This window comes from Panicum hallii, chromosome 5, assembly GCF_002211085.1.
Source record: "Panicum hallii strain FIL2 chromosome 5, PHallii_v3.1, whole genome shotgun sequence".
Taxonomy (NCBI): domain Eukaryota; kingdom Viridiplantae; phylum Streptophyta; class Magnoliopsida; order Poales; family Poaceae; genus Panicum; species Panicum hallii.
The window spans coordinates 49,893,692-50,034,373 of NC_038046.1; the positions used below are offsets into that span (position 1 = coordinate 49,893,692).

Genomic DNA, 140,682 nt, shown 5'->3' on the forward strand with positions numbered 1-140,682 from the left:
TTCATGATTGTCTTCAGACGTTAAGAGCATCTAATACTAAATAAATCCGAGATAAATCATATAGCATGAAAAGTAAAGATGAAAATCTTAAAATATTTTTTCTAGCACATGATATCATGTCATTTGCCATCTAACAATATTTGAACTTAAACACTAGTTGTGCATGGCCTCAAACTATGAGAATCCTAACGTTTTGATTTCATATTCTATATAGATGTCGTATCGGCGTTGGATGTATGGTCCACGCCTTTGCAAGGACTTTATGGATGGTGTTGAAGCCTTCATTAAGAACGCGAAGAAAGATATGGTGGACAATGGTATACAGTATCTCTATTGCCCATGCAAAAATTGCAAAAATGAGAAGCGATATCTTCAAGAGCACGTGTTGAAATCACACTTGATCAAACGTGGATTCATGGAGGATTATCGATGTTGGAATAAACACGGTGAAGAAGGACTTAATGAAGCAGAGAGTAGGGATTCCTATGTGGAGAGGGAGGTCCATAGTGTTGTCGAAGAAGAGGACGACGATGTGGATGAGGCGGATATACTAGGGTTGAGCAATGCCGACATCATGGAACAGGTAGTACTCAAACCCGGCCCCATAATAAAGCTTACAATTAGAATAATAAGGTCGTGCTAATATGACTTTTCATGTCTGGCTTGACAGGTTGATAACATAGAGGAGATGGTTTGCAATGCTGACAGACACGGCGACAATGAGTTCAAAGGAGGCGAATTCGGAAAGTACAAGAGGATGATCGAAGACTCTAAGAAACCTTTCTATCCTGGTTGTGGATTGAAATACTCAAGGAGTTGTTAGCACTCCTTAAGGGCATGCTTCCACAAGGCAACACCGTCCCTGAGACCGTTTATGAGGCCAAACAGATTATCTGCCCGTTGGGATTGGAGATGGAAAAGATCCATGCGTGCAAGAATGATTGCATTCTCTATCGTGGCTCGAATTATCAGGACCTTGAGAAGTGCCCTGTTTGTGGACTCGATCGATTCAACCGTAGAAAAGATGGTGGTGATGATGAGGACCGCAACAGAACAAAGGGCGGACCTAAAAAGGTGTTTTGGTACTTTCCAATTGTTCCACGATTGGTGCGCTGGTTTGCAAACAAAAAGGAGTCAGAATTGTTGCGATGGCACAAGGAGAAGCATAAGGTGGACGGGTTGATAAGACATCCTGCTGATGCCACACAATGGCGGAACATAGATTTGCGATATCCTAAATTTGCGGAAGATCCGAGGAATATTAGGATTGCAATGAGCACAGATGGCATGAACCCATTCATGAACAATAGCACACATAGCACCTGGCTAATTGTTCTGACGATATACAACCTTCCGCCTTGGTTGTGTAACAAACGGAAGTACATTATGCTGTCGGGCTTGATACCGGGGCCACATCAACCTGGGAATGACATTGACACTTATTTCAGTCCTTTGGTTGACGATCTGAAGTTGCTGTGGTGTGAAGGAGTGGAGGTCTGGGATGAGTACAAGCGTGAGTACTTTCAGCTTCGAGCCATTTTGTTCGCGACTATCAGTGACTCTCCAGCGGCACGGAACTTGTCCGGACAGAGCAAGAAAGTAGGTTGCGGGTGCCCACATTGTTTGAGAGAGACAGACTCTGAGTACTTGAGTGAGTCAAAAAAAATAGTGTACATGGGACATAGACACTACCTTGGAATGAAACACCCGTTCCGGAACATGTGTGATCACTTCAACGGTAAGGCCGAGAAGAGGCGTCCTCCTCCGCATTTCTCAGGTCATGATGTCTATGAAATGGTTAAGAATGTCCATGTTGTCCTCGGAAGCGGAAAGGAGAGAAGAAAGGCAAGAGGGGCAAGAAGGTCGTTGTTGAAGAAGATGACATGTGGAAGAAGTAGTCGATTTTCTGGGAGCTACCGTATTGGAAGGACTTAGACATCCGTCACTCTATTGATGTGATGCACGTGGAGAAGAATGTCTGTGAGAGCCTTCTCGGCACATTGCTTAACATGGACGGAAAACGAAAGATCACGCACATGCACGAGCTGATCTGAAGAAAATGAAAATTAGAGAAGAGTTGTGGCTCAATGATGACTCCGTTAAAGGAATGGAGCTGCCCACATCATGCATCACCCTGTCAAAGAATGAGAAGAAGGAGTTTTGCGAGTTCTTGAAAAGTGTGAAAGTTCCAACTGGCTACTCAACCAACGTCTCGAAGCTTGTATCAATGCCTGATCTAAAGCTATCTCCCGGCATAAAGTCTCATGATTACCATGTATTGCTGACGCAGATGATTGCCGTAGGAATTCGGAATATCCTACCGGTCAATGTTCGGGAGGCTATTATGAACCTTTGCTTTTTCTTTAATGCAATTGGTCAAAAGGTTCTAAGTGAAGAAGATCTTGAGTCATTGGAAAAGAAGCACTATGAAACTTTGTGCGTTCTTGAGATGTATTTTCCACCTGCCTTTTTCGATATCAGCCTTCATTTCACGGGCCATCTTATCAAGGAGATAAAGCTACTTGGTCCTGTGTTCCTTCACCAGATGTATGCGTACGAGAGATTCAACGGCATCTTGAAGTCACTAGTAAGAAATCGAGCTTTCCCCGAGGGCAGCATGGTACAAGGATATTGTACAGAGGAAGCCATTGAGTGGGCTCTAAACTACGCTGACCCGAGTAACCCGGTTGGTGTTCCCAAGTCTCGTCATGAGGGGAGGCTCACAGGCACGGGGATGATCGGGAAGAAGGCTATAATTCCAGATCGAGATTTATTTCATAGGGCTCATTTCCACGTGTTGCAACAAATGGACATTGTGTCTGAGTACTTCGATGAGCACAAGGAGCTGTTGCTTAGAGAGAATCCTCTACACAGTGAATCATGGTTAGCAAAGGAACACATGAACAAATTCTGTGGTTGGCTCCAGAATCGAATTTCACGATCAGATACTCCTGTAAGTGAACAACTCAAAATTTTGGCTCTTGGTCCTATATTCACCGTTATGACATACTAAGGGTATGACATAAATGGATACACGTTCTACACCGAACGACAAGATAAGAAAAGCATGTATCAGAATAGTGGTGTACGTGTTGATGCTTACGATGTTAACGGAGAGGACAAAACTGCATACTATGGTCAAATACAAGAGATATGGGAGCTTGACTTTCACGGTTTTAAAATTGCTCTTTTCCGTTGCAATTGGGTTGATGCAAATAGAGGTGTACAAAAAGACAAGTACGGGTTCGTTAGTGTCGATCTTAGCCGTCACGGATATAAGACGGACCCTTTCGTCCTCGCACAACATGTGGCTCAAGTGTTCTATGTTTCTGACACCACAAACAAAAGACTCAAGGTGGTTATACATGGAAAACGGCGAATCGTCGGTGTTGAGAATGCGGTCGACGAGGAAGAGTTTGATCAGTTTGATGAGATACCTCCTTTCGCCACCTCAATGATCAAGCCAAGAATACCATCGGCCAACGAAACTCCCTACTTGCGCAACGACCATAAAGAAAAAGTCAAGAATTTCAAAAAACCAAGGGAACAACTGAAAGTAGCAAAATGATTGGGCACACAATGTATATTAATAGTTCCTTTGTCAAGTATGGGAATTGTGTGACTATAATTGTTCCTTTGTGAAATATGGTAAAAGTGTGACTTTAATTGTGCCTTTGTGAGATATGATAATGTGTGAATATTTGTGAAGTACGAATTCATATTTGTGAGAGATGAATATGTGTGAATTTTCAGTTCCAGAACTGAATGGTTGTCACTTTAATTGTTCTGGACATTCAGTTCTGGACTGAACAAGAAAGGCGAGACGCGCGTTAACTACGGCGCGTCGCTCATATAACAATGCGCGACGAGCCGTAGGTAACGCGCGTTGTGCATTCTCTATGCAAAACCTAGAGGCTCCGGGAGGAACCCAGGGACCCTGGGGCACTTGTGCCTAAGGAGAGAGAACAAATAAAATTAACCCCGGTTGGGGGTCCGGGGCCACCGGGCTCAACCCGAAGGGTACCACGAACAGATTGAACGGGTTCGACCGGCAAGGGAGCCCTCGGGCCCCAGACCCACACCCCAGCATGGGCAAAGAGAGGAAACTGCGGCTCAAAGGTACATGTATTGTAAATTCGAAACGTCAAAGACCGCCCAAGCTTATAAGCTGGACGCACTCGCCCTGCGTTGGCGAGGTGGGACAAAATCCCCTCCCAACGCGCGCCTGATCAGGCAACCATCTCGGGGGCATCAAAGGCGAGACGCGCGTTACCTCCGGCGCGTCGCGCATTCATAATGCGCGACGCGCCGGAGGTAACGCGGGTCGCGCATAAGACCACGAACAGATTGAACGGGTTTGACCCGCATGGAGCCCTCGGGGCCCAGTCCCACACCAATGCGCGACGGGCCGTGGGTACCGCGCGTCGCGCATTCCCCGGTATCTGCAATTATTTTTCCGGTTCTAAGGGGGTCCGGGCAGAACCTAGAGGGTCCGGGCGGAAAACACTTGTGCCTAAAGAGAGAAAAACAAAAAAAAAGTTACCCCGGTTGGGGGTCCGGGGCCACCGGGCTCAACCCGCAGGGTACCACGAACAGATTGAACGGGTTCGACCGGCAAGGGAGCCCTCGGGCCCCAGACCCACAACGCCAGCATGGGCAAATAGAGTTTACTGCGGCTCAAAGGTACATGTATTGTAAATTCGAAACGGCGAAGACCGCCCAAGCTTATAAGCTGGACGCACTCGCCCTGCGTTGGCGAGGTGGGACAAAATCCCCTCCCACCGCGCGCCTGATCAGGCAACCATCTCGCGGGCGTCAAAGGCGAGACGCGCGTTATCTATTGCGCGTCGCGCATGGAGATGCGCGACGCGCCTTAGGCACGGGAGCACGTCGCGCATTTAGAACGCGCCTCTCGGCCTTCTTGGGACTTAGGTCAAATTTTGAAATCGTTCACACCCGTTCTCTGCTCCCCGCCGCCGCGCCGTCCTCTCGCGCCGCCCGTCGTCGTTGAGCCAGACCGTCACTCCCTCGCGGCCGTCGTCCCCGGCCCCGCAGCGCCGCTCGGCGCTATCGGCGCCCCCCGGGCCCGAGCTCCCGTCCCCGCGAGTGCCGCCGCCGTCGAGCCTTCCCCGAGCCGTCGCGCCGTCGTCCCCGGCCCCGCGGCGCCGCCCCAAGCCACCGTAGCGTCGTCCACTGCCGCCGTAGGTGAGCTTTCCCCCTTTCTAATTAGTCAGTGTTCATACCCTACATATGGATGTATGAGGCAAGAAACATCTTCCATGGACACACATAGTATGTTTTGGTACACAGAATTGAAAACAAATCAGATTATCAAGAGCAAAAAGAGACCAACCTAGCCAAATAAAAAAAAGAGCGGTTAATGACCAAAGATTAAGTCATATATTTCAAAGAATGGAGATTACTTTGCGAGAATATGTATCACTAAAGCATTAAGCATGTCTAGACCTAGATATGGGATTCATGCGGTTACTCTATGGTTCTATCTGATTTGGAGCGTTTACTCTATGGTTGTATCTGTTTTTTTTCCTTTCTCGTGTAGCACGATGTCCAGTGGTCCGGACAGTGTGCAGCAAGCTGCAGGCGGTGAGGACAGTGTGCAGCAACCTACAGATGACAGAGCATCATCAGGACGGCCGGCACGGTCACAGTCAGGAGCTAGCACGTCTGGTGCTGGCAGAAAGAAAAGGTCCCAGACAAGGTGGCCATCAGATGTGAAAAGTTGTGGCCTGCTCAATTCTGAGGCAGCACCCGAAGACCCGTCAATCTTGGTGAGATTAGCACGGGTTTGTGGCCTTACTGCCCGGCAAAGGGTGCCACTCACCTTGGAACATTTCGATGACTTGTCTTGGGACGACAAAAGGAGAATCTTCGAAAACAATATTCAACCCTATGTTGAATATCCGATAGAGTTGCACGATAAGGCTACGAAGCATGCTATGAAGATCATCTCTAAAGCCTGGAGGAGCTACAAGAACAAGTAAAGTGTTGTCACTTACTATTGTCATTTACTAACATTTTTTCATTATCTACTGTCACTTATGCAGATTTATTGTTTTGTCGTGCAGGCTTTTAAAGTGTTGGAAGAAGAAAGAGAACCCTTTTGACAAGTATGCGGACTTGACCAAAGAAGCCTGGGACGAGCTTGTTCATAAGTGGAATACTCCCAAGTTCCAACAGTCAAGTGAGTATTTTCGGGGTCTCCGAGCGCGGAACGAGCTTGACCACCACCTTGGCTCCGCGGGATATGCTGGAAAGCAACGCAAGTGGGAGCAGGAGGATGAGATGCTGGCAGAGAGGGGCATTAAGAATCCCTATGAATCGTTTGAGGGACGGCTGGCACCATTTATGCGTGCTAGGTCAAAGCTCACGGAGGATGGCAATATCAATTTCTACAGCACGAGCGCTGAGGAAGTTGCTCAAAGGGCTTTGATAGAGAGCAGCCAAGGTTCAAATGAAGGAGTGAGGGAGTTTGATGCGCTCACCAGGGCTTTGGGAACCCGTGAGCAACGGGGTCGTGTCCGTGGTGTTTCCAGTCAGTTGACCTGGAAGGAGGGGTTCCCTGAACACAAAGGCAGATACCGGAAGCGGACTCGAGACTCCTCATCAAAGGTTGACATAGATGAGATCAAAAAGCAGGTGAAGATGGAGATGTATGGAGAGCTAAAGAGTGATATCGAGTCTCAGGTGACGGTGAAGATGTTTGGAAAGCTAAAGACCATCTTCGAGTCTCAGGGATTGTCATTCCCTGATTTGCTGGGGAGTATGATGAGTGAAGAGAGAAGGGACAGCTTCGCTTGTACTGCAGCGGGTGCTTCTCAGAGTAGAGGGACAGAGAGGGCAATTGTGCCTACATCAGTGGAGCCGGATACGATAGATGGCTTGGCTCGTCCGACCCGATGCAGTCTTCTCGTGCAGCTGGTCGGAGATTCATCTTTCATGGAGGTCGGGAACGGGCTTGTGTATCCCGGTATGTCCCAGCTTGAAGGTGTCCAGGTCAGTGCATTGGTCTTTGCCTCTCTTTTCTTTTCTCCTATTTCTTTTTGTTTTTTTTCTTTTGGTATGTACAACTTGCTTGAGATTTAAAGGCTTTGTTGTTGTTGTTGTTGTTGCAGGTCAGGGCTGATTGTGCTGTGGTCAAGATTGACTACGTGCATGAGTTTGCTAAGAATATCAAGCTGGAGGTGCCACCAGATGACATGACCACCACTTTGCGGGATGCAGTTGCGAGAAGGGTTCAGTGGCGGAGAGCTGGTATTCATATTGATCCAGCAGATGCAGATTCAGTACCGACCAGTCAACCTCAGCCACAGAGTGCTGCAGTGCCACCGACGTTTTCTGAGCCATGCCCACAGCTGCCGGATACACGGGAAGCGTTACCGGATCCGCATCCTCCTGTCCCTACTCAGCCTCAGGTTACCCCCCCTCCACCTGTTCCGACAGAGCCAGCTACCGCTCCCAAGAAGCCAAGCAAGGCTAATCCTGTGAGGAAGAAGCAGAGTAGGCCGATGGCGATGAAGCGGAAGATCTCAGAGGGTAAGAAAAAGGTGGAGCGGATAAAACAACCGGTCACAAGGGCTTACACTTCTGAAAATCCAAAGTACAGGGTTGGAAAGGCCTTGCTTAGTGTCTCTGAGCTTCGGGCAACAGGTCCATATTGTGTGGACCTGCACAACTACTACATGCAAAATGTCAATCAAGCCGAGGAAATCATGGTGTCATTCGAAGAGCGGCACTTTCTGCAGCTTGAGGGCAAAGGCAACATCTTTATTGTTGCCTGGAGCGATTTGTTCGACCTTTTCAACCTCGACGCTTTGGATCTTTCTCTCATTCGGTGCTTTGCATTGTAAGTCGATTGAGACTTGTTTCCATTTCAATGCATTTGATATACGTTCAACAATTGAAGTCGTTTCTATTTCAATTCATATGGATCGTGTAGGCACATGCAACAAGAGACAAGGCGTCGAACCGGAAAGAAATGTGGGTACATTGACCCACAGCTGATGACGGTGACATTTATGAATTCAGATAGAGATAGCTTGGTCAGGTGCGCACATGCAACAATTAAACTTGTTTTCATTTCAACTTGTAGCCACATGTAGTCACTTGTTTCCATTTAACACATGAAACCGCTTGTTTCCATTTCAACTTGGTTAGGTACATGGTGAAGTGCATGCGAGTACATGCTGACAAGGAGCACATTGTGGTGCCGTACAACCCAGGCAACCATTGGGTTACACTCATCATCAATGTCAGGAGCAAGCAAGTCTTCTACCTTGACTCGAGCATTCCATCAGATGAGTCGGGCGCGCCTCAGATACGTGATTATTCTCTAGTCATCTCAATCCTTGACGAGTAAGTTTGTTGTTTGCTTTAGTTTTTTATCATTTGCCCATTTCAGAAGCATTTGTAATATAACATCCGGATGTCTGTGTTTAGGTCTCTTGACAGGCATCTTAGGGCCAAAGAAGGATACAAAGAGCAACGTCAAGCTGCGTTTACACATCACACCGCGTGGACGGTAACTACTGTCAGACCCGGGGCCACGGGGCTGTGTACATTAAGGAGTCCGTATTGGACTAGGGGATAGGACATGTCCTGTACCTCATTTATGTTGTATTCTACTCGCATGCGGAGTAGAACTAGTCGATACAGAAGGAAACTACTCGAGTTGTACTTGAATATGATTCCTAAGCTAGTATCAGGCTAGGATTCATGTAACCCTGTCCCCTCGGATATATAAGGGCGGGCAGGGACCCCCTCAAAACATAAGATCACCAGATCAACACCAAGGCAATACAAACCATCATACAGGACGTAGGGCATTACGCATATTGCGGCCTGAACCTGTCTAAATCTTGTGTTGTCTGCACCTTCGAGTTCCTGATCTCGGCGCATCCCAACCTAAAACCTACCACCTCGGGTATACCCCTTGGTGGGCAGCCGGATAAAACCCGACAGCTGGCGCGCCAGGTAGGGGGGCGCATCAGAGATCCGCTGGAGAACTCGATGGCGATTTTTAAGTTCCCCAGTCTCGTGCTCCCTGAGGGCACAACCTTCATTTTTGGCTCGTGGGTCTGCGTCGCTAACGGCGCAGGCGGTTTCCGTCGGCACACCGTCGACGACACCTTCAAGCTAAAAACACTTGCCGCAAGGCTCGACGACTTTGTCGATAATCTCGACGAGTTGCCGTTTTCTGACTCTGCCAGGGAAACCGAGGCAGCGTCTGTCTCTACTGTTCCTTTTTCCACGTTGGAAAAGGACTTGGACTCTTTGCTCCAGGCTGGAGGCTCCGAGGCCACCGCAAGTCGGGAGGCTGAGGATCACCTGGCCGCTTGCGGGCTGATGATCACCACTACCTCCGAAGGACGAATTGTTCATTGGAGGGGGATGAACTTGTCCGACCCACTCGGACATGAAGACCGATTGGTAGCCCATCTGGAGCCTTTGCCTTTTCAGGAGGGCAGGGCGTTGGCTGCCATATCCGAGGGCTCGACTGAGCTAGTCGAAGCCCCTTCCGAAGAACTCGCAACTCGCCAAGTCCTGATGGCGGAAGAAAGGGACGACGACGCCCTCATCCCCATTGGCGCACTTGACGGCATATCGGAAGATGAAGACACCGTAGAAGCCGAGAACGAGAACGACGCCAAGCGCGACGCGCGACGTGCAAGGAACAGAGCTCGTGCGGTTCACAGAAGGCGCGCCAACAAGCGCATACGTGCTGCACAGCGCGAACTCGACGCCGAATTCGCCGCGGCAGATGAACGTGGTTTCAGGACTCCTGTGGCCAACATTGCTCGGGTAACAGCACTACTCGAGCGAAGCAACGACCCCAACGTCCGACAAGCACTCATCTACGCCCAACGGGCGTGGGTCCAGTTGGACCAGCAGGCTCCGGCATCGCTCGTCAGGGATGAACACGTCGGAGACAGCCGAAACCAGGCCCCAAGTCGAACAACGGGTCATCGCCCGCGACCCCAACGCACCAACAACAATGATGGCGTGGGTGGAAGCCAGATCACCGGTGGGAGGCGACAGCCACCTCCGGCAAACAACCCGAGGCAGCCTAATCCTCTGCGTCACCAACCTGATCTTCGTCAGAAGATCAATGAGGGGCGCGATGCCCGGTCAGTCCTCGACTCGAGGCGACGGGAGCGCGAGGTAGTCGAGCGAGACGATGCTGACTGCAGCGATCGTTTCCCCGCGTTCACTGCGAGATTCAACAACTACAAGTACCCGGAGGGTTTCAAGCCAATTGGCATTACCAAGTATGACGGCAAGCAGGCCCCCCAGCAATGGCTCCGCTGTTATTCTACTGCCATTGAGGTGGCTGGCGGCTCCAACACTACCAAGGTCGTCTACTTTCCGATGGCTTTGGAACCTGCACCGTTGACTTGGCTGGAAAGTCTCCCCAGCGATTCCATCGACTCCTGGGAAGGCCTCAAGAAGGTCTTCATCGATAACTTCCAGGGGGCCATATCTTGAGCAGGAACCCGGCACGACCTCGCCCAGTGCAAGCAAGAGCGCAATGAACTCCTCCGATCCTACACCCGCCGTTTCTTCGATGTCCGGGCCACCATCGCCAACATCTCAGAAGAGGACATTATCGACTGCTTCTACAACGGCCTCACTGACCCAGGTATATATCGTGATTTTGGGCGTAACAGGCCAAAGACAGTTGCAGGACTACACGACATGATGCACGACTGGTCCGAACAAGAAGAAAAGATGCGCGAGAGGTTCCCAAGACGCACCGACCTCAACCAGAAGCGCAACAACGACAACCGGGCTGACAAAGGCCGGCAGGACTTTTCGGGTTCGTCCCGCAAACGCAAGCCAGACGATCTCGTCGCGGCTGTGGAACGCCCTTCGCGTGGCAAGAAGTCGACCACACAGGAGCAGTTTGAAAAGCTTCTGCAGAAGAAGTGCCCGTGGTGTGTCAACTCTAAACACGCAGCGATCGACTGCTTTCAGCTCAAGCGTACTTTCGGCTCTCCTGGAAACGGCAAGAAAAACAAGTCGATGGGCAAAGAGCCCGAAGACGAGGAACAGGAGGATAAATCAGAGACACCCAAGTTCCAGGATGCCTCCAAAACCGTCAATGTCATCTTTGGCGGTGACGAAGATTTTTGCTCCAGGCGGGAACAAAAGTTGCTGCTACGAGAAATTCTATCGGTTGAACCGGCGGTGCCACGACCGCTCCGATGGTCGGAGGTCCCCATATCTTTTTCCCGTGATGACCAATGGACCAGCTTTTCCGAGCCTGGGAAGTTCCCACTGGTGCTGGATCCCGTAGTCGCAGAAGTCAAGCTTACTCGGGTTCTTATCGATGGTGGGAGTGGACTCAATCTTATCTTCGCTAGCACGCTGAAGAAGATGGGTCTGGACCTTACCAACAAGCTCACTCCGAGCAAAGCTCCTTTTTACGGTATTGTCCCTGGCAATGCCGCGCACCCACTTGGAACAGTCGTTCTCCCAGTCACTTTTGGGACGAGGGAGAACTATCGTACCGAGTTCATCAAGTTCGAGGTGGCCAGCTTTGAATCTTCTTACCATGCTATACTGGGAAGGCCGGCGCTCGCCAAATTCATGGCGGTGCCACATTATGTCTACTTACTTCTCAAGATGCCAGGACGCAGCGGCGTGCTCACGCTCCGAGGCGACTTGAAGAAGTCTTATGATTGCAACCAAGAAGCCATCCAGTTTGCATCGACTTCCCGCGTGCCAGATGCTTCCGAAGAAGTACTCGCGGCCGCACAGCAACTTTCTCAAGCCGAGCTGGACATTCCGACAAAGAAGGCGAGCCAATCGGGCGTCAAGTCGACAGGCGATGTGGCTCTCAAGACGATCCAGCTCCAAGAAGGGGACTCATCCAAGACAGCCATTATTGGCGCAGGCTTGGATGACAAATAGGAACTCGCGCTCATCAGTTTCCTGCGGGCCAACCGAGACATATTCGCATGGAAACCATCGGATATGCCAGGGGTGCCCAAGGAGCTGATCGAGCATAGCCTTAACGTCTACCCACAAGCTGCACCAAAGAAGCAACGACTTCGTCGTTTTGCCCCCGATAAACGGGAGGCTATCAAACGGGAAATAGCTAAACTCCTCGCGGCTGGATTCATTAAAGAAGTAATCCACCCAGAGTGGGTGGCTAACCCCGTCCTTGTATTAAAAAAGAACAAAGAATGGAGAATGTGTGTCGACTATACCGATCTCAACAAGCATTGCCCAAAGGATCACTTTGGGCTCCCTCGCATCGATCAGGTAGTCGACTCAACCGCAGGTTGCGTATTGTTATGTTTCCTTGATTGTTACTCAGGTTACCACCAGATCGCTCTCAAGGAAGAAGACCAGATCAAGACCGCGTTCATCACCCCGTTTGGGACTTATGCCTACAAGACGATGTCTTTCGGGTTGAAGAACGCTGGCGCCACCTATCAGCGGGCAATTCAGATGTGCTTTGCTGATCAGCTACACCGGAACGTGGAGGCCTACGTGGACGACGTAGTTGTGAAAACTCGAAGTCCCGAGGGCCTCATCGCGGATTTGGAGGAAACTTTCGCCAGTCTAAGGAAGTACCGATGGAAGCTTAATCCGACTAAGTGCGTTTTTGGTGTTCCGTCAGGAAAACTGCTCGGGTTCATAGTCAGTAACCGGGGCATTGAGGCCAACCCTGAAAAGATTACCGCCATCACTGATATGGAGGCACCTGCCACAATCAAAGATGTACAGAAACTTACAGGGTGCATGGCAGCTCTCAACAGATTCATCTCCCGGCTCGGGGAGAGAGGATTACCTTTTTTCAAACTCTTAAAGCGCCAGGACAAGTTTCACTGGACAGAGGAAGCTGAGCGAGCTCTGCAGGATCTCAAGCAACACCTACAGTCGCCCCCAATCCTCACGGCTCCATTACCGGGTGAGACCCTTTTACTTTACATGGCGGCAACTACCCACGTTATAAGTAGTGCCATTGTTGTCGAACGCTCCGAGGAAGGCCATGCCTTTGGCGTGCAAAGGCCTGTGTACTTTGTCAGTGAAGTACTCTCGGAGTCTAAGGCGCGGTACCCGGCGGTCCAGAAACTTCTCTATGGCATATTGATCACCTCAAGGAAATTACGTCACTACTTTGACGAGTACCAGATCACCGTTATCACAGACTACCCGCTGGCGGATATCCTACATAACCAGGACGCCACAGGGCGTATTTCAAAGTGGGCAGTAGAGCTAGGGGCTTTGTCGATCGACTTCAAGCCACGCACTGCAATCAAGTCCCAAGCTCTAGTCGACTTCATGGCAGAGTGGAGGGAGAATCAAGTTCCAAGTCCAGTTGACAAGCCAGAGCATTGGACCATGTATTTTGATGGTTCTCTCAAGCTCGATGGCGGCGGCGCTGGAGTTTTATTCATCTCTCCATGGGGCGAACAACTCAAGTACGTCCTTCAAATCCTCTGGGAGGTATCCAACAATGAAGCCGAGTATGAAGCCTTGCTTCACGGGCTTCGTTTGGCGATATCACTGGGGATCAAGCGGCTACTTGTGTATGGCGATTCACTTTTGGTCGTTCAGCAAGTCAACAAGAAGTGGGACTGCAACAAGGAGACCATGGAAGCCTATGTACAAGAGGTCCGCAAGCTAGAAAACAAATTTTCTGGTATAGAAGTTCATCATGTGCTGCGAGAGCACAATGTCGCTGCCGACACCCTATCTAAACTGGGATCAACACGAGCACAAGTCCCAGCAGGGGTATTCGTTCAAGAGTTAAAACACCCGTCCATCAATCCTTCACCGCGGGTCTCCACCGTTACTGGCCCGGTACAGCCAGAACGGGAGATTATGCTGGTTGGCGAAGACTGGAGAAGACCTTTTATCGATTTCATCCGAGATCTTATACTTCCGGCAGGGATAAACCCTAAAAGCGCCGCTGCCGCCCGCGTCATGCGACGGAGCAAAGGGTTTGTCCTAGTCGAAGACAAACTTTATCGACGCGGCGCACGATCTGGAGTACTCATGAAGTGCGTCACAACAGAAGAAGGCCTGGACATTTTGCGAGAGATACACGAGGGCGTGTGCGGTAATCATGCAGCATCACGCACATTAGTTGGCAAAGCGTTTCGCGCCGGCTTCTGGTGGCCCACCGCCGTATCTGATGCCGAGGACCTGGTACGTAGATGTCAGAACTGTCAGTTCTTTGGCAAGCAAACTCATGTCCCGGCCCACACCCTCATCACTATACCGCCTTCCTGGCCGTTCGCTTGCTGGAGCCTCGACATGATTGGGCCCTTCACAACGGCGCCAGGAGGTTTTACTCATGTTTTGGTGGCTGTCGACAAGTTCACCAAATGGATCGAGTTCAAACCAATCGCCAAGCTCACTCCTGACAGGGTGGTTGACTTCATCTCCGACATCTTGCATCGGTTCGGCTTCCCCAACACTATCATCACCGATTTGGGTTCAAATTTCATGGCCAACCAGTTTTGGGAATTCTGTGAGAACTCGTCCATCGAGGTCAAGTACGTTTCGGTGGCACACCCAAGGGCAAACGGGCAAGTCGAGCGGGCAAATGGCTTGATCATTGACGGCCTCAAGAAGAGACTCTACGATGCCAACAGCAAGAAGGGCGGGAAGTGGATTCACGAGTTGCCACATGTCATCTGGGGGCTTCGGACTCAACCTTCAAAAGCCACAGGGCATACCCCGTTTTTTCTGGTCTACGGCTCTGAGGCGATTCTCCCAGCAGACATCATGTGGAAATCCCCAAGGGTCGAGATGTACAAAGAAGGCGAGGCAGACGAAGCACGACAGCTAGAGCTGGACTCTGTCGAAGAGGCTCGCTGTTCTGCCCTCGTTCAGTCAGCTCGTTACCTACAAGGAATATGGCGTTACCATGATCGCAACATTAAGGACCGGTCGTTCAGCACAGGCGACCTTGTCCTTCGTCGCGTTCAGGATGAGTCGGGTTTACACAAGCTTAACTCAAGATGGAAGGGGCCGTTCATCGTCAGGAGGGTCACAAGACCAGGATCTTATCGACTACAGCACCCCGACGGCCAGGACGTACCCAATTCATGGAATATCCAGCACCTGCGACGGTTCTACCCCTGAGCATACTCATTTTTAAATTCCTCTATGCGTTAAGGGGCAAGTTCTTCCTTTTCTGGGTCCATATGGCGGCTTCGTGCCACATGACTCGAAATGTATATTCTCGACTACACAGCGGGGGCTTTGGCCACGCTCAAGTTTTATACAAATCGACTACTTGCTACAGGCATACAGGTCGTCGCGATGATAATCGCATTTTTGTCAAACTGGTTAGAGCCGTCCGGCTCGGGTTCCATCTAACTCGTTCGACATGTCCACATGATGGGCTATATCGACTACTCCTAAAGTCGTTGCACTCAGGGTAGTCTTCGACTATTTGCCATGGGCATCCTAGTCGTCGCGCCACAGACGGCGCAATCCGGGCTTGAGTGGATCCCTTTGGCGGGATCCTACCTAACTCACCCGATGAGCTTGTGTGAAGAGCCAAATCGACCACTCTCTAAGTCGTTGCACTTAGAAGTAATATGTTCCCACTACGGAGCAGACGGAGCTCCTAAACTTCATACAAAAGGCTACAAGAGAACAGAGGTAGTTTCTTATATTACAAAATTATGTTGACTAACGGTTCAATCCTGGACCATGTCTCCCACAATCTTTTCAGCCACCGGCCGAACCTCTAGCAAATACTCGCGGAAGTTTTCGTCAGTGCAATCAGCAGCTGCACCCTCCGCGAGTACTTCTAGCCGAGCCTTTGGCCAGAAGGACTTCACAAGGCCCAGAGCATGACCCACGTATGTTGTGGCCGCCTCGGTGACAAAGGTGAGGATCTTTTGCGGTGCCCCGCGAAGTCGATCCAGTAGTGGTGGCCCGTCTTCAGTGCCGTCTTCCCGAGGGTCCACCATCTCTACAAGTTCCTGGGCCGCCATCTTCAAATCATCGAGTTCTTTCTGGCGCTGCTCTCTTTCTTCGCCCAAAGTCTTGACCTGCTGGAGACAGTCGACGAACTGCTTCTCCGTGTCAGCCATCAGTTTCCGCAGATTTTCGACTTCATCTGCGCGGCGATACAGCATGTTCTTCAAATCAGTAAGCAATTCCTCTTTATAATTTATGAGTTTTTTAAGTTCTGCGATGATAAACAGGTTTCAGACAATGGAGTTATCGACTGCGGGTACAATTTCGAGAACCGAATTCCACGTACCTTGATGGGCTTTCCGCTGTTCCTTGAGTCGGCCTTGGAGCTCGGTGATGGTTTGCTCGAAGCCGACTCGCTCCTGCATTAGCTCGTCGATGCGCCTGGTGGACTCCTCCAGCTGCACTGCCCGCTCATCAGCTTTTTGGCTCATATCCTGCACGATTCCGGATGTCAGGAACAGACAACTTGAGCATACAGTTACCAGTGGTATAGACAAGACTTACCAGGGCAAACTTATCGATCGCAATGTTGATCATTTGACGCATGCGGCTCAGGTCGTCCCTTGGGAGGTTCTCCCCTCCAGGAGTTGGCAGCACAGTTGCTGCGTTCAAAGCACCCGCACCCTCCAAGACTGACGGTGGTGCGATTTCTGCAAAGGACAAGTGTTTAACAAAGCGCCGATTACGGCAGAAAGCAGCTGGATCCTTTACCTGCAACGTCAGCGGGGCTGGTAACGGCGGTTTCGACTTGCTCATCGCCAGCGGTTTCGGGTTCCGCGTGCTGGAGATTGGGCAGCGGTGGGCCTGGCAGGACTACATCTGCCCTCTCAGCTGGCTCTGGCGCGTCGACTTGCTCGGGCGAAGGCTCGGGGGCTGGCGGAGCCAACTCGAGTTCTGGGGTAACTGCTGCTGTTGATCTGTTCACGACAGTAGCACAACATCTTTACCGTGATTTCCAAATATGGCCAAGGGCCGAGTCGAGAGCGTCACTTACACTCGGGATCGGATCATGGTTGGGCTTTTCAACATCAGCTTCAAGGGCTTCTTCGCCATTGTGCTCGTGGCTGGAGGTGCAGGCGTGCCAGTCGATGAGGCTGGCAGCGCCAGCGCGGCAACGGCTGCGGCCTCTACTGGTGGTGTCAGGGCCGCCTCAGTCGAGGGCACGAGTTCTCTTGAGGCAGGGCCCGACACGGCAATCGTTACCTCATCGGCATGAGACGGTGCTGGGTCTACTATATCGGCTTCTGTAGGTCTGGCATCTGGAGCCTCACTTCCGGTGGTGGGCGTTTCAGCTACCCTTTGACGCTGGGGGCTGGGCAATGAAGACGAGGGGCTGCAAGACAGGGTTGTCATCAGTGTTCAGCAAAACAACTCGACAATTTTTATAGTTCGACAAACACTTACCCGGCAAGGTCAGTGGCGCTAGCTTTGCGTTTCCTCATATCCCGACGTCGCCGGGGAACGAGAGGTGCGTCGTCCGACCAGTCCACGGATGATCCGGAGGAGTCGTCGGCTTGCACCCTCTCCCCAGCCGCCCGGCTGCCCGTAGCTGATTCGCTGCCAACAATTTGTTCTTTCTGTGCTTTGGCGGCACTGGGCAGCGTATGGTAAGGCCGGGGCAGATCGGGGTGTGGCGGGTAACTCCGATACAATGCTGATGAATCCTGTATTAAGACAAATCGACAATCAGTTAGTATCAACTCTTCAGCTCAAGGGAAGAAGTCGAGAAGTCGAACACTTACTGCTGGTGGTCGATTCTGGGCCGTAAACCCTGCTGGAATATACGGGACAGCATCCACATCCAGTAGAATTCGCTTAACGCGAACAAGCGCAGCATCATCTCCAAGCTCCTCTGCGCACATACGGGATGGGTCTTCAGTACCCATGTACTCGAATCCTAGGGTATGGCGCTGTTGGATGGGTTGAATTCGACGTTTGAAGAATGATAACATCACAGACGCCCCGGTTACCCCCATCTCTTTGTGTGCGGCAATCAACTCAAGCAGCTCTTTTACTTGGTCCATCTCGGCTTCACTGGGCTCCAATGTCCACTCGCTGCGTTGTACAGGAGGCCTGCCGGACCGCACAGGGAGTTGGGGGGCATGGTTCGTAATGTAGAACCATTGGTGTTTCCACCCAGGGACATTGGAAGGAAATTTGTACGAAATGTATTTGTCACTAGCGTGTTGCCTAAGCTGGATCCCAGCACCCCCAATTGTAGAAGGATTTTTTGAGGTGGGTTGGGGCTTCATGCGGAAAAGATAGCGGAAAAGCGCCCAATGGGGCTCAATTCCGAGGAAGGCTTCACAAAAGTGGATGAAGATGGAGATATGGCAGATCGAGTTGGGGTTGAGGTGTTGCAGCTCGATCCCGTAGAAGTAGAGAAGACCGCGGAAGAATGAGCAAGTGGGGAGGGCGAATCCCCGTTCAGAAAAAGAGCAGAAAGAAACAATCTCATCGACGCTTTCCATGGGGAAGGGATCACGAAAAGGAAGGCGCCAATTAATGAGATCCCTTTCTTGAAGCAGACCTCCCAGTACTAAACTTGCAAGATTTTGGCGAGAGCACTTACTAATTGACCATTCGCTGGTCGCCGCCTGCGCTTCCTTCAAGTCTTTTTGGTTGATCTTCTTCGGCGCCATTTCCACCCCTTTTCCGCCACGAGTTGTTCGCACAATGCTCGGGGGCTACGGTGGTGGGCTCGAAGTTTTTCGACTACGCAGGGCGGCGAGAGGGCGACGGTAGGACAAGTCAGCCTCTAATTGGGATTTTGTTTTTCTGGTGGCGGCGTCAGATCTGAAGGCACAGGAAAAACCCTAACTGACTGCGGGGTTAAATAACCAGCGTTCAGGCAGTGGTTTACTGTGTGAAAGATGAAGCGTCACGCAATGGGATTAGTTGGATACAGGCAGTTTTTTTTTAGCAGATTTTTTGGGCCGTTACCTGATTCACCATTTTTTCTGGGTTAGTTTTCCCGAAAAAAGAGGTTTTTCGGGTTTCGAGTCTAATTTTTGCTAAATTGCCTCTTCTTCGACTTTATTTTTCAAAAGGAACTCTTTTTTGCCACGACCTTTGGGATCCTTTTTTCCAAAAGATTTGGACTCAAGGCTCGGGGGCTGCGAGACACGTGGCATCGACTACTTATTTTTCGAAAGTACTCGAAGGATAAGAGAGAACTATTCAAGGCTAGTTTGACCCTCAGCTTGATTCTTTGATCTAACCTAAGGCTCGGGGGCTACTCCATATGGAGTGCGATTATTCATCGCACCCCATATAAAAGAAAGAATTCGGGGCATGAGCACCTCATAGCTTCGATGCAGTCAGAAGAGTACTCGAAGAGAAATTTCAAGACGGAGCTTCGAAAGAAGTCGAAAACAGCTTCAGAAGTACTCGAAGAGTCTGCAGTACTCAGCTACGAAGAGCTCGGGGGCTTGTCAGACCCGGGGCCACGGGGCTGTGTACATTAAGGAGTCCGTATTGGACTAGGGGATAGGACATGTCCTGTACCTCATTTATGTTGTATTCTACTCGCATGCGGAGTAGAACTAGTCGATACAGAAGGAAACTACTCGAGTTGTACTTGAATACGATTCCTAAGCTAGTATCAGGCTAGGATTCATATAACCCTGTCCCCCCGGATATATAAGGGCGGGCAGGGACCCCCTCAAAACATAAGATCACCAGATCAACACCAAGGCAATACAAACCATCATACAGGACGTAGGGCATTACGCATATTGCGGCCTGAACCTGTCTAAATCTTGTGTTGTCTGCACCTTCGAGTTCCCGATCTCGGCGCATCCCAACCTAAAACCTACCACCTCGGGTATACCCCTTGGTGGGCAGCCGGATAAAACCCGACAACTACTATAACTAAATCGCTTTACTATTACGATGTTTTCTTGGTTCTAAGTGTCGAAAAATGCTAATTTCTATCTATCTTTGACATGTAGTGCACACGGCAACCCTCGGGTAACTCATGTGGGTTCTATGTTTGCCACAACATGCTTCTAGTTGCAGAGAAACCGGATTTCACGGTAAGAATTATCACGTGTTCTAATTAAAAAATATCTGTCTTCATCTTGTATTCTAACTGCTTGTAATTATATTTCGAAGGACGAAGATGATTATTTCAATCAAACGACGATTGGTAACGTGAAGGATATCCGAGAGAGGCTAGCGGGGTTCCTCATGATGGAGGTGATCAACACAAAGGGGGAGTTCCATTCACGATAGCACGGCAGGCGACATTGAGCTAGATTGAGAGACTTGCTTTGCATGTACTCTATTGTTCTTATCGATTATTGTTGCTAATTGATTGTACATGTGTTATATAATACTATCTTTCCTTGTATGTATCGCACTGTGTGAATTGTATGGATGCGTGCGATGATTGCGGTGAATTCTGTGAATTGAAATCTTTTGCAGGTATTTGATTGCAGCTGCCAAATCCTGGCTAGTTCCAGGATGCAGCTGGGGAAAAAAAAGATCCCTGTTGGAGGTAGACTAATGCAAGACGCGCCTCGCTTAGGCCGCGACTCTCAATAGGCTCCCAGGGGCGCTTGTGTCAAGCCAAGGCGAGACGTGCCGTAAGTGAGGCGCATCTCGCATCTGTGACTAATGCGAGACCCGCCTAACCTAGAGCGCGTCTCGCATTTGGCTCCCAGGGGCGCCTGTGTAAAGCCAAGGCGAGACGCGCCGTAAGTGAGGCGCGTCTCCCATCTTTGACTAATGCGAGACGCGCCTAAACAAGAGCGCGTCTCGCATTTGGCTCCCAGGGAAGCCTGTGTGAAGCCAAGGAGAGACGCGCCATAATTGAGGCGCGTCTTGCATTCTGGTAATCTGAGACGCGTGTGAGGCTCGTCTCAGATTACTTTTTAATCTGCGACGCGGTAATGCGGGACGCGACCACTGCGCGTCTAGCATTTTGCCTAGGGCGCGTCTCAGATTAGGGCTTCTGGCGTAGTGGCCTGAGCTCTCCCAAAGGTTGTGCGTGTCGCCTGAGCCGCTTCCACTGGGCTGCTCCAGGGTCGACTGATTCCTTGGTTCTTTAAGACTTAAGAGTTAGGGCTTTGGCCCTTTTCTCTCTTATCTGCGCAAAGAAAATGCTGTCAAAGACCCCTTCTGCAGTATTGACCATGCTAAATCTGAAAGTTATGGAAATAAACCACATACATGTTCGTATGTTCCAAGGTTTCCACAGTCAATATCGCTGCAGGGTGCAGCGTCCGTTCAAATATTATCTGTTTGACTTAACCTTTACAGTGTTTACAACTGGGTTGCAGTGAAAGCATGTGGGCTTCTATCATACTAGAACATATGGTGCCCTTCGGGCGCCCGGCGACGGCGGAGAGCAGGAGAGCACCGGCGGCGGGGAGGTAGAGACCAGAGAGGGAGAGAGAAGGCGGCATTGGGGAGCAGGAGTGGGTGAGAGACGGGGAGAGAGAGCGGCCGTGTGCCCAGCCCAGCCCGCGCCTGCGCGGGCGGCAGCGGCGGAGAGCAGGAGGAGCGATGGTGGGGAAGGGCGATGGAGGCAGGCGGAGAGGGAGAGAACAGACAAGGAGAGAGAGGGCGGCGGCGGGGAGCACGAGAGGGAGAGAGATGGGGGGGCGCAGAGCTTGACGGTGGTGCGCATGGCCTCCCGCAGCACGTCAAGGAGCTCGACCGTCACGCTCTCCCGGGTCGCGCCATGGCCGGCCGGCCCGCGCCCCCTCCCTCCGAGTCACGTCCTGTGTTGGATCTGGGTCCTGTGGGAGCACGCGGCGGCGGTGGAGAGCAAGAGGAGCGGCGGCAGGGAGGGGCAACGGAGGTAGGCGGAGAGGGAGCCAGGAAGGAGAGGGAAGCGGCGGCGGGGAGGCAGAGAGCAGAGAGGGAGAGAGAGGCATCGGCAGGGAGCAGGAGAGGGACGGCGGGGAGGAGGGAGAGGGGTTAGGGTTTGGGGGTGAATGAAAAACTGCCTAGCGGGATTTTTTTTACAAACACAACATTATTATCAAATTTTCCCTTTGTCGTGTCGAAATAAATATTAGTATGAGGGTCTACGTAAAAAATACACAAGTGTGGGTGCTATGGTCTGGGCGAGCTGGGTTTAGTTGTGATTATTAGAAATTTGGAGGGTTTTTTTTTGCAAAATGGCCAAAGCGCGGCTGTATGACATGTGCCTACCTTTTCTCCGTGGGATGCGGCGTGGAGGGCAAAGGGGAGGGGCTTTTAATCAATCGGATGGGTGTGGACTTCATATCTGATTGTTCAGAAATATTATATGAATAAAGAGTGACTTTGCAGAGCACATTCGTGAGTAACAACACATCAGCTTTGACTTATAAATTCTTAACGGTGATTGTTGCAACCTTCATAGTAGATGTGTTTTACATGGAACACTTGCATTTTTTTTTTGTTTGCTAGACATTATGAAAAAGATGCTACTTCAATTATAACAACTGGCAAAAAAAATTATTGCCCTCCGGAGTTTCCGCAAACGAGATCGTGGTTCTTGAAGGCAGAGTTCAAGTTTCAGTATCCGCCTCTTCAGCTCCTGGACTATCCTTCTATGCTTGTCCAACTATTTTTTTTTATGCAACAGGAGGGGTGCGGGTCCAACTATTTGTGACCAGCAGGTTCTAGGTGTTAAAAGGACATCTAAGACCAAGCAAGACATTCTGAAGAACCATTCATGATTCAAGGTAACATCTACCTGTGATTCTAATTTTTTGATTTTGTTTTCCCAGTGAATAGATAGCAGCCTTATACCTTCTCTCAGATTGGCAATACCATGATCCTCACAAAACAAATCCTCCTTAATGTTCTCGCTGTTCTTTGGTGAAACATCAGACATGATCTTCATAAGCTCGTTATCGTTATCAAACCCAGGTTTGGCAAATGCATCCATGATTTCAGACTCGGTTGTCAAAGAGTAATATTTGACATGTCTTCATGAGAGATCCCTGCTATTGAGGCACTCGTGAAAAATGAGAGCTGTTCTGCTACATTTCGGGGTCGATGCCTCATCCCACGACCTGGGAACGCCGTCCCGATTCGAGGGTCGGGGTCAAACGGGGTCAGTGTCCTGTTCTAGGTTGGGTCGTGTCCCGGCTTGAGAGGGTTCGTAGCCCTATAGTTAGAGGATTTAATTGGGATAAGAAGGTTAAGGACAGGGGATTGGTGTGACTTTTGTTAGATAATGGGCTGAGTACGTGTGGCATGGTCTAAATGTACTCTTTTATACTTTTCTTATATGCTTGTGCATATTAGTTTTTTCTTTAGTAGCACACATATATAGTTTTTGCCTTTATAAAGATGCATGGACCCGAAGATATCGATCCAGATGAATCAGGATCGCGTTCAACATAATAATTTATCATTCCAAAGAGGTATACCCCTTCGTACCACAATTTTATGAAGTGTCGCCCCTCACCCCTCGACCCTCAACCCCGTTGTAACACCCTAAATTTCCAAACTAGAGGTTTAAATTAAACTTGGTTAGTTGATATTTAGATTTCACAATATTTAATTTAAAACCTTTTAATTTAGAATGGTTATAGTGAATCAAAAGTATTTTTCTTTATCTATAAAAGAAAATATAAGGGACATATATGATATGTGCATTTCATGCTCTTTGCATTGTTTCATTGGTTGTGGTTCATTTGGATTTAAATTTGAATTCAAAATTCAAAAGCAATTGAATTTGCAATTTTACCTTTCTTTCTTTCTCTCTCTTTCTCTCTCGGGCCGGCCCATCTCCCTTTTCTCTCCCTTCTTCTTCTTTTCCTTCCCCGCACGGCCCGGCCCATGGCCTCTCTTTCTCTTTCCCTCCTCTCCCCTTCTCTTTTTCTCTTTTCCCCCTTTGCAGCCCGGCCCAGCCAGCAGCCTTTTTCCCGCCCTCCATCACGCGGCCCGCTTACCTTCTCCCCCTCTCTTCTTTCCCCCGCGCACGGCCCACACACCCCGGCCCAGTCCGCCCGCGCCTCCCTCTCCCTTTCCCTTTTCTCTCGCTGGCGGGTGGCCCCTACCCGTCGGGGTCGTCCCCAACCTCGAGCCAGGCTCGGGCTCGAGGCCGGATCGGACGCAGCGCCACCGGCCGCCCTCCGCCTCGGGCCCGCATGCCCAGGCGCCTCCGCGGCCCCCTATAAGAGCCGCCCAAACCTTAGGGGTTTTCCCCCAAGCTGCTGCCGCCTCGCACCCCTAAACCCTAGCATCCACACCCGCCGCCGCCGCCATTGTCGCCCGCGCCTCGGGCCGCCGCCGCGCCGTCGTTCCGCCGCTCCCCGCCGTCGAACAAACCCTCCCGGAGCACCGCGTGGTGGTGAGGACGCTCGGCCGCCCTCCTTTTCCCTCTCCCCCGCTTCTCCCGTGGCCGCTCGGCGCGCACCAAAGATCCCCGTTGCCTCTCGCCGCCGGCCACTGCCTACGGCCGCCGCCTCTCCCTCTCAACCCCCTAATTGGGTTCCCCTCGTCGCGCTCCACCTCTCCGTCCAAACCGCGCTCGAAACCGAGGCCGGGAACGCGATTTCGCGGTTTCCCCGGCGAGCCACCGCCGCACGCCGTCGCCCCCGCCTCACCGCCGGCGCCCCGCCGCCGTTCCCGCACCGACCCGGGCCACCAGCCCATCCCCACCGTCGGATCCTGATCCAACGGCCTAGATCCGATCTAACCCCGAGTCAATAGATTAGGATACCGGTCAACCATAGCCTTTTTGCCCTTAAGTTTTCCGGAAATCAACCCGCAGTCCTTTCCAATTCAAAAGTAATCGCGGATAGGTCCTTTTCTTTCCGTTTAGGCCCCTGTAGTTTCCCAAAATAGAACCCGCCGTCGAATATCCCTCTGTTTTACGTTCTAACTCCTCTGTCTAGGGTTTAATTACAATCTAGCCCTCGGTTTCTTCTGACAAAGCCCTTTTAGATTCAAAGCTATCACAAATAGGCCCCTAGAACCATGTTTAGGCCCTAATTTCTTCGTTTTAACTCCGATTTCACCGATTCTTGCGCTCATGCGATCCTTGCAGCATAAGCAGTAACTTTTCAAGGTTATTTTGTTCTGTTTTTATTGATTGGTGTACTGTTCTTATTTTATTTTATTTGTTTGGTTGTATGTGCTTGCGTGTCGCGATAGACGGTACGCAGTTCGAGGATCCGCAGGGCCAAGACTTTGAAGACGTTCCCGACCAGCAGCAGTTCTTTGAAGAAGGCAAGTGGTCCTTGATCATGTTTTCAGCCCCATTAATATCACAATTTCACCTTTACTTTATATGCATGCATGTGTCTAAAATACGATGGATCCCAAGATAAGGACATGCCTAGTTTCAGTTGAACTTCCTTGATTAAACCTGGGTATTTATATTTATATTGTAGTTACGCTAATTGCTTCTATATAGATTTTGGTTGGATAACCTGGATATTATGATAATGTTTAATTATGTTCTGAAATGTTGATTGGTGATAATAAGATTATTGAATCAATTGGAACATGGAGAACCACCCAGGAAAACAGTACAACCACAATACTATATGGCTCTAGTCTTGGCTAATTAATTAGAAACCCTAGTTTATGACGGTCTTACCGAAAGGGCAAGAAGGGTTGCATCGTCGGGGTATAGCTTGGTCCTCTTGAGGGTGTGATATGGTTCTGGGTAAGGCGTCCACCTCATTAGGGGGAGTTATGACTGCTTTGACTTGAAACCTTAGCGGATTGTTATGAGTTAGGGAATCTTTGTAAAGGCCTCGTAGTGAATCCCTGCCACTCACCTTGGAAGTGTTTAAGGGCTTTGCAAACCCGGGCATCAAGGGAAACACGAGTTGTGGGTAAAGTGTGTAACCTCTGCAGAGTGAAAACTGATATATCAGCCGTGCTCACGGTTAAGAGCGGATTAGACTCTCACATGATAATTGAACTTAAAGATGATCTAAATCGCTGGTTCTGTTTATTTATCTCTGTGTTGTGGATTGATTCACCTCATATAGTTTAATTAAGGGCTGGTATAAACTTACATTTAGCTAATGCTTGCCTAATTAAAACTTGACCAACTAAAAATGCTTATCGCAGTCAAACCATGTCAGCTTTTCCGTGATTATAGCCTTGCATGTCATATAATTTACTCCACTTGCTGAGTATCAACTATAAGTGTACTCATGCTTACTTTATTAAAACCAATGCTGCTCAGAATAAGATAATTGTCCGAAGTTTCCTGAAGATATTGGAGATTTCTAGGCGTGTGTCTCCCAGTCAACTGCCTGTAAAGACGAAGTCCGCTGCTAGAATAAACGTTTATTCATTCGTTTAAGATTAAGACTGTCGGTCATGTAATAAAGTACTATTATACTCTATTTCGTTATGATATTAATGCTGTAATCACTTGTGACGTCTATCATATGTGTGGAACTTGATCCTGACGCACATATGAGATGCATTCGGTTGTCCTTCTTAAACCGGATGTGACACCCGTTCCTCGACCCACAAACTTTGTGATTATGCACCGGAGTTGCGACCTCATTTAGCGAATTGTCATTATCATTCAGCTTTTCCCACAAAGATGAGCAGTGCAGAAGCGCTGACTTGGCTGACACAGCAGTGGATTCTGCAGTAGCTTGGGTAATTGAAAGTTGTGATCTGCGACCATCCAACTTGTTGCGACAATGTACAAGAGTAGAATTTTTCATTATGGGGAGGTATCAGCTGATCTGAATTGCAACTCAAGAAATGAGTAGGATCCCAAATAGACTAAAATAGGACACTAGATACAAAGAGATCATTGGGCTACATCACCATTATTAGGTCATGAAAATGTGACAGTTCTGGTGGATAAGCAAATGCAGCAAGGAGCTACATGTGCATAATGATAAAGATGCGTAGAAGCATAACACAGTGGAAAAATGTTAATACCAGACAGTAATTTTAGTACCATTTCATTGTAAACAAAATGAAAAGGAAAAATAAAGTTCATCACGAACAGTAAGAAAAGAGAAGATCAAGACAGCTTGAGAGCCAGAAAACTTTCTTAAAGAGAAAAACAGAACACTACTTCCAATCGCAAATAAGTAAGGCCTAGTTTGGAAGTTGCAGTTTCTTAAAACCATAGTATCGGAAAACCACAGTTCAAAAAACCAGATCCATGTAATACAATAGTATTTGAAAACTGCAGTATTTCTCAGTTTTGGAAAAACCATGGATGTGTTTGCCTGTTTGGGTATTGACGACAATACTGCACATTTAAAATCTAACCACGTGGATCCGTGTACAGTGTCAGCTACCTGTTATTTAAATTAGTAAAGGCAGTGCTTGATCCTCCTTGTTGATCGGATCATACCTGTTTGTGTACTGGTCATACTAATCCTTCCTTTTTGATCGGATCTTAAAACAATATCTATTAGCTCCCTCTATTGGCAACAGAATATCTTCGTATTTATGTGCAGAAGGTAATCCACCACTCCACTGAGCACGAGTATAGGTTCACACTACCAAATCCCATCATCAATCAGCACCATGTGGGGAAATTTCTTCAAGCGAAAGCAAAAGGAGGATGACGAATTTGCTATCATCACTGGCTATAATCTTGGTAGTGCTCCTTCGTCAGTTTGTACACCGATCCATGATTCTATCCTTACAGGAGAGCAATATGTATCAGAAGTTTTGAAGGGTCACGAATTAATCTGCAAGAGAGAATTTCGGATGGAGAAAGCAATATTTCATAAATTGGTGGATTGGCTTCGTGAGTGGAATCTTCTACAGGATACAAGAGGAGTTGCTGTTGAAGAACAAGTAGCTATATTCATCTATCATGTCTCAAAGAATGCAAGCAATCGAGATCTGCAATGGCGCTTCCAACGTAGTGGTGAGACAATAAGTAGACACTTTGGGACAGTACTAAGAGCAATGGTCAGGTTAACTGGAAGGTTGATACAACTGCCGACGGTGAATATTCTGCTCAAAATTTCAAATAACTCGAAGTTTATGCCATACTTTAAGGTACGAACGATATCATCCATATACTATCATACATCCATTTATGTTTGTTGTACCTTAAAATTTTAACTAGAGTAATATTCTGCAGGACAGCATTGGGGCAATAGATGGAACAAATGTTCCAATTTTCATAGCTCCACGTCTACAGGATCCATATCGTAACAGAAAAGGGACATTGTCACTAAATGTCATGGTTGCATGTAATTTTGATAATCACTTTGTACATGTTAGTGCAGGGTGGGAAGGCTCAGCTTCAGATGCGAGAGTGTTGCAAGATGCACTGCAGAATAATTTTTACGTGCCTGAAGGAAAGTTTTATTTAGTCGATGCAAGATATGCCAATATACCAAATTTCATTGCATCATATCGCAATGTAAGATATCATCTACAGGAGCAAGGCAGAAGAAACCAAAGCCCACAAACTCCGCAAGAGTTATTCAATCTAAGGCATGCACAACTCCATAATCATGTTGAACGTATTATCGGCATTCTGAAAATGCGTTTTCAAATACTTAAATGTGCTTCGCTTGTGTTACCCTGTTGTGCACTTCATAATTTTATACGTAGCTATGAGGGAAGTGAGCAATGGATTGAACAATCAGGTCTGTGTATTAAGGAGAAGGAAATAGTTGATGTTCCTAGTGGAGATACACAGTATAGAAATGATGTGCAATCTCTAAACCAACGAAGAGCTTTGGGCAGTGCAAAAAGGGATAAAATAGCTGATGACATGTGGAGAGACTACAATGCTTACCCGCAGCGCAATAGAAGAAATGATGCATGAATTGTACTTTATTTTCAATTTTTATATAAATAATATAGTTTCCATTGTTTAATGTAATGTGTCCTCATTTGCACCATTTGAGACATAAATGATATAAGAGGAAGCATAAATAAATATTAACGTGATGGTACTTTCTAATTGAACCAAACTGAAAAATAAAAGATCCAGCAACAAGATGTGAATAAACACCTAAGATGTAAATGGATTTCTAATATAGCAGTCAGACTACTATTTGGGTAAAGCATATTGTACTAAAATTCAATATAGAAAATAGCTTCTTTAAGGAACTCCACAATGTTATAGTTACCCTTCAGTGTCATGAATATCTCCCTATTCAGCTTGTTCTTCATGAGATAGTTGATCGTCTTCAACAGTTCAGGTGCGGGCAGAATATCAAGCTCTTGTAACTTTGCAACTGTAACGCCCGCATTTTTATCTTATTTAAATTGCATTACCAATCACTCGCTTAAAAATCTTTTAAACCTTTTCTGCCGCTCGAGCTCCCGAAGCCCACCTCCCGATTTTCCGACGTCCCGACATCGCGCAGTCTCTTCCTCTTTTTCCGCGGAGCCACCCATCCCTTTTTCTTTTCCACCGGCTCCGCTGTCCTATCGCGTCACCATCGTGTCGCGGTCGGCCGCCTGCGCCTGCCCGGCCACGATCATCGGTGCCGCGCGCGTGTCCCCTCTTTTCTTTTCTCATATTTTGTTCAAATTCATTTTATTTCTCTCTTCTAATTCTCCTGCTTGCTTATTTAAATTGTTGAGCTACTATGCAAAAATAAAAATAAAAATATTTTTTTCTTTTTTCTTATTTAAATGAGCACATGCGTGCTGCCTGCTCGAGCTGTAGCCCGCTCCCTACGCGGGCGCTCACATCGCGCCGCCCGCGTCACGCCACGGCCGCTGCTGCTCGCTATGCCACTGCGTGCTTGCTGCCCGTGCACGCCAAACCGGTGCGCGACCTGCTGCTGCGCCAGCCCGTCTCCGTCCCGTCCCCTCGCCCTCGCAGCTTGCACCTTGTCGCTGAGCATCCCGGCCACCATTAGTGGCAAGGTCTCTGCCCGTGACCCTCCCATGCCGGCCATCTCCCCTCTCCCTCTCGGCCTATAAATCAGCCCCCGAGCCGCCTCTCACTCCGCCCACGCCATCCCAGCACCTCCCCTCCTCTACCTCGCGCTGCAGCTCGCCGTCGCCGCCCACCATTGCCAGCCACCACCCATCTCCGTAGATAGCCCTCCGTAGACCGTCTCCGCACGAAGTGAGGGCTGGAATGGGACCCCCTCGGCCTCCTCTCCGTTTTCCCCTCCTCCCGTGCGTCGCCATGCACCAGGGGGGCGGCGCCCATGGCCTGGCCACCCCCCCCCATCCTACCGTTTCCCTCCCCCTCCTGTTCTATCTCGAGGAAGAAGAAAGACAAACTTGTGCATAACCCCCTCCACTTTTCCTTCTTATGCAGTCTGTAGCCCTCCACCTCCCTCTCTCAAATATTTAATCAGAGCTCCTTCTATCTCTTTATTTCATTACCAATAGGTCCTCGTCCTTTTAAACTGCTCCCTAAATGACCTTTAACTCATCAGTTCATGCGACATTTTGTTCCGAATTGATTCCAAACTCCACCACGCATCATCTCCAAATATTTTCTCCAAGTCTCAGGATCCACATCCGACAAATATAATAGTCTTCTCTATTTTTTTTAATCGAAGCTCCCTATTTCCCTCTCTTTTTTTAAGCTCGTCGGCGTACTTTGTTTTTATTATGTGATTGTTTGTGTGTCATAGCCGACGGTGTGACCGAGGAGGAGCAGTACCGCGAGCTGGAGCCCGAAGACCCGTACCTCGAGGAGGAGCTTTCGGAAGGCTTTGAGGATGGCAAGTCCAATCCCATCCTTTGATGCATATTTATTCCAGTTTTATAAACACAACCTATTGGCCTGTTTTATAAAATGCATTATTTTATTGCAAGACATGGTTGGATAGCCACCCCTTGATTCCTATAACTATTCCTTGATGACCTGAGTTAATGTCTATATAGGATTTGCTCTATTGGACATTAACTACTACTAGAGATGCTTAGGCCCTTTTATTCCCTTTATTATATTTTAATCATGACCACAACACGCTTTATCAAAAATAAAGGTGTGAGTGTTTTAAAGGATAAAATAGAATTTTGGAAAAATAAAAGAAAGATATAACCTGATGAGATGGACGGTGTTTCCTGTGTGAAATGCCACTGGTGAGCTACTGTGGATATGGAGTCCGTTAGTATTAAAACTTGGATCCTTTGTGTAGGATCAACCCCACTTGTTATTCGATTAGCACAGAAATGGTTTGAGAAAACTCTTTTACTAAATGAACCCTTGCATGTATAAAACCTTGCTTTATCGCAAATGAACCCTAGCCTTATCCTTGATATATCCCGTGCATGATCTTTATTATCCCCCTCCGGGGGTGTGGTTGGACTTGTTGAATATGTATGTACTCACTCTTGCCTAGTTTTTACAGAGGAGGATCCGAACTTCATTCCTGAAGACGTCGAGTAGGTCGCCGTCCTGCACCCAACCTTGCTTGTGGTTCAGCGTCTCCACAGGAAGCTTACCATGGCGTAAGACTCTGATGTCATCTTAGATCTCGTTGGCACTTTAGTTTGGCTTTTAGTCCTTATGATTGTCCCTCTTGATAGTGGCGCTTCAGTGCCCGCTACCTCAACGGTTTGTACGGTAATGAACCATCTGATGTAATAAATGTGTTATCATCCTACTGGGACTGATATTTATATCAGATTTGGTCACCTCTGATGAGGGGACGCTTCAGGTGGTATCAGAGCCGTAGGTTGGCCGTAGAACATGACCCTTAGGACCGAGGATATTTTCTAAACTGTTTCCCACTAAATCTTTCCCCACTTAACTCACCTTTCCACACGGCACTTACCTTTGGCCCTTGTCTGGTTCCAGATGGCTGACAATGGATGGAGTGACAGAATCTGCCCCGCAGAGCCTGGCCTCCCTAAGTTATTGCTACTCAGCCTGGAACGCGTCGGAGTTGTGGACCCACCAGAGTACACCTACCGGGAGTACAACTTCAGAGGCACCCTTCGGTGTGACCTCATGATCTTCGTGGGAAAAAGCACACTCTACCCCGATGTGGATCCCTGGTTCATCTCCACCACCAGCTTTGGATTCCCAGACACCTACCGAAAGGCTGCCCAAAAAGCCCTGCAACGCCTACGTGTGATCTATAAGCATCATTTTCAGCGAACTCCTATGGGATTTTTCCCACCTGCTGGAGGAAGAGGACGCTCATGGATTATCCGGATGAGAGGATTGGGAAGGGAAGAAGAACTAGAAGATACGGTTTCCCACCTATCCATTTACCTCACCGGCCTAGACCAACTTTACCGCGAACAGGCAAAACAACTGAAGCACCAAATCTGCAGGGCAGAAAAGGTAGAACAAGAGTTAAAAATACAATGGAGGAGAACAATAGAAGCTGAGGCACAAGCTGAGAGTTCCCTAGCCTCTCTCCAAGACATATGGTGAAGCAACGCTCGAGAAAGGAATGTATCGAGGCACGTAGAAGAGAAGCTGGATTACTGGAAGGAGAACCCGAAGAAACCCATTGGGGTAAGGGCACTCAGACTGAAGATGAGATATTGGAGCAATGTCTTCCACCAAAGAAGTGCCCTAACCGGATTGAGGAAGAATCCCCTTGGGAAGAGTAGAGTACCTAAGCTAGAGCTATCATCCTAGTAATAATGTATCCTTGGGAGATGTACCCGATCCTATTGAAAAATAAAGACCGTCTATCCTTTTTGTACCCTACCATGTGTGCAAGGCTTGTTCACTCTACCTTTGTTTTCAGATGGCTGAGAATGGTTGGATCCAATGCGTTTGCCAAGGAGGGCCTGGTTTCCCCCACCTTTTGATCAACTCCCTGGAGCACCTCGGTGTTACTGAGCGCCCAAGGTACTACAGCAGAGAGTACGAACACCTCGGCACTCTTCGCTGTAGGGTGGTTCTTTCCATCGCCAGAAGCACCCGCTACCCCGACATCGAGCCGTGGCGAGTGACTGCCACAAGATTTCAACATCGGGATGCCAATCCCTTGGCCATCAGAAAGGCTCTCAGCTACCTATGCTGGATTTTTTAGGAACACCTCATTCCCACACCGATGAAGGCTTTTTCCCCCGGCCATCAGGACGCAAGTCTGGCAGGCCCGCATGAGGAACTTGGAACGGCGCCACCATCAAGAAGACCTTTTGTACCATGTGGTCGCCTACCTCGTCTCCTTGGACAAGCTCTTCGACGAGCAAGCCTGATTCCTAAGGGAGCAAACCCACCGGGCCGAGCCAAGCAGAGCTTGCAGTGAGGATGCACCAAATCCGGGTGGCTCAAGCCGAAGCAAGAACCGCAGCCGCTCTAAGTAGTGAAGCCGTCGCTCATGAGAACCTCAGGCAGATCCAGGATCGGCGTATGCAAGAATGGACCAGCAATGGAACGCCCGTCCCGGCAATTGGGGAGACCCAAGTCCTAATTGGAACACCCATCATAGGATGGGGAGGACTTTTTGGGACCCCGCAAGCTCCACCCGAAGGTGCCGAAAGGTCAGCTGCAGCCGCAGAAGAAGGAGCTGTCGAACAGCCCCAAAAAAATAGGATCCTCGAGGACGACGAGGAAGAGCTACTCATCCCACTGGAAGTGCACTCCGCCCTGGAAGACGGCTCGCCCTGCGAGTAGCATGCCTCAGAGATGCCCCCAGGAAAGAAGCCGTCCCGGCCCCAAGCTTAGAGTTGTGCCCCTCCCAGCTGTTGTGCCCTTTGTACCCAACCGTGTAGTGCGTGATTTGGCTGCAACCTTTACCCATCCCGGTTTGGAAATGGGATGAGGTAGGAATGGATTTTGTAGTGGGTTTACCCAAGACACCGAAAGGACATTATCGGAGGAATTCTCCAGCCGGGTGGCGGAAAGCACCCGCCTAATCCTAGTTAAGGATAGGTTTGGAGGAGACTTAGGAGCGCTCGATCGGTGGACAGATGAACGCAGGAAGGACACGAAGGTTTAGAGTGGTTCGGGCCGCCGGAGCGTAACACCCTACGTCCACTTGGGAGTTGTATTGATCGTGTAAGCCTGGGTGGAACTTGGCCCCAGCTTGTGTGTCCAAGAACTCTTTTTCTAACGAGTACACTCTCCCTTTTATAGTGCAAGGGGAGCGCTTACACTGTGCGGGGCCCCGACAGGTGAGCCCGGCCAACAGGAGCCTGCTCTATGAGAGGTGTGGAGATCTTTATCTCCAGCTCCTCTCCATAGTCTTCTCTATCGGGAAGTTGATGTGCATATCTGCAACCTGGATACGGTCATGTGCAGCCTTGCAAGCACAGTGACCGGTGTCAGTGTTGCCCAACAGCGAAGCCGTGCTGTCACTGTTGGGATGTAACCTCCTGTCAGGCGGTGAAACAGCGCTGACCCACTGCCTGCGCACTGTTGCAGCGCACTCCTTGGCTCGCCTATTACAGGCCATCATCACGCACGCAGTGCCGCGACGGGACTGTACACAGTCCGCGCACTGTGCATGGTGATACGACGCGCCGCCTTGGAAACAGGCGGTCTTATACCGTGGTGTCAGCCTACCTGCCCCGTGTGTCAGTGGCAGGCCGCTCTTTTTGACTTGGGCCCGCCCGGCCCAACTACCGCATTAAACGCTGGTAGGTGGGCTGGAGACCCGCGAAGGGCCTCTAGCCGCAGGCACGCGGCAGGGCCAGCCTCGCTCCCTTCGCAGGACGGCACGTGGCGGCACCTGACCCCTTCCCGGGGGAGGGGGGTCCGGGCCCCCGAGGCCGGTCGGAGCGGGCTAACCTGTGATGAACCGGTCATTACACATGGTGGCCCCGGACCTCCCTGGGGAGACCGGGTCCGCGGGGGTTCCCCGAGAGCTCCTCAGCCTTCCTGGGGACGTGAAGGCCCTGGTCCTGGAATAGCACGGGGAGGGTCCGGAGACCATGGTCCCAGCTGTCAGACCCGGGCCGTACGGCACGTCCCCCAGAAGGCAAAAGGGGAGATTACGAATTGCGAGACGCCAAGGGCCTGGACACCCTAGCAGGAGGTACCCCTGTCTATATGTACTGACAGACATGACTCCATATGGGTGATAGTGGACCGGCTCACAAAAGTCGCACACTTCCTACCCGTACGGACCAATTATGGTGGAGAAAAGCTAGCCCGGCTCTATGTGGATAACATATTGAAGCTGCATGGTGTGCCTAGCAGAATTGTTTCGGTAGAGGAACCCAATTCACCTCTAGGTTTTGGAAAAGTTTGCATAAGGCCATGGGCACCAAGTTGGATTTCAGTTCGGCTTATCACCCGCAAACCGATGGTCAAACAGAAAGGATGAACCAGATTGTAGAAGATATGCTAAGAGTATGTGTCCTTACTTATGGCAAGGATTGAGAACAAAGTTTACCCTATGCTGAGTTTTCGTACAACAACGGTTATCAAGCAAGCTTGGGCATGTCACCATTTGAAGCTCTCTATGGGAGAAAGTGCAGAACCCCCCTGATGTGGTCAGAAGTTGGAGAGCGTGCCCTAGTTGGACCCGCACTCCAAAATTAGAGAAAAACTGAAGGCCACCCAATCTCGACAGAAGAGTTACTCAGACAAGAAGAGATGAGAAATAAGCTTCAATCCAGGAGACTTCGCCTATCTCAAGGTTTCACCTATTCGAGGGACTCGAAGATTTCAGGTACATAGAAAACTAGCCCCTCGGTACATTGGACCGTACCGAGTACAGAAGAAAATTGGAGCCGTAGCATACCGTCTGGAGCTACCAGAAGGAATGGTTGACATACACCTAGTATTCCATGTATCCCAACTGAGAAGATGTCTGAGGGTACCCGAGAAAGAGCGTGTGCTGGAAGAAGAAATAGATTTACAAATAGATTTTCGGTACCAGGAAGTACCTGTCAAGATTTTGGACACTGTCATGAAAAGGGCAAGCAACTTCGAAGTATGGATTTGCAGAGTTCAGTGGAGCAGACACGGAGTGGAAGAAGCTACATGGGAACCTGAAGATGCCCTGAAGAAAGAGTTTCCCCATTTATTTAGGAGCCAGCCGAATCTCGAGGACGAGATTCATTTTAAGTGGGGTAGGTTTGTAACGCCCGCGTTTTCATTTTATTTAAATTGCATTACCAATCACTCACTTAAAAATCTTTTAAACCTTTTCCGCCGCTCAAGCTCTCGAAGCCCACCTCCCGATTTTCTGACGTCCTGACATCGCGCAGCCTCTTCCACTTTTTCCGTGGAGCCGCCCATCCCTTTTCCTTTTCCACCGGCCCCACCATCCCGTCGCATCACCATCGTGTTGCGGTCAGCCGCGTGCGCCTACCCGGCCGCGATCGTCGGTGCCGCGCGGTGTCCCCTCTTTTCTTTACACATATTTTGTTCAAATCCATTTTATTTCTCTCTTCTAATTCTCCCGCTTGCTTATTTAAATTGTTGAGCTACTATGCGAAAATAAAAATAAGTTTTTTTCTTAGTTAAATGAGCACATGCGTGCTGCCTGCTCGAGCTGTAGCCCGCTCCCTGCACGCACACATGGGCCAGCGCGCGACTCCCCGCTGCCCCCGTTGCTGGCTGTGCACGCGCGCTCGCATCGCGCCGCACGCGTCACGCCACGGCTGCCACGGCCACTGCTGCTCGCTATGCCGCTGCGTGCTTGCTGCCAGTGCACGCCAAACCGGCGTGCGACCCGCTGTTGCATCGGCTCGTCTCCATCCCATACCCTCGCCCTCGCAGCTTGCGTCTTGTGCCCGAGCATCCCGGCCGCCATTAATGGTGAGGTCCCTATACTACCCGTGACCCTCCCATGCCGCCCCAGCACCTCCCCTCCTCTACCTCGCACTGCAGCTCGCCGCCGCCGCCCACCATTGCCGGCCACCACCCATCTCCATAGACAGCCCTCCATAGACCGTCTCCGCACGAGGTGAGGACCGGAATCGGACCCCCTCGGCCTCCTCTCCGTTTTCCCCTCCTCCCCATGCGTCGCCATGATTAACTCATCAGTTCATGCGACATTTTGTTCCGAATTGATTCCAAACTCCACCACGCATCATCTCCAAATATTTTCTCCAAGTCTCAGGATCCACATCCGACAAATATAATAGTCTTCTCTATTTTTTTAATCGAAGCTCCCTATTTCCCTCTCTTTTTTAAGCTCATCGGTGTACTTTGTTTTTATTGTGTGATTGTTTGTGTGTCGTAGCCGACGGTGTGACCGAGGAGGAGCAGTACCGTGAGCCGGAGCCCGAAGACCCGTACCTCGAGGAGGAGCTTCCGGAAGGCTTTGAGGACGGCAAGTCCAATCCCATCCTTTGATGCATATTTATTCCAGTTTTATAAACACAACCTGTTGGCATGTTTTATAAAATGCATTGTTTTATTGCAAGAAATGGTTGGATAGCCACCCCTTGATTGCTATGACTATTCCTTGATGACCTAGGTTAATGTCTATATAGGATTTGCTCTGTTGGACATTAACTACTGCTAGAGATGCTTAGGCCCTTTTATTCCCTTTATTATATTTTAATCATGACCACAACGCGCTTTATCAAAAATAAAGGTGTGAGTGTTTTAAAAGATAAAATAGGATTTCGGGAAAATAAAAGAAAGATATAACCTGATGAGATGGACAGTGTTTCCTGTGCGAAATGCCACTGGTGAGCTTGTACCTTTCTGGTTGAGCATGGTTGGGAGATGTCCGTCTTCTCAATGTAAGGATGAACTGAGGTGTCATCTTGCCTAACCCACTTATCGTACAACCACTCGACCGTTGTATTTGCAACGGCTTAGCATAAACCCCACTAGTTGTTCTGCTAGCCAAAAGCAGAGCTGGTGAGCAACGGGAGATCATGGAGAAGGAATACGATCTATGTGAGTTATGTCCCGGTTATGACTTTATTGATAGGTCATTAACCCCATGGTTGCTTCCGTGTTGGCTAGTTAGATTCAGCTAAGGTGGGTAACGGCTTTGTTAGGATCCGCAGCGACACTAAGGTGTTCGTAGTGCGGTACCCTACTTGTGGGTAAAGTGTACAACCTCTGCAGAGTATAAAATCTATTAGAATAGCCGTGTCCACGTATTGGACGTGTTACGGCATGGTCACTTCAATAGATATTTTGGGATAGTTGGTTTTGTGGCGTGAGTTGTTTTGAAAGTGTCCGGCAGTTGTGCTGTGAGCTACTGTGGATATGGAGTCCGTTAGCATTAAAACTTGGGTCCTTTGTGTAGGATCAACCCCACTTGTTATTCGATTACTACAGAAATATTTTGAGAAAACTCTTTTCCTTGCATGTGTAAAACCTTACTTTATCGCAAATGAACCCTAGCCTTATCCTTGATATATCTTGTGCATGATCTTTATTATCCCCCTCCGTGGGTGTGGTTGGACTTGTTGAGTACGTATGTACTCACTCTTGCCTAGTTTTTACAGAGGAGGATCCGAACTTCGTTCCTGAAGACGTCGAGTAGGTCGCCGTCCTGCACCCAACCTTACCTGTGGTTCAGGGTCTCCACAGGAAGCTTACCATGGCGCAAGACTCTCATATCATCTTAGATCTCGTTGCTACTTTAGTTTGGCTTTTAGTCCTTATGATTGTCCCTCTTGATAGTGGCGCTTCAGTGCTCGCTACCTCGACGGTTTGTACGGTAATGAACCATCTGATGTAATAAATGTGTTATCAGCCTTCTGGGACCGATATTTGTATCACATTTGGTCACCTCTGATGAGGGGACGCTTCAGCAACGCACTTGGCCATGCAGTAAGGATCGTTGTTGGGATCATTTCTTTCCATCTGTGCCAATTTAACTTGTTTGTAGTTTTCAATTTTCTTTGACTTAAGGTCCTTGTAGCTCTCAAACTCCTCTTCCCTCAAGGCAACAAGACTTTCAAGCACAACATCCTTGTTTTTCCTTGGTCTATTTTTGTCAGGATCTTTCTCAGCTGATTTAGCACGCTGACTCATACCACTTGGTGCAGAGTTCTCAAGTTTGTCTTCCTCTTGGTTTGTACTGGGATTTTGGCTATTTTTTGGAACACCAGCAGGATCACCATATGTTGAATTGGTAGTATTGGTGTTCATCCCATCCTCATCTGCAAATTAAAGTCAAATTTTGTAGCTTTTCTGCTTGCATCAGGTGATCCCATACCAAAATCTGTACCACCTTCAGGGATACTATCTTCCTATGAGGATGAGTTTATGTTGCCCTTATCTGACTGTCCATATGTTGTCCTTCTGCAGCGCTTTCCTTCTGCAACCTCGCCTGACAATATGCAAGGTAATAAAAAATTACAAAACTAGCACCAAAAATGTAATTAACTTAGTGGCTCTCAGGGTTTTTAAACATACCATCATAAATATCATATAGATCATCATAGTATGGAAACATTCTATTTCTCCACTTCGGTTGTTCTCCAGACAACTCGTTCCATTTCTCATCAATGGTTGTCACCATTTTTATTTCAGGGTTCCAACCAAATCCACTCTTGGAAACAATTGATTTCACAATATTGTGATCTTTCTTGAGTCTTTGCTCCCTGTCCTTGATCTGTGCCACACTAAACTTAGATACAGGGTATTTGTTGTTCAAGCATGTGGCCATGCAATTCCAACCTTCTTTAGTCTATCCATTCTGACCATGCTATCTTGCTGAGAGATGATACTTCTTCATCATAGAAACAAGAAATTTGGTTTGTGCATCACTCTAATGTGCTCTTAGCTTTCCTTTTTCCCCTGCAATCCGTGTGTCAGTTATAAATGATCACTACCTTCAAATGTTTAAGAATGAAAAAAATCTCTTTGTAAGTTTATATAATCTATATCTAAAAGGCCAAAATAATTATGCCCGTAACATAACAAATGCTCATTCTTTATCTCAAGTATACTAAAATTAAGGGAATACCTTATCTAGCCTTTACATGTCTCTCTGATTTTATCTGGCCTTTACTATTGTTCATAATTGATGAATAGACCCAGATTCATGTGTGCTTGTATATGGACCTAATAGACACACTAAATTGATTTGAAAGATAAAATACAGATCGATAATGCACATAAAGACATGGCTAGATGCTACAGGAAAGACATAGTTAGATGCTACAGAAATTGAATCGACGTCCTGCTTCCCGGCTCCATGATCAGAGGGACAAGGTCCAAGCAAACCGCTGCTGCCGGCGATGCTTACTCCGGCCGCAGCTTACGACAAAGCCAAAATTAGAGGGGCAATAAACAATCAAGTCAAAGCAATCATACCTTTGCCCTTCCTCTCATCCGTTCCATCATTGCTCGTCATGAAAGCACAGTTGGACGCAGAGAAGATGGCAAAATAGATGGGAAACTGGAGGTGGGAAGTAAGTAGCACCCGTAAAACAAAAAAGCGCGCCAACGAAAAGGTCTACACGCCCCCCGCGCGCCAAGAGATGTCTGTGCCACGCGCGAGCTCTATCTCGAAAAAAAGAGGGTGAGGGTGGAGTTTCCAAAATGCTAAAAAAAACCATGGTTTTATCGAGACCGCAGTTTCCTAAACTCCAAATCGTTTGCATCCAAACAGCTCCATGCTTTCCAATACCTAGATATTTTAGAAAACCACAATATTTTTCTAAAACTCCAAAAATACTGTGCATCCAAACAGGGTCTAACTGTTTGGTGATCGAAACTGTCTCTAAGACATACCTTTGGCCATTAATTTCTGTTTTAATATATTTAAAAGGTATAAATAAATTATAATATGTTAATTTGAGGGAAGTTTTTCTGGCGTGTTGCTCTACAGAGCACCCACACTCTCCTCGTTATATTTCTCCAATATGCAAGAAAGCCTTTTACAATTGTCCTATTTACACCAACACTCCCCCTCAAAATGGGCTAAATATATTCAACATACCCATCTTGTTACATGCCAACTCATTATCATTAGGACCTAGACCTTTTGTGAGACTATCAGCTAGTTGATCATGAGACTTGACAGACTCTAGCTTCAAAACCCCACTATTAATCTTCCTCTTGATAAAGAACATGTCGATCTCCACATGCTTCATGCGATCAAACTGAACCGGATTATTTGCTATATTAATCGCTGCTAAATTATCACAATGAAGCAATAGTCTCATTCTTCAACACCCGAAGCTCCTCCAAAAGATCCTCTAGCCACATCATCTCACACAGAGCCAATGCCATTGCTCTATATTCGGCTTCTGCAGTAGATCGAGACACCACAGCTTGCTTCTTGCTCTACCACGAAACAAGATTTCCACCCACAAACATACAATATCCAAATGTGGATCTCCTATCATCCCTGCTGCTTGCCCAATTAGCATCACAATAACCTTCCAGATTCAGATGTTGGTTTGCCCTAAACCACAACCCCTTGCCAGGGGTTCCCTTCAGATATCTCAGGATTTGATAAACCGCCTCCATATGCCCAGTTCTAGGATCATGCATATACCAGCTCACCACACTCACTGCATAAGAAATGTCAGGTCTTGCATGGCAAAGGTATATCAAATGACTAACCAACCTCTGATATCTTTCCCGATCCACAGGATCACCCGACTCAGCACACATTTGGTGATTCTTATCAATGGGTGAGCCACATGGACGACACCCAAGCATTACCGTCTCCACCAATAGATCAAGGGCATACTTCCTTTGGGAGAGACTAATCCCTTTTGATGACCTGGCAATCTCAATCCCAAGAAAGTATCGAAGTGGTCCAAGATCCTTTACCTCAAAGGCCTTACCTAACCTCCCCTTCAGGCTCTTGATCTCCTCCTCATCATCTCTAGTGATCACTATGTCATCAACATAGACAGCCAAAATAATAATGCAAGAGGGTGTTTATAGAAGACTGTATGATCTCCATTACACTAATAATATCCCATATCACACACCGCTCGTCTGAATCTACCAAACCATGCACGTGGTGACTACTTTAGGCCATACAATGATTTCTTCAGTTTGCACACCTTACCCAAAGTCTGTTCATTCCCAAATCCAGGTGAAATTTCCATATAAACTTCTTCTTGTAGATCACCATGAAGAAATGCATTTTTCACATCTAACTGATGGAGTGGCCCACCGAAGTTGGCTGCACATGAAATGAAAGTCTTCACTATGCCCATTTTTGTCATAGGTGCAAAGGTTTCATCATAGTCGATTCCATATATCTGGCTATATCCCTTCGCAACCAATCTTGCTTTATACATGTCCATCTTTCCTTCAAGGGTCTGTTTCACTATGAAGACCGCCTTCTTTCCTTCTGGAAGATGAACAAGTTCCCATGTCTTGTTCTTTTGAAGGGCAAGTAGCTCTTCTTTCATTGCATCTTTCCACTTTGTATCCTGCTTAGCACACCTCCAATCTCTCTGAATAGGCACAGCTTGGAAAGATGCAATAAATATTCTATATGCTAGTGAGACACTAGAATATGAGACACACTTAGCAATGTCATGTTCAAAGCCATAACGAGGATGAGGCTTTCCAGCATTAACTCTAGGATCTCTATGTTGTGCAAGAGGCAGCTCTACATGTTCAAGGATGGGAGGAGCATTACCATTGATGGCAGGTGAGCTTGATGAAGAGGAGTCCGGGGAGCAGTTCAGGACTGGAGCTTCAACTTGTTCAGGTTGTGGTTCCTCCCCCTGCTTCTTAGTCCAGGTTGTGTTTCCCTTTGCTCATCATTCTTCTTGTCTCCAGTGGGACACGGGATTGTTCCAACAACCACAACTTCTTCATCCCTAATAACCACAATTTCTTCACCCTCCACCTCCTCATGACCATCATTGCTTGGATCATCATTCCCACAACTTATCTCATCATTAGGCACTTCCTCCGGAGTCATCACCTCCGCCATATCTTGTGGGACTACACCACCGACAATCACCTCTCCTATGGTTCCACTGGCCACATCACCACTAAGCTGGCCACCATCATCCTCCCCCTCTCTACAATCACTTCCATTGACTGGAGATAATTCCTCTAGAAATTGATCAAGGTCATCCTTCTTTGTGTAGTATGGTTTTGCTTCACGAAATGTCACATCCATACTCACAAACAGTCTCCTCCCAATAGGATCCCAACACTTGTACACCTTCTGGGTGGAGGCATAACCAACAAATATACACTTAACTGCTTGAGGATTCAATTTGCCCACCGTAGGTTGATGATCCTTTACAAACCAAACACAACCAAAGACCTTGGGTGGAACTTTAAAGTCCTGCTGACCTAACAAGAGCTCTTCATACCAAGTATTCTGGATGGCATTCGGTTGATGAGGTACGTGGATGTCCTTATTGCCTCACTCCACAAATACTTAGGTACATTCATATGAAACATGGCAGACCTTGCTACCTCCAACAAATGTCGATTTTTTCTCTCAGCTACACCATTCTGAGGTGAGTCCCATGACAAGTGGTCTGATGAATAATTCCCTGGTCTGGAGTATATGACCTGAATTCTTTGTTCACATACTCTGTTCCATTATCAGTACGCATGATGCGGACCTTTGCATTAAACTAATTAGCAACCAACTTGTGAAAGTTCTGAAAGCACTGAAGCACCTCATTCTTATGCTTAAGCATGTAGATCCAAGAAATAAAGGTAACAAACCACTTGACACCACTCACAGAGGTGACCGAACAAGGACCCAAACATCTGAATGTATTAGAATAAATGGTTCACAACTACGAGGACCAATACTAGGATAGGTGGATCTAGTGTGCTTGCCAAGTTCACATGTATCATATACATGTTTCCTTTTGTCCACTCCCTTAAACATAGCTGGATATTGCTGACTTAAGCTTTCAAAAAATACATGCCCCAACCGACAGTGGAGTAGAAAAATTACGGTCACATCTCCTTTTGCAGTTGTTGCCAATGCTAACTCCTCATGATTGATGCGCCACAATCCATTATGCCTGACTCCGGTTCCAATCCTTCTCGCAGTCCCCCTCTCTTGAAAAGTACAAGATGTTTCATCAAATGTTATTGCGCACTTGAATTGATCAATGATTGAACTAAGAGAGAGAAGATTGATAGGAAAAGATGAGACATGCAGGACTGACAATAGGCTAAGAGAAGGTGTGCACTCTACAGACCCTACACCATGGATAAGTTGGGATGTGCCATCAACAATTTGAACGGACTCAAAATGAGTACATGGACTATATGTTTTGGAAGAATTAGACATGCCCCTAACATGCTTGGATGCTCCTGAATCTATGACCCAATCTATGTGATGCCTACATGAAGATGCAAGTGCCTGTGCCTGAGTACCTTCACCCATGTGGGCGTAGTTGGCAAAGTTACTGAAGTTGTTGGAGGTCGAAATCATAGGATCAAGTGAGATATTGGTGGAACTCTCAAGAGCTTTGCCTTTCTGCCATTGCTCCCATTATTTAACTTGGTCTCCCGTCAGAGTGACAGATTGAGTCTCCTCAGTGGCCGCCACATTGGCCCTAGGGCCACCACAGCCTCTACCTCGACCTCCATCACGGCTACCATGGCCTCCTCCATAGCTCCCACGAGTACTTTCACGACCTCCACGGGTTCCACCTCGACCACCACTACCATTTGATGCCTTCATTGCAGCCTCTTCTTCCTTCCTTTTCGCTTCCATCTCTACTAAACTCATTTCCACCACCACCTGTTGCACAGACACACACAAACCAGGCTTCCTTCCCCCTTTCTCTTTTTCTTTCTTTCTTCTTCAAGCAACAAGCATCTCACCCTGGTTCCTGACCATAGCTCTCTTCACAACAACTCAAGCAGCAGCAGCTTCTTTTAGTCCTTTCACCTGCGCTCGAGAAGCAACCAGCGGAAGCATCAGCTTCCTAGCCACGCGCACGCCTACGCAGAGCCACCCACGCTGCTGCCGCAGGGCCTGCAGCTCGCACGTGCCCGCGTCGCACCCGCACGAGCGCTCGCCCGCGCCATCGCATGCGGGCCTGTAGCGCAGCTTGCACGCGCACGCACCACCGGCCGGGCCCGCAGTTGCCACGCGCGCGCTCCCGGGCCGCAGCCGCCTGCGCACGCACGCCCGCGAGCCCCGGCGTCCGCGCCAGCCGCCTCACATCTCGCGGAAACGACGACGCCAGTGAATCCTAACCCTAGCTTTGTGTACCATCTTGATTTGGGGAAGTTTCTCCACCCACGCTCTCCTCATTATATTTCTCCAATATGCAAGAAAGCTCTTTACATTTGTTCTATTTACACCAACATAATATTATGCACCTACTGTGTGAGACACGCCATTTTTCATTTTTCGATCTCAATATGCAAAATGGTGTTGATGGTCAAAGTTTAGATAATAAATCATGCAACCAAAAACATCATTGTACTATGACTGGAGGGAATAATTGGCTAATTGCGCAAGCAAGTGGAGAGAGCATAGGGGGAGGACACCTGTTCAGTGATACATAGGGATACACGCAGCTGTTTCATCTTTGTCCTATAAGCATTTCTGCAGTTTGCTCACCTCATCCTCCAAGTTTCGTGCCTTTAGGTCAGCAACGTTTCAATATTTTCCAGTGTTTCACAAAGAGCACTAAAACTTCCCAATTATACAGAATAAAACCTACCTTTCTGGCTTCTAATTCCCGAGCAAACAAGCGTTCCTGTGAAGCAAGCTTGTTCCTGGCATCCTTAAGTTCGGCAGCCATTAAAGTCGCATTCCTCTTAAGACTTAGCTTCTTCTCAACAAGATCCCTCAACAGTGGATCCAACTCACGTGAAGAGGATGACGATGATGGAAGCCCTCTCTGAAACAGGCATAACTAAGAAACAAAAGAAATGGTTGAACTTTGCAAACCCAACAGAAAATAAAAGCAAACATAAAGAGACTGCTGTTTAAAGTAACAAGTATATTATGTTGCAGAGCAAACACGAGACATCACAACATCATGGTAGCAAGACTAAAACAAGAGAATTGAGATCTCCTGTGAACAAATAGATGTATCCTAAAAGGAACCCTAAAGAAGCAACCATAATCTCCTCTTCCACTGGCCAATGTGATCCAGTTCCTTAGTTTTTTTTAAGAAATTGCTGCAAGAGTATTAATCTTGTTTGATATGATGCTATGGAAAGAAAACAGTTCCTTGTGCTTGCTATATGCAACTTGCTAGAGTAAGCTTCTGAAACAAGACCTTTCGCTTTCTTTGGATCAAGGCCACAAACTTGTGTGGAGCCGGATAACTGCAAGAAAATGACAAACATGTTACTTTCATTAGCCATTCCAGATAATCTTGTGGTGATGAAGAGGGAGCAAAAACATACTAGTATACTGATCATATGATCCATTAACATATAAATTGTCAGATATAAAGACCAAGCCCATACAAATGATTCTTAGTAAATCTTAGAGGCCCATTAATGTTGGAAGGGGTACTGCTAAGGCAGAACAATTTTGATGAGGTCAACCATGTAAGCAAGACTCACTCCTTTAGGCTTAGTCAATATTGAGGCATAATGACTGCGTGAGCTCTTAATGAACTTGCCTTTTGTAGAAAAAATGGTGTCCTCTATCCTTATGATATGTGATAACAAAACTATGATTATCAAGAGTGCTTACAATAACGCCAAGTCACCAAGACATGTCAAAAGATGATTGAAGTTTGTTAAGAAATTGAGAAAGTCCAGAGTACCTGACACATGGGGCCAACATGTCATTTCTCTCCCTCCCTCTCCTCCTCTCTCTCCTGCGCCATAGGCGCCTAGACCCAGGTCCCCTATCAGTTGCTGCTACCACTACCCGTATCGCCACCCTCTACCTCCACCACTCCTGCCTCATCGACTCCCTCCACCTTTGCTCCTCTTCCACTTCCTCCCATCCACGCCCACTCAACTCCTTCCCGCTCCCTACGTTGCTGCTCGTACACCTCCATTTCCTTGCTACCGCAGGGGACCACGCCGCCACACTCCATGAGCATGCTGGCATAGAGCCATAGAGGTGCATGGTCTTGAGCCAGGTGCATGGAAGAGGTTCTCCAGGATGGTGCCGTTGAGGCGGTTCATGGCGAAATCAATGCCCTAAGGCCCGGGAGGGAGATGACCATGATGGCGTTGTTGTCATAGATGGAACAGCTTAACGGATTGATTCGCTTCAGCACCTCCTCTGAAAGAAGAACACATCCCAGACCCTCTTGGTCACGGTGTCCGGCGGACGGTCAAAGTGGCTCACCACTGAGGCACAGAAGTCAAACGCTTCCTGCACTGTTGCGCAGTTGTTCCTCAGCTTGTGCACCATGCCCACGCTTCTCAAGCATGCGCGGGGCTCTAGGACCACCTCACTCAGTGGCACGCACTTCCACGACTGCGGCTCTGGCTGCTACTTCAGTGCGCTCTACGACCAAGACTTGGTCTCCAACGACCGTGTGTTGACATGGCCATTTTGCTCCAGCTGCGCTGCATGCGCCAGCTTTCATGTTGTCGTGCTACCCCAACCGTCCGCCGCGGGACCTCCATGCCGGCCCACCGCGCTCCCTCGAGCTACGCCGCGGCCTTGGCAACAAGGGGAGGCGGATCTCGCGGTGGTGCTTAGCATGGGAGGTGGCGATGCCGGATGAGAGTGTGGTGGAGGTTAAGTCGGAGTGGAAGAAGGATGAGGAGTGAAAGGCAGTGAGGAGATCCTGGATGTCGGTGAGAGGAGGAAGCGAGGAGTCATGGGGAGTTGCGTGTCCATGGTGCCGACGGTGTGGGTGATAGAGAGGGGAGAGAAGTGAGGAAGAAAGAGAATGCAGAGAGAAGAGAGGCGGAGAAGACATGTGGGACCCACGTGTTAGGTCCACGTATAGGCACAATCAGCAGCCACTCAGGTGGTTTAACGCAAGTAACGGTGAGTTACACCTCACGTGAAATGATTAACACATTTAGAGAGATGTTATACGATTTGGAAGTTTGGGGGGCTGATTGACACCATAGGACAAGTTTAGAGACCAGTGTGCATTTTACTCATTTCAAAATGTGCATTTGAGATCTGATGCTAAATTGCAAGATATATAGACCAAGCCCATATAAACAATTTTTAATAAATCTCAAAAGCCCATTTGAATTGGAGAGGGTTACACCATCTATAATCATGTATTGCTAATAGATGAGGGTGTGAAGGGTTTTCCTCCCTATGAATATGAGTCACCCCTTATGGAATACCTGCACTATAGACTTCTCCATTCCATTGTGTCAGAGTACATCAATGAGCGAGAGAACATGTCTCCAAAACCACCTGTCCATGTGATCCTACATTAGGAGAGGGCAAATAAGGTATTTGTGCACTCCGCATGACTGCTCAAATTCGTCACCATGGCTTGTCTTCCCTTTATGTCAAACATCTCGAGATACCGTCGTCTTCACCAACGGTGGCTCCTGCTACCTTTAGTCAATGCCTTTGCACTAGCCACAACTTTCACTTCTGTAAAGACTCATTATGTGTGCCATGTTCTGATTCATTCTTTAATCATATTTTCTGAGTTCATGATTATGATTTTTATAATGACTAGTATCCTAGAGACTTGCATGCTAGTATTTTTGTTTATCATGTTTTTATTATATTCAAAATTTAATCATGTAGTTGCTAATTATTCCAACATAAATGATTGAGGTGTTCCCATGTGATCATTTAGCATGCTTTGGTGTAAGAAACGGCCTTTTCTATTGCAGTGTGAAAAAAATTGATAACTTTTATCGACATAAGATAAATTTGATGAAATGTAGTTGGTGAGGAAATAAATCACCTGCACTAAGTTTCTACAAAAGTTCGAAGACTTCAAGCATAATAATATTCTATTTCACATTTTCATTCTCAACATTCAAGTCCTGGTTGGAGGAATTAATCATAGTAAAATAAAAAAAAATATTTTTGTAATTTGCTTGATACTACTAGCTACTCAACTAACTATTCCCCAACTTATAGTGCGACAAATTTCCCATGCAAGAGAACAAACGATGCATCATCTACTTGCCCAAAGGTGCTTAGCGATTCCACCATCGGTCCCCACCCTTTTTGTTATTCATCTATTTCATCCCTAAATGATCTTGTCGAACCTATTTACATGTACGAATTGAGCATAGCTCAGTTGGTAAGATTCCTTTTGGTGAAATCTATCCACCTAGGTTCAAGTTCTCGACTCAGCACGATTGTTCATAGGGATAGGCTTGCAGGCGTGTATCAACCCAACCAAGTCAATTGCATCATCTACCTCTCACTCCTAACATATGGCATCAGTGAAGTGCAAAATGGTTCACACAGTTGGCTTCAAGCCAGATAATAGCATTCCCTCAAACACCCCAGCTTCTACGTGCACCCCTCCCATGAACACAACACCTGGTTGGTATGATAATGTCATAGTCGGTGGTGCTCTCACTGAATCCCTTGTCAAGAATTCCATTGCACACCTTGCGTGCACTCAGCAAAATCACCAAATTTGTAGTAGCAATACACTGAGGGAGTAATAGGCATAATCCTGCCATCTCATCCCACATCTGATTTGCATCGCATATCCGGTGCATTTTGCATGAACCGTCGACCATCGTGGTTTAGGTGGCTTTGTCTCCATGTTGTAGTCTTGCGCGGCTTGATCTGGATGGAAACATATGCAAAGGGTGATGGCGTAGATTATGACCTAACGATCACCCCCTCCTCCTCCTGCTACCTAGCGGCCGGTGGCTCTCCTGCTGCTCCACCCGCTCTCCACCGCCGTCTCCTCCAATTCCGCCATTCCTAATCTCGCTAATGCCGCAACCCCACACCAGCACTGCCTACAAATATTGATCACAGCAAGGCCGCTTGCGCTCCATCATCCACTGCCTACGTACTACCACCACCAGTCCAGCATCCTCCGGTGGTACTAGGACCAACAACAAAGCTTGAACCCTAATGGTGGTCATGCGCTGACCATGGCAGCGGTGGTGTCTGCCACCGCAACGGGATGAGGAGAAGGAAAGGGTGAGGAGGAGGACGATAAGGTGGGCTCCACTTGAGAGAGAGTATGGTTGTTGTTTAAATAATAAATTATAGCATAATGGAATAATAATGTTTAAAGCTAGCATGATTAAGTAGGATCTAACTCTAAGTTAGAATAAAATTAAATGATGATATATGAAGTGGTTAAAGTACCACTTCCTTTAAAACTCATATTACTTTGATTGCACGAGATGGAAGGTCATGGCCTCCAATCCTAAAAACCCACACGTGAATTGTGACTTACAATCTACCTAAGATAGACAATTGGCCCTTATCTCTAGTGTACGACCTCTCATGGATATGAACCCATCTTAGATCAGGACTTTCAATTCAACATGGGCACGGTGTAGTGAAACTTGTGTGGAAGTATTCGTGCTAGGTCCCAACCTATTCAACATATCACTTAGCCTATAGGAATAGTGGCTGCCAATTGATTTATCTACTCAGCCAATGCCACTCAGAATCATCAACTACAATTACTTACTTGCATTGACCGATCATGTATATCTCCCTTGCAAAACTTTCTTATTATTGCTTTAGTTATATACAATCATCATCCACGGTTCCCTCTTTTCCCTCTTGACCATGGTTGTTAAAATCATGATTCCAACCAAGGTTGGATCTTATTATCCGGCTAGCTCCATTATATCGCCAATACGACCCAAATGCTGTTGTAAGTTGCGTATATCTACATGAATATTTGTTGGATTGCATTCCAATTAATTGGACATTTGCTACTAGACAGCTGGTCATCTCAACCAACTTAGAAAACCTTGTCTTTAATAAATTCCGAGCCATCAGAATCGTTGCATTAAAAGTTAAGTATTATTATCAAGGTCCAATTTGTGGTAGGATCATGAAACTATCATAAGACATATCTATTGTGAAGTATGATAGATAATTTGTTATCGATCTCATTCCTCAAATCAAGTTTGTCTATGTTAGATACAAATGTTGTAGCTATATATAATAGAAATTATGATCTTGAAGTTTGACATAGTAAAATTTTCATTACTTATTAATTTTAAATTTTAGTTTATGCAATTATTTTAAATTGTATTAGTATAAACAAAGTTTTGATCATAGAGTAAGGTACATATCAATTTATCTTTCTTCCAAATACGAGATGTGTAAATAAATAAATCTTACTACAACACGAATATATCCAAAAAAACAAGAATAGCATATTGGACTATCTACACGTGCTCTCAACTAGGATGTATGCTAAGGAGCTAAAGCTTTGAGATGTGTGCAATATTTCAAGTGTATAAGATATAAATAGAAAATAAAAAAATCCAAATTACTCCCCTCAAATACGGACAAAGTACAGATAATCCCTTAACTATTTCTTGCTTAAACTTTGCCTATGTCATTTAGTTCAATTTAGCCCTAATATAATTTGCATTTTTCCTTTGTCCACACAAGTGGAATCTCATTTAAGATTTTTGGGGGGTTGTAGTGGGTATCACAACATATGTCAAAAAATATATTATGAATGTTTCATCATTATTTTTCCTATAATTTTGTATCATAAGGGTTAATTGATTATTAAATGCCATATCCTATCAAAATAATGATGAAAAATCCTTGACATATTTTTCTAAAATTTGTTAGTATGTCTATTATCATCCTGCAAAATTTTAACTTAAGACTCCACTTGCGCTTGGATAAAAGAAAGATAAATCTTGTTAACCAGTAAATTGGATCAAATGACTTAGTTTAGGAGTGAATTGAACCAAAAAGTAGTTTAGGGGATTATCCAGACTTTAATAATAAAAAAACAATATTTGAGGGGAGTAATATGGTAATTTTTCAATAAATAAATAGTTCAAATATCTAATTTTATTTCAAAATAAGAATATAATGGCTCAATAAGATACATCAAGCACCCGTAGTTGTAGCTCCAAATATTTGGCGATAGCCAAAAGCAATAGAACATAAAGAACCAATCACCTTACTGTTCTAATAGTTGCTCATAAAATAATAAATAAATGATTTAAGTAATATGTTCGTGAACTACAAATTAGGTAAAATAAAATTTTTTCACATTATTGTTGAAAAGTAACTTAGGATATTTGATTTGTCGACTTTGCTGACTTCTTTATACTATTCTTGAGATCGTGGGTTCGATCCTATTATAGAATATTATAAAAAAATATTTTTGTTGCAGCTCAACCACTAGTGCAGCCCATTTGTATTGGTCCGACTGTTTGGTTGATATTTTAGTTGAATTGAACCGGTGAAATTACGGGTTCATGGGTTTTCTAGTTCAACCGGTGAACCGGCCAAGTATTTTTTTAGTATGACATAAGCATTAATGACTGGAATTCAACAACCTTGTCCCAAAACCCTAGCCGCCACCTGCTCCCCTGTCCCTCCATGACCTAAACATTGTACCATAAATAACGCATCCACACTTCAAAACCTAGACGCCGCCATATTCCACCTTCTTCCACATTCAACATCAATACACCTATTTCTCCATGCGCCATATTGATAAACCATCTATAAGCTCAAGATCTAAGATGGAAACTGCGGCGAGTCCTTGATCTTATTAGTATAGTGATGATCTAGTGTGCCGCCACCGTTGCGCCGCCGTAGCTGGATCTCCATCGCCGACAAGCGGTGGCTCACTATCGAGAAATTTTCCATGGCTAAAGAGAAGGGGGAAATATTCTGATAGGTATTCTCTAGCTCTATGGAGATTTTGCACTAGTTTGGGCTGAGATTTTGCTGATTTGTGAAACATTAGGGGGGCCAGCCTTCTCTCTGGAAACCCTAATCGACTAACACCGTTTCCTCTTCTCCCGGCCCAGCGCCTCCGATGAATTCCTCGTCCAGGACGTGGCCATTCGGGGAGCCCCACGGCTGCGACGGCGACGGCTGCGCCTCCAACCTGGACACCTGGCCACTACACCACGCGTACCGCCGCGGCGAGCGCTGCCGCCTCTGCAGCTCCTGCATCCTCCTCTCGGATCGCTCGGTCTACTGCTGCTGCTGCTTCCTACTCATCACCTCGCCGTCGTTCCACTACGACGATGACGACCCCCTCATGGCCCCACCCGGCCCGACCGTCACCTGCCAAGTCTGCTGCAGTGCAGTCGCGCACCTGGCCTGCCTCTATGAGCTCTATCCCGCCGGCTACGGCGTCTTCGTCTGCCCCGCCTGCAGCGCGGCCGAGGAGGGGAGGCCCTTCACCTACGCGCCGCCCTGCAGGCAGCCGCTCGACGCGCGCGCCGCGAGGGTGCTCCTGCTGGGGGCGCGGATGGCGCTGGCGCTTCTGCAGCGGGAAGCGGCCGCGGCGCGTGCCGAGGCGGAGCGGCTGGCCCGGGAGGCCGGCGAGGCGCGGAGGAGGGCGTACCGCGCCCTCAGAGAGGCCCTCGGCGTCGACACGCAGGAGGCGGCCTGGTACTTCAACGCCGACCAGCCGCCGGTGGTGCCAACGCAGGCCCCCGAGAATAATCGCCCGGCGGCGCCGGAACAATGCAGGGAAACGAACATCGTGGACGCGCCGCAGCCCCACGAGGATCACCTGGCAGCGTCTGAAGCAGGCAGTCAGGCGAACATGGAGGACGCGCTGCTGGTGCAGCGCTACGCGATGCCACCTCTGGCCGGGCTAACCATCGGCACGGGGTGCGCCATGGCGGTGGCAATGGCTCCCGCCGAGTCCAGCCACACGCCACCGTGGTCGTCCTGGTCGCTGCCGCCGTTCGGCGCCCATGAGGTGACAAAGACAGCCGCCGAGTCCTCAAAGTCCTCAAGGGCTTGCCCCGCGCCGCCGCGGACGCTGGACCTGTTCAGCATCAGGGAGATGGCGATGGCTGCCGCCGAGGCCGCCAGGGCCAGCCCGCCGGCGCCGCGGACGCTGCAGCTGTTCCCGGCCGACAAGCCCAGCGCCAGCCCCAAGATGCAGCGGACGCTGCAGCTGTTCGAGGATAAGATTCCGGATGATGAGGAGGAGATGTAACGATGCTGGGGATCGAGCTTGATGCCATCAGATTGAAGGGAGGTGTTTCCTTACTATACTTTTTTCAAAAAAAACTTGTTAGTTCTGGTCAGTGATTTAAGATAGATGGGATGCGTGTGCCCCAGAATTGTAGTTGAGAACTTGAGATGGGTTCTTGTTGAATCGTTTGTCCATCTGACATGTATCGTATCGTATATCTTGGTTTGACATACCATGTTGCCATGTACTATGATGCTATTAGAAATTTAGCAGTGAACAATGTAATGGATGCAGGTATTCTGAAATTGATGCCATATGCAAATTTTAAACTTCAAATTACCCAAAGAGATAGAGTTTCTGGAGTTGCCTCAATATCCATACGGTTGCTGTTTGCTTGCGATGTTTTTCTAACAGATTTTGCTTGTAATGGTGAAGTGTGCTATGTCTGTTTATACTGACAGGCTGAAATGACTGCGAATTGGAGGGCATTTTATCAGTCTTAAGTTTCCTCCGTTGCTTAATCTGCCTCTGCAACTCATTCTCCAGCTCAGTTCATCTGATTTTGAAGTAGTCATTTGTTTTCTTGAGCTACTGGATTACTTTGAAGTTTGAACAGTACTTGATTGCTATGACTTTGAACAGTACTGGACCCAGCTTCCTATCTCGTGATCAAGCAGATTTCTGCATCAGCATCCGTTGCTGATGATTTAGCAATAGTGTTTGTTTAAATGAACATGATTTAGAAATAATTAGTTATGGATCAGAATGAGAATCTGGGGAACAGACAGGCTACAACAAATCATTTCTTATATATTTATATATATTCAACCTGGTGGCTAATTTGCGCCACTCGCTTTGTACATGATCCTAATCTAGAACTACATCAGGAACGAGTATGTCCCCCATCCCCTGTGCCCAAAACCACGCAGGGAAGCAATGATCAGAAACCAGACAAAGGTAGTGCTTCGCCATCAAGGCTCGACATATCTGAGTCACCCAGCGATTCTGTCCTCATAATCTCCTCTGTCTTGCACACCCCCAGCTCATCTGAGAGCCTCTCACACAGCTGTCAAAACATTTCAGCAGAGTTGCACTTTTAGATGCAGCAATGGACTTATAACTGCACTAGTTTATCTGACAAACAATGATGGTAAGTACTGCTGTGCATTGTTACCTGTCTATACAATATAGAATCTCCATGGGATTTCTTCAGTTCTACGACATATAAAGATGGTCCTAGCTCAAACACCTGGAAGATCAGAATTGTACTGTAAGTTTCGACTAATATGTGTTCCTTTCAGCATTGAACAAAAGGAAGGCATCCTGTGGCATTTTACCTCAATGCACACCAAAAATGATGCGGGACTCCTCGAGTTCTTGGAAGCTTTGCAATTTTTCAATATTTTGAGCTGCAAAACAGCAAGACTTTTAGTTCGTTTCAATTATCCAACCATTTCTGTAAAAACAATGTTATGGTGAAAAATCCATGTTTACCTACCTTCCTTGGTCCCCTATGGACTTTGAATCCCATCTCTGTCACGACATTCTCAATCTTGTCAAATAAATCCTTGGGTGAATGTGTTGATGTGAACCGAATCTTTCTTTGAGCCACGTCCTGCAATGAATCAATGAACCATAAAAGTCAGGTGAATTGTTCATGTCTCGCTATAAACACGCAACTCAGAATGTGCAGGTATCCAGACATGCTCACAGGAGTGAATGAGTGATGTTGGGTGGACTATATATAATTTAGAATAAGAAAGATGAAAGTATAAAATTAGTACTACTTGAGTGGTTTAACATTTATTTCGAGATACAAGAGATAAGTGCTGGATTATACCAATATTATGATGTTAATTGAACTGTACAAAATAATTTTGGATCGGGATCTGGATGACATAAAAGGAATAAATGAAAAGAAACTGTACAGATGCAAACCTCTTCCTCGAAGAAACCAGAAAGATCAAGGGACGAAGCCATTCCGATCAGCTGAAAAGCGTTGATATGAGTAGGCTTTTCTTGTGCTGATTCATCAATTGGCTTCAAGAACAAGAAATCAAAAGTCAGCTTTAATGAATATGAAACAGAAGGTACTGACTATTGATTACTTTATCATGTTCCTAAGTTCTTTCCTAACTGTGTATACCTCTTTGATTGGGAGAACTGAACTAGGAAGTAAATCTTCATCGTCATCGTATGGAACAGCAGGAACGTAGTCCTTCTTAAACCACTCATGCTCTTTGATGCCCGTGATGTTGATCCTTTTCATCGGATTTGGTTCAAGAATCTTCCTAAGAAGGTCCTGTGCAGCAGGTGAAAGCCACTTTGGGATCTGACAGTCTCCCTTGAAAATCTAGAGCAACAGAATGATTTGGCACCATCAGGGTGGTCTGAAGTCTGAACTTTCATATAGAGCAGAGTTCAAAGCGGATTGTACTAATACCAACCTTCTGATAAAGAACAACAAGATTCCTGTCATCGAAGGGAAGGTAACCAACAAGCATTACATATAGGATTACCCCACAAGACCAGATATCCGACAAGGAGCCATCGTAACCTCTATTTTGCAAAACCTGCATAAATTTGTTGCAGAATTAGCACCCCTAGGACAAATGAATGGACTTTATGAATTCGTACTAGTTTCTATTGTTGATTTATACCTCAGGAGCGATGTAATTGGGGCTGCCACATGTTGTGTGCAGAAGTCCATCATTCTGAAAGTTGTGAAATGCACATCGTTCAGTAAATTGTGCACATAGAGGCATGATTATGTAGAGAGTAAAGCTGATCAGATCAGATCAGATCATCATACCCCGAGATGCTGAGGTAGAGCACTAAGGCCGAAGTCGGAGATCTTGATGTTGCCCTTCCGATCAACAAGAACGTTCTCTGGCTGTAATAGTAGAATAAAGAAGAAAACAGCTGTTACAGAAGAATCAAACCCTACTTGAGTTCCATGCTGATACGCAAGTGATGCAGGAGAACAAACTGATAAACAATTTCTGGCGTTTACAATTCGAATACAATTACAGATAAACTGTTTTAGATACCTTAAGATCCCTGTGGTAGACACCTTTATCATGGCAATAGCTCACGCCGTCAATTAGCTGCTGGAAAAGCCTCCTTCCCTCATGTTCAGACAGTTTCCCCTTTACAGCCTTTCAGAGTTGCGGCGGAAGGAGAGAAAAGAGCGTTAGAAAACATGTGGCACTGGTTTGTGCAAGAAAAACAAACATCGGCGACGCGGTTTCGGTGGCTTACAATCTTGTCAAAGAGCTCGCCGCCGTTGACGAACTCAAGCACCATGTAAATCTTCGTTTTGCTAGCAGCAACCTGCACAAAATGGTCCAACCCAACATCAGCCACAGACCCTTTCCGTTCCTTCCAGTTCCACACACATCGCAGAATTATTACTATTGTTCTTATAACCCCCGTGGACAGGATTCTGAATTCCTGATATTTTCAGCAGTTATGGCCTGAATGAGACATGGGCGGCGCAAATCGCCCTGCAGGACCGGATGTTCGTCCAGATAACGAGCAGTGACGCCAACAACAGCAACCGATTGCTACGCTGACAAACTTAGCGTGGACGAATAGATGAAGATCACGCCCTGAACTTTCCCTGATCTATCCTTTCCCCAATTTGGCCCTCCTTACAATAATTAGCCGGAATGGTCGAGCCTTCTTTACGGGTACTAGGCGTACTCGATGTCAGTGGTTTAGTTGACGACGCGGGGTCGAGGAGGAACTGGGGGAAAGGCCTCGTTAGGTGGGGAAGCCGGTGAGCCTCTTGCCCCTCCCATTCTGTCGCCGTACTGTTCATGCTCAACCTCCGGAGCACAGGGACCCGACCTTCGACCACAGCGAGGCGCCCGGAGTTGGCGGCCGCAGAGGACGGGACGGAGCCGAGGGGCCGTGGAACACGTGTGCGGGGCCCGCTTGACAAGTGTCGCAGCAGGCGGGCCCACGCGGCGTGGACTGTGCGGATGACTTGGTGCGCCCGGTTCACGAGGTTGCGCGCGCGCACCCACAGTACCTGCCTGGCCAGATGCGCCGGGACGGGTGTGAGGCCGACGCGGCGGGGCCCGGGCTCCAGCCTCCAGCACGGCCGTGTGGGGCAGGCAAGGCGAAAGGGGCCCAGCTTGGGGCCGGCCACATGGCTCGACGGGGCATAGAATATGCGTTCTTCCGCCAGGTGGGCCCGGCCCGTCGCGCTGCCGGGGGTCCGTGGGCGTGGGGAGCGGAAACCGCCGCCGGCTGGGTTGCAGTGATCTCAGTAGAGACGCATCTGACGCTTTCAACACCATGGTTTCAGGAACAGTTTGTGGCTAACATAAAGGTCTCGGTTGAAATGCACGGTTTGCACGAAAGTATTTCCATTTTTGTTAAAAAAGTTTCACAGAAATCTGAGCAAATCAACATCATCTTCCTGCAAATTTTTCCTGAGTTTCAAGGATCCCGTGAAACTATTTTTTTCCTTGATGAAGGGAAGGCCCGTGAACCTGGCCGGCGTCTGTGCACTAGCAGTAGCAGTCGGTGCGGTCTGCGTTGAGCTTTGGTGTATAGACCGCGTCCAGGGAGGCTCGTGTAAACCGGAACCGCCATCGGCCGGAGTAAACTCCGGCGAGATGCCGTGCGGTGCAGCGGTTGTGATGCCTCGCGTGCGCGCGAGAACCGGCAGCCAAGACTCCGCCAGTGTCGCGGCCAAAGCCGCCCTCCCGCCGGTTTTCTCCCGCGTGAACAGCATTGGGAAGCAAGCGACGATCGAGCGGAGGAAAAATGCTTTTCAAATCGCAGAATTTTCATCCGCGCAAGCGAAACGGCCAAATCCTTATCCTCGTTCCAAGGAAAAGCCAAGCGTTCCGTTACTTGCAAGTTAGCACAAATCGATGGTCTAATCTCTTACGGGGCACTACAAGTTCTTCGTCGGTTTCTAGCGCCGCCAGGGCCGGCAGCAAACCTCCCCATTAATTCCACGAGATCGTAAGGATCCAAGACAAGATTTGGTCCCGGAGATAAAAGAGGACAAGCATCCAACAAGAATTGTTCAAGAAATGAGAAAAGGGAGATTGAAGTTGGGCGGGACACGCAACGCAACGCACCTCGTGCAGGCGGACGACATTCGGGTGCTTGAGCAGCTTCAGTGTCCCGATCTCCCTCCTTATCTGCTCGTTGATCACACCACCAGCGCAGGAAATCAAACCGGTGCCCGCCAGGAAATGAAGAGAGAGAGAGAGGGGGGGAATTAGAAACCGGTGGTGGAGCATGCTCACCTGGTCGTTGATGCGGAGCGAGAGGATCTTGCTGCGGTCGAGGATCTTGATGGCGAAGTGGGCGCCGGTGGCGATGTGGCGCGCGTACTTCACCTTGCCGAAGTTGCCCTCCCCAAGGGTGCGCCCGATCTCATACCTCCCCAGCAGCGACGCCCGCGTGCACTCCGCCTCCGCCTCGCCCTTCACCATTCACAACACCAAACTCCTTGCTTGATCCGCGCGCGCGCGTGTGTGCAGACGCCGCCTCCGGCAAACTCCCGGTCCTCTCCCTAGCTCTCTCTGCCGCGCTAGAGCTGAGAGATGAGGGAAACGGATGAGGCGGGGAGGTGGATCAGGGGGAGAGGGGAGGGGAAGGGGAGGGGGCTACTTATAGGAGCTCCTGCTCCTGCTCCTGATCTTCTTCTATCTAGCCTCAGTCGTCTACTCCTCTCCCCTTGCCGCTTGTCTCTTCTGACGATGCTGCCTTTGCTGTGCTTGCTTCCTCCCCCGTCGCCTGAGGCCGAGGTTCCGTGAGATGTAACCGGGTGGGCAACAAGTAAACGCACACGCAAAAGACTCTGTTAGGGACTAAACAATGGGACAAACCCACGCCGGCCAGATGGTGCTACGCCCACCTGTGGTTTGCACCTCCAGAAATAAACTACGCTTTTGAGTTCTTCGATTTGATTGTTCCTGAGAGTCACCTCCTCCTACTAAAATATAGTCGAACTCGGTGGTTTAGCTAGCCAAGAAAGGCACGCATGGGACAAAGAAAAAGAAATAGTCGGAGATGACTACAAACTCCATCACATGACTACAAACTCCATCATAGGACGTTGTACTCCATGTACGAATTACATCTTTTCTTTGGTTCTTTTCAAGGGCCCCTTCATATGACAATAAAATTCGTAGAAACTTTCAACAAAATACAGTAAAGATCCATCACTTAGTTCAGCTTGGGTTTTGGTTTAATTTCGTACAAGTAGTGTTTGAATATTTGAGTGAAGTTATAAAATTAACAAATTTCTATTATTATATTGCCTACCTACAAAAGCTCCTATAGCCAAATTTAGAGGAATAACTTGACACGAGCTGTTGTTCCATCCCTATGGCCCCACAACAACCACCGCAAGTGCTCATCCATCAAATTTGGCCATATACTAGCCGCTAAAACATGTGGTTAAAGGATATTACTGGCTTAAAAATAACTATGTCTTCCCTATAAATTATGTGATCACCTTGGTAACCTCTGCGCTTGTGCACTCTTGTCATCTACAATAAAGTTATCTTATTTGTAAATGCCTGCTTGATCACAGCAATGGCACATTTGTTAGATTGTGGATCCTAATAGTTGATATACTTTGTTTCAATATGTACTTTTTTTTAAGTATCATCTTGGTCAAAAACATTTTATATACTGAAATATACCATTTTAATATTTTTTTTAGTTTTTTATTTCAGTTTATGTCCTCTGTGCGCACTCTTAGCAGTTAAAAGGAAATTTATTTCTCCGACCAAAACATTCCGTCTTTACTCCTATCATCACAAGCCCGACGAGTAATACGTGGCCGGAGCATGCGGGTGGCCTTTAGCAGTTTTCCTCCCCGTCCCCTGAAACGGAGGGCCCGGAGATTACGTCACCGTGGCGGAAGGAGAAAACCGTCCAGGCCCCCGTACCGGCGGTCGGGCGCCGACGACGTGGGCAAAAGGGCCCCGTTGGGAACATATACCTGGACCCAACGAGATTCCGTCGGGCGCAACGGGGGAGCCCGCCCGCCCGCGCAAATTAACGTAAACACCCCCGTGTCTGGTCAACCCCCCCGAGGGCAGTTCGGGGAAACCAGACGTGGTGAGAAGAAAAGAGAAATGATGTGGTCGCGGATCACCACGGCGACCGACACGAAGAGTTTATTAAAAGGGGATTAGATCGGATGGGGCTGCGTGCGTGCCGCGCGCGTGTGCTGTACAGGGAGGAGAAATCAAACGGATCGGATGGACAACCGGGTGCTGGTCCACTTGGCTGGCAAGCGTCAGCTCCCGGCTCCCGCGTCTGATTAGCAGCAGACTAGTAGCCGGGAGGGTTGCCGTCCCGCTTCCTCGATCCATATCGTCAGGCAGGCCGCGCGTGCCATCAGCGGACGGGACCTGAGAACAGGTGGTGGTGATCAGCGAACGCACGCTGCTCCGGCCGGCCTGATCCGCGCTTCGGTTAGCTAGCTGATGGGCGAGCCCCACCGCGCCGGGGATCGGAGCTTTGCTGCGCCGGGAGGCAAGCTACGTGGAAAGGCCGCGCGCGCGGCGGCCGGACACGCCGGACGACGAGGCCGTCTGGCCGTTGGCGACGCCGCGTGGCCGTGCGTGCCTGCCGATGCGGTGAACCGTGCGACGGCGGGCGGCTAACAGAAAAGGGTTTGGCCAGCACCTTGCGTACCGTCCTGTATTTCGTGCGAGATAATTAAGATGTGGCCGGCATGCGCTCTCACGTTACTGTCAAGTCTGCATCAGATATCAGTAACCCTGCTCTCAGATTATTATTTTTTTCAACTCGTGCGACCAGTGCATGCAGGATATATCCTGGATATACGGTGTGTTAATAAGGTAACGTGCCCGAGCCTGTGGATGGGTATGCATACTAGGCACTTGCTAATCTTGTACGATAAAAATGTAAGGTGCTCATCTATGGAATCTCTGGTAGCTAGTGGCGCCGCAAAGCCTCTGAAAGGAACTGGCACGATATGATCACGCTCATAGCTGGTGCATTTTTACCCATTTGTTCGCTTCCGCATGGTGCGCGTTAGACATCTCAACTTGGACATCAGAGACGCCCATCAAAGAGAGGCGGGGTGAGGAAAGTGAGTGGACCGAAGCAAGTGCCAACATAACAGATGATGTGACATGGAGAACGCATTGCTCTTGGACGCACTGGCACCTGCAGATTCCATTTTTCGAGTTACGAAACGCAGGAAACAATACCTCTCGCATGCCAGTAACAAGCAAGCAGCAAGAACGCCCAAGTGGTTGGCGAGAACAATGGGTGCTCCTTTCTTTCATGAGATCTTCGTTTCGTGGTAGTTAGTGGCTTGGCGGTTGCCCTCCTGACATGTCTGCGTGCGCGCCGTGAAATCTGATAGAAATTGGCACGTGGCTGGTACCTCGCGACTGCCCATCCATGAGAGGAGAGTGAGTGGATCGAAGGAAATGCCAACAAAACCCAGGATTTGATACGGAGAACGCATTCTTCTCGCGTGCACTAACCTCCACATGTTCCATTTTTGAGGCGCGAAACACAGGACGCAGTGCCTCTCGCCTGCACTGCGGCAATCTTCGAGGTATCGCCACTCTTAACACGCGTACGGGTAAGGAAGCAAGCAGGAAGGACGCACAAGTGGTTGGCGAGAATAGTAGAATACAATGGGTGGCGTGTGCTTGTTAACTCTTCCGGATCATTGGCCATTGCTGAGCTTGTTGCTCATTGGCGAAGCTTCCATTATCTTTTGGTGTGAAGCTGATTGAGTTGTGTACGGCGATCACACATGTACTTGCTCGTTCGTACTTAATTTGAGGGTTCGTGTTCTTTCTTCAGTTGAAGATTCCGTTTTCATGATCCGCGGGGCCCGCCCCCGGTAACCGGATATATTGAAGAGACCTACTGGCTAGTGTACGTCAAGATCGTAGCATCAGATATTCCGATGCTAATTAATTCCGACGCGCAGGACATCGCCAGGGGATTGAAAAATCAGACAAATCCATGTCGTCATGACGGACAGGTCTGCGAGTTCACAAGTGCATTTGATCTGCTCTGGCGTCCTGCTCAGGTTTTGGCCGAATTCGTTCCTCGTCATCTTGCTTTATTTTTTCAAAAGACCATTGCCTTTGTATTTGGGACAGTTGTTTGTTCTGTAAGTTCAAGCCACACATGATTGCATTGCCTTCAGCTCCAAGGGTTGCTCCATTCTCGAACTGCCAATAAAGGATTTTGGCTGTCAGTTTTGAGGTTTTGTTACCAAGTTCATCCAAATGTAGGAGCTGCAGTCTCGGGGCCAAATAACCCAAACGAGTGTACCAGAGAGCAGAGACCTTTTAAACCAAAGCAATCAAGTGTGGCTCATGTTGGGCGTATAGACGAAAGAATAATGCACAGCATGAGTCGTGAGAGTCACTTTGCTTATTGATGCGCATGCTGCATTCACCAGCTAGTGGATACCGTGGTCCACCCCTACAACAGGCCGTGCATTGCATACGGAAGGGTGCGATATTTGTGGCGCTTGTTACCGTTTTTATGGCAGGATGGAGACGGGGGAGGAAGCGTATCCGGCAAGATCAATATGAATGGCTAAGAATGTAATAAGTATGCTTTAGTTGCTTCAACACGTCTCGCGGTAGGTTTAACGAACCTTATTTGACGTCACGTATGCTAATTTTTTCTTTTTGTAGATCGAAGTTAGAGAATTTTAACTTAGCACACAAAACTAAAACATTTCGCAGTGGAAGGGGTAAGCACGAGGTGGCCAAGGGTGTGGCAGACTTCCAAATCGCCCCTCCAAACTCGTTGACACCGCTCTTCGAAATCCCAATAAAATAAAATAAAAAAATGTACGGGGGACCAGGTGCGTTCCACGTGATTGCGAGTTGCCATAATCCAGCGCATCGAGAGCCATATGCCGGCGCTGCATCGGTGGATATTCATTCCGATTCCAGAAAGGTGAGGTCCGAATTGATTAGCGAAAGGAAGATGGAGCGGCCCGAGCTCCCCCACACATTCACGCCGGCACGGTGTCCTGCTCCTGTGATCTGCAGTAGTATCCGGAAGAAAACCGGGCACGCCGCTCGCGCGCGAGGACGGTGCCGCTGCCGGTTCGTTTTCAGGACCCATGATGAATGCAGCATAAATCTGGTAATAAACTCGGCGTTCCGCCGGCCGGATCGGATCCGTTCACCCGCCGCGCGGGAGGGAATCCAACCCGACGAGTCGGAGGGTTAATTAGGCGCACGTGCTCCGTAGCATTCACCGGCCCCGCACTAAACAATTGATCGCTCGCCCGCTCCGTCGCTCGAACACGCTGGTGGCTCCGGAGGCCGGAAGCCGGAGCCCACACAGCTCCGTGATTTTTTTTCTCTTTTTTTTTGAGTCAACAGCTCCGTGATTACGCGAAGGCTTACCGATCGATTGATTGGGGCGGCCCGGGGCCAGGTGGGATGTGCCGCGCGTGAATGCGGCTGATGCGGCCGCACAGCTCCCCCGCCCCCGTCTCGTCGCCGGCGCGATCGGCCGCCACCGTGTCGCCGCGCAGACAGATTAATGGCGCCGTGCAGCAGCGGACAACGGGGGCGGCCGCCGCGCGCGCGGGGCCGGACAGACGGGGGTGGTGGTTGATGGCAAGCGACACTATGTACTCGCGGACAAGGCGAACGTCCGTTACGATTACGAGTGCAGATGGTCGTCAGTTGCCTGCTGGGGGGCTGCTGCCCGCTGGCGCGTAGCGGTGGCGCCGGGCGTGGCCACGACGGGGACGGGCCCGCATGGCCGCCTCCCCTGGCTGCTGCCTGCTGCCTGATTGCCGCCGCCCGCTAACCACACCTCGGCCCCGGCCCTAACCATCAATCATCGGCGCGGTCCCGGCGGACGTGGTGGGCGGCCCCTCCCCTACCCCGGGCCCGACCGCCCCCGGAAGACACCTCTTCTCGCTCAGGAGTAGGCCGTCAGGCGCGCCTGCCTGATCACAGTGATCACCATCAGGCTCGCTCTCCGGGCACCCCAATCATGCAGCGGGGAACCGTCGCTGCCCGCCGTGACATCGGCACGACCAGACCGGCACATCGTTCCTTGTTTGTTTTCCTGGGCGCAGTGAAAGGCCCGGCCGAGTCCAGCTCCGGGGACGCCGACGTGGCGACCGGGACCAACCACCTGGAAGCTGGACCGGCCGGGGAGTTAAACCCCTCCCTGGCTTTTAATTCCCTGCATCCACGAGACGGGATTCGCCCTCCTCGCCCCGTCGCTAATCGCTAACTGCATCCACGAGACTGTTCCTCCACCACCTGCGCTCCGGCGAGATCGATCTGCTGGTGGCCACAAATATCCAACACCAGCGCGGGGCCGCACAGCGCTCGGGGCCCACCGCGGATACTCGCGGGCCCCGCCGGACCGCGCGGGACACGTGCGTGGCTGGCCGCCCGCGCGCGTCGCGCGTGTTTGGTGCTGCGCGTTCGGGTCGACCGGTGGAGGAGGAACGCCGCGGGCGGCGTGGAGAGGAGACACGACACGACGCGAGACGGCGCAGGAGCGCCGCCGCGCGCGTTCAGGCCCGTCCATCTCCTTCTCGGCCGCGGGCGAGGGCGGGACGGGTGGACGCGGCGCCGCCGGGCAGCACCGCACAGAGGGTGGTTTTGGAATCTGGCGATTTTTTTTTTCTTTTCCGCGATCCTGCCGTCCCTTGGCGAGGCGGAAATCCAAGAGATCTTTTGACTGCGTGGACAGGAAGGTTCTCGCCGGAGGATGGATCCATCTGGCGTCGATCGATGGAGATGCCGCGCCGGGTTCAGTCCACGGGAAATCGTAGAATACTGGGCGGCCGGGCACGCATATCGATCAGAGGTTTATCTGCGGCAGAAGGTTCTGGAGCGACGAGCAAGGATGGTGGAGATGATTATGGGATGGAGCTAAACCGCGTCAAAAGGCAAGGTTGCAGCATGTCTCGTTTTGCTCGTCGCGGTGCTTGCATGGTGATTGACGCTCCTTCCATCCTCGCCCGTTCGTGATCCACGCTAGATTTCCGATAAGGGCGACGGCAACTAATAACACAGTAGAGTAGATCAAAATGCTCAAGGTAAGTATATTGGTCTAGTCTAAATGGTTTTATTCATTGCCATATTAGATGATGTAATAGATAATATATATAATAGGTTGTCTTATAAGTTGTCTCATAGTAAATACATAATTTTATAATTTATGTATAGAAAAAAAAATATTATAAGTTGTATAGCAATAACAACTTGTACAATGGTAAGAAAGTGGTCTTATAGTGCTAAATTTTAACCTATAAGGCGGTCGTCTCGTGAAACAACCATCTTATTCTCTCTCCTCTCTCTCTCTCCACCATGTAATAAAAAATCATACTATAAGATCGCTGATGTGTAGCAATGTACTTGCTCTCTTAGAGATTAAAGAGCGTGCATGATTTGGTTTCAAAATCTACCAAGCTAAAATTAGAACGAGCTTATAAATTTTGGCAATTATTTAGTTATGGGCTCACAGTGGGTTGAAATCCAACCAAGCAGGTCTAAAATGCAGAGGCTCACAGTGTGTTGAGTTTAAATGGTTCAATATATTTTAAAAAAAACTGGATCTAGGTGAACGGTGATTTAAGTGCCCCGGCCTTTTAACACTGCGACCCCTGTGGGGCTCCTTTGCCTTATATGCCAAGCCTAACTGTGTCTTGCATGCGCAGGTCTCATTCTTTCATTCCTTTGTTCCTTCCAAGTTTTCCAACTACCTGATGAACACTCTTGTTTGACCGCCATGTACACCGCGTCAGAACTCGGCAAACGCTACAAGCGAAAAATATACACAATACTTCTTTCAGGATCCTTGTGGTGAATATGCTGAATTATATTGGATACTCCCATGTAGCATGAGGTCATGTAGGCTTGCTCATTTGCTGAAGGTCGGTGCCTCGGTGGCCGTAGTGAGTTTATAAAACAAACACACAACCCTCTTACGTCGCCATGTAATAATTAATTAAACTATGCCCCTGCCTTGTCATATGCAAAAAAAGAAAAACACAGTTAAGGAATTTGGCAACCTCTCATCATCACCACCCGGAAAATTACAAGTGGTGCCACGTAAGGGCCTCATCAGCCGGTGGTGCAGAAGACCGTTCCATGCGTTGACCGGCAGCTGATTCGTTCGTCATGTGTGTGTATACATGCGTGCAGTTCTTGGTGGAATTCCAGGCCGGCCGTGTATACGTAAGCTTCAACGAAATGCGTACGCGTCTTGATCGATCGGTTACTGTAATGATGATCCGAGGAATCAAACAAGAGGTTGTTCATCAGGTCAAAGTGTCCACGATCGATCACCAGTTGCAGTATATATATATGTAGTCCGGTAATTCTGTAAGTAAGGTCTTAAATTAACACTTGGCTTAAAACGTCAAGTGCGTGTTCACGATGTAACCCTTGTTATTACTCCGTAGACGTACGCTGGATTATACTACAGATACACTGTGCCATCATGACACATAAGTTAGCTGGAACCAATTGTAGTCTCTCTCTCTCTCTCTCTCTCTCTCTCTCTCTCTCTCTGTGTGTGTGTGTGTGTGTGTGTGTGTGTGTGTGTGTGTAAGTTAAAGACTTATACAGATCACAACATACAGGGATATAGAGGTTAATTATTACAGATTCGTAACATCATACAGCCAAACTTTCAAAGTATATAATTAATTTGAGTTAAAACAACAATTTAATAGATAACGGCATGTGAATGTAACGCCTGATACTAAGTCAATATATACTCTAAACGCGCGGCATACATTATTTCAGACGATAATTGAGTATTTCATCCTAACTAAGCTATGTGCTACTACGTACTGTACTAATACTGGTAAGTAACTACTCCGTCTGTTTCAAATTATAGTTCATTTTATATTTGTCAAGCTTATTTATTTTTTTGCCAACTTTATGGAAAATAATTCGCCGACATCAAATTAATTTCATTGAATAATGTCTTCATAGTGCATTTATCTGGTGTTATAGATGTCACTATATTTTTTCTACAAGTTTGATCAAAATTAGAAAAGTTTGGATAGGACAAAGCTAAAGTGAACTGCAATTTGAACGGAGCTAGTGATTAGAGAAAGGAATTTAGTCCCCGTTGAATCCATGGACTAAACTTTTGAGGGGGGGGGGTTTGGGATCCAAGGGCAAATGTTTAGCCCTATCACATTGTATATTTTGATACTAATTAGGAGCATTAAATATAAGCTAATTATAAAACTAATTGCGGAAGCCTAGGGCTAATTCGCGAGTTGAATTTATTAAGCCTAATTAATTCATATTAGCACATATTTACTGTAGCATCATATGGGCTAATCATGAATTGATTAGGTTTAATAGATTCGTCCCGCGAATTAGCTTAGGGGTTATGCAATTAGTTTTATCATTAGTCTATATTTAATACTTCTAATTAGCAACTAAATATTCGATGTGACAAGGCTAAAGCTTAGCTCTGCTGGATCCAAACAAAGCCTTAATCCATTAGGTAATCCAAATAGGTGGACTAAACTTTGGACTAAAGTTTAGTTTCATCCTAACTAAAGTTTAGTCCATTATTAGTCCATAGAACTCACCTAATTTGGACTAAAGTTTGTTCCACCTATTTATATTTTAAATGGTTTCCGGATCCAAATAAATAGACATGGACCAAAGTTTAGTTATCTAATGTTTAGTCATCGACTAAAGTTTAATCCTAGAGGATGCAAATGGGACCTTGAACTGTGTCCTAACGTGGTTAGGTCTGAGGTCGTTCGCTAATACTGTATGCCACACGATTCACATGCCCGTTTTGCCACGCACAGCGCTGGACAAGTGTCTGTAGTATGCTCCCGGACATATTGGGCGGCTTTTAGCTAGCTGCATCTATCATCATCACTCGGTAGCTTTTCATACCACTTTATTGTCCTATATATGTGTGTTAACAGTCTAATAACGTAGACGCGTGAAAACACAACACGTGGTTTTGTACTGCTGCGTGCTGGCCGCTAGCTAATGGCCGGAGTTGGGCGAGTGATTCATTCAAACACGGCTGCCAAAGGCCGTACATTGTCCTCTCTAGGTGTGAATAATTTCAAGCATATGCATGTCCGTGTCGCGCGCATGGTAACCTACCTACCTCAGGCCGGCCGCAACATGCATGCACGGAAGCTACATACTAGCACATATGGGGTTGTAAATGACACATGCATGCATGGTAGATGTTCACATCATCACTTTGCATGCAAAGCATGCATCTGTCCACGTGAAACCCGGTGAGAGCAAAAACTAGGAGTAGTTTGACTGGTTGACGGCCGGGGGCTAGCTCGTGCCTGCGCAGTAACTTATTATTTGTGCATCGTCATGGTCATGTACGTGCCAAAACCTGCGAGGAAAACGTATACAGGAGGTGATGAGAATGACGCGGACACGCTACCTAGCTGGCAGCTCAGTGCAGTGTTCAAGCGAACAACCATGTATCCTGCTAGCTAGTGATCTTGGTCTGAATTCTGACACGGCCGGGCACGCCATGCGTGAGCTTAGCTACCCTTCTGACATATTCTCGCGGGCCGGGTCAAGGTAGCTAGCTAGCGCTTGCGCGTGACGTCCTCGACACCCCGACCATCTCGCTAGTGCATGCTTTCACGCTATCTGATCATGAGCGTTTGTCTTGTTGCTTGCAGGTTAAGTTTCAGGAGTTGAAATCTTCATTCAGAATTTCAGATAGTATAAGATAAGGAGGACAGGCGATCGATGGACAAGTGCGGCCGTGATAGCATGGATACATGTAATTCAGAGCTACTGCTGCGCCATACAGTGCACTGATGTGGCATGTCTGCTTACATATCGTTTCTTTGGCCCGCGACTGCATGCGAGGTTGCGTACCTCGCTATGGTTCGTACGTACGACGCAAGGCTGCCTAGTGTGCCGGCGACATCTATCTAACTTAGCTCGCAGACTTTCTCTAGCGTGTGCTGGCGACTGGAGTACGAAGCTAGACACTCGACCGCTCGAGGAAAACAAGGCAAATATATGCCGTCATAGCACTATCGTGTTCCTTGGAGGGGAGCGACCCACTTGCACACGGATCGAGTCGATCGCAGATACGGCCGGTGGAAATATTGGACTGCGCGCAGTAGCTAGCGTTAGAGCATGGTTAATAATACAGCCAACGCCAGGCCGTATGTTTCTGCCACGTTATATACCACCAACTAAAAGTTCACTCATATAATGATATAGTTATAGAGATAAGCTAAATCATTAATATATTACCCACCTTATTCTCTCGCAAAATATTTAGAAACATGTGCATCACCTTGTAAGTGAGCAGCCCGTTTCCTTTGTCCCTCCTCTTCTCTCTTCCAACTCACCATAAATCTGATATGGCAACTCTTGCAGCCCGCTTGCATCACCCAATAATACTTGCTCTTACTCGCTGAACTCCAACTCCTTCACACAAGTATTTGTTCCGACATCGTATCATCATGTATGCAAATCCTTTAATTTCTCTTGGACATGATGCATATGTTAGGTGCTGTTCGGATCCAAGGGCAAATGGTAAAAGGGCAAATGGTAAATTTTTTGCTCCTGTCACATCAGATGTTTGGACGCTAATTAGAAGTATTAAATATAGTTTAATTAAAAAACTAATTACATAGATGAGGACTAAATGACGAGACGAATCTATTAAGTCTAATTAATCCATAATTAGCAAAATTACGGTAGCATTTGCCCTTTTGCACTTTGGGGTGTTTGGATCCAAAAATGCAAAAAAAGTGCAAAAGAGCAAAAGTTTTGCACTTTCTCAATCTCTTTCCATTGGATCCGAACAGGCCCTTAGTACAAGTAGGCAAGGATTACCGCATATATATATTATAATCATTTTGGTATTCTAAATGTATAAATTTTACTATACATAGTAAAAAACTATATATAAAAAATCTATATATATATAATATTTACTATGCATATAAAATCTATATATATCTTTTACTATGCATATAAATATATATATATTATAATTATTTTGGTATTTTAGGCGTATAAATTTTACTATGCATGGTATTTCTAGAAGTAATATATATATAGAAGTAATACAATATAATTCGAACCGGAGAGGGAGAGTATTAGATATTTCGTGAAACGTGTCACGGAAACCGGAGACACGTCGCGCGTCTTCCGGCTCGGGGCTGAGAACGTGTGGCCACCGGACGCGTCCGCCCCGCAAATCCGTGACCACCGGCCGGCACATGCATATGGAATGGGCCCGTGATACGCAGGGAGCATGCAGGTCCTATGCGCGCGTTCGTGGGGACATTTCCCTAGCGCATGGCTGTGGTTGGCTTTTGTGGGGTGCGAACGGATGAGAGCGCTTAAATTTTCGCGCGACACATAATAAATGTGCGTACCTGTTCAATAGCCGGACCAGAAAGTCGCCCCCGAATCCCGATCGATCGATCCGACGCATGTCTCGTGTGTCACGGTAGCTCGATCGCGCCGGATCGGGCCCCACACGCGGCCGAGAAGGGCCCACCTGGCAGCCGGGCACATTTTGCATCAAGCTATCACGCGTCTATCGTTCCAGTATTCTATTGCTACGTGCTGGACCGCCGAGTGCTACGGCTACTAGCCCAGTTCAGAACTTGGCAGGCCGACTACGCACACTCGTCATGCATGCGTATCACCTCTAGCTCGTCACGCAGCTAGTACGTGCGTACCATCTCGGCATCTCGTGTGGAAAATGACACAGACTCCGAAACGGCGGGGAGCAACAGCGACCGATCGAGAGGCTGCTGCGTTCGGCGCGTTTCACCAGTAGGTTTTGGAACAGGAAAAAAAATCCTTGATGAGATATGCCAATCTCCAGGACGAATAGTATGGGTTCTTACATTAATTTGGAGGAATTTTCCTTTTCTCTTGAAACGAGCGGCGGGTGCCGTTAGTTGCGCAATACCATGGGAATTTCTATTTTTCCATCTGACGAAAATTGATGATCGATCAAGTCAACTCGACTTTGGTCTGGTAGGGACCAAATACCAAGGTGAAATAAAATAAAAACACCCACGATTTCTGTAAGGACAGCCGCAACGGGCCGTTAAGCCCTCTCTATAAGCGATCCATGTCATCAACCTGTCCTACGTGGAAGCAATTAAATAAGAAAAGAGAACATAGCCCTCTACAGATCCGGTAAGAGCCGATAGAGCCGATAGGATCGAGTGCTCCCAGGCCCCGTATAGATTTTTCCCCTTCCCCAAGTCCGCATCTTCCCGCGCAGCTCATCTTCGCCGCGCCAAATCTCTACGTCTTCCGCAGCATCCGCGCGCCAAATCACTCGTCTTCTCCCGCGTGAAGTGCGAGCTAAATCCCCCTCAGTTTGTTTCCCATGGCGCTCCAGTTAATTCCATCGCCTACGTATTAGCCTTCTTCAAAACCTAGCACCCCCGATCCCAAATCTCTACTAGCGATGAGCCACCGGTCCAACTGACGGAGATCTCCAAGGTGGTGAGTTTGTAGTTAGGGTGTCGCCGAGATCAAGAACTCGAAGGCGCAAGAAATACAAAGTTTAGACAGGTTCAAACCGCCAGAGAGCGTAATACCCTACATCCTATGTAGTTTGTATTGTCTTAGGTGGTGATCGGGTGATCTCCTCTTTAGGAGGGGTCTCTGTCCGCCCTTATATAGTCAGGAGGACAGGGTTACATGGAAATCCTAATCGGATACAAGCCCAAGAGTCCTACCCGAGTATTTTTCACGTAGTTTTTTATCGTCTCCGACTAGTTTTACTACTGTATGAGTAGTCTTACTACACTACGAGTAGTTACAACAGATGTAGGGCGTGAGCCATGTCCCATCCCTTATCCTAGTAAATATACGCTATGTGCACAGTTCTGTGGATCCGAATTTGACAAAGTTCTCAAGTTCCAGCAGCCGATGTTCCTTGGCATGGCAATGCAGTGAAGCCCAACATCTCCTCCCCAGGTCAAGCCATGGTTCCGTCTCCAGGTAACATGACTCACGATTCTCTTGAAGGCTGTTAATGAAAATAGAGATTCCCTTGCTTAATTCTTCGATCATTCTGCTAGAACGTACTACTACTTAATTGTTTTGATTGATTCGTATTTTATATTCGGATCCTCCTACTATGATCTATATGGAGGGACTTGCAGTGTGTATATTATACAGATTTGCATTTACTTTTACTCCCATTTGATGAAGCAACTATGTTATGATCGCACACAGATCATTGACCTGCACCACAGCCACAGAACAACTCGTTTGTGCCCCCATATGGAGCTTGGATGGATGTTTTACCCACGCCTAATCGCCATGTTAATCTGGACGTATCCACATATTTATTAGTGGTAAGAACTTGATTTCCTTATGCTTTCTAAGCCTTGCTCTAGATGGATCAAATTTTTGTACGGTACTGATTGGCATTTAGAAGTTCAGAGCTAATACTGATAGGCATATATTGATACAACTTGAAAGCTCTCTAAAGCTAACATTTTCCTATGATACAACTTGCAGTCAGCCTGGTGGGTTTCAAAGCCTCCTCCAAAATGGCCTAATTTCATACCCAGCAATACAATCTAATCCAATCACTGAACGTGCCTCATCAAGTTTGATAGGTAAAACTGTCATTGACATTGATGATGGAGAAGAGGTTAGGAAAGAGAAGCGCTTGTCATGGATGCCAGATGAAGATGTGCGATTGGTAAGTCTATTAAGTTGAGCGTTGTCCGATGACTACAAGAATCAAATCAATTTCTAAACTGATAACTTATGTTATAGGTGAGTGCCTGGTTATTTCATTTAAATGACCCGATCAATGAGAATGGCAAGAAAAATGATAGTTACTGGGGAGATGTGCATTGATGACAGTAACCCATGCTTTGATAACATTAGACATAGAAATTCTACTATACCTGCTTACTCGGTCCATAGCCAACTGAAAAATAATCTAATTGAGCATATTTAGCAACGTTATGGCAGGAGGGGAATTAACTAGTGATTTTTTTATGTAAGATCTTGCAGTTAGTTATTGTTCTTGTTACAGTACAAATAGTTATTAAGTACATTAGCTTACAACTCTATTTTTTTTCTAACAGGTTCCGAAGGAGGTTGCTGTGAGACGGCTTTGGATGTTGCTTTTATTGGAACTTCCTCAAGAAAGCATCTTCTATCTATCTTGTGATCTGGATAAACCTAGTACTCTTGAATGTAGTGATATCGAAATCATTTTACTTATCGATTAGTTGCTATATATGGGCACCTAAAAGTTCTAGTTGTACTGTATTTGCACTTCTTGTACCTATTAAATGTTGATGTTGAGATGTTTCAATTATCTATTTTCAATTTGCCCATTAATTGGTATTGTGGCATTTGCAAAGTTTCTTCTTTCAAAATGTTTAGTTTTGGTTTCTTGTCCTTATTTTCCTGATAGTGATGGTGTTTATGATAGATCGTTGTTATTCATGTGGATGTGCAGACATTAAAAGCAGTTATAGACACCTTTGTAGATTCCTTATTGAGGTGATTTACTATAATATAGTCTATAAATGACATAGAATATATTATAAAGAGCAGACTCTATAACCTTTGCGGGTGCCTAAGTAAACAGGAGCGGCCGGGAAGCTGATGAACGGAGCGGCACACATGTACAGCTAGAGTTGCAGATTTTGCGCGGATACCAAATCTGCCTCGATCACCCTGAATAACCAGGCAGCAGCATAGCCATAGCCTTCCCGGATTTGCTTGCTACCGGCCGCGTCGCACTTCGCCGCCAAAGGTTAGGCGCTCTCGTGTCGTACGTGTCGCTATGCTACATACCTCCTGGCCTAGCTATGACGCGTGCACCAAGTACTAGTCTGCAACGTCGATTCCACGTGACGGTGGTGGAGTTGGTACCTGGTTGTTGGTTCTAACCATGCATGAATCAATCGTCTAGCGTGCGTTTGATGGAGACTGGAGAGGCTGGTGGTACTCTGTAGACTGTCGCCGAGTTGGGCCCAGAAGATGCTTTGATCCTTTCCTTCTTTCGCTTTCGCTAAAAAGCCACTGGCCACTGCTTGCTTGGGCTATATTATTGGTTAGTTGGGCCGTAACCCTGCATTCTCGGACGGACGCTGGCCCACTGGCCAGTGTCGATGCAACTTTTGGGGGTTGGAGCAGAGCTAACCATTTGTTTTTTTTTGCGAATTGTTTTAGAAAAAATAAGATCTGTTCAGATATGAAATACTCTAGATATCTGCCACGCATTTATGCCTAAAGAAAACAATATTGTTTTCTATAACTACTCAATAACCCTGTCCACTATGCATATGTATCGTATTATCTACTTTTTGTGAGGAATGTTCATTTGTGGAAAACAACCAATGCTGTTTGCCATCATGTCCAGAACCTGTCTTGCTTATCTACCCCTTTCCTTTGGCGTGCCTGCCGTAAGCTCTGATGCATTGTGTGCACTCATCTCTTTCCACCAATATATAGAGCCTTCTGCCTTCACACTTGGTGCAGAGAAGATAAAGTGTCGCGATCACGTTCTCTGAATCTCTTGGATTTTAGACCACTGCACTGCACGGTGTGTCCTTGGTTATTTCATCTGAACATTCATATGTATGCGCATGGCGTAGTTCTGTATAACAGTGCCTTAAACCACATAATATCCTCGTTGTCTATAAATATAAGTAATTTTAAATTTGTCCTAATTAAGTCAAGCTGAATGATGGATAGATTTCTAAAACGAGAGCTTCTAATGTTAGAATTCTTCCTATGTATAGATGGGCCTAGACCTGAGCAAAAATGGGCCCGAGCCCGATGGTCTAAGCCAGGCCCGATATGCATTCAGGGCCGGGCATGGCGATGATTTTGCAGACAAAAAAAAAAATCAGCCCCACCCGAGCCCAGCTAGAACACTAAAATTAATTACTTCAACACTAAGAAAATGGTGGATGGCCCGGCCTGACTTAGGTCCAAATTTTCCCGGCCGATGGAGTCATTATTGAACAGGCTTAGGCACTGATTTTAGGCCTGAAAAAAATTCCGCCTTTTTGTCGGTCCGGTCCGATCCGCAAAATGTGCAGGTCTAGATGGATGATGGGCCACACCTAGTACCCGCTATATGCCATAAAGACTACATAATTTCATTTTCTTTTCAGAGCATAAGATTACCTAGGGGGTGTTTGGTTTGAAGAAGCTTAGCCTAAAATGGTGTTTTTTTAGAGCATAAGACTACCTAGGGGGTATTTGGTTTGGAGAAGTTTAGCCTAAAATGGTGTTTTTTTCAGAGCATAAGACTACCTAGGGGGTGTTTGGTTTGGAGAAGCTTAGCCTAAAATGGTGTTTGGTTGTAACGGCTTATAGAAAGCTCATGTAGTTAGTAATGATCTTTCTACCTCTCATTAATGACTCTGTATGTGAGGAAGACAGGGGTAGTGAGAGGAAAAAGAGGGGATATTTTGGTAGGATCCACAGAAAATAAGCTCCGTAAGCATTTCTTGGAGGGGTTTACGGGCATAAGCCTCATCTATAAGTCTTCATATTTGGATAAAAAGAATTATTAGAAACTTATTGGTGGGGCTTATAATAAATTCTTTCAAACCAAACACCCCCTTAATTTTAACGAGCCGTTCTGTAAGCCAAAATCACAAAACAAACCGTTCCGTAAGCCAAAATCACAGTACCATTAGTGATACGCTCCATTTATAAGCCCCACTAAATCAAACACCCCTTTAATTTTAACAAGCCGCACTGCAAGCCAAAGTTACAATGCCATTAGCGATAAGCTCCATGAAGAGGGCGCCTCCAGGTCGGACACGAACAGCGGCTGATGGTACCTTCTGGCCCCAGTGTCACCTTTTGTGCAATGAATCATGCATTCACACAACTGCGCAATCATTTCGTCCCGAATACAAGCCCTTAACTTGCTTAAAACGTTCTTCACAAACTACTACTCGGCTCGAGCAATTCATGAACAATAAAATCGAGACGAGACTACTTCTTCCATAATAATAAATGGAAAAAGTTTCTTTAGCTTTGGAGAAGACAGTCTTTCTCTAGTATAGCAGGGTATAAGGTTTTGCTAGTATTCTTCTCCAGCAGACAACGTGCTAGTTGTAGCGGGCTGAGCAACCAATTGAGAGTTTTGAGAGTTGAGACCAGAGCAGAGCAGAGTCGTCATTCCTCGAACGCCGTCATCTCCTCCCTGAACGCCGGCATGTGCTCCTCCTCGACGCATCGCGTCGTGACCCGGACGCCCGTCCTCGGCGCCGGCGGCGTGACGATGAGGGCCACGGGCATGAACCAGAGGGTCGCCAGCGGCGCGACGTGCGACGGCGCGCCCCACCCGTAGTCCGCCTCTAGGAACCCCAGCCGCCTCCAGTCCGACACGAACAGCGGCTCACGCCTCAACCACAGGGCGTAGGGCTCCTCCTCCCCCAAGAGCTCCCCCGCCGCCCACCGCGCGAACTCCGCGGCCAGCCGCGCCTTCGCGCCCCGGACCATGCCCTCCACGCCGGCCACGTCCGCGCGCGCCACCGCCCCGGCCTCGGCGGCCAGCGTGACCGGGTAGAAGCAGTTGCCGTAGAACCCCGGGGCGCCGGCGCCGTCCTTGGGCACGTGGCGGCGCGCGTCGGCGAAGAAGCAGAGCGTCACGCGCTCCAACGGGTCGGGCAACCGCAGCGACCGCGTCAGCAGCGCTGCCCCGTCGCCGCGTGGAACTGGGACTTGACCGTGTTGACGCTGCCGATGCTCAGGTCCACGGTGAGGTACCGGAACTGGAACGTTGGCGGGTCGGGACTCGGGAGGCGGCGCTAGGTGCAGCTTCGGCAGGTTCGGGACGAGGTCGCGCGCCCAGGTCGGGCTTACCCGGGGCTTGGGGAGGCCGCGGGCATAGTCGCCGACGGCGTTGATGAACTGGCCGGCGCCCAGGCCATCGGTGAGGGCGTGGCTGGAGCTCAGGCCCACCACGAAGCCGCCGCAAGTGAACTCCGTCACCTGCATCATGAGCGGGATGTCGAGCGGCTGCACGCCGGACTCGACGTCGGGGAGCAGATCTTCCGCAGGGATGGCGAGCGGGTGGTGGTTGAGGCACGCGACGTCCTCGAGGCCGCACGCGGCGGAGGCCTCCACGAACCACGCGCCCTCGCCGGTGCACTCCACACGGGCGCTCGCCGGCCCGCCGGCGCCGTCCACGAACCGCCCCGCGAACGGGTAGTAGTCCACCAGCGCCTTCCCGAGCGCCTCCCGGACCACGCGCGCCGGCGAGTTACGCTGCTGCTCCGCTTCGCCACGGGCATGCCGGGGCCGGAACACGTGCAGCGAGCGCACCATGTGGCGTAGCCCACGTCGCGGTCGATGGCGGACAGCTCCAGCGAGGCGGGCGGAGTGTCCGCCACCGGGCGCCCGTACGACTGCTCGTCCTCCGCACTGTGGACTCCATGGGCGCTAGCTTTCTAAACCCGTGCTGCTCTAGCCTCTAGATCCAGAAGCGAGCAAGATGGAGCGTATGTGCTCTTGTAAATGATGAGACCCACCTCATCATTTTCACCTTCCTTTACTCATCCAGCAAGAAGCGCGCGGAGGTGGAGAATGGTGGGATGGGAGCATGCGGTGGTGGCAGGCCCCGCAACTCTGGGAACCATGCTAATGCTAGCGCTCGGCGCTGGCTCTTGCGACAAGCTCCTGATTTCTCTCTCCGCCACGTGGGTAGCTCCTCAAATTTTACCTAAAATAATTTAAGAGCCAGGCTTTAAAAAAATTAGGTTCTAATATTACATATTTTAAGTAAAAAATTTAAAACCTAAATTAGATTGTGAAGAAAGCACTAGCATCACGATCTAGGGGGTGTTTAGATCGTAAATGTTTATAACATTCGGAACTTTTTGCTACTGTAGCGTTTTCGTTTGTATTTGACAAATTTTATCTAATCATGGTCTAACTAGGCTTAAAATATTCATCTCGTGATGTACAATTAAACTGTGCAATTAGTTATTTTTTTTACATACATTTACTGCTCCATGCATGTGTTCCAAAATTGATGTGATGGAGAGAGAGTGTAAAAATTTGGAACTTTGAATGCATCTAAACGGGGCCCTATTACCATCCTTACCAACCCTTGCCGTAACGTCTTGCACTGATGATGTGATCTCGTTGGCCTGCTCTGACAAAAAATAGACTCCAAATCTCCAATGGTTGTACTTATTTCCCTTTTAGTTTTCCCCCGTTATTCCATTACAACGTACTGCTTTATTTTTCTTTATATAACAGATTAACAGTGGGCGCAAGTCATTTGCTGAATAAATGGAAGAGAAAAGTAAAGTTGTTATAATAACAAAAAAAAGAGAAAAAAAAAGAAAAAAGGAGCATATAAAACTATACAATGTTGTCTATCCATTCTATTATTTGAGATAAGGGCCTTTTTAGAAAAAGTGTAGTTTTCATCCTCAAGTATTGCAAAAGCGTAACATTCATTCTTCATATTTTATTTGGTGCAAATCAACCATTTAACTAACTCAACCGGTGCATTTATCATCCCTACCTTAGTTTAACAATGGTTTAGGATTATATAATATTGGTTTAGATCATATAATTATTTTACTAATAATTGCTTAGCCGCATCTAATATTGAGTGAATTGCTATAATTGTTCAATGTGAACCAGTTTCGTTAATTTATCCTATAAAATTTTATAGGTACCCAATTTAGAGGATTTGCTAAATTTTATTTTGTGGGCTGTATATCTTCACTCAGCATATTATATTGCTAAGTAGGGATAAGTCACATGATTGCGTTGCATAAACCACTCTTTGATGGCACTAAATCATTATTAAACTAAGATAGAGATGATAAATGCACCGGTTTCGTTAGTTAAGGAATTGATTTACACCAAATAAAATATAAGGGATGAATGACATACTTTTATAATACTTGAAGGATGAAAAATACATTTTTTCCGTTTTTTCATGATGGATGCCAGTGCAAATTCATGGTTGAAAGTATCCTTACGTGCTTGGATAAAGATATAGTTTTGATTATTATAGCAAGCCTTTTTACTATTATAGTAAATCATTTATATATAAATTGTTTGCATACACTACACCACAACACCCCAAATGCCGACAACAGTTTGGTCGGCAAAGACCAATTTAGCGTCTGACCATCAATCGCTATAGACTTGTACCCACTAACGTCTTGGGTCATTGAAAGTGGCGTTAGTATAAACTTATACCAACGAACAGTCCTATACAACTGAGTGTTGAACGTTCGAACAAGAAATACCAACAGACGTATGTATAGCGACTGACTGTCCGTTAAACTTATCCCGACTAATAGTTGAACTCTACATTTGTTTTTAGCGACAAACCATCAGACGCTAAGCAGTCAGATGATCTTACAAATCAGGCAATAATTAAGCTCACACACTAATTATAGCAGACAATAATTAACATTAATCAAAACCAAACAAGGTCACGTTGATCATTATACAAAATTGATTTCACTAAATACAAACACACATATAGCCCACATTGATCACCAAACAATATATATTGCTCAAAATATGTTAATAGAAGCCATAATGGTTTGAACTTGTACTAATAGCTCCTGGCAAAAATCTCACACTTCAACAGTACATAGCAGCCAATACATCAACACTACGCAGCAGCCAAAATAGACTAAGTGTTCACACGGCCATAAAGTTTGGTTGGCACACATCTCACATTTTTGGCTTGCATAACCATTACATTTGTTTACAAAATGTCTCATCTTTAGGAGGTCCAAAATAGCAGAGCATCCATGGGCACTTTAGCTGGTTGTGTAGTGTGTGCACCAACTGGTAGCGTTCCTCTAGCATCTCCTAGAAGTCCCTGAAAAACCAAAGTTGCCGTTCAATCAACATTTACTTCCATCAAGTCTCTGAAGTTCAAATGAAGAATAAAAAATGCTACAATTTGGCATAATGTACTGTGTACCTATCCATGTTCAATCATTTTCACAGCTACAATTAAATGCTAGGATTTGTTGAACAACACTAGAAGCTGTAGCACAGCAAGATATAGTTTTAATGGTACTATAAAGAATGAAAACTGGAAGATGTCTTCAAATTCAAGCCACATGTAAATGCAGGTGATCAAAAGGTAGCATCTACGACAATTTTGGGGCTAATCATCACTAAACAGACGGTAGAATGCATGGAAATAGACTACATATATGCTGAACACAAGAAGGCAGAATTGCATCCCTTTTCAGCACAACATTCACAACAACTTCACAATATTGCCTTCCAAGAGACTGACCTCCTACCTCAGTGCTTGGATTAGTTGAAATAACTGTACCCTTAGCCACAGGTTGATCAGACCTCAACATGGCATATAATATCACCTCCTTTCGAACCTAAATAGATGATGCATTTATGAGACTCGAATAAATATATGGAATAGATATCAGATCACAATTAGAAACTCTGTAGGAAGGCTGAGTGGATTACAAGTGCATCATTTGCAAAGCGAGGGGCAACATCATTCCTCGGCGTGGTTGTAATCTCCACGGCAGGCACTAAGGGGGCAGCAACACGCCTATGGTCAAGAAAGTTCCCCTCATCCTCAGAGTGATCGTAGTGCTGATCATTAGAAATATCATCTCTACACTGAACATCATGTCCCTCATTGATAAGTTCTTCGGATCTTGGGCTCTACATCAAGCATCAAAATATCATATAAGATTTTAGGTACTGGTGCAAGGCAAGGCAAAAGATATTGAAGTATTTTACCTCCTGGTGTCGTGAATTAGAACCATGCTGCGAGGTGGCTTCGATATTATGAATACTAGTGTACCCAAGTCCTATGAATTTCACCAATTTCTTAGCTTCATAAAAGTTTCTAGGTAGTGCTGAACCCTCAGGAAATGCATCATTGAGCAGATCTAGTAGTAGATTAAAACTTTTATCAGACCATCCTCCAAGGACTTTGATGTGAAGTAATCTGATTAGGAAACGCAGGCTTGAATAATTTTTGCAAGTAGGGTACAACTCTTGACTATTGGCTGCTACCAACTTTTGAAGGGCCACTAGTTCATCTGGCTGCTGAACAGAACTATTGTCTTCAAAATCCCCTCTATCATCTAAACTACAAGCTAAGTCTCTAAGCAAATCAGATATGTCATCTTCTTCATTGGACTCCTCTATAGGGTCAACACAACCATCATTCTCATGATTCACAGCAGAGGAGCTTGCTTCCCCATGTAAGTTCTATGTTGTTTACCCTTTTAGAAACCCATCACATATCAAGTGCTCACGTACACCACTTGCCTCTCTCCAAAATGAGTTAACACACTTTCTATGAGGGCACAATATCTTGTTTTCTACTGCTGAATTTCTAAATGCATAAGCTAGGAAACTGTTCACCCCTTGCAAATTTGCCTTCATGTGCCTACATGCAATTTTTTGGTTAAACCCCATGTTAACTACTGAAACAATTTTAGTATTTGTGAAACTATTGTGTTGTACCTAGCATCAGAATTGATCCATGATTTATCCATGCTTCTTTATGAGGAGATCAAGGAGCTCTCAGATTATATCTCTGGATATGAAAAAATACAAAAAACAGATAGTGTACTACACAACAAATCAGAAGACTAGAATAAGGTAACATGACATTAAGGCATAGCAAATACAGAACCATACTGTCACCAAGGCCTTCACCCAATAAGTTCTCCGCTAGGAGACCAACTGCTATGAATGCTTGCAAGATAAGCACCAGCCCGTTCCCTAAAGAGAGGCAATCAGGTTTGGAAAAAAGCCCATCTATACACCTTGAAACAAAAAGAGTACTGAAAATCGATGTATTTACCTAGGCTGCAATATAAATTTTTGGTGTACTGCAGGTATACAGATCAGCGGATGAGGCAATAATGAGGTGTCTGGTCAGAGAAAAATGTCAAGCAACCATCTCAATATAAATTTATCAAAAAGCAATTGAAAACTAAATGGATCCCATAAATTTATCTACAAAAGCTTTTTTAGTGCAATCAGGAGAAGGTGCCAGTTGACACTGTGCCTATCAGATACCACACAATCCATACATGATGCAAGTAGTTGATCAAAGATAAAAGTCAAGCAACCACCTGAAACATATTTTGCAAGATGTAATGCACGTGCAAGCTAGGTAGGGCAATCAATGGCTACTTAACTGTGTGCCTACCTAATTGGAGCATAAAAGGCCACATCAGCATACAAATCTTAAATTAAAAAAATAGATAAACAAATTGTATTTATTTCAGAATAGGAAGACACAAAAAAAATAGTAGAGTTTACGGAAAGGGAACAGTCACCCGAGACTCCAGGTGTACGTCCGGATACTCCGGACATCTTTGTCCGGATATTCCGAACTGGGACCCAGACACTCCGGGTTTAATAGGGAATTTCACAAGAAGTTTGTTTATAGTGGTAGGTTTGGTTCTCATAATTTTTTTAGATTCTCTTGAGCATAACTATCATGTCAACACCTGTAGATCAAAGTTCCTCTTGATAATACAGCGTTCTTATACTCAATTTCAAAATAAAATCTACTCTTCAAGTAAATTTGAAACACCGTTTTTCATTTTATTTTCGAGGGGTCATGCTTCGTAACGTGGTTTGCTTATTCACCCTTAGCACCTGCACACATACTTGATAACACGATTAAATATACATGTGCTTTGTCATCTACCACCAAAACCCACTAAATGGCCTAGTATATTTCACTTACGGGGGTCGCTGTGACAGCCCTCGTCGTTGGAACCCGGCAGTCCTTCGCTCTGTCGTCGGTGCGCCGCTTCATTCAAGATAATTATGGTGTCACGGAGGATGACTTCTCCATTCATCGCTTCCACCCTGAAGACTTTCTTCTCATCTTTCGGGAAGCTGCATTTTTGGAGCATGTGCTTCAGGCTCCACCACTCCCGGTCCCAGACATGGTACTTCATTTCCGTCGCTGGCGGCGCGTCTCTGCGGTGGATGCTGAGTCCATGCAGTTCAGGGTGCTGGTCGAGTTGCGGGACATTCCTTCCCATGCCTGGTCTGCGGACACCGTGCAGATGATTCTTGGCAATGCTTGCGCATGTCCGGAACCCACCCCGGCTACGGTCACGCGCGAGGATCTACGTCGTTTCCAGGCGGTGGTCTGGTGCATGGACCCGGATCTCATCCCCAATGAAGCTACAATCAGGATTCTAGAGCCGATCGATAGGAATATCGGTGCAAATCTTTACCTCCGGCATGAGCAGATTATTTTTCATAGCCAGCCACTTCTTCGCCACAGGGTCGAGGTGGAAATTCTTGAGATCCAGGACTGGATGGGCCATTCCTCTGATTCTTCTGATGGTCCGTATGATTTGCCAGACCGACTTGATAGCGAGTCTGATGATGAGGATGAGCACCCTGGTGTTGGGAATTACTCTTGATCGCACCCCTGGCCACCGCGTACTGTTTTCCGCAGGATGGATGCTTCTTCAAGCTCGCCGGGCGGGACGGGCAATGGCGATGGCGCTGTCGGCGTGGCCGGAAGGTGGCGGTGGGCCCGGGTGACCCCACCCCCCCCCCCCCTGGCTGGTCGCTTCGCTTCCCTCTCCGTTTCGGGCGCCGGGCTCCGCTGCGCTTCTTGAGGCCTTCTGACACCAGCGTGCGTGACGACCCCGCATTGGCCGCCCTCCTGTCTGCACCATGCCCTGCTGTGTGTGGGTTCCGGGTTGACATACCGGACCCAATACTATTTGAATCCGGTCTTGGTCGCCCCGCCGCTAGGGGACAACAGCTTGATGACAATATCGCCTGGCCCCCTGACCTGCCGCTTCCCCGGGAGCAACGGTTAGACTTGGATGGGCCTTGCTACCCTGTTGGGCCTGACTTGATGATCTTAGAGGCCTCTCTACTGTGCGCTTCGGTTGGGCCTTCGCCTCTCGGGTCGCCTTTGCCTTCTAGAGATTTGTCACCCCTGCTTCATCTTCATCAGGTCATGAGCCATGGATCGCCTGGGCTACTTTCTGTAAGTCCGAACCGGTGCCCCACTCCCGCCGCTCCAACTTCACCAACCCACAGCTCAGATGCTCCCGCTTTGGAATTGGTAGGTTTTGGCTCCGGGTCGCCCATCCCCACCTTGCCACTCCGCCGGATTCCATGAGGAATGTTACAGTCTCCAAAGGTTCACGTCAACCTCTGCCTGTTGAGATCCTATCCGGAGTTTCTACACCGGTCAAATTGGTCGCTAATAGCTTCGCATCCACCTGCTGCAGGACTCCTCCGCCTACTGTGCTCCGGGCCGCACCACCGCACTGAAGAGCCAAGTCGCCCGTGCTCCTGGTGTCCGTTCGGCGAAGCAAACGACTTGCAAAGAAATCCCGACATCGTGCGACGAAACCATCACTTCAGGCACAAAATGTGATGATGAAGTGTCTAGGCATGACATCCACCAGCCACCTGCCGGATGCTTCGGCGTTCCAACGCTACGTGGATACGCTTGCCTCTACCCTTACTACTTCGCAATGTGATGCTCTAGATGTTTTGCTCCCGGCTGGTGCTCCTCATGCCGGTGCGGTCGGGTCTGAGTCGTTGCTTTGAGCAACTGCTCCTGTTGTGGTCGCCATTTTGTGTACCAATGAATGCTGAAAACATCCTTTTTGTGGAATGTGCGCGGGCTCAATTCTAGAGCACGTCGCAATGTGGTTAGAGACCTTGTGGGAGAACACCATACGTCGCTCGTCTCTCTGTACGAAACTAAATTGGATAACTGCGCTGACTCCTTGGTTCATGATACTCTAGGCCTTGCTTTTGACTTTTTCTCTCTCCCGGCAGCTCACACTTGTGGTGGAATCTTGCTTGCCTGGAACCGTGATGTGTGGTCAGCTTCTTGTCCCTTGCGTCGCGATTTTTCACTCTCGGCTCGCCTTAACCTGAAGGCAACTGGGGAGGAATGGTGGATTACCACTGTCTATGGGCCGCAGAGTGATCGAACTGCGCGGCCTACGGCAAGTCTGTCCAGGGACATGGATGATTTGTGGTGATTTCAACCTGATTTATAAGTCAGAGGATAAAAATAATGGTTGCTTAAATCGCCGTATGATGGGGTATTTTTGTCGCTTTATAGACGATATGGAACTCCAGGAACTGCATTTGAAAGGGCGACGGTACACATGGTCTAATGAGCGTGACTGCCCCACGCTTGAGAAGCTTGACCGGTTCCTCGTCTCCGACGACTGGCTCGCAGCTTTTCCTAACCACGACTTGTCGGCACTCTCCTCTGAGTGTTCAGACCATGCTCCGTTGCTCCTTCGCACGGACTGTGCCCTCTCTCACTTCAAACGCTTTCGGTTTGAGAACATCTGGGTCAAATTTGGCGGGTTTCTTGATACGGTCGCTGCTGCCTGGAATCAGCCATTGCCATGTGAGGAGATTGATGCCTTTCGTGCGCTGGATATCAAGCTGAGGGCCACTGCTAAAGCCCTTAAAAGCTGGAGTGCTAAGCAGGTGGGTTGCGTCAATTTGCAGCTAGCTATTGCGAAGGAGATTGTGTTGAGGTTTGACTGGGCTCAGGAACTTCGTACCCTGGCACCCCATGAATTAGCTCTGCGCCGTAAAGCAAAGCTTAACTGCCTCGGCCTGGCGTCCCTTCAGAGAACCATCATTCGGCAAAGATCTCGTATTACATACCTGGCTGAGGGTGATGCTAATATGAAAGTCTTCCATTTACAAGCCTGCCATAGAAGCCGCAAGAGTTTTGTTGAAAGTGTTCGCGTTGATAATACTAGATTGGTGCGTGAGGAGGACAAAGCTGCTGCTTTTTTCCAACACTTTGACAACATCCTGGGTTCTGAATGCACTCCTGAAGTGCTGATTGACTTCAGCAAGCTGGACCTTCCCACTTTTATACATCACAGTTGGATTTCTGCTTCTCGGAAACTGAAGTGTGGCAAGTAATCCAGGAAATACCCGTCGATTGCGCGCCGGGGCCGGATGGGTTTACGGGCTTATTTTACAGATCCGCCTGGAACATCATCAAGGGAGATATTATGCGTGCTTTCCACGCGCTCTGGTCGCTTGATGCGCGTAGCCTCTACCTTATTAATCAGGCTTATATTGTGCTTCTCAAGAAGCGTGAGGCCACCGAGATTAATGACTATCGACCAATCAGCCTGATCCACAGCTTTGCTAAGTTGTTTACCAAAGTTCTTGCTACACGGCTCGCCCCTCTTATGCATCAGCTGGTAAAGCCAAACCAAAGTGCTTTTATTAAAGGACGTGTTATACACGAGAACTACAGAGCTGTGCAGCTGTCGGCAAAATTGCTGCACCGGGTGAAAAAATCTTCTGCTCTCATCAAGGTTGACATTGCCAAGGCCTTTGATACTGTGAACTGGTCATTCTTATTTAGACTGTTGGAACACTTTGGTTTCTCTAGGAGATGGATTAATTGGGTTGCCATGCTCCTATCGTCAGCCAGCACTAGGATCATTCTTAATGGGTTACTGGTCGCCGAATTTGCCATGCCCGCGGTCTACGGCAGGGCGACCCACTATCGCCGCTCCTCTGTGTCTTGGCGATGGAAGTTCTGAATTCTTTGATCAGAGCTGCTGATGGCTTGGAGCTGTTTCACAGGCTGCACGGCAAATTAAAGGAGAGGGCTTTTCTTTATACAGACGATGTTGTTGTCTTCCTTGCAGCCAAACAACAGGACTTGGTTCTGCTCCATACCATCCTGAACCTCTTTGGTCGCGCCTCCGGGCTGCAGACTAACGGTAACAAATGTCTCATCGCGCCAATTCAATGTAACCTTGAAGACACTACAACTTTGATGTGTTTCTTCCCTGGCAAGCTTGACCCGTTCCCAATCAAATACCTTGGCATCCCACTGGGCATCACCAAGCTCCGCAAGAGACACCTGCAACCTTTGGTAGACAAGATCAGTAGCTGCTTGCCGACATGGAAAGCCAATCTCCTCAACAAGGCCGGTAGAACGGTGCTGGTTAAATCGAAACTTTCTGCCATACCCATTCATACCGCCATTGCTGTGGAAATTTCCCCCTGGGTCATCAAATGCATTGACAAGCGACGACGCTCTTTCTTGTGGAATGGAAGTGCAAATGCCAGAGGGGGCTGTTCTGCTATTGCTTGGCCCAAAGCTTGCCGCCCACCTGACCTGGGGGGACTTGGCATCTTGCATCTGAAAATTTTTGGGTATGCACTGAGACTGAGGTGGCTGTGGCTGGAAAAAACAGACAATCTCCGCCCATGGTCGTGTCTACCAGTGAAGCATGAAAACATTGTCATGGCAATGTTTGAGGACTCTCTCTCGGTCGCGGTTGGTGATGGCAACAGTGCATTGTTTTGGAAAGATCGGTGGCTGCAAGGAAAATGCATTGAAGAGATTGCCCCTTGTCTGTTTAATGCGGTTAGACCTCGTGTCTGTGCAACACGAACCGTTGCCCAAGGTTGCTCCCAGAGAAGTTGGGTTCAAGATATTTCCGGAGCCCTGACCGTGCAAGTGATTCTGGACTATCTCTTGCTTTGGGACTTGATTGAGGCTACCCAGTTAACCCATGGTGTGCAGGACAAATTCCTTTGGAAGTGGACTGCTGACAATATTTTTACCACAGCGTCTGCATATCGTGATTTCTTCATTGGACTGTCGTCGATTGCGGGCGCTAAGACCCTATGGAAAACACGTGCGCCCGGAAAATGCAAGTTCTTTGGTTGGCTCGCTCTACGTGATCGCTGCTGGACAGCAGAACGGAGAAAGAGACACGGATTGCAACAAGATGACACCTGCATGCTGTGCAATCAAGAGGTTGAATCTATTTCTCATCTCCTTGTGGGATGTTCTTTCTCCAGGCAGGTTTGGTACAATTTTTTACACCGCATTGGTTGCTCCTATGTGACACCGTGCCCATCTTCGGTTCTCGCTGATTGGTGGATGGCGGCTCAGAAACGTTTTGCCAAGTTAGAGCGTCACTGCTTTGATTCGCTGGTTGTCCTGATCTTCTGGATTATTTGGAATGAGCGTAACAGGAGAATTTTTTACCGCAAGGCGCGCTTGGTAGAAGATATCAATGCTTTGGTCATTGAGGATGTTGGCGCTTGGTTCCAAGCTGGCTTCAAGACGCTCACCCCTTGCTTGCAGTTGCTAAGGCTTTCTCCCGGTCGCACATTAACAAACATGTAATTCTTTTGATACGGTCTTTATCTTTTTCTTTTTCTTTCTGGTCGCGCGAACTGCAGTTCATTGTTGTTTCTCTTGTAAACACTTTGCTTCTTCCCTCCTAATGAAAAATATGCTGAAATGTAGAGGAGGTCTGGAGGTATCATGGAAAACATTTTCTAAGAAAACCGTCACCATTATAGATGGATGCTTGTACTATAGATGGATGCTTATAGTCAACTGTCTCCTCTAGCTATCGGGATGCTCCCAGTGGTCCTTTCTTGTAAGGTTTATGAAGTAAAAAAACAAGTTACTCCCCAATCCTACGTTTGTCAACGATCATCACCAAAGTCAATGATATTTGTCTGTCATTGGCTATTATATGTAAATGACGTCTCGATATCAGTATATATTTTGCCTCCAAAGTACGTAATCCGGCCTATATATCAATTATTGCTCAAGACTCACGACTGTGTCAAGACTTAAGACTGCTCCCTAATGCTAGTTCCTACATATACAACACCTTTGCCAACCGCACACTGTCGCATAATACACACGAAGCAAGGCCTGCAGCACTGCTAGCTAGCGAGCTCGCCATCGAACAATCACGCACGCATCCAGTGCCATGGGGTTCGAGGTGCGGAGGACGAGCCGGTCGTACGTGCGCCCGGCCGCGGCGACGCCGGCAGGCTCGCTGGAGCTGTCCGCCATTGACCGCGTGGTGGGGCTGCGCCACATGGTGCCCTCGCTGCACGTGTATCCGCCGCGCGGCTGCGGCGACGGCGCCGGCGGCGAGGGGCAGCTGCAGCAGCAGTCCCCCGCGACCGTGATCCGGGAGGCGCTGGGGAAGGCGCTGGTGGACTACTACCCGCTCGCCGGGCGGCTCGTGGACGGGCCCGAGGGACCGGCGAGCGCCCGCGTGGAGTGCACCGGCGAGGGCGCGTGGTTCATGGAGGCCGTCGCCGGGTGCAGCCTGGAGGACGTCGCGCGCCTCGAGAACTACCCGTTCGCCATCCCGGAGGGCGACCTGCTCCCGGACGAGGCGCCCGGCGTGGAGCCACTCGACCTCCCTCTCATGATGCAGGTATAACATATTCCGTTTCATTTGAAGTTGATTAGTCGAAGAAGGCATCTATCCGGAGAGTGCTTTTCGGATAACGACTCGCCGAGAGCCCTCAGCTGGTCACCTCCATCAGATCAGCGTTATCCACTTCCTGCAGCAAAATAAAAAAAAAAACAGTATCCGCACGCTCCCGGCTCGATCCCTCATTTCGCCACCATTCCAAGCACAATTGTTTGTTATCAAATACAAGAACATTAGATGCTAAGAGTATATTCTAAAAGACCTAGTTATTCCTTCCTTTCAATTTTTTTGACATTGTCTATGGTAGGATCCATTTGGCATGGTTTTGCCCGTTTCTTTCTCCACCGTTGCTATGCACATTGTAGAGCTACTGAAGCACATGAACCCGTTCCTTTCTGATCTCTCCCATAAATAATCTGGCTTTCATGGCAACTGAAGCAAGGAGCTACACTAGCAGAAGCCATCCCAGCACACTTGTAGACCATTTCTTGAGTAGTTTTGTTAGCCATGCAACATTGGAATCGTACATACTCTAGTACTCCATAAATTGTTCTTATGAGTCTATTTTATACTTGGTGTCTTGGCCCCTCTATGGTAAAATCCTTGACTGAACCCGTCATACATATCCCTTTCTGCTGTCTGTGCTGCTGCTGATCTCTTGAGTGACTGAGTCTCAGCTGGGGTGCAATACTTTGCGACCAAAGAGGACTAGCTAGGCCATCATATCAAATCAAACACATGAGTTGGTTCATCAAATCAAACAATTGAACGAACATCATTACATAACAAAAAAAAACAAATTTCATGTTCAAGTTCGGATTTATTGCGATCGTGATTAGCGGCTCGAGCAAGCGTAATTCTTTACTGTGTCTATCTGCAGGTGACCGAGTTCACGTGCGGTGGCTTCGTGGTGGGGCTGACCTCCAGCCACTCCATCACTGACGGCCTGGGCGCTGGGCAGTTCATCAACGCCATTGGCGACTACGCCCGCGGTCTCCCCAAGCCCCGTGTCACTCCCATCTGGTCCCGCGGCGAGCTCATCCCAAAGCCGCCGAAGCTTCTCTCAGGCCCTCTTCCCGTACCGCGGATGTCCGAACTCAGGTACCTCACCGTGGATCTGAGCATCGACAGCATCGAGCATGCCAAGTCCCAGTTCCTCCAGTCCACGGGGCAGCGCTGCTCCACCTTCGACGTCGCCATAGCCAGGTTGTGGCAGGCGCGGACAAGATCGCTGCGGCTCGCTGACCCATCGACGCGCGTCAACCTCGGCTTCTTCGCCAACACGCGGCACCTCTTGCGCGGCGGTGCCACCGCCGGATTCTACGGTAACTGCTTCTACACGGTGACGGTGAGCGCGGAGAGCGGCGAGGTGGTGAGCGCGGACTTGGCCGGCGTGATCGACTTGATCCGGGACGCGAAGGCGCGGCTCCCCGCCGAGTTCGCGCGGTGGGCGGCGGGTGAGCGCGTGGAGCCGGACCCCTACGACCTGAGCTTGTCGTACGAGTCGCTGTTCGTGACGGACTGGACCCGGCTGGGGTTCATGGACGCCGACTACGGCTGGGGGACGCCGTCGCTGGTGATACCCTTCGCGTTCCAGCCGTTCATGCCCAAAGCTATTATCGGCGCGCCGCCGGCCCCCAAGGCGGGGGCAAGGATCACGACACAGTGTGTCGAGGAGGTGAACTTGCCGGAGTTCAGGGACGAGATGGAAGCATTCTAGAACTGACACCACACTATGCATGCTCTGATATAGAGGGGCGGAGTTGGCGTGCATCATGCAGTACCTGCTCATTGACGTTGTACGTATCTCATGTCAAACATTGCTTGTGGACTTGTGGTGTTCCAGTTATGGAAATTGTAATAAGGTACAGTTTGTACCAAGGCTCTATTATTTCCTATAATGAAGTATAAAATTTCTAAGAAGATTTTGGTCTGTCTATAATGTTCTATAATGTCTGGCATATATCTAGGGGTGGTAACAGATCATATGGCTCTAGTGGTTTTTTCACAATCCAACTTGGCCGTTATATTATCTAGACTAAATTTTATAGCCCTTTATCATATCACCTTCTTTTTTTTATAAACCGGCAGGTATTGCCTTTTATATTTTTTTGAAGCCTCTCTTTTGTAGATGTTGATTAGCACAAGAGCATCTGGTTTGATTTGCACCAAGCCCTCTACTAAAATAAACTAGTAGGACATAAGATTGATATGCAGCATGGCTTGCTTACACACAAACCATGAGGTCTCGCGGTCACCAAAGATAGATAATAAGCCTGTAACATAAACAAGTTATGGACTGAGGCAGTGACCTTATATACATCACCCACCAAAGCCTGGTTCCACTTACTCAAGGAGAAGAAAAAAAGTAAGAGGGAGAATATGAGAAAGAAGAGGGAGAGGAAGAAGAGAAAGAAAGAGGCCTATGGGATGAGTCATGAGTGTCCCACCCAACTATCCTGCATCCACCATTGCTTGATGTTGTTCCTTTCTTAAGTTGTTTCTTGGGAAATCCTACACGAGTTGCCCCCTCAATCCTCTTGTATAATACTATCATCTTCCATCTTAGCCTCATACCCATCCCCTCCAGTGTCTCTCACCTTATATAAAGCTGGGAGAACGAAGTTTTGATTTATAAAGCAGCGGGCCTCCAGCGTGTCACCTTAGAGCATCTTCAAGAGCCTTTCTAAAATCTACTTCCTAAATCACCATCTTGTTTTCTATATCTTTGTACTCTCCAACCGCTTTTCTATATCATGTGCATAGTCTAGAGAGCAATTTTCGCTCACCATCTTTGGCTAGCGAGAAATTCGGAATAGAGAAAGTCTATATTTTGATATCCAATTGAAGAGGCTGTTGGAGGGTAATTTTTAACTAAAATATCTATTTCTAAAGATATAAAAAGTCTCTTGAAGATGCTCTTATAGGTTTTTTTTTTTTGCCAAAGTTGAACTGGTATGGTTTACGATAAACCTAAATGGATTTATATTTATGATAAGAGAAAGTAATGGACAATACGTATGCACGGATCAGTGGAATCAATTAAAACTAGGTGCTATTTGTATAGGGTATTGCTCACATACCAGCACACACCTATCCATATCCATATGAATTCCACAATAAACCCTTAGCTGTCCAGGGACATATTACCGTACCTACACTGTACCTAAAAACTGAGTTGCACTTAGTTGCCCCAAAGTTGTGCCGTTATCTCTACTATAATAAAACTTAAGCGGGAGTTTTCCGTCGTGTGTCCCCGGGTGCGATCCCACTTAATCGGTCTTTCGTCCAGCCGACATCGATCGCTCGCCGTCCGATTGTTTGGATCACCGTGTGCCTCTCGACCCCTCCACTTCCCGTGATGCCCGGCGTCGCTCTCTCCTTCCCCGCTTAGGCTCCCATGGCCGACCCATCCTTGGTGCTCATCTTCCTCCCCTAACCGTAAAAACAGAGTCCCCGTGTCCTCCTCTCTCTCCTCGGCTGACTTTCCTCGCCGGCAGTGGCCAAAATCCGGACTCCGGTGAAGTTCCGGTGAGGAACTGCTTCTGTCAATCGTAGCTTGGTAAACCAAGAACTGCCGTCCTTGCATGTTGCTGCCGTACCCATTTGTTGGCTTGGAGAACGAAAGCAGCAAGTGGCCGTGAGCCCCTTGATCAGGAACGAATGTCTAGGATTAGATCAAAAAATACCCTTTCATAATCTTCCAATATAAAGCTGCTATGTGGCCTTTCATAGTCTAAGTCAGCCGGCACACCTGCCTGGAGCCCTAGATCACTACTGATGTAGCTAGGGAACACAGACTTGTTAGCACGTGGATGCATAATTCGTGGATGCTCAATCAATTATATTAGTTTAGTGATCTCGTTTTTATGGATATATAATTCATGGATGCATTACACATAAAAGTTCCTGTTCTAAATGAATTTAGTTAAGCTTGGGTGTCAAGTTCTTTCTGTAGTTGAGTATGATGGGTCTTAACTGTAAATTATTAGCTAATGTACAGTTTAGCAAATACCACATGATCTGATTACATAAGGTTAATTATGTTTCATCAAATTTGAGATGTGTGCCCTGTACTACGAGGCATTATGATCAGACTGGATTAGCATTCTTTGAGGAGTATATCCTGGACGACAATCCATAATATACGTTAGAGTGGATTAAATTTCTCTCTGAATGGCTGCAACATTTTCAGTTATATTCCTATGTAAGCACATTCTTTTTTGGACTCTCTAAATTACATGGCCGTTCCACTGCTGTCATTAGCCATACATAGTATTTAATTTTAACTGACACACATCTTTGAGTATTCATGTGCTAATCCAGTGTTTGGTTTTTTATGCACTGTTAAGTGTTAACCAAATAATATATGATGCTTTTTGGGCAGACTATGTTCCAGTGTTAGCAACATTATTCGTAACCATTTTTCAATTTAAAAATAGTCCAAATTATGTGTAAGAAGTATGAGTCTTTGATGACTTCATTTTTCAGGCCGCACATAGTGAAACAACTTATATAAGGTATATGATGCTCAGGAAATAGAATAATTCTTTTATCAGTGCTCAAAATTGAGTAATGCTTGCCCTACAGTGCCTTTGTGATTATCAGATTTCTTAACTCCAAAAATTTGATTAGGTGTTGCTTTGAGCACTGGTTAAAGAACTGTTTACTAATTAATTTGAGGCTACCATGGTACTATACTATGCCAAAATAAGTTACCGACCTTAATCTTGTTCCTGCATTAGATATCTGAATATATAGAAAGCATACATAATTAGACATTATTCCAAGCCAGCATGGCTTTTGCATCGTATGATTTACTTCAGCTGCAGATGATGGAATTACCATTGCTCCATTGAGTCCAGGGATTCACATGGCCTAGAGACACCTTATGTGTTGTGCATGTTGGCTGAAATGCCGTGGCTGCTGGTCCGCTAATCCGGTGATTGTTTTTTTATTTTTTGTTAACTGGCAAATATATTATGCTTTCTTGCTCCTGATCGGATCCCAGCTGCACCATATGGGCTAGGTACAGCTCCATCAGTAGTAGATATATTTTACTGTTTTGGAGTTACTGAACTTATATGTGTTGGGTTTGTGTGGTTAGGTTTTCTGGTATGTTGAACCAGAAATGCCACTTCTGAAACTCTATGACTATCTTGCGCCGGTAGTATGCATCCTAGACCTTGACATGGTTTATTTGCTAGAAGGTTAAGAAAGAATAGTATGCATGTCTGTCCATATGCCTATAACCTAGCATAGATGCCATGCATTTTGCTTCTGCAAACTGAAAGTTCGGTGTTATGCTATCTATCCTCCTCTAAGGTGTGTCTCGGCCCACCTTTATTTTGCTCTTCCTTCTTTTTACATCTGATCCATTGTTGAAGTTTCAAAAGAAAGGTATCACCTACATTCAGACTACAATGGTTTTTAGTTTATGCTGATGGTTCCTAATTAGTAATTACTTATATTTAATAGGAGGCATCAACAAATGGTTACATTTTCTCCCAATCGCTTTCCACAAATTATTTTTTAGAATGGTAATTGCTGATGCAAGATTTCCAACATTGGTTCATGGAAACAATTAAGTTCCCGCACATTTCATACAGTTCTGATAGGTTCTGTTGCAAAGTTGATGATTTTATTGGTATATCATACCCTATATCACATTATGATGCATGGAACTCTGCAAATGATGTCGCAGCCAATTATGTGAAGGTTGTGTAGTCTTTTTTAGGATTGTTTGGCAGGACAAAGGCCTTAGGCCTATAAGCTAACACTTGGTTTCCATAGTCTTTCATTGCACAACTTGATAGGTTTGTGCCCTTTAACTTAATGATTTGCTCTGGTCGCCATAATCTGATGCATATGTATATCTACTTTCTGTGGCAAATAATATCATCGTGCGTTTTTAAGGAGGTGGTGTTCATGGATCCGGTAACCAATGTGCATGGCAGAACTCCATTAGGAGAGTTGTCCAACGCCTCTGCCGGAGGAAATGCACCCAATTCACCACCACAAATAGTTGACCCTAATGGGCAGAAAAAAGAGATGGCTAGAGCCCGAGCTGCATCTAGACGGCAGCAATGTCCAACGAACAGAGGAGTGAGATAAATGAGGAGCGTCGTGAGGCATATTATAGGCGGAACTTCTTGATTGATGCATTAGCACACGAGACAAACGCATATCGAAAACTATTACCTGCTAATGTAAAATATTATCTTAGCCGCATTGCATAGAAAGATGTTTAATTATCTCAAATACATTTTTGAATTAACTATATTTAATTATCACATGATTAAACACTATTATTAGCTTACTGAAACCTTCGTATATTGCATTATAATCTTACGTTGCCCGTAGCAACGCACGAGCACGAACCTAGTTGATATAGAAAAGCGGAAGTACCAGCATATAGCATATATAATTCAGAACGAATAGCATTAGCATGATCTATGAGGATATGTTATTAGTTGTCGTGCTATATATGATTGATGATCGGTCGTTAGGCCGTCAAATAAATTGGTATTATTGCCATATAATGAGGCAGCAGAGCATAATGGATACAGATCCTCGTATCATTGGTTTATGTGCATTTGCTGCCCTAAAGTAGAAGGATCCTGGTCCAATAGCAGTAGCATTGGAGCCACTGTTGGTGACGAATTCTGCCAGGGAATTTACCATACTTGTAAAATAGACGTGCGTGTCACACGTGTTTTAAAAATTCTAATATACAAGAGTTTTCAAAAGATCTAACAGATAATGATTTTAGATGATGTAACCAACAATTAGCGTTTCACATATTAAATTAGCCGATAACCAAAAATATAACCCATGTCACAGCCATTCCAACCTGATAGTGAGAGACACTGGAGAGGGGGCCTAGGGGGATAAGCCCCCTCTACCTCATCAAAATTAATGGATATTAGTAAAGTTCTTCTCCATTTTTGTGAACAAACGATAAAGAAGAAGGGAGGAAGAAAAAGAGAAGGGAAGGAAGAAGAAGAGAAGGAAGATGAGCTCTCTCCTCATTTGGCTGTTGCATTCGCTACTGCTGGAGAGGATGGGCACGAGGAGCCACCGAAGATGGAAGATGATAGCTTTATACGTTCACATTTTCCTGATAGATCATGCTAAACCTGCTGATTGACCCAACCGGTATTTTTTTATAGAAAGATTGGCCCAACCGGCTGTTGTGGGCTTGTGGCCCAACGGTGACACGAGGAGAATCTCTGCGAAGCACGAGCAGGTAACGTCGCTGGGAATAGGCCTGTAGGCGGTCCCCTCGGCCCACAGAAGGCCGGTCAGAGAAGCCCAGCTATACACGGACGCAGGGCCCAGGTGGTTGCGCAAGTCCGGAGAGAAGGTGAGAAGAGTCCAGGGGCCCGCCCGTATTCTTCTTTCTTGGTATGTGTGGGCCCGTATTCTTGAGAACTAACGGGCCCTGCTGGGCTCCAGGTCTGAATTTGGAACAGATTAACAAGAACTCCTGTTTGTTGTACGCTCACATTTTTTTTCTTGTACCCTCACTAACTGCCAAAGGATTGTTCTACGTTCACATTTTTTTACAGTAGATTGCAAACTGCTCCGTTGAATTTTTTTTTTTGCAAACTGCTAACAAACGAACCGGTTATTGTTCAGCCTTACTTAAGAGAATGTGACACGTAACACAAAGTGGGCAGCAGCAGAAAAACCTGACATGCGGCAAGTGTCCTGGTGCCGACTGAACCAAAATCTGACATGCGCTGACAGCGCCTACTTTAAGCAGAGAACTAGCACAGTGAGAAGAGGGCAGAACATGAAGCAGCGTCTACCCTTATCCTGTAAACTATAGTGTTACCCATTGAGTTCATTGACTGAATGCAAAAAGGCCTAACTCAAATGTGAGCCTTTAATTACTTTGTGACCGAATGACGATATATATAAATATATATGATATATATATATACACATATATATATACACATATATACATATATATATATACAGACACACACATATATATAACAAGTTTTATCTACGCTCGCTTGCAGCTACTCTCACTATCAGTATACTATATGCGTATATCCACATCACATACTTATTTACCACTTTGAGTATATTCATATATTAATTCTAAGATACTTCAAAGGAATATGTATGAAAAATTTCAAAAACATTCCTATTTTTTAAATATATCATGATTATACATTAGTACCAGTATATAAAAATGAGTATGTCCATATACTCCATGTATAGTCACATAAAAGTATACCATCACAGATGGTCTAGTATGACACATATACCTCATACATACTTTTCGTTGGGTCAGATACGCTCTACATCATGAGATACACATGTAGGAGTAGCTACAAGCGCGTGTAGATATATATATATATATATATATATATGCGTATCTCATGATGTAGGGCGTATCTGACCCAACGAAAGGTATATACGAGGTATATGTGATCATACTAGACCATCTGTGATGGTATATACTTTAAGTATAACCATACATAAAGTATATGGACATACTCATTTTTATATACAATATTAATATATAATCATGATATATTTAAAAAATAAGGATGCTTTTCAGTATATTAGAATTAGTATATGAACATATTCAAAGTGATAAATGAGTACGTGAATATACACACGGTGGTATACTGATGATGAGAGTAGTTACACGCGAGTATAGAAAAAACTCATGTGTGTGTGTGTGTATATATATATATATATATTACCCTTCACTTGCTGCTGTTTTCCAATCAGAGTCTAGCTTTAACATTTCAGGTCGTGCATCGTGCTCCCACAAGGACGGGGATGACGGTCCAATCTTTCGTTCCCACGCACTCAGACGACCTGTCTCTGTGCTATCCAAGCCTCCAAGGCCGGCGGGTTCGGAGCTAGGGAAATGAAGAAAGCGAGAGTCCGAGACGACAAGCTAATCCAATGCACGATGCTGGCGCAATCAGGCTTAAAACAGGATTGCTAAGCATGGCAGGTGCGCGTTACGTTATTATTAGCTTCAGCGTCGAACGAACAGTGTACGCATCAGTGGCCAACGACAAGTGATCAGAACTCCGAGGAGTGAGCTTGAGTTGCTCTGAAGCAACGCATGCGACTGTGCCGTGTTCTTTATCTTTTATGCATGTCCCCAATAATAGTAAGATCCAACAGCTTGCGTTGTCGTATGTTCTCTGTTCCTGCATGTCATCACGTACAGTTTTTTAGGCAGTGGCGGAGCGTGCAGTTAATCCAAAGAGGTCGGTTGCTACAGTAGTAACGACAGCCATCTTACAAGTACCAAAACAAATGCTAAATAGCAGTACAGGGAACTTCGGCGAGATGCGAGAGGGAGGGACTGAGGGCACCATACGGTTCTGTTGCTTGTTGCTTGCGGTTCTTTAGAAATTTTCATAAGCTAAGGGGGGCCGGAGCCCAGTATGACCCCCAACGTAGCTCCGCCAGTGTTTGTAGGTAAGGTGATCACGCTTTGCGCGATGCACGGGAAATTTCTCGCCCTTGACCAGCAGATAAATTAGATGGATCGAGTAGCCATCATGGTGTTGCAAGTCCCCACTTCTACAGCAGGATGCATGTTCGAAAGGATTGCATGGCGGCTAGATACCTTTAATCAAGTTAGGAACACATCCATTCCGTCGACAGGGAAGTAGTTTGAGGTACAGTACCGCCAAGTGCCAACCACCAACAGTCTGATCTCTGATGAAAAGGTCTCCGGAATGGATATACCGAGAGGAAAATGACTACTAACACAGTTAGTGGTCGCTTCGTCTACATTGACGATGATGCTCGCCGATCACCCAAGTATGCCTCTTGCAGCAACGAGCAGCTGTTCATATTTGTCAACGCCGGGTCGCGACGGCCTTATTTTTGTGCCCCAAAAGTAATTCCAACTTTAGTTTGTGGACTTGTCCCGAGAGCGGAGATGAACGCATGCATGGCACCAACTAGAAGACGCCGAGAAAAGTACTTGTCGATGGGAACCGAATGCCGATTTGCGCAAAGACCAGAGACCGGCTAGGGTTGGCTTTTTGGTTGGATGATGTTTCGGAACCTGTTAAACTAAGGCTGCAGACTGAAGACTCGACAGACAAGAGTGTTTAGCAAATCCACGCAACCATTCCTGAATAATTAGTGTCCTGCTCAAGTTTAAGACTTTGCTGTGGGAAAATGCAAGCTTCCACGCGCAGGACCGAGGTGACAAATCTGATGCTAACAATTGATGGCCTTCAGAATTCTGGGTGCCAATATGCACAAAGACCAGAGACCGGCTAGGGTTGGACGCTTGGTTTGGATCGGGTGATTTTTAAGCACTTGTAAATGAAGCTGCAGACTGAAGACTCAACGGACAGAGTTTAATACTTGGCTGTGGGAAAATGAAGCAGCATCCATGTGTAGAAGCGAGGTGACAAAATCTGGCCTTCAGATTTGTGGGTGTCAGGAAATTCAGGATAGATGGAGATGGATTCGAATTAAGATTCGCTCTAGCTATAGCTGCGTACTGTACGCTTTTAAACTGTGATTCTCGGGAGCGAGGACGTACGGAGTGCTGCCGGGCTGTAAAAGTAAACAAGACGTTGAAAGTGTGAGCAAGAGAATAGCTTCTTTCGCCCCGTGGTAAAGACTAGAGACGACTGCCGGTGAAGATGACATCTACTCCCAGTCTCCTGGATGGACCGTGGTAATAGATGGCAATGCCTTTAGGCTCCAATCCATGGGCATGGCGCCGTGTGTGTACACGGTTGCCAAGCTTTTCCAAGCCGGTCATCCATCGGACGCCGGAATGGACGCGCACCTTGTCCCCGCCCGGAAGAATTTTCGGGCGACCGCGACGGCCTCTTGCGCGAGCCAGCCCACGACCGCGCCGCCGCCGCCGCTCACGCCACCAACCAAATGCGGGAGCGGGAGCAACCAGCGCCACGCCTCTGTCGAGCGCCAGATCCAACCGCTGGACGCTGACTCGGCGAGACGGCGATCCAAATAGCAGGGGACGGACGAATCGTAGTAGCACACTAGGAAATGGAAAATACGGCAAACGCCGTCGTCTCGCTCGCATGGTCTGACTCTCCGCGGACAAGAAGAGGATCGAGATGCTCGCGCGGGCCTGCTGGAGATGACATGACGAAATGGGCTGGTTGCTAGCTCCAGACTCGAGAGTCCTGAGGATGCATACAGTCTCTTCCGAAGTTGTTGTCGAGTTAGGCAACATTGTACCCCATATGCTCCGGCCCCTAACTCCTTTTTGACGGGCCGGACGGCGGACCGCGACTCCGGCAATCAAATTGTAGCACCAAATGGGACAAGCCAAAATCTGTTCGTCGACCGCGCCTTCTCTCGTCGCTGGTCACCTTCTCTGCAATAGCACCGAAGAGATGGTAACGGATCGTACGATCCAACTTGATTCTTATTATTTCTATCTCAAAATTGCATAAAATAAGAATCCGACTCTTAAATTTTTTAGGCTAAATGCTAAATATTTAGATCCTTTACCACCCTTACTAAACAGCAGAGTCGGTGTCAGCAAGATAAGATGCTTGATCCAAACTAGGTACCTCAGGTCAATCCGGCGACTCGCTGCCTCACCTGCTCCGCCGCGTCGCGCCCTCCGTCCCTCCGGTTGCGCAGATTCCCATCTCCTCATCCCACCGGGTGTGATCACCGGACACGGAAGCTAGTGAGTGAGGGTGATCAGGACATGACAAGAACTGTAGCACGTGTGGAAGGAACTCTCGGTTGACTCCTGGCGAGGCCGGGAGGTGAGGTCGCCGAGGACGACTGTGCAATGCGATCATCTGACGGCTGCAGAACGTGCGACGCGCCACTGACAACGATGATTGGTTCCGTCCGTACGGGCTATTAGTTAGTAGTATGCAATAGCTAACCTAATCCGGTGTCGCTTACCGGCGTCACCGATCAGATCGATCGGGCGCACGGCCGGGGCAGCAGGAGGAAAGTACTGTAGGCTCTAGCAACGGTGGTCTACTCGCCTCACATCCTCACTAATCGTGCTCATCCGGACAAGTGCAAAAGCGTCAAGACAAGGACGGCGAAGACGGAAGGCCGCACAAGGAAGACGAAAGGTCGTGTTCCGTGTACTTTCGTCCTGCCGCCCCAAAATTAGAACTGCCTTTCTTTAATTTCTCCCTCGTCGAGAACACGAAATCACGAGCGAGAGAGATTGCCCTGCTCGGACCAGGAGGGGCTACAGCCCAAGCCCATAGCGCACAGCGCGTGCTTCAGCGAGACCATGCACCGTGCCATTGTAGCAGTCTTTTTTGAGAAAACAGCAAGGGAGATCCCCTACTGGATATATTAATAGAGAAGAGTTATAAGATTATTCTATATTACAAATGCATCGAGCCAAGCTGTCATGATTATGTATGTATTCTGCCTGGCAATTACGCGGCACGAAAAACACGAACATTACGAAGGGAGCAGGATGTGGATTCGTCTTGAGGCAGGAGACGCGAGACAGAGCACAAGGAACAAAGCGCAGAGTTGCAATTTTTCAAAAAGAAAAAAAAAAGTGCAGAGTTGCTGTCCCCGGACACGCCAAGGCAGCTTTAATTTATATTTCGTTTCATCATCATCATCACCCGGAGAGCAGGAGAATCATTAGTGGTAGCATAATGATCACGCAGCAACAATAATCTGCTACTTGGAACACTGATTGGCATGGCTTTCCACGATTCCAGTTTAAGCCCAGCACTCTTACCTGTTGCATGCCTGCCCCGTACGCATAACCTCACTACCATTTCATTCATCAGGACCAGGACCCTATAATTCCTCAGCCGGATATATATATAGTGGACAATCCAAACAGGCAACAAACAGAGCCGGTTGGCATGCCACATTGCAAATGGTAGGGAAGAACCGAACAGGAACAGCCAAGCTACCCACCCGCTACGCCGCCCCAAGCGATCGAGCTGCGACCATCTTTCCTTCCTCCCAAACAAGGGATGAGCAGGTGCGGGGATGGGAAAGCTACGTCGGCTCACGGGTGCTGCCGCCCGGGCGGCAACTTGTGCGCTTGTGTAGGGAGTAGCCATCCCTTTCTCCTCCACCTAACACCCACGTTAGTTTGGAAACATACATATGCGCCGGAGGTGGAGGGTCAGAGGAACCGAAAAAGCTTGCGCCCGGGGCGGCTAACTGAAAACTAACGATTGAGGGAGAAGATGCCACCCCAAAAGTTTAGGTGGCGCTGCCACTTTGGAGGCTGTTTAGGCGCTGGTTCATCAGGGTTTGTAGCGCCCACTTGCTACCCGAAGCATCCTACGTTTCAAGCATGCACGCTCTGCATAGTTCGTTCCTTGAGAAAGATGGCTCGGATCCTACTTGGTCCCGAATGTTCTGCTTAGAGATGTGAGGCACGATAGTATAACCACGACATAACTTCAGAAACATGGTGTGTGCAATAGTAAACCCATCTCAAAGCAATAGGGTCTCTCTTTTCATACTCCCCGATTTATTTTTGTAAGGCTCGTATGCATTTCAAGGTTCATGTTTTTCATTTGTTTTCCAACAAAAAGCTAGCTAACATTTATGAATAAATTTGCGCTAAAAATGGTGCCATTGATGTATACTCGAAATGTATTTTCTTATTACCATAGTTCTTTTGTGATGTCTGTTAATTGAGGGGAAAGTATATGTCTCGAAAAATATTTATATATTAGCATTGGTTAGTTAAAGACTTGTCCTAACGAAACGAAATTTCCCTTGGACAAGGGACGAGAGTGAGAGTGGGGACACAAGGCCAGTCCTCAAACCACTCCATACCCTACTATTATGGAAAAGGCACCAAAGCCAACATTCCAAGTTCCAACTGGGACATGCAACGAAACAGTGTGAAGCAATGAGAAGAATCTGGATACAGGAGTTCTCTATTAAGAGAAAAAGGGAAGCGGTGTTGAGGCATCAATTAGACTATTAGAGATGCTCATTCAAACTCAGTGCCAAAGCATACGAGAGCACCCAATTCAAACTCGCCGTTGGCAGCAGCGCTCATTCGTCAAACAAGCCATTTAAGAGCAATGGCACTGCATCACGGATTCACGGTTGGCCACTACCGAGAGAGAGCAACTTTCCGACCGATCCATCGAGCCGTCCGTTCCATCGGAAATGAAAGGAGCAGAGGCCATGGACGCCACGCCGATCATGTTCGTTCCTCGCGTGACCGGTGCAGGCATCTAGTTGTGTATACGTAGTGGAGCGTCCATGTAACCTCGCAGTGCCGTCCGTGCCGTGCGCACATACGGTTTTGGTGATTATTCTGGACAGCAACAACAAAAAAAATAGTGGTGAAGAGTGAAGAGGCGTGTTGAGTTTTCTGTGTACGCTGCGGCGACGCGTATAGAATACCTAGATTTTGCATAGTATACGACGTGAGCAATGTGAAGAGAATCGACCGTTTTTGCTTCTGAAGTTACAAGCCGTGTCACAAATAGTAGTCCTAATCCTACCGTATCGGTTGTTGCAAGACTAGTATATAATTGATAATAGTCCTTTTCTTTTGAGAGAGAGAGAGAGAGAGAGAAGAGAGAGAGATGGCCAACGTGTTGAAATTGAAAGATATTCGTGAGAAAATCAGCCTTAATACTGAAGAAAGTTTTTTATGGTAAGGGCGGCGTGTTTAGGAGTAAGATTATTGGATTTGCTAAAGCTTAAGAAGTTTTCTTGGTGCTAAGCACACAAAATTTCCTTTTTTTTTTATTCTGCCATGTGTGGTCCATATGACATAATTCATTTCTTCCCCCATCTACGAGAAATTCTTCGTGGCCAGAGGTTATTACAATTCCGCTGGTTTGCGATTGAATCAGGTTCAGAGTGAGAGTTTACCAAAGGCAAACGGGCTTAGAGAGATGTTCGCGGCAGCATGCACGCATAGTACCTGGTAATGGCAAAAATCAGTGGATGAGGCAGCAGGGACACTCTCGTCTGTAGAGTGCGTGCGGATAACTATTGATATAGGTAGTATGATTGGATCAAAGACGATTAATTGACTGCTCGTTAAAGAAAGCTTAGCTTGCAGAGGAAGACCACAAAGAGTGCTAAAGATGAACGCGATAGATCATTTTTTTTTTTGCTGATGCAATCTAGTCATGTTTCAACTCAGAAATAATAGTCTTTGATCCTACAATATCGGCCGTGTGTCGTTGGAAGACTACTGCATACTGATAGATAGATAGATAGATAGATAGTCATTTTTGTCTTAGAGAGAGGGAGACTTGTCATCATATTGAAAGAGATTCATATGGAAAATCAGCCTTAAAATCTAAACCACGGCTTCAAGGTACGTAAGGGCATGTTTAGAAATAAGATTGGATTTGCTAAAACTTAGGTGTTCTCTTCGGGCTAAACACACATGCACTTTTTATTCTTTTAAGCACGCTGTGTGATTTGTGATGTTTGCTATGGATGACACACACTTGTTCGTCCCCCATCTATGAGAAGTTTATGAAGAAGTTGTTATGGTTTGATGTGTGGGGGCTTAGTGCGAAGGTTAAGTGAAGACAAACAGGTCTAGAGGGATGTCGGCGAAAAAAATGATTTAAAAGAGTCTCTTTATTAGGGATATGCATATATAGTTGGATGATAAATGACCGATTGACCTCCGATTAAAGATAGCTTGTAGAGTAAGATAACAAGTAAGATTAAAGATAAGATATGCGGATGGAAAGGATGCCAGGGCATGGTAACACCGTAGGAGAGTTAAATAAGAAGAAATGACGATGAGAGTGGGGGAGCCTGTGCCCAAACATTAGCAACACGACGGTCGTAGGCTTGCGTTGCTCGCAGGGTGCTCGATAAGCAGCGGCCGGGTGACGGCAGCGCGAGGGGCGCCAAACGTAACACACTGAAGAAACCCCTCCTGGCCTCCTGACTCCCCCTCCTTTTTTACGATCCAGCTCCGATCTATTGCAAGCGCACGTGATACCTGAAGCAGAAAAAGAAAACGCAGGTGCTCTGGTGGATCCCCGTCTGGACTCTGAACATAGGCACCCCCCACCAGGAACCACAAGCCCGACCGCCCTCCTGCCCCTCCACTGCAGTAATCGGAAATATCTTGTTACCGCTAGGTAGCTAGTGGAGGAGCAGGCCGTGAGGATGCGCCTATCCTGACGGCTGCGCGGGCCAGTTGGTGGTGGTGGTGGAACCGGAGCCTCCCCTTCCTCCCTTTTTCCAACTGCCTTTCCTGGCGCGGAGAATTCCCTCACGTTTCACGGCGGCAGCGGCATGTTCGGCGGCTGCCCCGCAAGTGGCCTCTCACATGCGATGCGCGCACCCGCCACCCTTGTTCCCCTCCGATGAAGGTGAAAAGGGCGCCGCTCACGTGGATCCCGCCCGCTGCGCTCCGGAGGGCCCGTGGGTGTTTTAATTAAACAGGGCTCTCTCCCCTTTGCGCTGCAGGGGGCCGCCCAATTCTGCCTGGTGCACTCGCCACTACCAAAATCCACGCGAATTCGTGTTTTTTTCTAAAAAAAAAGAACTAAAGGCACGCACGCGTTCGCCGTGTTGCTCCTGCTTGAATTCGAAAAGGCCGCCGCCCGGCTCCCTTTTTTGCGTTCGATGGATGTTTCATCCGGACGCATTGTGGATTTGGAACGGCCAGGATACTATTAAGCTCAGACGAGGTACGACGGCGTCCGGCCGCCCCGGACCATCCGTGGCCGCTGACGCGCCCGTCGTCACGTACCTAACGATCGCGTCGGTCTTGATGGTGCGCACGCCCACGAGCTGATCACTACTACCCCTCATCGTTCTGCGCGAGAAAATTTTTTGTATCTTTTGTGTGCACGCACGGAGGTCGGACGCCATTGACCCGGGGTAGGAAGTAGGTGACTGGAATAACTCGGCATCGCGTTTTCCCTATCATTGCAGACGGGTGGTCGGACAAGGTCGCCGCCGGGCGTCACGGCAGTCAGAGCAAACTGGATTTTTTTTAATTTTATTTTCAGAGGAAACCGGATGCAATTTGCAAATGGATTCACTTGGACAGGATACGAATCCGCGGGGCCCAGCCCTGACGATTTTTCGTTTCCGCTGGTGAGGAGCGGCGATGCATGCCTGCGCGTGCGCGCATGGACTTTTCCAGCGTGCGGCGGCGACTTTAATCTGCAGGGGATGATTGGGTTAGCCAATCCGAGAGGGTGGGGGGTCGAGTCCTGGCCAGGACACACGACGAGCTAGCTGTCCCGAAATAATTGATGGCGAGATGGAGGATCGCCTAACAAACCCCTTGGATGGTTGGATAGTTGTTCCAAATAATATAAATATTCCTTCCCTGCCCCTGACGGCGATATTATACAGTTATTTCTAGTGTGAACCGCTTACGAGCGTCACGTATGCAGCTATATGTAGGACCGTAATTAAAAATAAAATACCTTGACATGATAATATATCCATCAAGAAGCCACTAGCGCACCCACTGATTAAAGAAAAACATGCGCAGATGCCCTGCCTTTTCGCCTTGCAGCTGACCACCCCACTGCGAGGCTGATGTAAACTCCGGCGTCCTATCCTCCTGAACCAAGAATCGATCTGCCTGGGTTTCATTTGGAGGCCAAGGAAACGAGGAACGTGATGCGTGTGCGTGGAATACTATCAAGTTGGCGGTGCCATGCCACGACGATGCGCAACAGCAAGGCCGGGTCAGCTAGCTAGCTAGGAATGGATGGAACGGAGGGAGTACAGTGACCAGGACGGGCCCTGTGCGTGTTGAGCAGGTACCTGACTGAACGAAAGGCTTGCACTGATTGATTGGATGGTGCTATCATATCGGTGGTTCCATCGAACTCGCGTTGCTCAGTTTCAAAGGAAAGAAAGAGATGGAGAAAGATCGGCATGGCTGCATGCATGCAGCAGCAGGATCGGAGGGGAAGGAGGCGAACCGCTGGTTGGCTTTGTGCCTTTGTTGGGTTAGTTGAGGGCTTCCTGCGTCTCTGTGCGTGGTGTGGCCTGCCATGTGGGTCTCCGTCTCCATCTCCATCTAGCCGTGGCGCTCTCCTTTCCTCATGTGCGAATTCCATGTGTCCTACCGCAGGTGTAGCTAGAGAGGCATGTAGCCCAGGCTCCGGCTGCGTCGTCCCTGCGAGAAGGCCATGGCGCCGCTGCATCCGTCCACACAGAGCGAATGGTGTCGACGGCTGTACTGAAAAGCTCGATCGGCTGGGTTCGCGGGACCCCCGAGAGCCAAGCCAAAGCACCCGTGATCTCCTAGCTAGAAGAAAAAAAAAAGCGCCACATCCATGCACCCCCCACACCGCGGCGTGCAGGCCACGTCCAAACCCATCGCCGCCGGTTCACCGCGCGGCTCGCCGGCCAGTCCCTGCTGCGGGCGAGGGCCTGGGCGCCGTACTTGCTCCAATCCAAAGTGGTTGGAGCCCGGGGGGCGGGTCGTGCGGTTACCCACCCCGGCTTTGACCCGCGCGCGTGGTGGGAGGCGGGATGGGAAGGGGGGAGGACGGGAGGGGAACGCGACGCGACGCGACGCGACGGAGACCCGGGGGAGACGGTGGTCCGCGGGTGCGTGACCCGGAAGCAAAACTCCAATAACCAGGCAGCCGCACGGCAGGAGCGTCCCCGCACGTGCCCGTGCTTCCTTGCTTCCTCCCCCCGCGGCTGACGGACGGGACGGGGCCGACGGCGACACCAGCCGCGCGCCGGTGCTCTGAACCGCGGCCCGTGCCGACACGCCGCGGCTCGGCTCCTCCGACGGTACAGCTAGCACGCACGAGGCAGGGATGGGCGCGGCCGCGGGAGCAAGTGAGCAACCGGCCGGACAACCCCGGGTCTGCTCGCTCACGCCGCCCCGAGGTCGTTTCCTTCTCACGGCGGTGACGGGAATCACCTGCAAAAATCCAATGACTAGTACTGCATGACAAACGACGAGCGCGCTAGTTGGCAGCGCTACCACTTGGAGGAAGAAAAAAAAATTCAGAAGAGGACGCGGACATCTTGGTTTTCGTTATGACCACGTACAAGACCCGTCCAATGCATCGGAAATTCGCAAAAATGTCACGAGCACCCAGACATGCCCAATGCTACTGGCTAGTCCAACCAACAGGTTTACCACCAGTACACACGTAGCCGGTTGGGCTGTGGTCGCCGGCTGGTAGTACGCTGCGGCCGGAGCGGAGGGCCGTGTGGCCGGCCGCGCGCGCGCCAAGCGGTCAGCCTGGTGCCGGCGAAGCGCTCGCACGCAGCGCGTGACGGGTGCACGCACGGAACGGCGGATGTAGTCTGAGGTTAGGCTCCGTGTCATGTACTCATGTGGGGGATGCCGCCCGGCAATCTCACGCCCTGCTACTGCGCGTCAGGCAGCCCCCCCAGCAGATTGTTGCCTAACCATTTAACCAAGAGAAGGTATCCATCCATGGCCTGCATGGACCTGGGGTCCTCCAACGAGCAGTGCCCCGGCACAACCTGCAATCACTGATGGCCGCCCGGCCACCGTATCTCACAGCACCGACCCCGCCATGCTGCTAAACGAGGTTGCGCGAGTGGTCGCACGGCGCTGACGACTGATGCGAGTACGCGATTGTGCTGCCATGACAGTGGCAGTGATCGGCGATGATGATCCGACCACTCAAACACGGAGATGGAGTGATCATTTCCCTGGCATCTGAATACTTGCCGAGTCCCTGCGTGCCTGTGCCACTCACACTAAGGTAGTGTTTGGTTGAGGAGCGAAGTGGAACGGAGCCGTTCCATCCTACTTTTACACGTGTTTGGTTGTCAGACTCGTGGAGCGGAGCGGCTCCCGACGGAGAATATTCTCCTTAGATACCGAACGAGACCGCTCCAGAAAAACGGGCGGACGGAGACGCTCCGCTCCGCACTCGCTCCGGCCTCGCCTCGCTCTTCCGTCCAGGTTCGTTCTCCTCCTCCCCCGCGCCGCGCCGCCTCCTCCTCCCCCTCCTCCCCCGGCGCCGCCTCCTCCTCCCCCTGCCTCCTCCTCCCCCTCCTCCCCCGGCGCCACCTCCTCCTCCCCCCGCGCCGGGCTGCCTCCTCCTCCCCCGGCGCCGCCTCCTCCTCCCCCGCGCCGCGCCGCCTCCTCCTCCCCCTGCACCGCCTCCTCCTCCCCCGCGCCATGCGCCAGCGCCGCCTCCTCCTTCTCCCTCATTTTAAAGTACAAGGAGGCAGGAGGCAAAACAAATTCCACCATAACGTTAATTCGAAAAAAATAGCAATAGCATCACAAGTCAGGAGGCTATGCACTCCCTTCTGCTGCTCTGTTCAAGTCTTTATTGATTAGCAACTAATTCATGTCTTTTATTTTGAATAGGGAAATCAGATTGGCAGAGCAAGAGGAATGGTCAGGAACAACTGCAGCTAAGGTATACTTCTAACACGAAACATACCTCTACATTAACAATGGATTATATTATCTTCATGTGTTGTGGATTGGTAATTTTTCTTTGTTGTCTAATAATATATAGATGGATGAGGACGATCAGCTTATTGTCTTTATAGCTGCTGCTCATGTGTTGCTTTCGATGATGGCAATGGTTATTAAAAGTAGAAAAAGAAAACGCCACGGTCATACACCCGTAGGACAAATTAGATATGCTCCAATTGATGAGAGGGATAGGAGGAGGTTTTAGTACCTTAATGATAAAATTTGGAAGAATGATGTTACCTGTGTCAATATGCTTAGACTTAATAGAGCATCGTTCTTTCACTTTTGTAAACTTTTTAGGGATAAAGGTTTATTAGAAGACACTACACACATGTGTGTTGAGCAGCAAGTTGCTATGTTTTTGCACACAATTGGCCACAATGTTAGGAATAGGGTAGTTGCTACTAATTTTGGTAGGTCCGGAGAAACCGTTAGTCGGTACTTCAATAAAGTGCTTCATGCAATTGGAGAGCTACGCAACGACTTCATTAAACCACCATCATAGGCGACACCATCTAAAATTCAAGGGAACCCACGATGGGATCCTTATTTTAAGGTAGTGGTTGGTTTGTTTGCACAAATTTTATTGATTCTAGGTACACTTTTGAGGCCTTACACATTCTCATTGTAATGCTAAAATAGGATTGTATTGCAGCTATTGATGGCACACATATTCGAGCGTCTATTCCTAAGGAAATGGAGGCTGCATTTCGTGGTAGGAAGAGTTACACTACACAAAATGTAATGGCAGCCGTAGACTTTGATCTACGGTTCACATTTGTTATAGCTGGTTGGGAGAGAACAGCCCATGACGCCTCAATTTTACGAGATGCTTTAGAACGCCCAAATGGTCTTCGTGTTCCCGAAGGTACAATAAAATTTAAGTAGCTCATTTACACTAACCCACTGTATATAATGACTAGTGTACCTCACATACATATCCTTATATGATAGGCAAGTTCTACCTAGTTGATGCCGGATACGGAGCCAAACCGGATTTTCTGCCTCCTTATCGTGGTGTGAGGTACCACTTGAATGAGTGGGGCAGCAACCCCGTACAAAATGAGAAGGAATTGTTCAACCTTAGGCACTCATCTCTCAGGGTTACAGTAGAGCGTGCATTTGGTTCTTTGAAGAGGCGATTCAAAATTCTTGATGATGCAATACCATTTTTTCCCTTCCCTACCCAAGTAGAAGTTGTTATTGCTGCTTGCATTATTCATAATTGGGTCATAGAAGATGGCGGTGATGATTTGATTATATTTGAAAATGATGACCTCCATAGTATTACCTATCAAACATCAACATATGGACAAGCAACAGAATATGCCTTCATGGTTAATTTTAGGCAAGAACTTGCCAATGCCATGTGGGTAGACCGTCATCAATATTATTCGAATACTTCATGAGTTATGTATCTTTTTATTTGTTTGCATGAACCTATGTACTCTTTTATTTGTATGAGGCTATGTATTGTTTCCTATGAACCTATGTATCTGTTGTTTTATTTAATGATGAATTCAGATTTACTTTGTACTATTTATATTGCTGAAACTTAGTTTACTTTTCTTTCAATTTAAAGCTTGATACAATGGAGGGAGAGGTAAAAGGTGGTACTGTTTGGATAGCAACTCAGTCCACTTTTGTGCAAACTTTTCTTACTAATCTTGTAGCTGATGGTTCCAAAACATCAAGTGGTTTCAAGAGAGTTCATCTCAATGCTTGTGCTAAGGCTTTGAATGAACATTTTAAGATCAGTAGAACACATGAACAGATTTCCAACCACTTGAAAACATTGAAAAAAAAGTACATTAGGATCAATCAACTTAGGAGCAAGAGTGGTGCTGTTTGGGATGAAGAGAACTTTATCATCCGTTATGATCATGAGATGTACACAAGTCATTTTAAGGGATAACTTTATTGTACTTGTATATTTTCTTTTGTCATTATTGTTGTCCTATAGGTACTAATTACCTTGTCCAATGATAGGATGAGAGCGGAAAGGAGAGAAACAAGGGTGATGATGAGTACATAAACAAACCTCTTCCATACTATGGCAATCTAGCTACAATATTTGGTGATAGTGTTGCAACAGGGCAATTTGTGAAGACCTCAAGTGAACCTCTTGCTGTAGATGTTGAAGATGATACACAAAAGGATGAGATGAATGTTGGGACACCATCTAGTTCTACTATTGATAAAGATGACACGGCGGCTTCAGGCAATAGGCCCTCCAAGAGAGCTAAGAAGGATGACAATGGAGGTGATCCTTTGGTTCAAACTTTTGATCATGGTACTCAAACCCTAGCTAGTGCCATACGAGATGCAGCATCAAAGAAAGCTTTGCCACCGGGTTTGTTTGTTTGAAGCTGTGGATAGCCTTCCTGGTTTTAAGTACTATTCTTATTTGTTAAACCATCCTAATGTTGCACATGGCTTTGTGGATGCGCCACTATTGTACAAGCTCTCTATGGTTACTGAGTTCATTAATGCTAATATGTAGGCCTGCTAATTAGCAAATGATAGCAAGACTTTATTTTGGGTGACATGAACTTGTATGTCATGCTTTTGATTGTATCCATGAACAAGGCACTTTGGATTATATGCATGTCGTGATGACTTGTGGTTTATTCTATATGTTATGTTATGATGGATCTTAAGGAGCTGTAATCTTTGGATTATATGTTATGATGTTATTAGTATTTTTTGATTGATTATTTAGCTAAGACATGAGAATGTGATTATTTTCTACTTCACTTGACTTCTCAACCAAACACAGGATGGAACCGCTCTGTTCCAGTTCACTCTGCAACCAAACAAAATATAGAGCCGCTCCGTTCCAGTTTACCAAACACGGAATAGAGCGGTTCCATTTCTAGAATCTAGGACGGAGCTGCTCCGTTCCAGTTCGCTCCTCAACCAAACATTGCCTAAAGGCTCCGAGAAGAGTGGCCATTCCAATATTTTGTATGTAGCCACAGAAAAATATTGTGGAGTGCTTTCTTGACAGGGTGTGTGTGGCTGACTGGCGCTGGCCATTCTTCTTCTGTCTCGAGAGAAAGGAAAAAAATAAGAGAAAAGCGTGGGATCTGCTGAATTGCGATTTGCGAAGGGAAAGCCCCACAGCTATAAATACCCGGCGTCCGGCCAGCCGGCCAACCATTATAACCACCGGGGTGCTCGAGAGGAGAGGGTTCGGCGGAGAGCGCTGCCACTGGGACTGGGAGACGCGGACGGAGACGCAGACGGACGGGACAGGGTGCTGATTCCTGCGCATCGAGTTGATGCCATGGTGAGTTTTCAGCAGGGCGTGTGCGCCTCGCCCCCGCATTTTTTTTTATATATATGCTCGCCCCCGCCATGGATACCGGCACCACCGCAGCAGCGCCACTGCTGTCTCCTAGCAGCTTTAATCACTGCGCCTCTCTCTCTCTCTCTCTCTCTCTCTCTCTCTCCCCCCGGACTCGCTTTTCTCTTTCCCCGGTGGGGTGGTGTGGTGTGGTGCTGAACTGCTGGCCGCCGCTGCCTCTGCGTCCGCGTCCCGGCGAGTGCGAGTGCGAAAGCTGCCAACCCTTTTCCTGCGCGGCTTGTTCCTTCTCCAACCCAGCTGCCACTTCGCCGCAGCTTCGCATCCAAAACTTTCAATCTCCCCCACCCGCGCCTCCGTTATCCATCCCCTCTACTGTCTGCTCCTGCTCCCATCCCGGATCGATCGCCTTGCTCGGCTACTCTGCTCCGCTCACAGGCTGCTAGTAGAGAGATTGCAGATTCAGATTTGCTGTCACTGTTGCTACCTGCTCTTGCGCTTGTTTGCTTCCGTCCCGAGATTCTACTACCGCCTTCTTCTTTTGAGCTGTGCGGCACCGAGATGAGATGGATCCGGTGTTGAATGTGTGCGCAATTATTGGGCCGTGGCAGGTGGTGAGTGAGGCGCCGCTGGTATGCAGCAGGAGCTAGGAGGCGGCAGACAGCAGCAACTGGACGAGCAGAGAAGCGCCGCACCGCGCGTCCCGCGCCGACCAGACATCGCGCGGCGGGGGCGTTCCTGAGTGAGCGAGCGAATCTCGGAGAACGCGGCCGCGGCGGCCATGCCGGAGTCCTGGAGACCCGCCGAGGCGAGCGCGGCGGCGCTGCCCGACGCGGGGACCCCTGGCGCCCCGGCGCGGAGCCGGGGCGCGGGCAATGGCGGCAAGGGGGGCGGCCCCGGCGCGTCGGCGGCGACGCGGGTGCCGTTCCACAAGCTGTTCGCGTTCGCCGACTCCACGGACGTGGCGCTGATGCTGCTGGGCGCGCTCGGGGCCGTCGCCAACGGCGCCGCGATGCCCTTCATGACCGTGCTCTTCGGCAACCTCATCGACGCCTTCGGCGGCGCGATGGCCATCCACGACGTCGTCAACCGGGTCTCCAACGTCTCGCTCGAGTTCATCTACCTCGCCATCGCCTCCGCCGTCGCCTCCTTCGTCCGTAAGTCCGCCGCTCTCTATCCCCCCCCCCCCCCCCCCCCCCCCCCCTGTCGCGCCGCGTGAGGAGCCAGGACACTGAGCACGCAGACTAAGGCCGCCTTGTTGTGTCGCGCCGCGCGCAGAGGTCACGTGCTGGATGATCACCGGCGAGCGGCAGGCGGCGCGGATACGGAACCTGTACCTCAAGACCATCCTGCGCCAGGAGATCGCCTTCTTCGACAAGTACACCAGCACCGGCGAGGTCGTCGGCAGGATGTCCGGCGACACCGTGCTCATCCAGGACGCCATGGGCGAGAAGGTCGGCAAGTTCATCCAGCTCGTCGTCACCTTCTTCGGCGGCTTCATCGTCGCCTTCGCGCAGGGATGGCTGCTCACCCTGGTCATGATGGCCACCATCCCGCCGCTCGTCCTGGCGGGCGCCGTCATGTCCAACGTCGTCGCCAAGATGGCGTCCCTGGGTCAGGCGGCCTACGCGGAGTCGTCGGTGGTGGTGGAGCAGACCATCGGCTCCATCAGAACGGTGAGCGCTGAGCACGGAACAGAAACGAATCCAACCCCCCATACATCAACGATCGTGATGTGACCATGACTGACGAGCGCTGCTGCAGGTTGCGTCTTTCACCGGCGAGAAACGGGCGGTGGAGAAGTACAACAGTTCCCTGAAGAGTGCGTACAAGTCCGGCGTCCGGGAGGGCCTCGCCGCGGGGCTCGGGATGGGCACGGTCATGGTGCTCCTCTTCTGCGGCTACTCGCTGGGGATTTGGTATGGCGCCAAGCTGATTCTGGAGAAGGGGTACACAGGAGCCAAGGTCATGAATGTGATCTTTGCAGTCCTCACCGGTTCTCTGTAAGTTCATATCCATATCTAAGCTGCTTATGGTTCAGTTATCTTTCCAGTCCACACCAGTGACATCAGTAGTAACTGAAATTAGTTTTTTCCATTCCTCTGTTTCCAGTTAGTAGGTAGGTTCTGTAGTTCAGTCATTTTATCGGTTTGCAATCCCGGGGAATATCTGAAACTACTGCATTTGGTAGTTGACGCACGATCAAGCTAACGGTGGAGGATGTTAACAACCCGCATCATCATCCATACTTGCAAGCTGTTAGTGCAAGGGGAGGTTGCAACAGATAAAGCTTTCGTGTTTATGGTGATTGGGACGGGTTAGGTCCCCATACGTGCCTTTTCAGACAATGAGGCCACCTTGTTATCGTGGGCAAATTGCTTAACGGACTTGGGCAGGTTGACTGCTTTACTATTAGGAAGCCACTCATGGACCCTGTCCCTTCTCTTTCAAGTTACTAGTATATTGGACTGTTGGTACCTAACTAGCAACTCCTATTGGCAGGTTCAACCAAACACAAAAGGCCAACCTAATTATACTTTTCTCGTTCAACAAAAATAGATGGCATCAATTGAACCTGAAAAATCAACTCCAAAACGTACAGAATTCAGTACTGCTTAAAACAAGTAGGTTTCAGCTGTTGAGAGTTGAGAATATATATTCATTCATGTACTGCTATCTGTTCTTTTTGGAGGGTGGCTGGTTGTCCCTTTCGGTTTTAATTCCATGAGTGTTCTTCAGTTAATATTTCAAGCTCATTAGTGACCTGACATTCTTTTACCATATTCACCAGAGCTCTAGGTCAGGCATCGCCAAGCATGAAAGCGTTTGCAGGTGGGCAAGCAGCTGCATACAAAATGTTTGAGACGATCAACAGAACACCGGAAATTGACGCTTACAGCACCACGGGAAGGAAGTTGGAGGACATCCGAGGGGATATCGAGTTTAGGGATGTCTATTTCTCCTATCCGACAAGGCCTGATGAACAAATATTCAAGGGTTTCTCCCTCACTATACCAAGTGGCATGACAATTGCTCTTGTAGGCCAGAGTGGGAGTGGTAAATCCACGGTCATCAGCCTAATTGAACGGTTCTACGACCCTCAGCTTGGCGATGTTCTGATAGATGGTGTGAATCTCAAGGAGTTCCAGTTAAGGTGGATCAGAAGTAAAATCGGCCTTGTCAGCCAGGAGCCAGTCCTTTTTGCTGCCAGCATAAAGGAGAACATAGCTTATGGCAAAGATAATGCAACGGATCAGGAAATTAGAGCTGCTGCTGAGCTTGCCAACGCTGCCAAATTCATAGATAAAATGCCTCAGGTAAGAATGCTATTTATGCAGCAAGTTTTACATTTCTCAGTGATGGTGATAATCTAGATGTATGAACATCACTCAGTAGTTCGGATAGTTATGCAGCATGCAATGAGATCTCTTCTGTTTCTGATATTTCACAGGGTTTCGATACTTCGGTTGGTGAGCATGGGACACAGCTTTCTGGTGGACAGAAGCAAAGAATTGCCATTGCAAGGGCTATTCTAAAAGACCCAAGAATCCTACTATTAGATGAAGCTACAAGCGCTCTGGATGCTGAATCTGAAAGGATTGTGCAGGAAGCTCTTGACAGGGTCATGACAAACAGGACAACTGTCATAGTTGCACACCGTCTGAGCACTGTTAGAAATGCTGATACCATTGCTGTCATTCATCAAGGAACACTAGTTGAAAAAGGTATATTTGTGAAACATCTAATCATCGTTTGCTGGTCTTTGTTTGCCCATTGCATCCTCGCTTAACCATTTAATGTTTTGAATCAGGACCACACAATGAGCTTCTAAGAGATCCAGAAGGAGCTTATAGCCAGCTGATAAGGCTACAGGAAGCAAACCGGCAGGACACTCGGAAGGGCGATTCCAATGCTCGTTCAGGCAAACAAATGTCAATAAATAAATCAGCTAGCAGGAGGTCATCCCGTGATAACAGTAGCCACCATTCATTCTCGGTACCATTTGGTATGCCTCTTGGGATTGACATTCAGGATGGTTCATCTAACAAACTATGTGACGAGATGCCACAGGAAGTGCCTCTCAGTCGGCTTGCATCTCTTAACAAGCCAGAGATCCCCGTGCTTATCCTTGGTTCTATTGCCTCGGTTATCAGTGGAGTTATCTTCCCAATCTTTGCGATACTCCTGTCAAATGTGATCAAAGCATTCTATGAGCCTCCACATCTACTAAGGAAGGATTCACAGTTCTGGTCTTCCATGTTCTTGGTGTTTGGTGCAGTGTACTTCTTGTCACTCCCTTTGAGCTCGTACCTTTTCTCTGTAGCTGGGTGTAGGTTGATTAAAAGGATCCGACTGATGACATTTGAGAAGGTGGTAAATATGGAGATTGAATGGTTTGATCACCCAGAAAACTCAAGTGGAGCAATTGGTGCAAGGCTGTCAGCTGATGCAGCGAAAGTTAGAGGACTTGTGGGAGATGCGCTTCAATTGGTTGTGCAAAACTCCTCAACATTAGTTGCTGGTTTGGTAATTGCCTTTGTATCAAACTGGGAACTATCTCTCATCATATTAGCTTTAATACCACTTATTGGCCTAAATGGATGGATCCAGATGAAGTTTATTCAGGGTTTCAGTGCAGATGCCAAGGTTCGTTCTCTAATACTGAACTGTCTATGCCTTAGGTTTATTGTGTCTTGCATCAAACTTCATTTAGTTATTTGTGAATGCAGATGATGTATGAGGAGGCAAGCCAAGTGGCTAATGATGCAGTAAGCAGCATAAGAACAGTAGCCTCATTTTCAGCTGAAGAGAAGGTCATGGATTTGTACAAGAAGAAATGCGAAGGCCCCCTAAGAACAGGAATCAGGACAGGGATTATAAGTGGAATCGGTTTTGGTGTTTCCTTTTTCTTGCTATTCGGGGTATATGCAGCTAGCTTTTATGCTGGTGCTCGGCTTGTTGAGGACAGGAAGACAACCTTCCCTAAAGTTTTCAGGGTAAGTATTCTATGTAGTACTGATAAAATGTTAACTTCAGCTGGCTTTCATATTAAGGAAGAAAGAAATGTTTTACAGGACTACATAAATGTGAAATCAAAGCAACATGATTTGGATTACGTTTTTTTTCTAAAGAGAAGGTGATTAGGAGTGAGTATCGCGTAGGTTTCCAATGAAGAGCTCTAATAATTTGGCCACCTATATGCAGGTTTTTCTTGCTCTTGCAATGGCAGCTATTGGAGTGTCACAATCAAGTACCCTTACATCGGATTCTTCCAAAGCAAAATCAGCTGCATCTTCTATATTTGCAATTGTAGATCGAAAGTCAAGGATAGACCCAAGTGAGGATGCAGGAGTGACTGTTGAGACATTGCGAGGAAATATCGAATTCCAGCATATTAGCTTCAAATATCCTACAAGGCCAGATGTTCAGATTTTCCGGGACCTCTGCTTGACAATTCATGCTGGAAAGGCAAGTGATCTTCTAACATTTAAATCCTGTATGAATTAACATTGTTTATTGTTACCAGAACATAACAATTCTAGTGTTTGTTTTCAGACTGTTGCGCTTGTCGGAGAGAGTGGTAGTGGCAAATCGACAGCAATTTCATTGCTTCAAAGATTCTATGACCCAGATGTAGGCCATATACTACTAGATGGCGTGGACATACAGAAGTTTCAGCTAAGGTGGCTAAGGCAACAGATGGGCCTGGTCAGTCAAGAACCTGCTTTGTTTAATGACACGATAAGGGCAAACATTGCCTATGGAAAAGATGGACAAGCAACAGAATCTGAGATCATAGCTGCTGCAGAATTGGCAAATGCTCACAAATTTATCAGTTCGGCGCTCCAGGTTAGTTTCTTTCATCCGATTTTGTCAAGAAATTTAAATGTGGCTTTTGTATGCAATCAATTAAGCACCAAAAACTGTTGCTGAGAGAAGTGCTTGTTACCTGAAAAATGTAGGGGTACGACACAATGGTTGGAGAGCGTGGAGCTCAGTTGTCAGGAGGGCAGAAGCAGCGTGTGGCAATCGCCCGCGCAATCGTCAAGGACCCTAGGATCCTGCTGCTGGACGAAGCGACCAGCGCACTGGATGCTGAATCCGAGCGGGTCGTCCAGGATGCGCTGGACAGGGTGATGGTGAACCGGACAACGGTGATCGTCGCGCACCGTCTATCAACAATACAAAATGCAGATTTAATCGCAGTTGTAAGAAATGGGGTGATCATCGAGAAGGGAAAGCACGATGCCTTGATAAACATCAAGGATGGCGCGTATGCGTCCCTCGTCGCCCTTCACTCGGCAGCCTCTTCATAGCGGGTGGTAGTATGAGTTCCTGCAAACGGTCTGCTAAAGCATATATGAGCAGCGCTGGCACAACCTGTGTAGCAAGTCAGGTGCTAGCCTCTGTTACCCTATTGATGACATACATAATTGGCTATACCAAAGCGGGAAAATGTTACGAATAGCAAGGGCCAAATGTAAATGCAACAAGTTGGTCCTTAAGATAAATTTTTAATTTAAAGATAAGTATATGTAGCTTCGAACATAGAAACCAAATAGATGATGATTACGAAATTACCTCTGATGTTCTTGCTCTTGTTTTCCATTGTGTATGGCAGTGCTCCTTTAGCCTTCAAGAAAATAATGACAGGGCCCTGCTCAGGAAGGAAAGAGCAGTTCAGAAAATGTTCAGTCTTGTTACTCAAATTTATTTATCATCACCTCATTTCTAGAAATCAGTACAGCTTAAGAAAAAGGCCAAATTCAATCAGTTGAAGTATATAACACTGAAATGATTAACCATATGGCTGAAAAGGCTGAGCTGAAATGCTGAAGAATGGCTTTTGCGGAAGCAGAAATTTCATGGCAGCCTGCTTAAAGTTGTAGAGGCTGCAACTTCCAAGGTCTGGCCCAAAGAAATATGCTTATTTTGACGTGAAAAGAAATGCTACCAAGGAAATTAATAGCACAAATACTAAAAGGCGTCAAAATCGGCCATTGACTCTGAACTATATTTTCTGAATACCATGTGGATTGATATTTGTGAACAAGTATTACAAAATGGCCTAAAGTAATTCGTAAGCATATTTGAACTGGCCTGAACTATTGTTGATGGTAAGGATGAACGCGGCAGGGGATGCCTCTGAACTCTGAAGGCCTACGCGACGGAGGGAGGGTGGATCAAAGCCGTCCGAACTAAGAAGTCGACTACCGCAGGTGGACCAACGGGGAGGATGACTTCGCGGGATAGCAGCGTGAGGACGCTTCTCCATCGCCATGGAATCACGGAACCCACAGGCGAAAATCGAGGAACGAAGCAGAACGAACCTCATCGACGGCGCGGCGGTAGGAAGGCGACGCCGCCAGGTTACGACCACCGGATCTCACCCTCGCCGTGCTCCGGCGATCACCGGCGTCCGGTTCTCCGAAAGTTCGCAGAGCCTGACGAAGACCAGCGCAGCGTTGCCAGTGAGATCTCTCTTTCGCGCGCTCTCTATGCCTCCATGTATCTCCCTCTCCTGCGTCCGTGGTCGATGGCAACAGATGGAGCTGGGCTAAGAATTGTGCTGGTACCAAGGAGCGTTGACATCAACCGGCATGTTTGATCGAAGCAGATGAGACGGCGGAGCAGCTTTGACTTTGTGAGAGCGGATTCGGTGGGTTGGACCAGACGAAGATGGCACCTTTGGTTACTGCAAGTTGCAACCGCCGGGCCGCTGGATTAGTGGGTATTCTACACTTGTACTACTCCAACAAGCAGCCTCACATCTCGATAGGTTTGTTTTTGTTTTTTCAACAGCTTCCACCATAGGCCATAGCTAAAACTGAACTCTATCCCTGCCAAATATTGACCAGGTCACAACTCACACACAATTGTCCCCTCACATCTCTCGTTCATAACACAGGGAGATGATCACAACGGGAGGAGGCAAACTCAACGCTGTGAGCGTGCAACCACTTTGAATTTGTATACCTATCAGTGTTAGTTTGATCTCTCGGACCCCAACGAGCCCGATGGGCCTCTGCTCACCCGCGCCCTGATCGGGGGCGCTCCAGCTCATTCCTAGCTGGTGGGCCCCCGTCGCGCTGCGCTATAAAGAGAGGTGGGGGCCAGCGGCACACGATACGAGGATCGTGGCCGCCGCCACCCCACCGACACCGTAACCCTAGCCGATCTAGATCGAGCGCAGTAGCGGCGGAAAGCTCCACCTCCGGCCACCGTCCACGCCTTCGCCTCGACCCCGTGCCCGCGCCTGCGACCCGAGCCTCGGCCACCGCAAGCTCCAGCGCCACCCCGACCATGGCCGGCACATCTGCATCGCCCGCGACGCAAGGGCACGAAGGTATAACCCCGTGCCCCTCCCCTCTCCCTCTCTCTGTTTTCTCGGATTGTTTTAGAACCACACAAGTTCTTCCGATCTAATCATGCGGTAGCCGATCCCCAATATCTAACAATGGTATCAGATGCCTAATCTACTCGCGTTGATTAGAATTTGGAAGATCCCAGAGAAAAGAACCCAGAAAACCCACAGATAATCCCACAAAAACCCTAACCCTAACCCTAGCAAACAGAGAAAATGGGACGCTGGCGAGGGGAGGGCTTACCTTCTTTTTGCGCCGTCCGCCGTCGATACGCCCGGGACGCCGGCGCCTCGACCCGATCCCGCGAGGCCTTGGGCCTCGTGTGGACAGAGGCCGCGCGAGCCACCGCCGTGCCGCTCGCGCGCGCCGGATAGAGGCACCACGGTGATGCCGCTCAACGGCGGCGCGCTCACCTTGCGGTGGACGCGCGCGCCGGCGAGGGGGCTCGCCGTGGCGCCGCTCGCTCCGCGCCGCCGGTCGCCGCTCGCTCCGCGCCGCCGGTCGCCGCTCTCTCTTTCTCGCTTGCTCCGGGGGGAGGGAAGAAGGAGGCGCCGGGGGAAGGAGAAGGGAGGAAATGAGCTAGGGTTTTGGGGCTGAGCCGACGGAGGGGTTTTGATCGGCCGAAACGCGCGCATAGCCGTCGATCGCGATCGGACGGTCGAGGTTGATCCGCGCGCCACCGGGCTTCTTTTGGCCCATGCGGGACGGCTCTTTCATGGCCCGGGCCCAGGTTGTCTTGCACAGACGCCGCGTGCGCATGCGCGGGCGCGCAGACCGGGCGCTAACGGGCCTCGGCCCAGCACAGACGCGCGCGCGTGCCCGATTTCGCGTGGGTTGCTGCGCGCATGCGGGCCCTGTTGCTGCTGGGCCACCGCCAAAAGTTTTGGGCCGGCTGGGCTGGTTTCAATAGAAGCACAGATCAGTTTTCCAATTTCAGAAGTCCTTTTTCAATAGAAATTCAATGTATTTGATGCATTTCAAATTTAAATTTGATTGCATTTTGATACAATGTTTCCACAAGATCAATAGACATATTTTTGATAGAATTAAAGTTTTCCGCTGCAAAGATTAAATAGTTTCATATGCTAATGATTAATTGTCTTGTTATTTAAATTTGAACCAACGGGATAATTTAAATTTTCAAGGCAAATAGGTAATTTTTTGAATTGTAATATTGCTATTTTTGACCAACGTTAACAATGACAATATTGCAATCACTATGGTATTATCTTATGATAGATATTTTTCATGTATTATTTCTATTTATGCCCAACGGTATTTTAGATTTAATACAAAAGGAAATTATGCCTTAATCTTTTGATAGATAATTGAAAGGATCGATGGACCAAGAGGGGGGGGTGAATTGGGCCTTTTTCAATTTCTAAAACAAGATAAAACAACCTTAACCTATGCAAAACTAGAAAGGCACCAATTCACCAACCGGATAGCTAAACAACCTACACAAGCTAGTTAAGATGAAAAAAGATAAAGCCTAGCAAGGTAGAGCTAACTAGTGATCCCTAAATCAAGCACATGAACAAATTGCATGAAAGATAATGCTTGAAATAAGTAAAGTGGACAAGGGACAACCGGATTTTTTCCCGTGGTATCGATGTGTTGGCACACACCCCTAATCCACGTTGTGACACTCACAAAGAGTATTGTCACCTCCCAAGTCACCAAGACGAGGGCGCTCACTAAGAGTCTCCGTTCACCATCCCGGTGTGGTGGAGATCAAGCCACGTACAAATCTCTTCTCCGGGCTTCCACAATCCTTGGCAAGCTCCGCGAGAATCACTTCGATCACCAAGATCGCCTAGGTGATGCCAATCACCAAGAGTAACAAGCTAAGGCCTTCACTTGAGCAAGAACCAATCACAAAGAATGGATGCACACAAGCTTCTCTCTACTCAAGTCCTTAATCTTGCTTCTTGAATGATTGAATGAACAAGTGTATGAAATGTTGAAGCTCAAGGTGGCTCTTGACTATAGTATGTGTGTTTGGATGTTGCCTGGTGTCAAGAGTGGTAGAATGACCCATTGGAGGGGTTTATATAGGCAGCCCACACGAATAGAGCCGTTGGAGAAAAAGCTGCCAGAAAACTGCGTAGCGCCGGTTAATCCGACGTCCCTCCAATTGTCATCGTCGGTTTAACCGGTGAATGTAAACTGCCACTTCTGAAAACTAGCCGTTACAGCTTGGGCAGATTAACCGTCGTTGCATCGGTTTAACCGGTGAATGTAATCATCCATTGATCAACAGAAATACCAAGTCACTGGACAACTGCACCGACGTCCAATTTCAAATAGCGTCGGTTTAACCGGTGAGTCTATTTGTCCACTGATCAACTGAAAACCGAGTCTCTGGACAACTGCACCGACGTCCAATTTCAAATAACGTCGGTTTAACCGGTGTATTGACTTGTCCAGACCTGGTGACCTCGTTTAACCGACGTATATAAAACTTGAAGCGTCGGTTAAACCGGTGAATAGGATTTTTCTGATTTTGCCTATTCTGACTTGAGTCTTGAGTGAAATCCAAATATTCTTGAGATATAAGTTGAGAACCACTTATTTGAGCTTCTAGAAACCTGAGTGACCATTGTGTGCATCCATTTTCAAATGACCATGTCCATGCTCAAGTTACTAAGCCTAAACCCCTCTTAATAGTGCGATCACTACAAAACTATAAAACCTATACTAACCTAAGTGTCCTTCTCAACCTTATGACACTTAGGACTAGAAAGATCCTTAGTCTTGACATGTTATAGAGTTGAATGCCGAGATCGCCTTTTTGAATAATGAAAGTTAGGGGCCTCTTTTGACATATAACCAAATGAGCAATAATGATTTATAAAGCTGCACAAACTCATTAGTCACAATAATGGTTGTCATTAATCACCGAAACATACCTTAAGGGCCTAGATGCTTACAATCTCCCCCTTTTTGGTGATTGATGACAACATAAACATAGATATCGAGAGAGCGAGAAAGATAAGGCACGAATAAACACAAGCAAACTCGAAAAGAAAGGAACCAAACGAAATCCATAGATATGTCTCAAAAGCTCAGCATGCTCAAATGACAAATGTACATATCCATGAACTAACATCAAATATAATACAATAAGAAACATCAAAAGTCAGATCGAGCTCTCTCTAAAGCTACCCTCCCCCTGACTCCCTCTCCCCCTTTGGCATCAAAGCACAAAAAGGCTACTGATCGGGGTGCCGCGGGACGGCGAGGAAGCGATCCGGGTCATCGTCGTCGTCGTCGTCGTCAGACGGAGGATCCTCAGTGACTGCCGGTAGCTGCTGGTCTGAAGGGCCTGCTGGTGCTGAGCTGACCGGAGGTGTAGCTGTAGTCGAGGCTGTCGTCGAGGCCCTGGTGCTAGCACTGCCTGGGAGAGGGTCCGTGGACGTAGTAGCTGGCTCAGCAGAAGATGTATCAACATCTGAAGTGGTGAGTGCTGAAGCTGCCGGCTGTGAAGACTGCTGGGCTAAGGACACCTCTCCGCCTCCCCCTGAAGGTAATGACTGTGGTACTGCGGGGAGGCCAACTGACTGCACCGCTGTGGGTGACTCCTGGAAAAGTGAGGTCGCAGGCAGAGGAGAGAAGATAGGACGACTCGCAGACCCGAGAAGTGCTGACAGTGAGAACATGATCTCCGGAGTCGCGGAAGAAGCTGGAGCAGTAGTGGCCGGAGCTGGTGTGACTGCAAGTGGAGGTGCTCCGGTGCCCTGAAGGCCTGACTGTCCTGGCTGCTGAGGGGCGAGTCCGGTGTGAGAATATAACTGTGAAATCATCCCGAACATCGCCATCATGCCCTGCTGCATCTGCTGGAACTGAGCGTCCGTCCTCTGAGAGACTCTATCAATAAGGCCGACGAAACGCTCCTCAGTCGCAGCTCGCTCTCGGGCGGCCTCCCTCTGGATCTGTGCAAGCTGGGCCTCATGGGCTCTCCTGGCCTCCTCCTGAGCACGGCGATCCTCTCTCTGCTGTGTGACCAGCTGCTGTAGAAGTGCGGTGAGCTCAGACGGCTGAGACACCTGTGACTCTGAGACAGAAGTAGCAGCAGCTGTCACTGGAGCTGGCTCTCCGGAACCTCCTGCCTCATGATCATGACTAGCTGGGGCTGGTGCAGGGAAGTACTCCTCATCCTCGGAGGAGTCTGACTCTAGGTCTGACCAATGAATCTCATCATCTCCTCCGGGAAGCTGTGCCTCTGCGGCAAGCAGTGCCTCATCCTCCTGGGCCACTCGGGCCTGTACCTCTGGTGACAATCGTGCCATGGCAGCACGATCTGCCTGTCTCCCTCTCCTCCTGTCTGAGGGTGCTGTCGGTCTGTAGACGGGGAACCAGGGAACCTCGTCCTGTCTGTATACGGCACTGACTGGTGACTCAGCTGGCACTATCATGGAGCAAATGAAACTGATCCAGTGAGCATATGGGAACTGACGCACGACTCCCATCCCATCAGTGATGACATCCTCAATCTCTGCCAGTATGAAATCAACAATATCGAACGGCTCGTGAGTGAGGATGTGCAGTAGAAGCAGCTGCTGCAGACCTGTGAACCCCTCTGGGTAGCCACTCCTCGGGAGCAAAGTCCTCCGGAGTGCCATGTGAACTGCGTAGGCCTCAGGGGTCAGCAAGCTGGGGACTCTGGCGTAGGAAGCAGGGAATGGCTGACGGAAGCACTGAGAGATCGCCTCGTGAGAAGGTGCAATCCCGCCAATCATAGCCCTGCGTGGTGGATCGGCATCACCGTAGACCATCTCGTGCAGAGAGACATCAACAAGATCAACTCCAAGTATCCCTGCGAGTGTCGCTCTGGACAAACCAAACACCTGCCCCCCAAACATGAAGTGAACAGCTCTGCGCTCTGGGGCTATCCAAGCAGTGGCATAGAAAACTCTGACCCAGTCCTCAATGTATCTGTTCCTCTCAATCGAGAGCAACCTGGGCAGACCTCTGAAGTGCTCAAAGTGCTCGCGGACATCTGCTCCCCCTGCTGCTGTCCTCAGTGAAACCCAGTCAAGTACTCTGTGCGGAAATATCCTGTGGCCCCGCCTCTGGTAGGTCTCGTAGAAACTGGCCTGTAGAAGTGTCCAGAATCTGCGATCGACCCTACTGTCTCGTGTCACAGGAAACCACTCCTCCTCCTGTACACTCCACCTGAGCCTCTTGACCTTCGCCGCATTGGCCTTGGTCAAGTTCTGGAGCAGTACGCCTGGCTCCAGACGCACGACAGTGTCCATGCGGAACACTGCGCGCTCGGCCGCTAGGGCCTCGGCTCTCGAGCTGCTGCTGCTGCTGCTGTGGACCTGCGAGGCTCCTGTGGCTGGTGGCCTCCTCGCGTCCTAGGTCCGGTGCGACGCTCGGTCGCAGGTGAAGCTCCTCTGGGGACGTCTGCCGGGTGCGGCCAGAACGTCGTAGAGCTGGTGACTGCTGTGTGGCCTGCCCCTGAGACTGCTCGGACTGGTCTGTCGCTGACTCTGACTCGGACTCTGCCGCTGAAGCTGACTGCGCTGACTCTGCTGCTGCTGCTGCGGCTCTGGTGGCCCTGGCACCTCTGACTCGGCCCATCCCTCTGCCTCTGCCTCTACCCCTGGCTGCCGGATCTCTGATCGCGAACGGACGAGCACGCCGGACGCCTGCTCCTCGGCGGCCTTAGCCACCATCTCGGCCCTCTCGGCCTCTCTCGCTGCGCGAGTCCGCTTGCGCGCGGGCTCCTCAACCACGATCTCCTTCCCTTTCTCTTGTCACGACCCATCTCGATCACACAAGACGCGGCGCTGCGAATAGGCTAGCGAAAGGAACCCGGCGTGAAGCGGTGTAATGCGGCGGCGCGTGTGCGGCAGAAGAGCGGTGGAGCAGTGCTTGCTGGTGCGGTGGCGTGCCAGTGGCGGCGGTGCGGCGCTGTGGTGGCGCGCGGGCACGGTGGGCGCACGGGCAGAGAGGCGGGCGGCGCGGGCGCGGCTGGGCGCGAGCGGCAGCGGCGGCGGCGCGGGCGCGGCTGGGCGCGAGCGGCAGAAAGCGGCTGCGCACGGGCGGCGCAAGGTGAGGACGACGGCGGTGATGGTGCGAACGGCGAGCGGCGGGGATGGCAACGGCGGCGGACGGCGACGGCGGGGGACGGCGAGGCGGTGGCGGGAGCGGGTGGAAGGCGAGGAGACGAGGTCGTGGGCGGCGGTGCGGGAGGCAAGAAAGAATATGACATGTGGACCCCGCAATTTTTCTTATCGCCGGTTGATCCGACGCTTAGGTTTTGAACACCGGTTGATTGCGTCGGTGCATTTTACCAGAAATCCTGCCAAATCTGTATCTGTACGCCGGTTGAACCGATGATCTGAAAAGTGAACTCGTCGGTTGAACGATGCAAATAACAGTTGATTTTCAGGTCAAACCGTGTTCTGTTCATCGGTTGATCCGATGCTGCAAACTTTGTATACGCCGGTTGAACGCCTGAAATGACTGAGCTGTGGCTGTCACTTAGTAACGCCGGTTAAACCGATGGTATAGATCATTGGACGTCGGTTTAACCGGTGAACCCAAAAACCCTCTCTCAGCTCACTTTTCTATGCTAAGTCCAATGAACTTATAAGATTCAACTAAACTCAAGTTAATGGACTTGCATAGGCGACTTTACCCCTCAAAATAGGATAGCTTAATAACTTAAATAGTTTTTCTTTTCAAAATCAAGGTAAGTCGCAAAAGAGACAAAGCGCCAATTTAAAATGTATGAGCCATGTCATAGGAATATTGAAGGAGGAAAGCTTCAAACTCACAATGACTTGCTCACTAGGCAATAACGCACCTAACACTTTACTCTTTTCACTTCTCATGAATTAAGATCTTGCACGTAAAACAAGTCTCATTTTCATCAAGTGATCTCCTTTGTGACTTTACGCATGCAATGATAATGCAAATTACAAACACATGCGAAAGGAAGGTAAACATGAGATGCACAACTATATGACAAGAAATGCATAACGAGAATTCAAGATCTACTTGTCAATTTGATCCCATGGAAAGCTTCATCATGATGAGCCTTTCTACAAGCCTAGAGGAAAACAAGTGGACCACCACCTCTAACTAAACCCTTGCTCATCACTATCTTCCATGGTTAGACAAGTGTCCTATATGTATGCATTTTTCTATATGACATGGCAACTTACATGACGTTTGCCGCATCTAACACATTTAGCTCATTTCTTAGCCTAACAAAGGTACTCTCGTCTAAAGGTTTTGTGAAAATATCCGCCAATTGCTCCTCGGATCTCACACCTTGAAGGGAAATGTCCCCCTTGGCTTCGTGATCACGCAAGAAGTGATGGCGAATATCAATGTGCTTTGTGCGAGAGTGTTGAACCGGATTCTTGGCAATTTTTACGGCACTTTCATTGTCACAAAGGAGTGGTATTCTTCCTAGTTTCACACCAAAGTCCAAAAGGGTTTGCTTCATATATAGAATTTGGGCACAACATGCACCGGCAGCTATATATTCCGCTTCCGCGGTGGACAAAGCCACGGAATTTTGCTTCTTGCTCGACCAAGAAACTAGAGAACGCCCAAGCAAGTGGCAACCCCCGGAGGTACTCTTGCGATCCACACGGCTTCCGGCAAAATCCGAATCCGAGTATCCCAAGAGATCTAAACTGCGCCTTTGGGGTACCACAAGCCTATGCTAGGAGTGTGCTTGAGATACCGAAGGATCCTATTCACAGCAGAAAGATGTGATTCCTTAGGGTTAGCTTGAAAACGGGCACACAAGCACACACTAAACATTATATCGGGCCTAGATGCGGTAAGGTAAAGCAAAGATCCTATCATAGAGCGATAGAGGGATTGGTCAACCGGTTTACCGTCCACATCCAAGTCGAGATGCCCATTGGTTGCCATGGGTGTCTTGATTGGCTTACATTCATCCATCTTGAACTTCTTCAAGATATCTTTAGTATATTTTTCTTGATAAATGAATGTCCCTTCCTTCATTTGTTTGACTTGAAAACCAAGGAAGAAGGTCAATTCGCCAATCATGGACATCTCGAATTCCCTAGACATCATGGTAGCAAACTCATGGCTTAGTAAATCATTAGTTGAGCCAAAGATAATATCGTCAACATAAATTTGACAAATGAAAAGATCCCCGTTGACGTCTTTTGTGAACAAGGTGGTGTCCACCCTCCCGATCTTGAACCCTTGCATGATTAGGAAGTCACGAAGCCTCTCATACCAAGCCCTTGGAGCTTGTTTGAGCCCATAGAGTGCCTTGTGCAACCTATAAACATGATTAGGATTCCTCGGATCTTCAAACCCGGGAGGTTGCTCAACATAAACAAGTTCGTTAATAAAGCCATTTAAGAACGCACTTTTCACATCCATTTGATATAACTTAATATTATGATGGAAGAGTAAGCAAGAAGGATGCGGATAGCTTCAAGTCTTGCGACCGGAGCAAAAGTTTCACCGAAATCCAAACCTTCGACTTGAGAAAACCCTTTTGCCACAAGTCTTGCTTTGTTGCGTACCACCACCCCATGTTCATCTTGCTTGTTTCGAAAGACCCACTTTGTGCCGATGATGTTCTTGTCTTTCGGAGGAGCTTCGAGGACCCAACTTCATTGCGGGTGAAATTGTTCAACTCTTCTTGCATGGCCATCACCCAATCCGAGTCCTCAAGTGCTTCCTCTATGCTAGTGGGTTCAATACAAGAAACAAACGAGTGATGTTCGCAAAATGAAGCATGCTTAGAACGAGTTCTTACTCCTTTGGAAGGACTACCAATGATTTGACCAATTGGATGATCCTTGGAGATGCGACCAATGATTTGCGTGGATGCTTGTTGGGGTGGATCATGAGTGACTTGTGCTTGTGGTGGAACATTTTGCTCTTCTTGTTCTTGGACTTGGGGTGTTAGCGTTGACACATTTTCTTGAGGTAGTGGATCAATTTTATCTTGATCTTCATCCACTAGGGGTGCCGTGGAGGTGCTTGGTGTAGATGAGGAAGGTCCTCCCCCTTGATCATTGCCTTCATGCATCTCTTCCGGCTTGATATCCCCAATGGACATCTTCTTCAAGCTTCTTCAATCTCTTCATCCCCTACATTCTCATAGCCAACAACCTCCTCTTGGGAGCCATTAGATTCATCAAACTCCACATCACATGTTTCTTCAACTAACCCGGAGGTTTGATTGAATACTCTATATGCTTTGGAGTTTGACGCATAACCAAGAAAGAAACCTTCATCACATCTACTTTCAAACTTACCGAGCTTTTCTTCTTATAAATGAAGCATTTGCAACCAAAGACCCGAAAGTATGATATATTTGGTTTCTTCCCGGTAATGAGCTCATATGGAGTTTTCTTGAGGAGTCGGTGAGGATACACACGGTTGGATGCATGACACGCCGTGTTGATTGCTTCCGCCCAAAACTTCTCGGACGTGCCATAATCATCCAACATTGCTCTTGCTAGGGTGATGAGTGTCTTGTTCTTTCTTTCCACCACTCCATTTTGTTGAGGCGTGTAGGTGGCGGAAAACTCATGTTTGACTCCTTCTTCATCGCACCATTCTTCAATCTTCATATTTTTGAACTCGGTGCCGTTGTCACTCCGAATCTTCACGATTGGGGAATCATATTCCCTTTGAGCTTTTCTTGCAAATGTCTTGAAGATTTCCGGAGTTTCACCCTTATCGCCTAGAAACATGACCCAAGTGTAACGTGAAAAATCATCAACGATTACTAGGCAATAGAGGTTACCACCAATGCTCTTATATGAAGTTGGACCAAAGAGATCCATGTGTAGTAGCTCGAGCGGCTTGGAGGTAGACAACATCGTCTTGATGGGATGATGAGTTGCAACTTGCTTCCCGGCTTGACACGCTTTGCATAGCTTGTTCCTGTCAAAAGTGACGTCCTTTAATACCGGTGATCATCCCTCTCTTGTGGGCTTTCTTGAGGTTGCTCATGCCAATATGAGCAATTCTTCTATGCCAAAGCCACCCAAGAGACGACTTGGTGAAGAGGCAAGTCATGGTGCTTGTTTGCTTTGAAGAGAAATCCACCAAATAAATATTGCCATGCCTAAACCCCGTGAATACCAATGACTTGTCTTTTTCATAAGTCACTACAACACCATTCTTGTCAAAGGTACACGTTAGTCCAAGATCACACAATTGTGCAATAGAAATGAGGTTAAAACTAAGTGCTTCTACAAACAAAACATTTGAAATGGATAAATCTTTTGAAATTGCAATTCTACCCAAACCTAAGACTTTCCCCTTAGAGTTATCACCATAGGTGACATGTTCATGATCGCCGGGGTCTTCAAGTGAGGTGAACATGCTATCATTGCCGGTCATATGTTGAGAGCAACCGCTATCAAGTACCCAATGTTTTCCACCGGCTTTGTAGTTCACCTACACACATGAGAATTTATTTTTGAGTTTTCGGAACCCAAACAAGCTTTGGGCCTTGCACATGTGTGACAAGAGCTTTTGGGACCCAAAGTTGCTTGGGGAGCTTCTTCTTTGACTCCTTAGCAATTTTGCCAATGAACTTGGCCTTCACCTTGCCCTTCACTTTACTCAAAAGAAAATGATTATTTTGAAACATTGATGAGTAATTCTTGGGTAATTTAGCAAGAGGACGTGATGGTAAAGTGCACTCCCTAGTGTGGTGCCCGGTGACTTGGCAATGTTGGCAATATGAACCAACTTCCTTGATGAAGCTTGTCTTGATCTCCTGAGAAGGAGTTGTAGCCATGTTTGGCTCCGGAAATGAACCAAGACCTCTCTTACCATAGTCACGGGCATTGTTGAAGAGAATCTCCTTGTGGATGTATTCTCCCCTTGAGAGTTTCTCCACACTACTCTTGAGGCTTGCCACTTGATCCATCAATTCCTTTTCCCTAGAAGAGGCAAGCTTGGGCACAACATTAGTGGCATATGCATCAATGAGTAGGTCATCACATGAAGTAGAAGCATTGACCTTTTCGTTAACAACTTTCTCAAGACTTGGGTCAATTACTTCATAAGCAAATTCAAGTTCTTGATACTTGTGAGCCAACTCCCTATGCTCTTGTTTGAGCTTTTTGTGGCTCTCTTCAACTTGCTTAGCAAGTACAAGTGACTCATTGTGCTTTTTGAGCAAGTCATTGTACTTACTAAGTAAGTCGGAGTGGGCAAGCTCTAACTTGGCATGAGTGCTCTCAAGAACTTTAACTTTGCCCTTTTCCCTCTTGATGACGGATGTATACTCATTGATGAGGTTAGTAAATTCATTTGGATCAAGCTCTTCATCACTATCATCTTCACTATCTACCTCACATAACTTGGTGTTACCTTTTGCCATGAGGCACATAGGAGGCGGAGGTAGAGATGGTTCTTCATTGGTGAGGGCGATGGTGACAATGTCTTCTTCATCACTTGAGTCTTCGCTTGATGAGACATTGGTCACCCATTCTTGTTTCTCCACCAAGAAACTTTTCTTGGTGTGCCCTTTCTTCTTTGGGAAGAGCTTGGTCTTCTTATCATGGGTCTTCTTCTTCCCAAATCTCTTGTTTTTGTTCTTCCTCTCCTCTTCTTCATCATCGCTTGAATCATGGCGATGCTTACTCTTGTTGTCCTTGCTTCTTTTGTCCGGCTTGGGGCAATTTGGACGGATGTGTCCTTTTTCGCCACAATTGTAGCAAATCTTGTTCTTGACATCCATTGGCCGGAACATTCCCTTCTTGGAGTCAAAGTTGAAGCCCTTCTTATTGATCTTCTCATTCAAGCGTGTGAACTTTCTCATCATGAGAGCAAGTTCTCCATCATCTTCAATATCGGATGAGCTCTCAAGATGATCATCTTCTTCATTGCTTGAGCTTGAGTCTTGTTTGACCATCTTGGGCTTGCGGGATTTGTTTGTCTTGGTCTTTAGAGCAATTGACTTGCTTGAAGTTGGCTCTTCGGTCATACCAAGAATGCTCATTTCATGAGCGCGAATTTCGCCCACAAGTTCTCCAACTTCCATAGCGGCGAGATCCTCCTTTTGAAGCATAGCATTGATAATGTTATACTTGGGCTTCGGGAGTAGCATGAGGATCTTGCGGTTGATGGATGCACTGTCAATTTTGGATATTTCAAGTGCGTTAATGTCCTTGACAATGACATTCAAGCGAGAATACATATCATTGCAATTTTCATGAGCTAGCATTTTGAAGGAATCATACTTAGCTCTAAACAAGTGATATTTTTGTTCACGAACTTTGGTGGAACCTTCATGTATTTCAATGAGTTCCTTCCAAATATCACTTGCTAGGTCCATGCCATTAACTCTAGCAAAGACCTCCTCACTAATAGCTTCGAAAATTGCATTTCTAGCTCTAGCATTCCATTTTAATTGGTCGGGGGTGGGTTCTCCGGTGAATCCGACTTTAGTTGCCAACCATACTTCGGGGGCAATCGCATCAAGGTATGCGGCCATGCGAACTTTCCAATAGGCAAAGTTCTTGCCCTCGAAGTGAGGCGGCGAACCACCCATCTTGGCCATAGCTCTAGGCGGTGAAGCCTAATGATCCAAATGAGCAACGAGGCTCTGATACCAATTGAAAGGATCGATGGACCAAGAGGGGGGGTGAATTGGGCCTTTTTCAATTTCTAAAACAAGATAAAACAACCTTAACCTATGCAAAACTAAAAAGGCACCAATTCACCAACCGGATAGCTAAACAACCTACACAAGCTAGTTAAGATGAAAAGAGATAAAGCCTAGCAAGGTAGAGCTAACTAGTGATCCCTAAATCAAGCACATGAACAAATTGCATGAAAGATAATGCTTGAAATAAGTAAAGTGGACAAGGGACAACCGGATTTTTTCCCGTGGTATCGATGTGTTGGCACACACCCCTAATCCACGTTGTGACACTCACAAAGAGTATTGTCACCTCCCAAGTCACCAAGACGAGGGCGCTCACTAAGAGTCTCTGTTCACCATCCCGGTGTGGTGGAGATCAAGCCACGTACAAATCTCTTCTCCGGACTTCCACAATCCTTGGCAAGCTCCGCGAGAATCACCTCGATCACCAAGATCGCCTAGGTGATGCCAATCACTAAGAGTAACAAGCTAAGGCCTTCACTTGAGCAAGAACCAATCACAAAGAATGGATGCACACAAGCTTCTCTCTACTCAAGTCCTTAATCTTGCTTCTTGAATGATTGAATGAACAAGTGTTTGAAATGTTGAAGCTCAAGGTGGCTCTTGACTATAGTATGAGTGTTTGGATGTTGCCTGGTGTCAAGAGTAGTAGAATGACCCATTGGAGGGGTATATATAGGCAGCTCACACGAATAGAGCCGTTGGAGAAAAAGCTGCCAGAAAAACTGCGTAGCGCCGGTTAATCCGACGTCCCTCCAATAGTCATCGTCGGTTTAACCGGTGAATGTAAAACTCCCCCTTTGAAAAACTAGCCGTTACTGTTTGGGAAGATTAACCGTCGTTGCATCGGTTTAACCGGTGAGTGTAATCATCCATTGATCAACAGAAATACCAAGTCACTGGACAACTGCACCGACGTCAAATTTCAAATAGCGTCGGTTTAACCGGTGAGTCTATTTGTCCAATGATCAACTGAAAACCGAGTCTCTGGACAACTGCACCGACGTCCAATTTCAAATAACGTCGGTTTAACCGGTGTATTGACTTGTCCAGACCAGCTGACCTCGTTTAACCGACGTATAGAAAACTTGAGGCGTCGGTTAATCCGGTGATAAGGATTTTTCTGGTTTTGTCTTTTCTGACTTGAGTCTTGAATGAAATCCAAATATTTTTGAGATATAAGTTGAGAACCACTTATTTGAGCTTCTAGAAACCTGAGTGACCATTGTGTGCATCCATTTTCAAATGACCATGTCCATGCTCAAGTTACTAAGCCTAAACCCCTCTTAATAGTGCGATCACTACAAAACTATAAAACCTATACTAACCTAAGTGTCCTTCTCAACCTTATGACACTTAGGACTAGAAAGATCCTTAGTCTTGACATGTTATAGAGTTGAATGCCGAGATCGCCTTTTTGAATAATGAAAGTTAGGGGCCTCTTTTGACATATAACCAAATGAGCAATAATGATTTATAAAGCTGCACAAACTCATTAGTCACAATAATGGTTGTCATTAATCACCGAAACATACCTTAAGGGCCTAGATGCTTACAACTGTACCTTTAACGTTCCTATCCATATCAGCCGATTTGACCCCAGGTGAACTCAAATCGGCTAATCTCTTCTGCTCATATACAGAGACCGCTCCTGCCGATTTCTCTTCCAAACAGAAATCAGCAAATTTCCTAAAACTGTGTAGATAGCTCCCTCCTTTACCGATTCTATCGGCTGAACCCCTGTTGTTTCCAATCGACTCTGTTGTAATCTTCAACAAATAGCCGATTTTAATTAGTTATCCACCTAAAGCTCTATCTAAGTTTAGTTTCAGATCTTTTTGGTTGTTATATGAGTAATATGTTAAATGAGTGTTGGGTTGCAATTTTATCGTGAAGTAAAATAGTTTTATGTGCACACTTTGAATGTAATGTTGCATTGCATGTAGATACGACTACTTCCGCAAATGGTACCTACGAGATCTCCCAGAAGTCTGCAGAGGATATTTCTGAAGACCAAGTGAACGTCACCAAGGGATTATCTGAAGCCCCGAAACAAAGTTCGGAAGATAATAATACTAACATCCCTGACTCCAGCCCCACCAGTAAAGGCAAGCCCCGGTGCATAATCCAGTATTTTAAATTAGTTCACTTATACAGTTTTATCCTTATATATATGCATTAAGTCTAGGAGTTGAAATGGAACCCTAGATGCAAGAATCCTAGGAACCTTTGTATTGAGCCTGAGTCCTTATCGAATAGATGCTCTGCTAATAGGACCGGCAGAAGTCGAGTGATTTCCTGTCACTCGCGCAATATAGGAGTTGAATGTTTACTATTCTGCAATCACTATAAGGACGATGGACGGGGTCATGTGCGGTATCATGACTTGGAAGATTACCCCATCTGTGTTGATAAAAGTTGATAAGGTCGCAGTGTGTGGTAGTGGTGGCTAAGCGTTTGAAAGTACTAGCCACATGCCGTAAATATGGTACGCGGTAAGCCTAGTACCTGATTGGCCCGGCAAATGGACATGTCTCCACCACTCGATTAATTGGTTTCTGTTGTACACACGCACCGACGTGTGGGAGTACGTTCTGCGTAGCAGACAGGAGTACGATCACGTAGTCGTGCTACAGACGTACGTCCTGCACATTGGATGTGCGTACGGTCCTACAGTCGCTTGTGGTGGCCCTGATCCATAACCCGGAATATGAGGGAAACGGTTGCTTCGGAACGATCTTTGGATGTTCCAAGCGTGTGAGTTAGGTTTACCCTTGCAAGGTTTGGAAATTGGATTCAGAATCGTCCGTTTCTGGCGGAGATTGAGACTGCTTATTCCTTCTGCAACATAGAGTAATAACAGTAACCATTGTTGGAATAATCTTGATGGATGATAATCTCTACCTTGCTTGTCTAGAATAGGTGCTTACCTAGAATGGTTAATGAGACTAGAATCTAAAAGTTAAAATATGAAAGTAGATCATACTCTTTGTTACTTTTCAGCTGAAATTAAACCCAGAACTATTATAAGCCTTCATAAGTTTAGTTACATGGCTAAGTATAGCATGAAATGGGTAAGCCTTGCTGAGTATTAGAGTACTCAGCCTTGCAATATGACTTTATTTCAAGTAATGTCTCTGAAGACCCTACTCTTACCATGCCATGGCCTATGCTCTTCCCGATGGTTGGTCCGTGGAGTGGGATCCGTCCCCGGCCAACACAGTCCCTCCGAGTGCTGTTGAGCATGGGTTTAGCTCAAACATCCGTTGTGCGACGTCTGTAGAGTCGCTTTTATTTTCCGCTGCAGATATTATAACTTTGAAAAAGTCTTGTATAAATTCGAACTAGTTAGGTTTTTATACTATGGATGTATACATGTAACATTATATCTGTGATGTAAAAATGGTTGGCGTTTGTATCTCTGAACTCGCCTTCGTGCGAGGTACCTTGTTTTGATCCTGAGTTAGGTGGTTTTATCAGGACTTTACCCGACAGACCATGGGTTACCCGTTTGAAGTGCAGTTAAACCTTTAATGCCTTCCAAGAAAGGATCAGCGCACTTGAGCCGGTGTAATTCAGGTTGGTTCTGCCACAGACTGTGTGTTGGTCCTCTGGCCTGGCCAGCTTGTTTTGTCCGTAGAGACGTTTTATTTATGGTTTCGTGTCCATGACGCCGTATATATAAAATTTTTTGCTTCAGGTTTCGTGGCTTTGATATATTGCTTTTACTGTTTTAAATGAAATAAAGCATACTCTTACATGTTCATGCTACCATGAGTGTTCACGCTATGTCATGGTCCAGGTCCTGAGCCCCTCCCTGAATGTGATGAACGGCCCTGGGTAGCTTAGCACGGGAACGGTGTCGATCCGTCACGGGTCGACAGCAACGTACCTCAGCTGTTTTTGCTTGCATTGCTCCTCAACACGTCTAGATTATGATAAAAGAGAAAAAAAACACACACACGGCTGGACTGGACGACCCAGCAGTTAAGCAGTAGCACAGAGCCGAGAAGAGCAGGGCCCGTGCCCCCGTGCTAGAGAAAAAGGTGCTGGAGGAAGGGGGCAGCGAGCAAACAAACGCAACGCGCCAGACCGCAGCTTTCTCTAGCTCTTGTTGCCACGACACGCCCCCTTCACATCACGAACAGTATCCTCGGAGCATCGGGCCGCGGACAGCGCGGAAACACATCTTCACACGCAAGTGCTCGTTGCTCTTGCTGTTCCGGACATCAGATAACGTGCAGCGCGCCCTGCACCGTGCATCCTGGATTACAAGATAAAAGAAGCACTTTACAAATTACAAGAACAAGTTCGGGCCACTGTCACTCACATGCACGCTTGCCTTGCCACGCGCGGCGCATGCACATTACTGCACTGCTGATAGTAGTAGCCTTTTTTTTTTTGATACGTAGTAGTAGCCTGGTATTAGTACACTGGCATCTCACGAATAAAGCTTCTTAGTTTTAGCTTTAGAACACGTATGCGTCCAGCGTTACAATCTTACTGGCGGGCGAGGGCGACGGTGAGAGCGAGGTGGGTAGAACTCAGAGCCTCAGCCCTCAGAGGAGGCACGGGGACGGGGGGCAGAAGAGGCCGCCGCGGGGCGCCCAGAGGTCGGCGAAGGCGGTGAGGATGAGCGGGTGGTGGCGCGGCGAGTTGAGCGCCAGGAACTGGTGCAGCAGCGCGTTCAGGTCCTCCCACGCGTAAATCTCCTTCTCCGTCACCATCGCCACCATCGAGTCCCGGAAGTCCTCGTACGGCGCCGCCGACTCCACCTCCACCGCCACCGCCGCCTCCTCCTCCTCCTCCCCCGGCGCCGCAGCCCTCCTCCCCTGCCCCGCTCTCCTGCACCTGCTGCTGCTCCTCCGCCGACGCCGACGCCGCTGCCGCCTCTGGCGCCTCGCGCGGTCGGTGTCGTGAACTCCGTCGCCGTCGTCGTAGAGGGCGCTGGCGTTGACGGCGTACGTCGCGGGGCCCCACGAGTGGAGGTGGTCGGCGGCGGAGGAGGCCGAGGTGGCCGTGGTGGCGGAGACGGAGGGCGTGAAGGCCGTCGTGGTGGTGGCCGATGACGACCACGACGACGACGCGTGCGGAGACGACTTGGCCTTGCCGGCGCCGCCCGCGTGGGACTTAAGCGCGGAGAGCAGGGAGCCGAGCAGCCTCGCCCGCGGCAGTTGCACCCGACGTCCACCGCCACCGGCGGCTGCTGGCGCGGCAGCTCCAGCCTGACGCTGCCGGTGCCAGTGCCACCACGCCGGTCCCAAACCCCTGCCAACGACATGGTGTGGCTTCTCACTCTGGCTAGTATCTCGTCGCTCTGCTTGCGGTGTCACACGGCCTCACTCGTCGGAAGCCGGGACTGGCGTCGCTTGGCTTGGCGCGGCGACTCGTGAACTTGTGAGTGGTGCGCGACTCGTGACTTGTGACGGAGCGCAGGGAGCGCGCCCGGCTTAAATGGTAGTGGAGTGAACTAGCGTGGGGGTGGGGGGAGGGACGGCCGGTGTGCCATGATCGCGGTGAACAGTGAGAGGTAAATTGAGGCGTCGTGCGTGACGAGATGCCGCTTGGGCAACTAGGGCAAGGGGCGAAGGCTAAGCCAGGGAGGTAGCTTGGGAATCATGGCGGTGCAGTGAAAGCGAACCGATGGTTCGGGGCGTGTTGCAGCGGTTGCAGGAGGCGGCAGGCGGCAGCGTGTCCTTCCCTCCATCCACGGCCCGTCTGATTTGACACATCGTCGGTGAGATCGATCATCGATCCAAGTTCGTTCGTTACCGTGGTAAAATCATCCTGTGCAAGCGTGAAAGGACATTTTCGTCCTAAAGAAAACGTGAAAAAAAAAGAATATGCTAGTGCTAGCCCTTGTCATTGAGAAAATTAAAGGAGCAGTACCACCAGGGGCAGGAAAATCAATTTCGGTTTCAGCTTTCTCTTATTCTAGCTCTGCCGCGAACGGGCCTCTAGCTGACTTAGTTTGATGATTCTAGCAGCACCCTGAGGTCCCGCGCTCCGTCGTCCTAGCTACGACGTGCGCCTTGTGCAGGACAGGGT

General features: G+C 47.9%; 7 protein-coding genes, 1 long non-coding RNA gene and 4 pseudogenes across 11 annotated transcripts; 6 read left to right on the plus strand and 6 right to left on the minus strand.

Moving 5' to 3' along the window:
* The first annotated feature begins 6,663 nt into the window (after positions 1-6,663).
* Positions 6,664-8,011, plus strand: LOC112892716. The gene is made up of 3 exons (XM_025959845.1): positions 6,664-7,014; positions 7,134-7,433; positions 7,958-8,011. Exons 1-3 carry the CDS (start codon positions 6,664-6,666, stop codon positions 8,009-8,011), a joined length of 705 nt encoding a protein of 234 aa, XP_025815630.1.
* Positions 8,012-22,399: 14,388 nt separating this feature from the next.
* On the minus strand, positions 22,400-45,529 carry LOC112892717 (annotated as a pseudogene).
* Positions 45,530-52,500: 6,971 nt separating this feature from the next.
* Positions 52,501-54,313, plus strand: LOC112893094 (the record flags this gene model as incomplete). The annotated part of the gene is made up of 1 exon (XM_025960254.1): positions 52,501-54,313. A coding segment is annotated over one exon (1,179 nt), but the record flags the coding sequence as incomplete, so codon positions are not given.
* A 132-nt stretch (positions 54,314-54,445) lies between these two features.
* LOC112893093 (CBL-interacting protein kinase 1) lies at positions 54,446-59,464 on the minus strand. The gene is made up of 13 exons (XM_025960253.1): positions 58,932-59,464; positions 58,761-58,823; positions 56,920-56,991; positions 56,709-56,816; positions 56,471-56,551; positions 56,319-56,372; positions 56,106-56,231; positions 55,805-56,011; positions 55,597-55,698; positions 55,157-55,273; positions 54,996-55,067; positions 54,833-54,907; positions 54,446-54,724 (listed from the first exon to the last, which is right to left on the minus strand). The coding sequence occupies exons 1-13, from the start codon at positions 59,118-59,120 to the stop codon at positions 54,599-54,601; spliced, it is 1,392 nt and encodes a 463-aa protein (XP_025816038.1). The 5' UTR covers positions 59,121-59,464; the 3' UTR covers positions 54,446-54,598.
* Positions 59,465-76,628: 17,164 nt separating this feature from the next.
* LOC112892718 lies at positions 76,629-78,198 on the minus strand (annotated as a pseudogene).
* Positions 78,199-80,172: 1,974 nt separating this feature from the next.
* Positions 80,173-82,871, minus strand: LOC112892013. 4 transcript variants are annotated; one of them, XM_025959059.1, is made up of 7 exons: positions 82,501-82,857; positions 82,335-82,418; positions 82,158-82,230; positions 81,423-81,574; positions 81,141-81,344; positions 80,957-81,046; positions 80,173-80,520 (listed from the first exon to the last, which is right to left on the minus strand). In XM_025959059.1, exons 3-7 carry the CDS (start codon positions 82,162-82,164, stop codon positions 80,422-80,424), a joined length of 552 nt encoding a protein of 183 aa, XP_025814844.1. In that variant the 5' UTR covers positions 82,165-82,230; positions 82,335-82,418; positions 82,501-82,857; the 3' UTR covers positions 80,173-80,421. The 4 variants fall into 4 exon arrangements, 3 of the variants coding, with proteins under 3 accessions (XP_025814844.1, XP_025814842.1, XP_025814843.1); XM_025959057.1 differs by having other exon boundaries at positions 82,330-82,418; XR_003228644.1 differs by lacking the exon at positions 82,158-82,230 and having other exon boundaries at positions 82,501-82,865.
* Positions 82,872-89,443: 6,572 nt separating this feature from the next.
* LOC112894547 (acyl transferase 4-like) lies at positions 89,444-91,835 on the plus strand. The gene is made up of 2 exons (XM_025962295.1): positions 89,444-89,902; positions 90,783-91,835. Exons 1-2 carry the CDS (start codon positions 89,444-89,446, stop codon positions 91,620-91,622), a joined length of 1,299 nt encoding a protein of 432 aa, XP_025818080.1. The 3' UTR covers positions 91,623-91,835.
* An 18,201-nt stretch (positions 91,836-110,036) lies between these two features.
* On the plus strand, positions 110,037-111,864 carry LOC112895831 (protein ALP1-like). The gene is made up of 2 exons (XM_025963825.1): positions 110,037-111,180; positions 111,267-111,864. Exons 1-2 carry the CDS (start codon positions 111,009-111,011, stop codon positions 111,719-111,721), a joined length of 627 nt encoding a protein of 208 aa, XP_025819610.1. The 5' UTR covers positions 110,037-111,008; the 3' UTR covers positions 111,722-111,864.
* On the plus strand, positions 111,747-114,396 carry LOC112895830 (annotated as a pseudogene).
* A 4-nt stretch (positions 114,397-114,400) lies between these two features.
* Positions 114,401-120,219, plus strand: LOC112895829 (ABC transporter B family member 21-like). Its single transcript, XM_025963823.1, has 10 exons — positions 114,401-114,776; positions 114,898-115,295; positions 115,384-115,622; positions 116,411-116,936; positions 117,071-117,344; positions 117,431-118,266; positions 118,350-118,616; positions 118,825-119,088; positions 119,176-119,469; positions 119,583-120,219. The coding sequence occupies exons 1-10, from the start codon at positions 114,401-114,403 to the stop codon at positions 119,934-119,936; spliced, it is 3,828 nt and encodes a 1,275-aa protein (XP_025819608.1). The 3' UTR covers positions 119,937-120,219.
* A 7-nt stretch (positions 120,220-120,226) lies between these two features.
* On the minus strand, positions 120,227-121,597 carry LOC112895832. The gene is made up of 2 exons (XR_003229285.1): positions 120,951-121,597; positions 120,227-120,277 (listed from the first exon to the last, which is right to left on the minus strand). It is a non-coding gene; the product is annotated as an uncharacterized LOC112895832 (long non-coding RNA).
* Positions 121,598-139,193: 17,596 nt separating this feature from the next.
* Positions 139,194-139,915, minus strand: LOC112892719 (annotated as a pseudogene).
* Positions 139,916-140,682: the final 767 nt, after the last annotated feature.

What these genes read in the sequence shown, in the direction of transcription:
- LOC112895829 (XM_025963823.1), top strand. Translation starts at nt 114,401, where the DNA reads ATGCCGGAGTCCTGGAGACCCGCCGAGGCGAGCGCGGCGGCGCTGCCC. An exon ending in CGCCGTCGCCTCCTTCGTCC is followed by an intron (nt 114,777 to 114,897) that starts GTAAGTCCGCCG and finishes CGCCGCGCGCAG; the next exon opens with AGGTCACGTGCTGGATGATC. An exon ending in CCTTCCCTAAAGTTTTCAGG is followed by an intron (nt 118,617 to 118,824) that starts GTAAGTATTCTA and finishes ACCTATATGCAG; the next exon opens with GTTTTTCTTGCTCTTGCAAT.
- LOC112893093 (XM_025960253.1), bottom strand. Translation starts at nt 59,120, where the DNA reads ATGGTGAAGGGCGAGGCGGAGGCGGAGTGCACGCGGGCGTCGCTGCTG. An exon ending in CTGGTTTCTTCGAGGAAGAG is followed by an intron (nt 55,274 to 55,596) that starts GTTTGCATCTGT and finishes GATTCATTGCAG; the next exon opens with GACGTGGCTCAAAGAAAGAT. An exon ending in CATTTTTGGTGTGCATTGAG is followed by an intron (nt 54,908 to 54,995) that starts GTAAAATGCCAC and finishes CTGATCTTCCAG; the next exon opens with GTGTTTGAGCTAGGACCATC.
- LOC112895831 (XM_025963825.1), top strand. Translation starts at nt 111,009, where the DNA reads ATGGAGGCTGCATTTCGTGGTAGGAAGAGTTACACTACACAAAATGTA. An exon ending in TGGTCTTCGTGTTCCCGAAG is followed by an intron (nt 111,181 to 111,266) that starts GTACAATAAAAT and finishes CTTATATGATAG; the next exon opens with GCAAGTTCTACCTAGTTGAT.
- LOC112892013 (XM_025959059.1), bottom strand. An exon ending in CTAATTCACGACACCAGGAG is followed by an intron (nt 81,345 to 81,422) that starts GTAAAATACTTC and finishes TGCTTGATGTAG; the next exon opens with AGCCCAAGATCCGAAGAACT. An exon ending in GCTTTGCAAATGATGCACTT is followed by an intron (nt 81,047 to 81,140) that starts GTAATCCACTCA and finishes TCATCTATTTAG; the next exon opens with GTTCGAAAGGAGGTGATATT.
- LOC112892716 (XM_025959845.1), top strand. Translation starts at nt 6,664, where the DNA reads ATGGAGATGTATGGAGAGCTAAAGAGTGATATCGAGTCTCAGGTGACG. An exon ending in CCCAGCTTGAAGGTGTCCAG is followed by an intron (nt 7,015 to 7,133) that starts GTCAGTGCATTG and finishes TTGTTGTTGCAG; the next exon opens with GTCAGGGCTGATTGTGCTGT. An exon ending in CTGTCCCTACTCAGCCTCAG is followed by an intron (nt 7,434 to 7,957) that starts GTTACCCCCCCT and finishes TGGATCGTGTAG; the next exon opens with GCACATGCAACAAGAGACAA.
- LOC112894547 (XM_025962295.1), top strand. Translation starts at nt 89,444, where the DNA reads ATGGGGTTCGAGGTGCGGAGGACGAGCCGGTCGTACGTGCGCCCGGCC. An exon ending in ACCTCCCTCTCATGATGCAG is followed by an intron (nt 89,903 to 90,782) that starts GTATAACATATT and finishes GTCTATCTGCAG; the next exon opens with GTGACCGAGTTCACGTGCGG.